Raw genomic sequence first — 144,179 nt, 5'->3', positions numbered from 1 at the left:
GCTCTTCTTTGCGCAGGAGCTACAGTGATTATGTTTTCAAAACGTTAAATGGATCTGTCACATATACCCTCTGAACCCCCAGGGCTTAAATCAGGTCTGTGGATAAAGGTCACAATCCTGAGATGGCCTAGGGAGCCCTGCCACCTCTGCCCACTGCTCCTGCCCACCCCCACCTCACTCTCCGGGAATGGGCCACCCTACCTCCTTGCCATCTTGTCCAAAGTGCTGTGCCCACTCTGACCATAGGGCCTTTGCACATGCCGTTCCTTCTTTCACTAGCACACCCTTGTTTGTCCTTCACCTCTCAGCTCAAGCGTTGTTTCTACAGAGGAGCCTTTTGAACCCCACCTCTGGGATGAGCCAGGGTCCTTTGTCAAGCCTGTTGGAGAACCCGACAGTCTCCTTTTAGAGGATCTGGTGGCAGCATTTACCTAGCTGGGGGCAGGGGGACGGTAGCTGGAGGGGAAGTCTGGGAGAACAACTGACTTCTCGCTGCATAGCCTTTGGGACCTTTGGAAATTTATGCCCTGTTCTCATGTTACCAACTAAACTATTAGGTAATTAAACCTAAATCAGAGCAATAAGACAACTGCAAAAATCCTCATTAATTGGCCAACTGATCGTCCTGGTTACTGTGTCTGGACGGCTGCTGCTTCGGGACCCTGCCTGTCCCAGGGCCTCCTCTCCCCCTGAGCCCGCTCACTGCCAAGCTGCATCTGAATGCCGTGGGACATGTCTTATTCTCTTCCGGAGATGAGATGGGTCGGGAGAATGTATCTTCCTGGTTCCTTGAGTGTATGTTGTGCCCTTTATTCAAGATTTGTGCTCCCCCGACTTCCTGAAGGGCTTACGCTGGCTGAGAGCCTGGGATGCCGTGTGGGGAGAAATGTTTGAGCATCACACTTCCAGGACTCTCTCCGAGAAGCAGATGGAGATGTTTCAGTCACCTGATTGGAACAGATCACAAAACTTAGGCAATAAGTTTGACTTTTAAACTCTCTGGCAACCAAGGCCGAAAAAAGGGGAGCAAAGTTCTTGGCTTTGGAAAAATTTCATCCAGGAATGTGTCTGAGTTTCAGAGTTTCAGGAAGAGCTGCTAATTTTTGAACTTTCTCTCCAAAGCCTCAGACTGCCTTCCCTAAGCACAGGCCCTTCCTTCTTGTTTTTAACGGCTTGATTGAGGTTTAGTTGATACACAATAAACTGCATGTGTTAATGAATACAGTTTGATGAGTTTGGACACATGTGAACACCTGCGACGCCATCACCCTGTTTTCAGAGTAATCGACATAGCAGCACCTCCGCAGGTGTCCTTGTGTCCCTCTGTTTGATGGTTGTGTAATGTAGTGACAACACTTAACGTGAGACCTACTCTCTTAAGAAATTTTTTTTTTAATTAATTAATTTATTTATTTTTGGCTGTGTTGGGTTTTCGTTTCTGTGCAAGGGCTTTCTCTAGTTGCGGCAAGCGGGGGCCACTCTTCATCGCGGTGCGCGGGCCTCTCACTGTCGTGGCCTCTCTTGTTGCGGAGCACAGGCTCCAGACGCGCAGGCTCAGTGGCTGTGGCTCATGGGCCCAGTTGCTCCGCGGCATGTGGGATCTTCCCGGACCAGGGCTCGAACGCGTGTCCCCTGCATTGGCTGGCAGACTCTCAACCACTGCACCACCAGGGAAGCCCCAAGAAATTTTTAAGTGTACAACACAGTATTTTTGACTATAAGCCCTACACGGTACAGCAGATCTCCAGAACTAATTCATCTTGCGTAACTAAAACTTTATACCGGGCAGCCACTCCCCACTTCGCCCCTCCCCCCCGCCCAGTAACCACTGTTCTACCCTCTGCTTCTACGTCTATTTGAGATTCTCATATAAGGGGCATCATGCGGTATATGCCCTTCTGTGTTTGGCTTTTTTCACTGAGCACACTATCCTCTAGGTTCAACCATGTTGTCACAAATGGCACTCAATGTCCATCAACAGATGGGTGGGTAAAGAAAACATGAAATGTACATACAGGGGAATATTACTCAGCCTTTAAAAAGAAGGGAAGCAGTACTTCCCTGGTGGTCCAGTGGTTAAGACGCCACGCCTCCACTGCCGGGGGCACAGGTTCGATCCCTGGTTGGGGAACTAAGATCCCACGTGCCGCGTGGTGTGGCCAAAAAAGAAAAGAAAGAGAAAAGAAGAAGAAAGAAGGGAAGCAGTCCCTCTCTTCTTCATTCATCCTTTTTTAAAAATTTAATTTACTTTTTATTTTATATTGTAGTATAGTTGATCTTCATGAATCCATGTTTTTAAGCTCTCACCCCTCAAAACATGCCTCCTCTGACTCTCCTGTGCCTCGGTTCTCTCTCTCTCCCCCTTGTCCTCTCCCCCACTCTTGCTTCTCCCCCTCGTCTCCCCACCCCCTAACTCTGCCTCCCTGCCCTTTCACACACCCATCCATAAGCTTCCTGTTCCTTCAGTTTTCACCATCTGAAGTGCTTCCTGCAACATGTAAGACTTGAAAGGGAACAGACAGGACTCAGCTGTCACTGAACTTTCCTTCCCTTCCCAGCCCTTTCCCCAAGGGCTTCAGAATATTTCAGGCCCAGTGCAGCTCTCTCCTTCTGTAGATGCACCACTGCCATCCCTCATAATGTTACTGACCAGAGTTCTTGGCGTTCCCCAATCAATAGAAATTGATCAGAGGCCAGACAAGAAATTCAGGCCAGGCTTTATTGGGGCCCCTGCTGAAGCAGCGTGAAGCGAGAACAGACAACAGGTTCCCTTGCTTGCTCGCTCCCTGAGGGGGGAGGGGGGGCGGTTGGCGAGCTGGTTTCTTACATGGGGTGAGGGTAGGGGTGTGTCCAGGGCTCGGCTGGAGGGGTGGCTTGGGCGTTTTGCCCACCCCCTCTGGGGGTGGTGTGTGCAGAGGGCATGCGCAGTTCCCCACATTTGCTCCCAACACCCTGTTTTTGCTCCAGGCTCTTCAAAAGTGGCAGTTGGGTTTTTTGGTCTCTTTATATCTTTTAGGTCCAGAATTCGTCCCAACTGCACATGCACGCAGTTATTTTTAGTCCCATAGAGTTTCTGTGTATTTTGTTGCTCCAGGAGAGGTGTGTCCAGGTGCAAACCCTGCAGCAAAGGGTCCCAGGTCCCAGCCTGTCTCAATAAGAGCCAGAGAGCAACTTCCCCTTGGGCTTCTTGGGGAAGGGGAGGCATCCACCCCGTCTGCCTCCCTGCTCCCCGCTGTGCTGTCAGGCACCTCCCAGCCAGGTGCACCCGAGGCCCAAAGCCAACACCAAGTTCCCTGCTGGGCCGGGCGAGTGAAGTGTCGCCCCCGCTCTCCTGCACCCTGGCCTCAGACAGCTGCTCCCCACCAGGAACACGTGATTGATGGAACCTCTCCAGAGAAATCCGCCTCGGCCTGCGCTGTAGGCAGAGCTGCTAATGATCACAGTTTAAATGACTTTGCCAACAACAGAGCACAAAGGTCTTTAAAAGAGAGTCATCCCTTGTCTATCAGAAAAGCAGAGCCAGTTGTTAATACTTTATTACAGTTTATCTCCAGAGATGGGGGTGGAGAAGGGAGGCCTGGGGAGTTATTTCCATGTGTAGATAGACTCAGGCCTGATGTTTGTATGTCACCCGTGGCCAGAGTTCCTTTTTCTTTTTACTCCAGAGAGGAAAAATAAAACTGAATCTGCCCACTTAACAGCTCAAGGCATCTCATGCTGTTCAACAGCAGATGGCACTGGGATGCCTTGGAGCTGTCCTCGTTACCAGGGATCTCTGTGCAATGGGCACAGCCCCAGCAGCCTTTCTGCCCCACGTGGCCAGGCACATGAGCGCTTTTTTGGGATCCTTCCCAAATCAGTCTGGGACCAAAGGATATCAGCTGGTGCCCCCAAATCAAAACACTGTCTTCCACCATTTTTCTTCTTCTCATTTGGATGTCTTTGGAATTTGTGTCTGAGAGGAGCGTCCTGGGACGTTTATAGGTGAGGCTTGTGGTTTGTGAGCTGGGGGAGAGAAGGGGAGAGGAGGAGGAGGGGATGGGGAGAGGTCGAGTGGTGTGAGGAGGAGCTGGTGGTGGTCTAACAGGGTTATTAAGGGTGGAAGTTGTTGGGGGGGGTGGGTATCACTGTGGGCAGAATGCAGCCTTGGAGCCTGGGGACTGGATTAGACAGGCTCCGGGACTGGAGCAGGGGACTCAGGACATTTGAGGTAAAGGTTTTGAACCCATGAAGGCCTTTCTTTGTCTCTGCATCTCATCTCTGCTTGCTTCCTTCATTCCCTTCTGCATTCATGCATCAGAAAATACCAGCATTTTGTATAGCACAGGGAGATCAGCTCGGTGCTTTGTGACCACCTAGAGGGGTGGGATAGGGAGGGTGGGAGGGAGACACAAGAGGGAGGGGATATGGGGATATATGTATACATATAGCTGATTCACTTTGTTATACAGCAGAAACTAACACACCATTGTAAAGCAATTATACTCCAATAAAGATGTTTAAAAAAAAAAAAGTAGCCATGGTGAGGAAAGTTCTCATTTAGTCTTTGTAACCATCTTTAAAAAGAGTAGAGGATGTCCTATTCTATTATTCTATCACGGCTGCTTTATAGACATACATTAAATTTAACAATGTAAAACTTTTAAATTATCTGTTAAATCTTAGTTACAGAAAAAAAAAAAAAAAAAAGAAAATACCAGCATTTGCCAGGTGCCAGCTCCTGGCGACACAGCCGTGTAAAGACAAACGTATTTGTTCTCCTCACAGGGCTTCCATCCTCTTTGCCTCTCTGGGTAAGGCCCTCAGAGGTGAGTCATTCTACTGCGGGAAGCTAACTCCACCCCCGAGGTCTGATGGAGGGGCTCTTGTCCATAAACAGCTGCCATGGGGCACAGCAGGAGGTGGGCAGATGCTGCTGGAGAGGGCACAGCAGCGGCCCTGCCAAAAACAGCCCTTAAATGGAAAACATACAGGCAGCTCATGGCTTATTAAGCGAGGTTGTCTGACAAAACAGCGGATCTAGCCTGGAGAAGAGAAGGCAGGGTGGGCAGGGCACGCTACAGGATCTTCAAGATCTGAAGGATGTCACAGAAGGAAAAAGGTGGGGGCATTTGTAGCGACCCCAGAGAACACAGTTTACAATGCTGGCTGGAAGCTACAGGAAAATTAATGTTGGCTTAATGTAAGGAAAAATTATCTAAAACGTGGAGCTGTCTGGAAACACGTGTGCTGCTCCCTTGAGGGGAGGAGCCCGCCCCCGTGGAGAGGGCAGGCAGCCCCTGTGCCTCCTGCTGGTCCTGGCGCAGGAGAGACGCCGCACCGCGTGCACAGCCTGTCTGCGCGATGTCCAGCGTCCCAGCTGATTTTATGATTTTGAGATGCTGTGAAACATTGAGCAACTTTATCTTAAAAACCGCCACCACTTATTTCTAATTTGAGGGCTCCTTTCACATACAACTTTCTGTGGAGTGGGGAAAAAAGTTTCCAAGGCCTTGCCCGTCTTTGCTCCCTCTGGAAAACCATCGGAGGCACCTTCTCTCTTGAGTGTTTCATCTGGCAAACTCTGGGCAAACAGGGCCCGGTGCCTTATAAACACGGGGAGGTTACACACGCTTCTGCGACCCTGGAAAACACACACTGTCCTTGTCCTGGTTTATGGTTCATTTTCAGATGGTGCTCTGAGGTCTTAATTCATTCTTATTTCCTTTTCTCAGGTTGAAGAGGCGGGAGTTAAATGCCGGTGGGTGAGTTGCCACCAGGATCGTGAAAGCTGCCCTCTGAGAAAGGAGCGTCGCTCTGAAGGGAAGCTGAAATTCCTGGGGAATTTGGGGCCACGCCTGGGACGGCAGTGCCAGCAGAAGGGCACCTGCCGTGCACAGTGGGTGTGCTGTCTCCCTGGGGTTCGCCGTGGCCGTGCGTCTGACTCTCCCGGGTGGCTTGTCCCCAGGCCTGAGTGCTGGGCTGGATCCTCCACGTGGCTGCCACCACCTGGAACTTGCCTGAGCAGCCCCCCACGTTCTGGGCCTTTCCTTGTGAGGCAGGGGTGAGCACTGCAGGGAAGGGCAGGGAGTGGGGAGGAACCGTGTGAGCGATCTTGACTCTGGAGTCCGGCGCTGGAGGTCGTTTCAGCTTTGGGTGCCGGGGGTGGGGGGGTGTCATGCCAGGGCAGCGTTGCCTTGGTAAAGGCTGCCTTCCTGCCTGGAAGAGACTTGAACCCGCTTGGAGGTTTTCAAAACCAGCCGAGTTGCAGGAAAGGAAGAGGATGTCCTTCCTGTCACCTTGGATTTATCATGTTCTTCCTTCTCATGCACATCATGCCCACGTTGCTAAAACCACTGCATTTTTTCCAGGCAGCATCTCCTTGGTCGAGAGCCCAGGTGCTGTTACAAGCTTCACCCATGCCCTGGTATCCCCGTGACATGGCCTGCCCCATGGGAAAGGAGAGACACCGGCCCTTCGGAAAGACACTCAGTGACGCCAGAGCCAGAAGCAAACAGCAAGGCTGACAGAACCTCTCCCCACCCCCCTGTCTCCAAATGCAGCTGTTTTCTAATGGTCCCCCAGGAAGGAGATCCGGCTCTTGCTTCAGCATCCTGCATCAGCTTCTAACAGCCCCATGAGTGGGCGGAATGCTCCAGAAGGAATCCTGTGCCCCGTGGGCCCGCTTTGTGTATCTCCGTCACCGTGGCATCAGGCTCCTTCTGGCCCTGTTTGACTCAACGTTGATTGTAGCCTTAATACTCAAGTTCTTGATGAAATCCTCTCTTTGACTTCTGCTAACTTATAACACCCCTTCAAAGCCCCTGGCGTCCCAGAGGCACTGGGTTCTGGACCAAACACCAGGCGCCATCCCCCAGTCCCCCAGGTGAGTGTAGCCAGGGCGTCTCTAAAACGCCAAGTGGCCAATCTGCAAGTGGACAGCCGGCCGAGGGTGACCCTGCTGGTGGAGCGGGGCCCGGCAGGCTCGGCCGGTGCAGGGCGTCCCGTTACTCTGCGGCTTGACCTGGTTCGCCGTCGGCTGAGGCCGGAGCCCAGACGGCAGGCCCGACTCAGCTGTGTCCTCGGGTCCCACACAACATCTTTGTCACGAAGCTTGGCAAGGACTGCTGAGTTCTTCCGTTCTGTTACCCCAGAATCATGCTCTGGGAGGAAAGGTGCTCCGGCCGGCCTGTCTGGAAGACTAGGTTGAGGCTCCTAAGGCGGGATTTCAGCCCCTGTGGGGCTTTGATGTGCAGGGGAAGGAGAGGGGGCTGCTGACGGTCTCACTGAAGTGCAGAGACCCGAAGCCATACACGGAGCGTGAGGAATCCAGCCCGGGCAGCAGATTCATTAGGCCAGTCTGGGAAGGCTGCTTCAGCCTTGGCGACGGTCGAGCTCCCGGGGGCCGTGACTACACCGCATATTTATTTGAATTCCCTCACGTAACCCAGCACAGAGCTTTGCCCAAGTGGACAGACTAGCTCAGCGGAGCAGGGGGTGCAGCCTGGAGCCTGACTGTGTGGGTTCGGATCCCTGCTCTGTCCTTCAGCCCTGGGACGTGCGGCCGAGTCAACGGCCCTCTGTGGGCCTCGGTGTACTTGTCTGTTCAGTGGAGGCAGCGAGAGCCCCTGCTTCTGAGGCCGTTGCGTTCAGAACAGTGTTTGGCTGACTTGCTCCCACTGTGCAGCGCCCGGCAGGCACTGGGAGAGGAGAGCAGAATCCAGGGGCATCAGACTGGCGGCTGCCCCGGGGCGTAGACGTGGGCCCCTTGTCTCGGGCACTTATCTTTTACCCTGGTGTCTGTCAACTGTTTTACACGTTGGGGACTTTTGGAATTACTCGAATCACGTGACCAAGACAGCCCAGAAGAAACCAGCACGAGGACTGAGACTCCGCGGCGAGGCCGTGAGCAGGGACCAGCCGCGGCCTTTCTACGGCCCGCGCTCGGGCTCAAATGTACGGCTCAGCGGTGCCGGGCTCTGGGTTACGCCGCCCGGCTCCCCTTGTGTCCAGAGGTGTGTCAGGAGCGGGGCAGACCCTGGGGCCCCAGCCCAGGATGCCGCTCAGATAAGTCTCTGTGGGAGTTTGTACTTAGCCTCTGGCCTTGCAGGCCCCAGGCTCTGGCCACCTGAGAAAGTGGCCGGAGACGACAGAAAATCACAGGGTAAGTCACAGGCCAGGTGTCCACGGAAGGGCCTGCGAGGGACCGTCCCGGGAGTCCTGTGCGGGGGAGGACGCCGTAGCAGAGGAGCCCATGCTCAGCTCGGGCCCTCCCCGACCCCTCCTCCCGAAAGCCTCAACCGACAGAAATCGTCCCCACGGGTGGGCGCCCGGCCTCTCTCGCCCCTTCCCCTGCGCTGAGCTCGCTGTCGGGCAGGCGCTGCTTCTGCCAGGCCCCTGGGCTCCCCTGGGCCCCGAGCTGCCCAGAGAAGACGAGCAGGGTGATCACTGGCCCAGCTGTTCGGAACCATTGCGAGGGTGAAGGCAGTGAAGCTTGGCAAGAAGCCCACCACCAAATCCCCTCTCCTCTGTGGCACCCCCAGCCCCTGTTCTCTCTTCCTCTCCTCCTCACCTTTCTATCCATCCATAGGCGGCTGAGAGCATCGGCCAGCAGCGCTCCAGTTCCAGAGGCACCGGCTCAGTCCTGTGGATTCGGAGAGTCTGGGTACTGGGGGAAGGGCTAAATGGATTCTGGAAGCCTCTCTCCCCGGGGAGGCGGGGCCAGATTCAGCCAAGGCCCCACCATCTGTGCGAGGAGATGGCGTGCCTTCCCCGAGCTGCCCCCCTGCTCTGTGCAGCAGACGCTTGGCTCTGGCGGCGGATGTGGAAACTGAGGCAGGGCTGAGGGAGGCTGTGGGCAACCCGGCATCCACCCCAGGACCCCCTCAGGCCCTGCGCTCTGGCGAGCTCAGCACTGCGTCTGAAGAAAGTCCTCTGACAAAGAGGACACAAAGGTCCGCAAAGGCAGGACCAGCTGAAGAAGGGTCTGGAACTGGAGGGGCCCTGGGACAGCCAGGGAGGAGGTGACTGGGACAGCTGTGGTCGCTTTTAGTTCCCAGGCTCCACACCACTCCTGAATTCCTCTGGGAAGTGTCAGGGTCCCCGCAGCCACGGTTTTCCCACTGCTGCACCCCAGGGTCTAGAGCTGTGCCTGGCACATGGTGGCCTCTTGGCAAATCCGCCTCGGCTGGGGACGGGCATCATGGAGAGGGGCAGCAGGGGCTCTCAGGGCTCCAGGGCCCTTTCTGTTTCAGTCTTAGAATGGCCTGGGGGTTGGGGCGGGGGACCAGGGAAGCGAGTGCGGTGTGTCTCCAAGGTTCTCAGCCAGCACCCGCCCCCCGCCATCCCTGCCTGCCTTTACCCCACTGCCACCCCACCGCCCTGCCACCCCATTCCCACAGCTTCCCTCCCCTCCTCCATCCTCTGACGTTAAGATGTTCACATTCGGTCTCACCTCGTTTGTCTTAAGTGTCAAGGTCTTAAGCTAAAGAAATAAATCTCTAAGATGACTGATCTCAGGCATCAACAGGAGAGAGGAAGGCCTGTCTTGGGGAGGGGGTGACAATGGGGACTTCAGGGGCACAGAAAATCCCCATGAGACCCAGCTCCCCGGCTCCCAGCCCAGGGGTGCCTTTCTTCTCAACACAGCCCCTCACTGCAGCGAGTCCAGGGGTCAGCGGTCTGCGAGGGCGGCTCCCCGGCTCACCTTTCCAGCTACCTGGGTGCGGCCTGGGGACAGGGAGCCTGGGCTTCCAGAACAGACGATTTCAATTTAAGGCGGCATTTGGGGAGAATACTGTTCCATTTGCTCACTTTTCTTAGTCCTCCCCCCAAAACTTGATTCAGTCAACAGTGGATGAGAAAGGCCTGTTTCTAGCAATGCCACTGTGAGAAAGAGAAAAATCAGCAGCACAAAGCAGGCTGGGTTCTCATCGGGAAGAGGGCACTTGGGGGGGTAAAGAAACGGAGGCCGAGCAAACACGGGGCGACCCTGAGCTCACCACACTCCCTGGTGGTTGACCTTTCATCCCACGTGGGACCCCAGAAAAGGCACGAGAGCACGGGGAGCCCCAGTGATGATTACGCCCAGGGACACATACCTGCTCATTGCCTGGTTTCCATTAAACCGGCCTGATCTCTTTAGGCCTTTGTTTATTTTCATGGCTGATGCAACCCAACCAGACTGATGAGTCTGGATCTTTCTTTTTCTTATGTTGTTTCCTGTTTAGTTGAATGTGTTCAATATTTCTGTGCATATTCATTTCTCATCTGATGCTGCCAAAGAGAACCATGGCCCTTATTTCCTCTCCCAAGGCCATGGTCTGGACACGGTTCATCGTCAAAGGGAGAGAATCTTTGGGAAAGATGAAGGGTTTCGGTCCAGCCTCTACACCCTTTTGGAGTTGGACAAGCTGAGTTTCTAAAGTGAAACTGTTGGCTGGACTCGGAGTCCCAGCCCTGGGCCAGAATGAGATGTTCAGGAAAGGTGTTTCTAGGAGGCATGTTGCTTTGAAAATTTCCAAGTCTGGGCTTGAGGATTTGGGATAAAGTGACCCTCCTACCTTTCTGAGGTTCTCTTTCTGTTGGTTTCCTCGGAGATCCATCTACCAGCCTAGCTCTGGGCCTGGCCAGAACTAATGGCCCTGGGTTTGGAAATATCCCCAAATACAATCTTCTCCAAGGGTTTTACCCTTCACTTGGAACTCCACTGGGCCTTTTAAAGTAGATTGAATCCATATGTTTCTGATTCATTTACACTTAACTCATCAGAATGTTCCCTTTTTTATGAGTGATTTGTTGTCTTAAGATGCCTTTTGTAGTCTTGTTTATAAGCATTTCTTTTACCCTTAGAAACAAGATACCATGTCTTGTTAAAGCATGGGGGTAGGGGCAGTGGTGGTAAAAATATAACTTCAGGTCTGAGTTTTGGTTCGCAAGGGGAAATGCAGTGTTTCAGCAGAGCTCTTTGGTTGGTCGAAAGATTTCTCTATTTGCTCAGAGCGTGAGACTGGCAATGGCTGTCCGCACCCCTCCTCCTAGGCTGGAAACTCAGTGAGTGCTTCTCTGAGCAGCAGTGTAACACTAGGCAAATTGCTTCATGTCTTCTCTCCTCAAATCCTTCGTCTGTAAAATGGGGATGCTAACACTCCCTGCCTCACGGGGCTGTTGTGGTAATAATGTGCTGAGGCTGTTACAAAAGCATGAGTCATGCAGAATTAGCTAGAGTTCCTTTATGCAGTGCCAAGCCCATGCATTGCTCTATCCTTTCCTTCATATGCCACCCCTCTGGTCCACTTAGACTCCAATTAATCCTCCAGGACTGAGTGCAAACGTCTCCTGTTCTAAGACCTTCTCTGCTCACCAGCCTTGATCGTCAGTTTCTCCTCCGTGTCCCTGCACACGTCTTACACACTTCTCTGTTGTCAGTCTCCTTGCTTGTTGGCTTTTTTGTTTGTATAACCTGACTACCCCCATTTGGAAACTGGCATCTCCTTGAGGGCAGGAAAGTGATATTCATCTTGGTTTTCCAAAGCCCAGGACAGAGTCTGACCCATAGGAGGTGCTCAACAATAGTTTGAAATTAAGGAGATAAAAACAGAAAAGGGGACACAATGCTGCCCATTCTTTTTGTACTCAGGATGAATCTGGTTAACTGTACGTGGCTTTATAAGGAAGGAGACTGATGGAGTGTTACAGTGACCACAGGGTCTTCAGCATGATGTGGGCTGGGGGTGGCAAGGGAGAGAAAGGGACCAGAGGAGACTTGGGATCTGAACCACAGAGGCAGAGCAAGTTCCGTGGAGAAGGTGAAGAGTTCATTTTGGGATGTGTGGAACGCAACACTCAGGTGAAAATATCTTGCAAAATGTGGAAGTGTGGGCTGGGGAAAGTTTGGATCTATAGACGCTGAAACACTGAGGGGACTTCTGAAGTTAGGGTAGGTCATACCACAGGGGAAGCATGGTCTCTTTGAGGCCTTGGAACATAAACTATCAGCCACTAACATTTTTTATTTTTCTAGATATTTAGAGTATAAAGTTAGGTCGTTCATTAGAGGTCTTTCTATAGCATTTACAGCTATAAATTTCCCTCTTAGCACTTCTTTCACTGCATCCCATAAATTCTGACATGTTGTGTTTTCATTTTCACTTGTCTCAAGGTATTTTACAGTTTCCCTTGTGCTTTTTTCTTTGACTCATTGGTTGTTGAAGAGTGTGTTGTTTAATTTCCACATACTTGTGGATTTTCCAGTTTCCCTTCTGCTATTGATTTCTAGTTTCATTCCATTGTGGTTGGAAAAGATACTTTGTATGCTTTCAATTTTTAAAAATCTGTTAAGACTTGTTTTGTGGCCTAACATATGGTCTATCCTGGACAATGTTCCATATGCAGTTGAGAGAAATGTGTACTGTGCTGTTGCTGGGTGGAGTGTTCTGAATATGTCTGTTAGGTCCAGCTGGTTTCTAGGTTTGTTCAAGTCTTCCATTTCCTTATGGATCTTCTGTCTGGTTGTTTTGTCAGTTACTGAAAGGGGATACTGTAGTCTCCTACTATTATACGGTAGTGTTTCTATCAGTGTTTGCTTCATATATTTGGAGCTCTGATTCCTGTTGCATATATGCTTATACTTGTTATAGCTTCTTGGTGAATTGACCCTTTTATCAATATATAGTGTCCTTCTTTATCTCTCGTAATAGCTTTAGACTTAAAGTATATTTTGTCTGGTATTTGCATAGCCACCTCAGCTCTCCTTTTGTTACTATTTGCATGGAATGTCTTTTTCCATCTTTCACTTTCAATCTATATGTGTCCTTAGATCTAAAGTAAGTTTCTTATAGGCAGCATAAATGTAGATCATGCTTTTTTATCCATTCTGCCAGTGTTTGTCTTTTGCTTGCAAATTTTAAACTATTTGCATTTAAAGTAATTAGTAATAAGGAAAGACTTATGCCATTTTGTTAGTTTTCTGTATGTCTTATAGCCTTTTTTCCCTCATATCCTCTATTACTGCCTTCCTTTGTGTTTAGTTGTGGGTTTTTTTGTTTTTTGTTTTTGTTTGTTTGTTTTTTGTAGTGACATGTTTTGATTTCCTTCCTATTTCCTTTTGTGTATATTCTATGTGTGTTTTCTTGGTGGTTATCATGGGGATTATATATAACCATCCTAAAGTTATAACAATCTATTTTGAATTGATACCAACTTAACTTCAATTACATACAAAAACTCTACTCCTTTACAATTCCATTTGACCCCAACTTTATGTTATTGATGCCACAAATTACATCTTTATATCTTGTATACCAATGAACATAGATTTATAATTATTTTTATGCATTTCTCTTTTAAATTCTGTTGAAAATAAAAAGTGAAATTATAAAGCAAAATTAGAATAGTACTCACTTTTATATTTGTCCATGTATTTACCTTTACCAGAGGTCTGTATCTTCCTAGGGCTGTGAGTAGCATTATAGCATCCTTGCATTTCAACCTGAAGGAGTCCCTGCAGCGTTTCTTGTAGGGCACAACCAGTGGTAATGAATTCCCTGTTTTTGCTTATCTGGGAGTATCTTAACTTCTCCCTCATTTTTGAAGGACAGTGTTGCTGAATATAGAACTCTCACCTGACAATTTTTTCTTTCAGCACTTTAAATATATCATCCCATTGCCTTCTGTCCTCTGAGTTTTCCAATAAGAAATCTGGCTGATAATCTTACAGAGTATCCTTTGTACACAGTGAGTAACTTTCCTCTTGCTGCTTCAAGATTTTTCTCTTTGTCTTTCAACAGATTAATTATAATGTGTCTCAGTGTGGGTCTTTTTGGTTTTATCCTACTTGGAACTCATCGAGTTTTTTGAATTCATAGATTCATGTCTTTCCTTAAATTTGAGAAGTTTTCAGCCATTATTTCATCAAATAAGCTCTCTGATCCTTTTTCTTTTCTCCTTCTGGGACTTCCATAATGCATATATTGGTCTGCTTGATGAGGTTTTGTAAGTCTCGTAGGTTCTGTTCACTTTTGTTTATTCTTTTTTCTTTCTGCTCCTCAGACATAATAATTGCAAATGTCCTGTCTTTGGGTTCATTGATTTTTTCTTTTTCCTGTTCAAGTCTGTTGTTGAGCCCCTCTAGTTAATTTTTCAGTTTAGTTACAGATATCCCACACTTTTTGAAAGTTTGCTTCATGCCACTTTTACAAAAGACCTATATTAGTAACTGTTTTTACTAACCAAAATAGATCAGAAGAAAAAAGTGAAAATAGCATTAAGCATTTGTTTTGCAGTGAGCCATTTTAGAGACAGTACTTCCTCAGGAACTAGACTCAGTATCTCAGCATCAAGTCACCATAGTTTTGAACTCCGTCTGTGAGCATCTATGCTTTATCCTGATTTATTTTGTGCATCCATTAACTAGATGTATCCTAAGATAATTTCTTCTTTACTTTATGCTATTTTGGCTTACAAAAAGTTTCACAGAAATGCTATACTTTCAGAGAGTGGGAAAAACCTTATTGTACTTTTCAGTTTCAGAATTTCTGTTTGGTTCCTTTAGGTAATTTCTATCTCTATTCTCATTTTGTTCGTATACTGTTTCCTGATTCCTTTCAGTTCTTTGCCCATGCTTTCCTTTAGCTCTTTAAGAATATTTTAGATGACTGTTTTCTCACAGATACAAAGAACAGATTGATGGTTGCCAGGGGCAATGGAGAAATGGGTAAAGGTGGTCAAATGTACTTCTAGTTATAAAATAAGTCCTGATGATGTAATGTACAACATGGTGACTAGAGTTAATAATACTGTATAGTATATTTGAAAGTTAAGATCTTAAAAGTTCTCACAAGAAAAATAATATAACTCTGTCTCGTGATGGATGTTAACTAGAGTTACTGTGGTGGTGATTTTGCAGTATATACATATATCAAATCATTATGTTGTACACCTGAAACTAATATACTGTTATATGTCAATCATGTCTCAATATCAAATCAAATCAAATCTTTGGTACACACATTGAATTTCCTTACTAAAATCTGAGAAATTCTGAATTCCAAAACACAGTTGGTTCCAAGAATCAGATAAAAGATGTGGATATGTGTTAAAAGCAGTTGTCTCTGAGTACTGGGACATATACTTTGTTTATTTATACTTTTTTGCACTTTCAATACTTTCTGTACAGTACATATATTATTTTTAAAATTATAAAAATATCTTAACAAAGTACATATTCATTGCAGATATCACAGGACATCTGCTACCCATATTCTTTTAACAATTAATCCAGTTAGTTTCTTTAATCTTGAAAGAAATAAAATACAGTTCTCCAAAAATTATAGAATAATCAGGCTTTTCACCAGCAGGAATTTTCTTCCACTTTAATTATTCCAGATAAGGATGGGGTATTGCCTCTGAATTTTTCTCCCACAGCCATTTATTTCCTTTAAGGAATAACTGGAAGCCAGCAGGCTTGTTTTAGAAGGAATTCACATGTCAGGTGACAGTGCTTTTCAAACTTTTCTGCCAAACGGAATAGAATGAACAGGTATTCCCAGGGGCTTAAGAGCACAAACCCTGTCTGCTCCGTTCTCTTCTGTAACCTAGTTGTTACAGAACCTGGCAGGAGTGAGCAAATGGGTGAAAAAATGAATAAGCCAATAACTAATTTTCTCTATAGAGCATTGTGTAAAAATAATTCTACTTGCCGTACTTTAAGGATCAAAGAAACTCCTCATAGAAACACATAGCTTATTTACATGTCTCTTTGGAAGTTAATCAGTAACTCCTAGAACCAGTAATTTTCTCAGTGGTCAACCTAGTTAAAAAAACAAAAAAAAGACAATTGTTTGAAGTCTTTGTCTTGTATCCAATGTTTGTATTTCTTCAGGGATGGTTTCTGCCATTTAATTTTTTTCCTTTGAATGGGCCATGTTTTACCGTTTCTTACATGTTTTATTGTATGCTTGTGATTTTCTTTTGTTGAAAACTGAGCATTTGAAAAAACAACTACCCCTCCCAGTGCAGACTGGCTCTGGGCTGGGGAAATCCTTAAGTAATTAGACAGGCATGTCCTGAGCCTCTGGATCAGCTCACAGAGAAAGCTTAGGGCCTTCTCAGGGCTTTTCTGAGCATGTGTCTTGCATGGGCCTGTGTGTGGCTTTTCAATTACCCCATATACACAGTTGCTTATAAATGTCTTAACTGCACAGAGTCTCACCTCAGTTTCTCCTTGGGGCCTTAGATGGTTTACTGTGTGTCTCCACCCATAATCCTTTGTCCCAGACACCTGCAGGTCTGTAGTTTCCCTGCAGCTTTCCTGAGCAGTGCCAGGTGCTTCACTCTGCCTCAGATCTGAATCAGGTGAAACAGAGACCAGTCCTTCAAGCAGCCCCCAGATAGGTTATAACATTGCAAATCTGCTCTGCTCCCTCCTGTTCAAGGGAGGGGACTGGGAACAGCTGTGTCCTCCAAACCAAGAGCACGCTACACCAGGGAGAGGGTGGGGAAAGGGCAAGCAAAAATACCACGGAATTTCCTACTGTTTTGGGTGTGGCAATTTCTTTGAGTGTGGCACTTTTTTTTTTTTAAACATCTTTATTGGAGTATTATTGCTTTACAATGGTGTGTTAGTTTCTGCTTTATAACAAAGTGAATCAGCTATACATATACATATATCCCCATATCTCCTCCCTCTTGCGTCTCCCTCCCTCCCACCCTCCCTATCCCACCCCTCCAGGTGGTCACAAAACACCGAGCTTATCTCCCTGTGCTATGCGGCTGCTTCCCACTAGCTATTTTATATTTGGTAGTGTATATATGTCCATGCCACTCTCTCACTTCGTCCCAGTTTACCCTTCCCCCTCCCGATGTCCTCAAGTCCATTCTCTACGTCTGCGTCTTTATTCCTGTCATCCTGCCCCTAGGTTCTTCAGAACGATTTTTGTTTTTTGTTTTTTTTTTTAGATTCCATATATATGTGTTAGCATACGGTATTTGTTTTTCTCTTGGTTACTGTAGACCTTGGATTGTTTTTCCATAACTCATATAAGGTTATTTTATCCAATTTTTGGTGGGTTTTTTTGATGTCTCCATGAGGAAATAAGGGCGTTTCCTAGTCTGCCATTTATTTTGCTGGTGTTTCTCTCCATTATCATTTTTATGACTCCTTTTCACCCCCTGGCTGACGCATATCCCTGACAGACCAAAAGGAAGGCAGATGAGGGTCACGTGTGATACCAGATGAGTTTCTCCCATGGGTAGTATCTCTGCTACTTAGGAGCAACAAGCTATGAGAAACAGAGGCCTTGGGAAGGCTAGCTCTTCCCATCCCAACCACTATTCCCAAATATCAAACAACTCTATCCTGGTATAACTGGACCAGGTGGTGATTTTTCCATGGTTGATTCAATGTGTGTCTCATTTTAGACAAGCAGCTCTGAAAAGACTCAGTTTCCCTGAAAGCAAAGCTGGACACAGGTGCATCCACATAAATAGTTTATTTGGGAGGTGATTCCAAGTTGCAGAAATGAGGATGGGAGAGGGTGATAAACAGAAGAAGAAAAAGCCAATATGAGAAAGTTCTGTGGCCACTGGGGGCTCAATTTTGTTGGACTTCCCAAGAAGTAGACAGAGCCATTCATCCCCAGGAATTGCCCACAGGAAGGCTGGGGAGCCAGAGTACTTATTAATTGTAAAAAGTTGTTCTTGGGGACACTAAATCTTTCCTCTGAGCTACGTATCCTGAATTACCTGGGCTCCCGTCTATTTCTGAGGTATTACCCAGCACGTAAGGCAGCAGCGGACTCTGCCATTGGTCAAGGGTGTGTGTGAGTTGGCTCAAGTGGTACTCTGTGAAAACTGAGGATGCTGATGGGGGTTGGGCAGGGTCAAAGGTGTCTGCAACATGGCAGTCACGCTACAGCCTCATAAGTATGTATGTTTGTTGTTCTGTCAAACAGAACTCAGCAGTGTAAATGCAGCATCTCATTTCTCCTCTTGCTCCTTGCTCTTTCCCTTCTCTCCTTCATCCTTGTCAAATTTCACCCGTTAAAAAAGGTGTCAGTACCATAATATAGAGAAGTGAATCCTATGCTTTTCCAAGCCACTGGTGATATACAAGTTTTCCCTTTGTTTTCATAGTTTCCTAGTGGCTGGTAATCAGAGATATACATCTCAATCCCAGAGGAAAGTCCTTAGCGTATTCTTGGACTTTCCAAGGTGACTTTCTGGGTGTTGAGGAAACAGGGGATCAGGGGTTCCCCAACAGCTATGGGTCTGACTAGTGACCCTGCACTGGTCTGTACTGGCTTCTATATGGCAAATGCAGCACAAAGGAGGTGCCCGACAACCCTGCGTGTGATCTGCAGCCATTCATTCTCTTCTCCCTTAGGATTTCTTTTGGTTGAACAGCAGGCTCTCTGGCCTCTGCAACTAGAGAACATCACTAACATAAACGCTGGGCAGCTGCTGGGAGCTGGAGATGGTTCATGAGGAAGAGCTGCGTGAGGCTTGACCCTCAGGGAGAAGCAACACCAAATCCCACCACCACAGGCTGCTTTCCATTTGGATTTAGTGCAAATGAGGCATAATAACAATTAGGTGTATTTGGAGGGGAAGGAAATTAAACAGGCATTTCATTTGGAGTAAGGAGAGTGGGTAAAGAGAGAAGAAATTCTATGAATGACAGCAGAGAGAACCTTTTCTAGACCTGCCAGAGGTATAAACCATTAGGAACCATTAGCTTTTTGAGAGTAGGGACTTTCACTCTTACTTATGTGATTCTGTACTAAGTAATCCACGACTAGAACCCAAAACACCCTGTGGTTGCACAAGTGTGGCTGTGTGAAAGGAGAGGGTTAGGAGGAGAGGCTCTGTTCTTGAGACAACTGGGGACACTGGGTCAGAGAGTCTGGGATGGTTGCTGGAGTTGGATATTTAGTGGTAAATATCTAGGCTAAGATGTTCTGGGAAAGGTTGTCAAGACGTGGGGCTTTAAATCTTGAGGGAAGATTTTTTTTGTAAGTTCATTTGAAATTCCCTAGAAACTGCTTATTTCACGATAATAAAAGGAACAAAAATAATCTACGTGAAAACATTAATCATAGGAGGTTGAAAAGGCAAACACACTGTGTCTGTAGACAACTGCAAATAAATTTTGGTTGCCTTCCTTAAGCAATGCCAGCTGTGGGTTTGCTTTCGCAAACCAAGATGGACTCTGAGGAGAAAGGAGAGGTAAGGGTTTCTCCACCAAAGACCCTACGTGTGTTTGGGGTAAGACAACTATATTCTATTACTTTCCTCCTCGAATCACTATTGTAATTTGAGGCTTACAGTAGTGGTGTAATGAATGTTTGTTCAACTAAATATCTCAATAGCCCAAAGTCTACTTGGATTAAGCAAGTTAAAATGACTGAAGTTGAATTCTGTGACTTTACTAAGCTTTCCCACCCATTGTGTTCAGAGATAGTTTTTAAGAGAAGTTGATCAAAAAAGCTTCAAACGGTGAATGTGTATGTTTTACGGCACAGCGTAGTGATAGAAAGCATGAGCTTTGGTGTCAGATCTGAGTTTCTGGTTCTGATCTCGGAGAGGCAGCCATGAGTGGTGGCGTGAAGTGAGATCTTAGTTCCCTGCCCAGGAATTCAACCTGGGTAGCCGGGATGAAAACCAGGAATCCTAGCCACCAGATCCCGTGGCTCTTGCCCCCAGTGAAAAATGCATTTCTCACGGAGACGGAAACTATAAAAACAGGTACAAAGTTTATTATTAGAGACATAGCACAACAAGTGGGAGAGCACACAGAGAAACAGTTTGTTTAGTTAAGACAGAAGCAAGGCAGAGACGCACACCCGGAGAGAAAGGGTGTGGGCGTCCTCCCTAGTGAGGAGGAGCGCGGTAAAGAGACTGTTAAGTCATTTCTATAGGGCAGTTCTTCCGGGTCTTTGTTTACCTTTGGTCAATTACCTTTGGTTTCTTTTTCCACACCTGACCTGTCTTTCTGCGCATGGGCAGTGTCTCCCTTACTCCAAGGGTGGGAAATATATGACCTCTTGATCCTTTACTCAAAAAGGGTTTAGCCCCTCTCTGTCCCTGCCATGACTGTTATCTTAAGGCATCTACAGGAGACAAATCCTGGCTGTTTACCCTGTCTCTGTCATTGCTCCCATCTCGGAGAGCAAACAGGAGGCTGGTCGTAAATGCCTAACCTGGAGCCCACCTATCTCCTGTCTCAGGAAATGCAAACAGGAGGCTAATTGTTAAGTGTCCGGTCTGAAGCCCACTTTTTTCCTGCCTCGGTTCCATCATTTGTTAGTTTCTTGACTGTGAGAAAATTGTTCAGCCTCTTTAAAGCTTAGTTTCATCAATTATAAAATGGATACAATAACTGTATGTACCCTATGGAATTATGGAGATTAAATGAGATAATTTCTTGTAGAATACTTAGCACAGTATTTTGCACAGAGAGCACACTCAGTGTTCCTTGTAGTTGGTCATCAATATCCTCCTCTTTTCTTCCTCCTCACCTAGAACAAGGATGGGTAAGCTATGGCCTATGGCCAGTTTTTGTAAATAAAGTTTTATTGGAACCCAGCCATGTCCATTTGTTTACCTATTTCCTAGGGTAGCTTTCACCCTACAGGGCAGAGTTGAGTAATTGTGACAGAGACTGTATGGCTGGGAAAGTCTAAAATATTTACTATCTGACTCTTTGCAGAAAAAATTTGCTGACCCCTGCTCTAGAAGCATGAAAATCTGGGGAAGTGTTCATGCTGTTCTTGATCTTAATTTACCAGGATAACTTTGATTGGAAGAAACTAGATGAATAAGCCCATAAAGCAACAGAATATTATGTTTACTTCATAGGTTTCCAAAACATACTAAGGGGCAGAGATGAAGAAATGCTAAGAGGAAAAACAGAGATAGAATCTTTTGGCTTAAAAGAAAAGGCACAGAAGCAAGCAGAGAAATCCTACTGACTTAGAGGATAATTGTTTCCATGGGCATTGAGCGTGTCTTAAGTTATTTTATTAAGATAGAGATTCCTGTTTCTGAGTCCCTAGATGTAATATGGAGAAAGCCATAGGGCATGTATAGCATGGAAGTATTTGCACATAATAATAGATATGGTATTTGTTCCCAGTAATTTTTTTTTTCTTTAAATCTGACAGTCAAATAAATACAGAATATGGTGGAATTCCTGGTCTTCTAAAATTCTCTTTTTAGACTCATAGATGAGAAAATCATCTTAAAACTCACTTGGAAGGAAGGAGTGACTAAAGTTGGAAACTTAGTAACATATTGGAAAGAGACTTAACAAGGACCAAAAACAATACCTGAAAGATTAGATAAAAACTGCTCTAGGAAGATCAGCTGAAAGAGGGGGGAGAAACAGAAGGGGCTTTCCCAGGGAGCAGGGTGTCTCTAAAGAAGAGACCCAGGCCAGGGGAGACCACAGGGCAGGGTTAGGGTTAAGATCAAGAAACTGGCCAGCCTCAGCCTGGGAGCCAGGATCCCTTTTGATGCAAACGCCCATCTTCCGGCCCAAGGTGCTGTGTTAGATGACCTTCTTGTTTCCCGTTGATCATCCAGAAGGAATGATGGACGACCATCGGTGCCCTGAAGTTTTGCTCAACGCTTTTCAAACTACCCTACATAATCCTAGGACTGCACTGGGACACACTCTGTGGGCACATGGTGATTGTTGGGAAGTCGTTAAGAAACTGGTGTCCAGAAGTTCCCGAGTATTTCTCTTTGTCTCTTAGATTGTTCTAAAATGTGTAATTGTGATCATGTAAAGCACTGAGAACAGTGCCTGCAGAGCAGGGGCTTAATTCATGATAGCTATTTTTATTTTCATTGTTGAAACCCAACTAGAAACTTTGGTTTTTGCTGTTTCATAAAGAAATTCTGTTTGTTTCTTTACAATGAACAAGCAAAAAGCACTCTGTCTGAAAAGTCAGTGTAGCTTTCAGATTCTCACCCTTAGAAAGTCCTAATCTTAAACACCCCCTTTCCCTCAATCTGCGATAAACTCCTCATCTGGCAATTTGCAGAAGGAGCCACTGCCCAGGACCATTCACGAGCTACACATATACAACCCCAATCTGCTTTTTGTTTCTAATTCTTGAATGAATGTCCTAAAATTCCCCATATGATAAAATCCCTCTACCAGCTCTTTCTTTCCCAGGAACACTATGATTGCTCTTTTGTAGATTTGCAGGATAAGAGAAATTTGAACATTTAAATAATAATATATTTTAAAAGGCATAATGGGGTTAGTTTAGGGAAAACAACCCATCTCACAACATGTGCAGAAGAAATCAATATGTTTTGGAGTTCATTGGGGAACCAGAGAATATTTGATTTTATGAGAGTATTAAGTTTTCATTGAATTATGTCTTTGTTCAAAGCAATTGGGTTCATCTACGGAAATGGGAAGTTTAACTCAGTGATCTTTGGACTAGTAAATTTAAACCATGATGAGAATCTTTTGATGAATCCGTTCTTTTAACAAAGACTCTGTTGGGCCAGATTTTGGATGTTCCCTGGAGATGAGTTGGTGGTGGCTATTGACTGCCTCTACAAGTAGCCAAGGCAAGCATGCCCAGTGCCCTTAAGTGGCCCAAGCACGTTGGAATAACTAGTGGAAGAGGATGCAGGAACACCAGGTCTTACTTATTAGGGTTTTGCCCCTAATAGTTGAAGCTCCCAAACATCTCTGGACTTTAATTTTGTCATCTGTTAAAATAAGTATATAAAACTACTGGTGATCCCAAAATGCTGCTCTGATGTTAAGCTAGTTACTTAAAACTCTCCAGGGGAGATTATTTAAAAAAAGACACCTCTTAGCATAAATCTGGAAACAACTTAACTGTCCATCAGTAGGGGGCTGGTTAAGTAAGCTGTGGTAGATCCAACCATAAGTGCCTTTTAAGAAGCATGAAGCAGACCTTCATGGTTGGTGTAGAAATATCCCTCAGTAATGTTATCAAGTGAAAAAAGCAAAGTGCAGAGCAACATGTGTGGCGAATTTCTCTTGTGTAGATGAAAATGCAGAGATGGGGCATAGACTTGTTTTCTGTTTTTGTTTATTGAAGGATGTACAAGAAACTGTAAATAGTGTTTATCTTTGTAAACTAACTGCTCTGCACATTTCAGGGATTATTAGTAATAACGATAATGTTATCAGTTAAGGATGTGTTCTGATGCTTTGTTTCCTTTGTGCCCTTCAACTTGTATCTATTACTATGTGATTACAAGCAGCTAACTTGGAGTTGTGGGAAGAACACTGCATGAACCGCGTCAACCTGCGTTTAAATCATCTACTAGTGAGTGATCTTGTGCAAGTAACTTCCCTTCTCTGGAGCTCAGTGTTCTCATCTTTTACATGGGGTGGCAGGACGAGCAATCAAATGCGGGGCTTCTATTTTAACTTGCACATGGCGTTTATCACCTATCTTGGAGACACAGACGCACAGAAACACACTCTAACAGAAAAACGAGAAACGATCACAAACTGAGTCTCAGCAAATACTTGTGAGCACTTTCTTTGCTAGCACTTTTCTGTGGGGAATAGAGAGGAAATAACTGTCCTGGAGAAACTCTATGATCTCGTGTGAGAGAAAAAACATACTTGCATGAAATAAACAGCAAATAACGTGGAGCCGCATAGGAACAACCCTGGAGTTGTTTCTCTCATTGTATGGCGCTCACTTTAAAATATTACTCACCTGAAACTCAAGAAGACCAGGCTTAGCAATGAAAGTCAAACCCGAGTCCCTTGGCCACACCTGCACTGATCTGTAAAATAAACGATGAGATGGATGGTTCCTTGGCAGTGATGATATCTATGACTGTGCCATCTCTGAGAGCAGGTCCAAACTGAGGAATTGCTTTTCCCTGACACCAGATTCAGTAGAGTCTCCATTTCCAATTCAGGGCTCTGACAACCCCGTATAACTCCTGTGTGCAAAATTCCCCAAAGATAAAGTCTAAGAGCAGGCCCTCACTGAGTCAGTCCCGTTGTTTCTCTTGGCTCCACCCTGTCTGCAGTGCATCGGAGGGGACTGAGCTGGGGCACCCAGGTGGCTGTCCAGAGGCCCAGTCACAAAGGCCCCAGTGAGCACGGGAACCAGCACAGGACAGGGGCTCCGGGCGGGTCAGACTTGACGCCTGTCTTGACCCCATTGGTAGCCAGAGTCTGATAAAGACGTGATTGAGCTGAGGATTTCTTCCTGACAGCTTAACGGATGGCTGTAATTAGGGGGCCTGCACGGAGGGTGTGGAGACACAGACTCCATTGTTGGGAGGCTAAACGCTAGAAAGGTCAAGGCCAAAATATGGTATGAAAGAAGCTCAAGGTTTTCCAATATGGGTTGACTGGGCACGACCAAGTACACTGTTTCCTGTTGGTTCCTGGCCCCAGGATTGTCCTCAATGGTGGGTCTCTGCACTGGAGCTTCAATCCTTCAAGTTGTGACCCCAGAGACCAGCACCATGAAGGTGGAGTCTGAGAGGTTATCCGTGGAAGATCTCAGAAAGCACTGGACTTTCTCTCCTTCTCTGAGAACCATTTCCCCAAGAATAATAATCATGAGGTTGACAATAATAACCAAAACACATGCATAGATTTCTAATGTTACATTTAATCAATATTTGTTAGGTCTGTTTATGCCTTGTTGTCAAAATGATGATTAATGAAAGTGGCTTTAAGCCCAAGACAGTTCCTGAGACTTCTTAGGCCTTTTTCTTAGAAGCTAGAAGTCACAGTGTGCCAGCCATAACAAGATCCAACTTACGACGATAAAAAATACAGTGAGTAATGGCAATAATGTCCTCATAGAGGAAAACAACAGCTCATGATTTGGACAGAAACCCAGGGAGTCAGTGAAACTCCCAACCTTGGAGGGGTTATAGGCTGGACTTGGAAATATCCTTACCTGTTTCAGCACTAGTGAGTTCATTTCCTGGTGAAGCTGGTAAAGTAGACATCTCGAAGGAGTTTCAATAATCAAAGAATTAGATAATCCCAGGGTTGGAAGGGATTTGGGAGGCCACAGCGTCCAAAGCTTGAATTGTGTTTCTAATAGTCCTGCCAAGTAGCTGACCCTCCTCTGCTGTAAGAATTCTGGTGTTCGGAAGTTCTACCTATTTACATAGCCAATTCCAATTTGGGCAGCCATGAGTTTTGAAAACTTTTCCTAATATTGGGCTAAAAGCTGTTTCTTTCTACCTTCCACCGATCAGACCTGCTGTACCCCTTGGAGTTACGTAGAACACGGTTAAGTCCCTCCTGTATATATAACCAAGACTGCCTATATGATTTGCAGGGCTCAATGCAAAATGAAGAGTCGGGCCCCCCTGTTAAAAATTGTTAAGAATTTCAAGGTGGTGCCCACAGAGCATTGAGCCCCACATGGCTGGACAGGTGAGCACACCTGTACGTAACTGTCTTGTTTTGATTCTGAATGACTGGACGTGGCAGAGTGAAAACAGAAGGGGACGTTTTTCCTCCACTTTGTGTTAAATTCTTTCTCAATTCCTTCTTCCTTCCTGCAGATTCCGTAGAATATTCAGGTCATTTTTAGGTATTAAAAAGTCCAGTGACGTCTTTTATCAAACTCCAAACTCTCCTCTGATCGCTGCCTTTGCCTCTCCTGCCAGGCCTGGGGGCTGGGAAGCCTGCAGAGACCCGTCCCCCTCACTGGTCTTCCTGTCCTTCCCACGATTCTTGTTGCATTGGCTTTTCTGGGGCACAAGGTGGTGGCAGAAGGGCCTTCCCTACGTGACGGGTACAGGTGTGATGGGGCAGAAGCTGAGGACCCAAGGCTGCCTCTTCCTCTCATGGGGCTTTTCTAGGTTCTTTGAGCCCCTCCCACTTCGCATGTTCAACTGCTGTTTTCTGGCGTGGGTGTCGCCTGCCTTTGCTGGCTGCTCACGACATCCTCCTAGCCTGTGGCTGGTGGCCCACCTCAGTCCTCTTCTGCTGAGGTCACCCACCCTGCACCCCAACTTCGGTGGCCCCCTTGGATAGAGAGGTTTTCAAGCTGCTTCATGGCTGGTCTCTCCCCTGGGGTTCGTATTTGGACCTTGGGTAACAGGTCTTTTTGTCCCGCCTCTGGTATCGCTGCTCAGGTCAATGCAGCTTTCTCTTTGTTCTGCCAACATGGCCCTCAAACCCCCAGGCCAGAGATGACCTTTTTCCTTCAGACTTTCTTCCACACTCTCCCCTAATCCAAGGGACGTGTGTCAAAGCCACTGGGAGCTTCTTTAAAGCTCATCTCAGTTGGCCTGAGCAGCAGAGAGTTAGGGCACGTGGGCACAAAGCTTTTTTTTTTGGAGAAACGTCACCTTTATTGCTCCCTCCTAATGGATTCTTAATCTTTCCCATCATCTGGAGGTGGGTGACAGGCTAACGCAAGCAGGAAAAAATCTTGGCCTCACACCTTGCTTTAAATTTGGGGTGTGGACACCCATTGGACAAAGTGTGGGGCTTCAACAGAAACTGAGACCATAAGAGACGTCCCACTTTGACATCCTGTTGCACAAGTAATGCCCTGGGAAGCCCTGGGCTGCTATGGACTGAGGGTGTCCCCCAAATTCACAAGTTGAAGCCCCAAGCCCCAATGTGCCTCATGGAGGTAGGTTTTTTATAGAAGTAATTAGGGTCAAATGAGGTCATAAAGGTGGGGACCTGATCCAACAGGATTAGTGTCCTTATAAGAAGAGACCAGAGAGATTTCTCTATCTCTGCCATGTGAGGACACAGCTAGAAGGTGACCATCTGCAGACTAGGAAGAGAGCTCTCACCAGGAACCAAGTCAGCCACCTCAATCTTGGACATCCAGCCTCTAGAAGTGTGAGAAATCAATGTCTATCGTTGAGGCTGCCCAGCCTGTGGTGTTCTGCTAAGGCAGCTGATGAGGACAGGACTCTGTGCTTCCTTGAGTGTAGCCTTTTTTATCTTCTATGCTGCGTTTTCTGAATAATGCAGGTGCAGAACTTACATTTACAAATCTTTTAATTGTTTTTCCTTCAGATTCAGCCCTTTGTTCCAAATTCATCAATTTATTCAAAACTTCTTCCTGATCTTAAAGTACCTCCTCACACAATATGTACTAATGAAAAGGGGAAAACAGTACCTTAACAGTGGAGAAACCGGCAGACACCCCTGTCAAGTGGTCACAGTTCACATCACCGTGATAAGTCATGTGAACATCACGCAGGCCTGAGAGGATGCACCGAGAAGGACACAGCCTCACTGTTGTGTTCTTGCTCAAAATGCACAACCTCCATCTTACCTGGAGAAAACACCGGGCAGGGCAGACCCAGACTGAGGAACATTCTATAAAATAACTAACCTGAACTCTTCAAAGTTGTCAAAGACAGACTGAGGAGCCATCTCACAGGTTCTTGGAGACTAAGGAGGCGTTACAGCTAAATGTGACGTGGGACGCTGGATGGGGTGCTGGGCCAGAAAAAGGACATTACTGGGTCTGATTCTGACACCGAATCCGATGTGTATGTTTTTTTCACACCACCAAGCAATTAATTCAGTTCTGACCCTGTCTGCCTGGAGACAGCACCAGATCCCACAGGGTAAGGGCTCAGCCCTATAAGGCCCCAACCCCCAATCACAAGCCGGATGGAACCCTCCTCCGGTTCCATTAATTTGCCTAAGTGGCTCATAGAACTCAGAGAAACATTTACTTCTGTTTACTAGGTTATCATAGAAGGACATAACTCAGGAGCAGCCAGACGGAAGAGATGAGTCGGGCAAGATGCGGGGAGAGAGCGAGCAGCCCTCTGAGTGTCCCCTCTCCCCAAATCTCTCCTAACCCTGTCCTTTTGGGCTTTTATGGGGGCTTCAGTACAGAGGCGTGGTGGATTAGACCACTGGCCATTGGTGATAAAATTCAATCTCCAGCCATCTCCCCTTCCCTGGAGTTAGGAGTGGGGGTGGTCTGAAAGTGACAAACATCTAATCACCAAGGTTGGTCCCCCTGGCAACAAGCCCCGACCTGAGGTGACCTGGGGCTTTCCAAAGTCACCTCATTAACATAACAAAAGACACCTTGATTGCTTTCATAACAGAAAATTCCAAGGGCTTTAGGAGCCCTGAGCTAGGAATGGGGACCAAGACCAAGTATATATTTCATATTTTAAATCATATTATTATAGTGGAAAAATGGGTGAAGTTCAAATAAGGTCTGTACATTAGTTAAGAGTATTGGATCAATGATAATATCTTCCTTTCAATCATTTTACTATTATTTTATAAGATTTTAACGTAAGGGGAGGCTGTGTGAAAGATGTATAGGAACTTTGCGTTATTTTTGCAACTTTTCTAAGTCTATCATTATTTCAAACAAGAAGCTTATAAAACAGATTCACTGAGCACCTGTTCTGGGCTGTTCTCTAGGCCGGGGAGATCTTGGTGAACAAGACAGATGCAGCTCTGAGGCTCGGAGCTCAGTCTGCAGAAGGACAAGTAAGCAGGTATTTTTGGTAGAGACAGTAAGTTAGGACAGGTGTATGGACACCATACAATGGAGAGAATATAAGAGGGTGAGAGCAAGCTGGAAGTGACATCTAAGCTGAACCCTGAAGACTGGGGAGGAGTTTTCCAAATAAAGTAGGGGCTCGTGGGAGTCAGATCTGGGGAGCCGTCCAGGCAGAAGGGACAAACTGTGCACAGGCGTGTCCTTTGGGGCAAGTATGTCCTGCATGTGCTGGAGGGCAGGAAGGGTGGGTATGTGTGGTCTGGGGACAGGAGGTGAATGAAGGCAGCACCTTTATGAGAGAGAACGTCGAGGGGAGTGGGACCAGTTCGTGAAAGGTTCATCCATCCTGAGGAGGATGTAGGCCTGGGAAGCCGTTGAAGGGTTCCCAGCAGGGCTTTGAAACGAGGTTTGCGATCTGGTAAAAGCTCTGGGGCTGCCGAGGGGCTGGCTGATGAGCGGGGGTGAGGGCAGAGTCAGAGGAGCCCGGAGAGGCCGAGAGGTCACGTAGGTGAGAGGCCGCGGCCTGAGGGGGCCCAGAAGTCAGCAGGTGGCCAGTGTCTCTGAGTCCACTGCTGTCCCTGTAGGATGGGAAGGGATGGATGTAGTGCCTCCCGTGAGTCGCGTTCCCTGCTGGACACCTGAGTCCCATCCTTCACTCTGCGCCTGCAGGAAGCGTGTGTGAGCCGCAGGTCACCCCCCTGTCACTTGCAGGTGACTCTGGTTCTGGGAGGTTCCACGGTTGACCCCCAGTCCCAGGGGAGTAAACATGCCCAGGTCTGTGTGACCCCGGAGCTCATCCTTTCTTTATGGAAAAACATCACACACAACCCGACATCCCTTCAGGCGCTGGGTGTGGACCAGCCTCACTGATAACACCCAAAGAGCGGGTGGGGGGGGGGTGTCGTGCTTCCCGCGGAGCCTTCGTTTACCTGGCGCCGAGCGGGGCCCACGGGGCACAAAGTCTGTTCTGCCCTTTCACATGCTGTTCCGGTTAGGGGTTTATGCAATGATTTAAAATGATTTCTCTTTCAGATTTGTGTACAGTTCTTCTTTTCCACACTCAGCTGTGTTTCATGTTCAACTTAAATCCAGGTTCAGAGTTTTTCACAAGATGTTCTTGGATTGTAAACTAAAGAGACCCAAAAGGCAGAGCTTTCAAAACGAATTAGGTCTCAAATTATGCAATTTCATGTCAGGGTTAAGTCTATAAATACATTCTTGTGTTGCTCTGGATCACCCTAACACGTCCTTGGTTTTTTAAGTGAGCTTCTGGATATTTATTCTCAAGGTCTCTCTCTTTGAACTCTGATGCCTTCCCTCCCCACCTACAAAGGAACCCATCTTTCCCTCTGGCCATTTAAACCTCCCCTCTGAGGCTACATCGTTTTCCAGAACTTTCCATTACTTATCTTTCTGCAGGCCCTTAGCTGTCTCTCTCTGTAAAGGTGCCCACTGTGGCTCTCAGCTCTCTACTCCACTGAGCCTCAGAAGGGAACACACTTCCCGCAGAATCACATACATCCAAGCTTAGGGGATCCATTGATCTCCCAGAGCCCGTGATAGACACCGTTGCTGGTAATTTGCATTCTGCCCAGGACAGCAACAATTCTTAGGGCTTAGTCTTCGTGAGAAGATGGGACCCTGGCCTTCCGCAACCCCAAACACAAACAATAACAATCAACCCTCTACTCGAGTTCCTTTGGGACCAATCCACTTAAGAAGAGAATGTCTTGGAGAACATTTTAATTCTTATAACTGAGATATTTATCATCGAGAAGCATAGCCATGCCTGTGTCGCCAGGCTCTCTGGGTTATTTCAGCCGGACCTCAGTGCTGGGGTGAGGCTAGGAGTTCTCAGGCTAGTCATTTGGAAGCAGGACAAAATAAGACTTTACATGATAGTCTGGGCAGGTCCCAGGCAGTAGGAGAATGCCGTCTTAATCCAAGGGAATAGATTTTTAATGGTGAAAACTTCAGGTACCTTGTTAGCAGAGAGTGAAAAACTGTGCAGGAGGCTCCTGTTTTGTCCTTTTGTGATGCAGACCTTCAGAATTTTCTATCACTTCCATGTAGTTTGGTACAAGTGAGGATATTTCAAGGAATTTTTGATGTTTAAATGGTGAATAAAATACAGTTTTCTCAAGGCAAACATTTGTTTACTTGGATACCAGGTATTCAAATGTAAGTAAGATAAGAGTCCTGCACCAAGGGGGAAAGTGGGGGGCGGCGGTGGTGATGGGATGAATTGGGAGATTGGGATTGACATGTATACACAAATATGTATAAAATAGATAACTAATAAGAACCTGCTGTATAAAAAAATAAATAAATAAAATAAAAATTTTTTTAAAGGTAAATTAATTAAAAAAAAAAAAAGAGTCCTGCCTTTGTACTCAAAGGTACTTTGACTCTTTGTACTTTAAACTCTATCAGAGAGAAACAGATTTTAGCAGTAAACAAAGGATCACCATACAGCTCATTAACCAAGGTTGCCGCGTCATGTAGACTCGCCATGATGACACAGAGGAAAGAGCATGTCTGCTCCAGGGTCATAGGCAGCTTCCTGGAGATTTTTAGAAAGTAGTTTGACACTGTTGCCAAAGGTAAGGTGACAGGTGAGGCATGGGAGAGGCATTTCACACAGGGGCGGGTGACCAGCCGTCCTGGGAGAGGGGGCTGAGCGGTCCTACCATGCAGGACCTTCTGCAGCCAGAACAGTCCCAGGTCCCAAGCAGGCCTGGTGCTCACCCCCTGGGGAGGGATGCAAGCAGGGGATGCCATGGCCCCTCCCTTTTTTTTTTTTTAACATCTTTATTGGAGTATAATTGCTTCACAATGGTGTGTTAGTTTCTGCTTTATAACAAAGGGAATCAGCTTTACATATACATATATCCCCATATCTCTTCCCTCTTGCATCTCCCTCCCACCCTCTCTATCCCACCCCTCTAGGTGGTCATGAAGCACCAACCTGATCTCCCTGTGCTATGCGGCTGCTTCCCACTAGCTATCTATTTTACATTTGGTAGTGTGTATATGTCCATGCCACTCTCTCGCTTCGTCCTAACTTACCCTTCCCCCTCCCTGTGTCCTCAAGTCCATTCCCTACGTCTGCATCTTTATTCCTGTCCTGCCTCTAGGTTCATCAGAACCTTTTTTTCCCCCCTTAGATTCCATATATATGTGTTAGCATAAGGTATTTGTTTTTCTCTTTCTGACTTCACTCTGTATGCTCTGTATGACAGACTCTAGTCCATCCACCTCACTACAAATAACTCAATTTCGTTTCTTTTTATGGCTGAGTAATATTCCATTGTATATATGTGCCACATCTTCTTTATCCAGTCATCTGTCGACGGACACTTAGGTTGCTTCCATGTCCTGGTTATTGTAAATAGAGCTGCAATGAACATTGTGGTACATGACTCTTTTTGAATTATGGTTTTCTCAGGGTATGTGCCCAGTAGTGGGATTGCTGGGTCATATGGGAGTTCTATTTTTAGTTTCTTAAGGAACCTCCATACTGTTCTCCATAGTGGCTGTATCAATTTACATTCCCACCAACAGTGAAAGAGGGTTCCCTTTTCTCCACACCCTCTCCAGCATTTATTGTTTATAGATTTTTTTGATGATGGCCATTCTGACCAGTGTGAGGTGATACCTCATTGTAGTTTTGATTTACATTTCTCTCATGATTAGTGATGTTGAGCATTCTTTCTTGTGTTTGTTGGCAATCTGTATATCTTCTTTGGAGAAATGTCTATTTAGGTCTTCTGCCCATTTTTGGATTGGGTTGTTTGTTTTTTTGATATTGAGCTGCATGAGCTGCTTGTAAATTTTGGAGATTAATCCTTTGTCAGTTGCTTCATTTGCAAATATTTTCTCCCATTCTGAGGGTTGTCTTTTCATCTTGTTTATGGTTTCCTTTGCTGTGCAAAAGCTTTGAAGTTTCATTAGGTCCCATTTGTTTATTTTTATTTTTATTTCCATTTCTCTAGGAGGTGGGTCAAAAAGGATCTTGCTATGACTTACGTCATAGAGTGCTCTGCCTATGTTTTCCTCTAAGAGTTTGATAGTGTCTGGCCTTACATTTAGGTCTTTAATCCATTTTGAGTTTATTTTTGTGCATGGTGTTAGGGAGTGTTCTAATTTCATTCTTTTACATGTAGCTGTCCAGTTTCCCAGCACCACTTATTGAAGAGGCTGTCTTTTCTCCATTGTATAGTCTTGCCTCCTTTATCAAAAATAAGGTGACCATATGTGTGTGGGCTTATCTCTGGGCTTTCTATCCTGTTCCATTGATCTATATTTCTGTTTTTGTGCCAGTACCATACTGTCTTGATGACTGTAGTTTTGTAGTATAGTCTGAAGTCCAGGAGCCTGATTCCTCCAGCTCTGTTTTTCTTTCTCAAGATTGTTTTGGTTATTCGGGGCCTTTTGTGTTTCCATACAAATTGTGAAATTTTTTGTTCTACTTCTGTGAAAAATGCCATTGGTAGTTTGATAGGGATTGCACTCAATCTGTAGATTGCTTTGGGTAGTATAGTCATTTTCACAGTGTTTATTCTTCCAATCCAAGGACATCATATATCTTTCCACCTGTTTGTATCATCTTTAATTTCTTTCATCAGTGTCTTATAGTTTTCTGCATACAGGTCTTTTGTCTGCCTACGTAGGTTTATTTGCAGGTATTTTGTTCTTTTGTTGCAATGGTAAATGGGAGTGTTTCCTTAATTTCTCTTTCAGGTTTTTCATCATTAGTGTATAGGAATGCAAGAGATTTTTGTGCATTAATTTTTTTTTTTTAAAGAAATTCACATTCTTTTATTTATTTATTTATGACTGTGTTGAGTCTTCGTTTCTGTGCGAGGGCTTTCTCTAGTTGTGGCAAGTGGGGACCACTCTTCACCGCGGTGTGCGGGCCTCTCACCATCGCGGCCTCTCTTGTTGCGGAGCACAGGCTCCAGATGCGCAGGCTCAGTAATTGTGGCTCACGGGCCCAGTTGCTCCGTGGCATGTGGGATCTTCCCAGACCAGGGCTCGAACCCGTGTCCCCTGCATTGGCAGGCAGATTCTCAACCACTGCGCCACCAGGGAAGCCCTGTGCATTAATTTTGTATCCTGCTACTTTACCAAATTCATTGATTAGCTCTAGACTTTTTCTGGGAGCATCTTTAGGATTCTCTCTATATAGTATCATGTCATCTGCAAACAGTGACAGCTTTACATCTTCTTTTCCTATTTGGATTCCTTTTGTTTCTTTTTCTTCTCTAATTGCTGTAGCTAAAACTTCCAAAGCTATGTTGAATAATAGTGGTGAGAGTGGGCAACCTTGTCATGTTCCTGATCTTAGTGGAAATGGTTTCAGTTTTTCACCACTGAGAATGATGTTGGCTGTGGGTTTGTCATATATGGCCTTTATTATGTTGAGGTAAGTTACCTCTATGCCTACTTACTGGAGGGTTTTTATCATAAATGGTGTTGAATTTTGTCAAAAGCTTTTTCTGCATCTATTGAGATGATCATATGGTTTTTATCCTTCAGTTTGTTAATATAGTGTACCACATTGATTGATTTGCGTACATTGAAGAATCCTTGCATTCCTGGGATAAACCCCACTTGATCATGGTGTATGATCCTTTTAATGTGCTGTTGGATTCTGTTTGCTAGTATTTTGTTGAGGATTTTTGCATCTATGTTCATCAGTGATATTGGCCTGTAGTTTTCTGTCTTTGTGACATCTTTGTGTGGTTTTGGTATCAGGGTGATGGTGGCCTCATAGAATGAGTTTGGGAGTGTTCCTCCCTCTGCTATATTGTGGAAGAGTTTGAGAAGGATAAGTGTTAACTCTTCTCTAAATGTTTGATAGAATTTGCCTGTGAAGACATCTGGTCCTGGGCTTTTGTTTGTTGGAAGATTTTTAATCACAGTCTCAATTTCAGTGCTTGTGATTGGTCTGTTTATATTTTCTATTTCTTCCTGGTTCAGTCTCAGAAGGTTGTGCTTTTCTAAGAATTTGTCCATTTCTTCTAGGTTGTCCATTTTATTGGCATATAGTTGCTTGTAGTAATCTCTCATGATCATTTGTAACTGCAGTGTCAGTTGTTACTTCTCCTTTTTTATTTCTAATTCTATTGATTTGAGTCTTCTCCCTTTTTTTCTTGATGAGTCTGGCTAATGGTTTATCAATTTTGTTTATCTTCTCAAAGAACCAGCTTTTAGTTTTATTGATCTTTGCTATTGTTTCCTTCATTTCTTTTTCATTTATTTCTGATCTGATCTTTATGATTTCCTTCCTTCTGCTAACTTTGGGGGTTTTTTGTTCTTCTTTCTCTAATTGCTTTAGGTTGTAAGGTTAGGTTGTTTATTTCAGATGTTTCTTGTTTCTTGAGATAGGATGGTATTGCTATAAACTTCCCAGTGAGAACTGCTTTTGCTGCATCCCATAGGTTTTGGGTCATCGTGTTTTCATTGTCATTTGTTTCTAGGTATTTTTTGATTTCCTCTTTGATTTCTTCAGTGATGTCTTGGTTATTAAGTAGTGTATTGTTTAGCCTCCACGTGTTCTTTTTTTTACAGATTTTTTCTTGTAATTAATATCTAGTCTCATAGCATTGTGGTTGGAAAAGATACTTGATATGATTTCAATTTTCTTAAATTTACCAAGGCTTGATTTGTGACCCAAGATATGATCTATCCTGGAGAATATTCCATGAGGACTTGAGAAGAAAGTGTATTCTGTTGCTTTTGGATGGAATGTCCTATAAATATCAATTAAGTCCATCTTGTTTAATATATCATTTAAAGCTTCTGTTTCCTTATTTATTTTCATTTTGGATGATCTGTCCATTGGTGAAAGTGGGGTGTTAAAGTCCCCTACTATGATTGTGTTACTGTCAATTTCCCCTTTTATGGCTGTTAGCATTTGCCTTATGTATTGAGGTGATCCTCTGTTGGATGTAGAAATATTTACAGTTGTTGTATCTTCTTCTTGGATTGATCCCTTGATCATTATGTAGTGTCCTTCTTTGTCTCTTGTAACAGTCTTTATTTTAGAGTCTATTTTGTCTGATATGAGAATTGCTACTCCAGCTTTCTTTTGATTTCCATTTGCATGGATTATCTTTTTCCATCCCCTCACTTTCAGTCTGTATGTGTCCCGAGGTCTGAAGTGGGTCTCTTGTAGACAGCATATATACGGGTCTTGTTTTTGTATCCATTCAGCCAGTCTATGTCTTTTGGTTGGAGCATTTAATACATTTACATTTAAGGTAATTATCGATATGTATGTTCCTATTACCATTTTCTTAACTGTTTTGGGTTTGTTTTTGTAGGTCTTTTCTTTCTCTTGTGTTTCCTGCCTAGAGAAGTTCCTTTAGCATTTGTTGTAAAGCTGGTTTGGTGGTGCTGAATTCTCTTATTTTTGCTTGTCTGTAAAGGTTTTAATTTCTCCATCGAATCTGAATGAGATCCTTGCTGGGTAGAGTAATCCTGGTTGTAGGTTTTTCCCTTTCATCACGTTAAATATGTCCTGCCACTCCCTTCTGCCTTGCAGAGTTTCTGCTGAAAGATCAGCTGTTACCCTTATGGGGATTCCCTTGTAGGTTATTCGTTGTGTTTCCCTTGCTGCTTTTAATATTTTTTCTTTGTATTTAATTTTTGATAGTTTGATTAATATGTGTCTTGGTGTGTTTCTCCTTGGATTTATCCTGTATGGGACTCTCTGTGCTTCCTGGACTTGACTATTTCCTTTCCCATATTAGGGAAGTTTTCAACTATAATCTCTTCAAATATATTCTCTGTCCCTTTCTTTTTCTCTTCCTTTTCTGGGACCCCTATAATTCAAATGTTAGTGCATTTAATGTTGTCCCAGAGGTCTTTGAGGCTGTCTTCAATTCTTTTCATTCTTTTTTCTTTATTCTGCTCTGCAGTAGTTATTTCCACTACTTTATCTTCCAGGTCACTTATCCATTATTCTGCCTCAGTTATTCTGCTGTTGATTCCTTCTAGAGAATTTTTAATTTCATTTATTGTGTTATTCCTCATTGTTTGTTTGCTCTTTAGTTCTTCTAGGTCCTTGTTAAACGTTTCTTTTATTTTCTCCAATCTATTTCCAAGATTTTGGACCATCTTTACTATCATTACTCTGAATTCTTTTTCAGGTAGACTGCCTATTTCCTCTTCATTTGTTTGGTCTGGTGGGTTTTTACCTTGCTCCTTCATCTGCTGTGTGTTTCTCTGTCTTCTCATTTTGCTTAACTTACTGTGTTTGGGGTCTCCATTGAAGACTGGAGGCTTTGTAGTTTCAGGCTGCAGGTTCATAGTTTCCATTGTTTTTGGTGTATGCCCCCAGTGGCTAAGGTTGGTTCAGTGGCTTGTGTAGGCGTCCTGGTGGAGGGGACTGGTGCCTGTGTTCTGGTGGATGAGGCTGGATCTTGTCTTTCTGGTGGGCAGGACTGCATCCGGTGGTGTGTTTTGGGGTGTCTGTGACCTTATTATGATTTTAGGCAGCCTCTCTGCTAATGGGTGGGGTTGTGTTCCTGTCTTGCTAGTTGTTTGGCATAGGGTGTCCAGCACTGTAGCTTGCTGGTCGTTGAGTGGAGCTGGGTCTTAGTGTTAAGATGGAGATCTCTGGGAGAGCTTTCGCCATTTGATATTATGTGGAGCCAGGAGGTCTCTGGTGGACCAGTGTCCTGAAGTTGGCTGTCCCACCTCAGAGGCACAGGCCTGACACCCGGCTGGAGCACCAAGACCCTGTCAGCCACATGGCTCAGAAGAAAAGGGAGAAAGAAAGAAAGAAAGGAAGGAAGGAAGGAAGGAAGGAAGGAAGGAAGGAAGGAAGGAAGGAAGGAAGGAAGAAAGAAAGAAAGAAAGAAAGGGAAAGAAAGAAAGAGAAGGAAAGAAAAGAAAAGAAAAATAATAATTATTAAAAATTAAAAAGTAATAAAAAAAGAAAAAAAAACAAAAATGGACGGACAGAACGCTAGGACAAATGGTGAAAGCGAAGCTATACAGACAAAATCTCACACAGAAGCATACACATACACACTCACAGAAAGAGAAAAAAGGGGAAAAAACATATATATATCGTTGCTCCCAAAGTCCACCTCCTCAATTTGGGATGATTCGTTGCCTATTCAGGTATTCCACAGATGCAGGTACATCAAGTTGATTGTGGAGATTTAATCCGCTGCTCCTGAGGCTGCTGGGAGAGATTTCCCTTTCTCTTCTTTGTTTGCACAGCTCCTGGGGTTCAGCTTTGGATTTGGAGCCGCCTCTGCGTGTAGGTCGCCTGAGGGCGTCTGTTCTTCGCTCAGACAGGACGGGGTTAAAGGAGCAGCTGCTTCGGGGGCTCTGGCTCACTCAGGCCGGGGGGAGGGAGCGGTACGGAGGAGGCGGGGTGAGCCTGCGGCGTCAGAGGCGTCGTGACGTTGCAGCAGCCCGAGGCGCGCCGTGCGTTCTCCCTGGGAAGTTGTCCCCGGATCACGGGAGCCTGGCCGTGGCGGGCTGCACCGGCTCCCCGGAGGGGCGGTGTGGAGAGTGACCTGTGCTTGCACACAGGCTTTTTGGTGGCGGCAGCAGCAGCCTTAGCGTCTCCTGCCCGTCTCTGGGGTCCGCGCTGATAGCCGCGGCTTGCGCCCGTCTCTGGAGCTCGTTTAGGCAGCGCTCTGAATCCCCTCTCCTCGCGCACCAGGAAACAAAGAGGTAAGAAAAAGTCTCTTGCCTCTTCGGCAGCTGCAGACCTTTTTCCCGGACTCCCTCCCGGCTAGCTGTGGTGCACTAACCCCTTCAGGCTGTGTTCACGCCGCCAACACCAGTCCTCTCCCTGCGATCCGACCGAAGCCCGAGCCTCAGCGCCCAGCCCCGCCCGCCCCGGCGGGGGAGCCGACAAGCCTCTCGGGCTGGTGAGTGCTGCTCGGCGCCGAGCCTCCGTGTGGGAATCTCTCCGTTTTCCCCTCTGCGCCCCTGTTGCTGTGGGATCCGCGCTAATAGCCGTGGCTCGCGCCCGTCTCTGGAGCTCGTTTAGGCGGCGCTCTGAATCCCCTCTCCTTGCGCGCTGTGAAACAAAGAGGCAAGAAAAAGTCTCTTGCCTCTTCGGCAGCTGCAGACTTTTTCACGGACTCCCTCCCGGCTAGCACCGAAGCCCGAGCCTCAGCTCCCAGCCCCGCCTGCCCCGGCGGCTGAGCAGACAAGCCTCTCGGGCTGGTGAGTGCTGCTCGGCACCGATCCTCCGTGCGGGAATCTCTCCGCTTTGCGCTCTGCACCCCTGTGGCTGCGCTCTCCTCCGTGGCTCCGAAGCTCCCCCCCTCCGCCACCCGCAGTCTCCGCCCGCGAAGGGGCTCCTAGTGCGTGGAAACCTTTCCTCCTTCACGGCTCCCTCCCACTGGTGCAGGTCCCGTCCCTATTCTTTTGTCTCTGTTATTTCTTTTTTCTTCTGCCCTACCCAAGTACGTGGGGATTTTCTTGCCTTTTGGGAGGTCTGAGGTCTTCTGCCAGCGTTCAGTGGGTGTTCTATAGGAGCAGTTCCATGTATAGATGTATTGCTACTGTATCTGTGGGGAGGAAGGTGATCTCCGCGTCTTACTCTTCCTCCATTTTGAAGGTCTCTTCCCCTCCCATTTTTATAATAACTGTCTGTTCTGTGCATCAGTGTTCTTTTTCTTTTTAGGGTCCCTTTTTTTGTCTGAGGTAGCAAGGATTTTGCTTATTATATGCTATTTATAGTGAGAGCTTCAAGCTCCGCTTTCAGTAACAAGTTACACCTCATTTGCTCTTTAAACAAATGCGATGCTTCGGCAAAGGCCTGAATCGGAAGAAGAGAGAACTGAGATGCTGTCGCTGTGCTTTCTTTTCTCTTTCTCCCCGTTTATTGACTCCTCCTCCTCCTGGTCTCTGCCTGCTCCTGGGGCCCCAGGACCTTCACTTTAACACGTCTTCCAAAGAAGTAGCAGGGAAGCCCATCTGATCCGGAGAAACTTGTTCCTGGTTCTGGAAGCAGCGATGCAAGAAGCAGCCAAACGGGCACAGAGCAAATCTGTTGAGAATCTCAAGAGGGAGGTATCTAACAGAATCATACTAACAATGACAGTATTTTGCTTCCTTCAAAAGCACTCCAAGTGCTTCACCCATATTAGCTAATCTCGAGTGGTGAGGAGGTGCGATTACAGCTAGCCAGGGGTTTATTGTCAAAGCCATCAGGCCACAGGAATTCCGTTGGTCACAGTATTTATAGTGGCTCCTTTTCCGTGTCTGATTCCCCATGCCTTCCTCTTAAAGAGCCTCAGTATTGGTGAGAATGCATTTGTATCCTCACTCTTTAAAAACTAAACACAAGGGCTTCCCTGGTGGCGCAGTCGTTGAGAATCGTCCTGCCGATGCAGGGGACACAGGTTCGAGCCCTGGTCCAGGAAGATCCCACATGCTGCGGAGCAACTAAGTCCGTGTGCCACAACTACTTAGCCTGCGTGCCACAACTACCGAAGCCTGCACGCCTAGACCCCGTGTTCCACAAGAGAAGCCACCGCAATGAGAAGCCCACGCACCGCAATGAAGAGTAGCCCCCGCTCGCCGCAACTAGAGGAAGCCCGCACGCAGCACCGAAGACCCAATGCAGCCAAAAGTAAATAAAATAAATAAATTTATTTTAAAAATAAAATAAAATAAAAACTAACCATGAGGGTTGAAGTAGAGGGTCTCTTTCGTCCCAATATACAATTTCGCATTTACAAAAACATCTCTACTGTATTTTCAGAGGTTGCCCCATCTCTTCGCCAATCACACAAGAGCGAGTGGAGCTTCGGGCAGACGAGGCACATGGAACCGCACAGAAGTTTCAAAAGTTGTGCTGAGATTTGACCCCCGAGAACTCTCAGAGCAAACGGCTGACCACTTATCCTCTGCAGTGGTGACCGCTTCTGTCTGAAAAATGGAAGCAGTGGGATCCACTGGACGGCCTGTAGGTCCTTGAAAGTAGGGGCTGCAGAGCTGACCCATCAGGGCACCTTCAGCACAGTGCCTGGCACACCGTGAGGCCTCCCTGCATATTCGTTTACCTTCTCATTAATGAGTCTGCAAAGGGAAAGAATCAGACTAAAGACGAAGGATTCTAACTCTTCAACACGCGAAAATATGAACAGGGACAAAGTGGGCAGCAGACGTCCCCTTTACATCCCTTCTACATCACGGGATTCCCGGGCCCCCAGTGCCCTCCTGACTCCCCAGAGCCGTGGTGCCCTGACAAAGCTTCTGTTTTCCAGGGAATAGCTGGTATTCCCATTGTCCCATTCCTTGCTTATTTAATAAAGATTTGGAAGAGAGAGTAAAAGTAGGTGAAAGTTACGTGTTTGAGCATCAGACACACCTGAGTTCCATTCTCGGCTCTGTCACTTATTAGATGTGTCATCTCAGGAAAATCGTTTAATAACTCAGAGCCTGTTCTTTATCTGCAAAACGATGACAGCACAGACCACCTCCAAAGAGTGCTGTGCAGAGACTGGGGACATGGGGGTCCCCTGCTCATCATGGTCACTCAGGGACTCAGGCTGAGGTTGTCGGGTGGCTGAACCAAAAGGGAAAGAGAGCTCCCAAGGGTCTCTCGTTAGCATTTTAAATGGGTAACAGGCCCACTTACATCGGATGGGCAAGGACCAGTCACACGGTGCCACCCACCCACCCACAAAGGGTCTGGGAAGTACAATCCCCACAGGTGCCAGGAAAGCTGAGAGCCAGAAACATTTGGCAACTAGTGCAACGTGTAAAGTAGCTGGCACTATGATGGGTGTGCTCTAAGGGCTGCATCCAGGCTAGCTATATTTTAGTTTCGATCTGTTTTATATAAAATGTTGTTTATGTACTATTTTAGTATATTCAGGAGTGTCCATGGCCGATAATTCATTGACGTATTATGTTCTCCCTTTCAGAAATACCCACAGTTGAAGAGAAGATTCGTGGAGATGTGATACTAAACCTCGAGGAATGAATCTCACCAGTAGCTCAGATGGTGGAAGGCTTCAGGTTTCCAGAGGAGGCAGCATCTGGCCTGGTTTGGGCGTGTGGGTAGCATCTCAGACACAAGGAGCCAAGGGCGACCTCAGCATGGGGCACAGAGCACCTGAGTTCTCCGCTACGGGCCTGGGAATTTATCTACCACTTGCTCATTTGTTTATTCATCGACTGTTTACTGAATGCTCATATGTGCCGGGGCCGTGGCTCTGAGGACAACAGACACTGCCTTCAGACGATGCGTTTTAGGGGAGAAGACACATGAAGCACAAGTAGGTGGTGGTAACTGCAGAGCCAAGGGTGTCGGACGTGCCAGGGTGCACGGGGTGGGAGGGGGTAGCTGCTTTATCTGGGGTGGTCAGAGAAGGAATTGAGGGAGCAGGCCTTGGGGATCTGGGTGAAGAGCATCCCTGACAGAGGGGCTGCAGGACCAGGGAAGAGTGCCACAGTGGAAAGAACAGGATCTAGGAGTGGAGTATCGGGGCTTCATTGGTTCTGCTACTGATTTGCGCTGGTTCTTGGACCCAATGACAAAGTACCGTGATTGTGAGGATGGCCTAGGAGCTGGGCCACGTGGATGTGAATCCCAGCTCTGCCACTTACGACTAGATGAGCTGGCAAGTTACTTGTCCTTCCCAAGCTTCCATTTTGCCATCTGAAAATATGGGGGAAACCCTCGTCCTCCATGCCCTCTTTGGGAGGATTAAATGAGTTAATTCATATAGAGCACCGAAACCAGGGCCGGACCTGCTGTGAGCCCAAGCTGACGGCAGCTATTTCTATGAGAGCAAGTTGTTTCCCCTCTATGGGGTGCAGTACTGTCATCCCAGATTGTGAGCTTCGGAGAGGTGGTCTCTTTAAGTGCTCAACTCACAGATTCTTGGAAATCTGATGCTAATTTACCTGTTATTTTATGGACCATTTCATGTCATTTGTTAACTGCTTTTTCTTTTTGTTTTTACGGTCTGCCCCCACCACTGTCCTCTTGCAGGAGTTAGCTTCTTTCCAGTGATGCCAAGTGTGGGGTCCTTCACTTGTCTTTGCTAGAATTCCACTTCTCTCTGCCTCACTGGTGGGCTTTATTCCTTCCGGGATCTTTACACAGCACTCAGTACACCTAGTTGATTAAAAACATTCTCTCTATTAATTTCAATACACTGGCAAGGGATCTCTGCAGCAGAGACTTTAAAAAATGAAATTTCAGGCTGTTTTCTGTTTGGAGACCAAGTGTCTGGGTCCACAAAATCACAGACACTCATGGATGGCCCTCCCTGCAACATTGTCCCGGATGCCAACGAAGCTTTGCACGGCCCACCTGACTACTGCCCTGGCCACGGTGCCCCAGACAGGGGGACACGTGAAAATCCCTCCAGGCTCTCCAGAACCCACGGTGCACTGCGATCCTCGACGCTGGGACCAGCTGGTGCTCATACTGGACGGACAGGGGTTTTAGAATGAAACCTGAAACCAGGGATCTGATATCTCTGGGTACAAGCGACGCCAGACTTCACTTCCCCAGCTGATGGTCAGTTCCATAAGGACCCTGGTGAGGAGGGATCGGAAAGCCCGGACGGGAGTGCCAGTGCCACCATTTATGAACTCTGTGACCTGTGTCTCATGTTTCTTATCTGTAAAATGTGGGTCTGCACCTTTGTCTTGATGAATAAATGACAATATGTGGCTTTATAAATTCTTTACTTATTCTGCATAAATAATGAATGTGCATATTTATCTTGCTAAATAAATATACAGCGGCTCTTCAGTTTTAGATCCTGACAAGTCCACAACCTACTGAGTCTATTGTATTTCTTGGTCAGGTTGGAAGCAGAGAGAACAGTGCCTGGAGAGGGCTCTGGGTCCAGGTAAACCCAGCAGAGGGTGGACCTTGTAAGGGTGTCTCCCCCTTCTCCCTCACCCTGGGGATTACTTGTTTATCAACTAGTGAGTGCAGATTCATGCACCTGTAAATAAATCGTGCTCTTAGCGATGCTCCCTTGCCCAGAGCATGTGGACCCTGACACCCGGGGAGGGACATCTGGACCCAGCCTGAAGCCCCCGTCTGGTCCCACGTCCTCACCCGGCTCCTTTCCTGCCACCTGTCACTCACACGCGCCCGCTCAGCCTGCAGGCTGCCTTGGCCGCCTCTGCTCTGGCTGCCCCTCTGCCCACATCAGCTTGCAGACCGTCTAGAATCTCCCCACGCCCCTCCCCATCCTGCCCACCAAGACGCTGTCCAGCACAGGGCTTGTCCTTTTCATTCCTAAGTCCTGAGCCCGCTTGGTCCTACAGTATGGCTTTAATTTATGTTGGGCGAACACATGGAAGGTCGAAGAAGCTGCGGGGAAAGAGAATGAATGACTTCCTTCCAGGCCTCCCGGCAAAGCAGCTGCGCAGCCAGAACCCCAAACCGAGAATCCGGTTCCTACCTGGAGCTTTCCATCGAGTCAGGCTAGCTAGGGCCTGGTTGTGCTTCTGGGGCGGGGAAGCCGCGTTTGGTGGGGCCGCGGCGACATCTCCTTTGGGATCGCCCTCCGCCCGCAGGGGCGCCACCTGCCCGCCACGGGGACGCTGCCCTCGCGCCCAGCGGGGACCGCTCCCTGCTTGTGGCTGAGGCAACAGCGCCACCTGCTGGCCTTGAGGCTCCGGTCGCGGCCTGACTCCGGAGGTCTCGGGCGCCCTCTGGTGGGCATTCGGAAGATGCAGCTCAAAAGTGGCCTGGTTACTCCCAGGGCGCCGAGAACCATGATGTCCCTGGGGCCTTCTCCACCTTTGATGTTTGAGCCATGCTGTGGGCCCGCACTGGAACCAAGCCTAGAAAGCAAGGCTTTATAGCAACTTAGGATGCAGACGATCAGAGTCGTATGATGGAACAAGTTTCCAGGCACAGATGACATGGCATGCTCCCTGGTGACAGAAGGTCCACACAGCTCCCCCAAGTGGCACATACAGCTGTGGGAAAGGCGGTGGTGGTGAGAAAGAATTGTGGAGGAATTGAGAAGTAAAAAGAAGTGGAGGGAAAGGAAGGGGTGCTATTCTGACCTCCACACCCCTCCTCCAGGACTGAAGTCACCGACGAGGCCATTTGAGAAGAGCAGGCTGCAGTGTAGACAGCCTCTCCCCAGGACGAGGTCTGCGGCGTTTCCAGTTACCCTTGTCTGAGCCCTTCAGGAACACACCCGGCCCTGAGTGTCCCCTCGTCGCCGACCTGTTACTGCCGATCATTGTTGGCTCTGCTGGAGCTCAGCTGCCCTCGGCTCCTGTGTCAGCCATGTAAGAATCTCAGAGGCTTGGGAACGTGAGCCCAGCTTGAAATATACTTCCCTGAAGGGCTTATTTTGTTTTGGGACAAGTCTCATGCCAATCTGTCCTGCCAAGAAATGATCGGCGTTGAACCGTTGGTTTCCACTGCTGTCGAACACAATCTTACACAGAGAGTAAGGGGGCAGTCACCCTGGAGGGCCAGCTGGGAAAGAAGGCTTCTGACTGGCTGGGACTTTCTTAGAAGCCCCTGGAGAAATTTTTTTTTAAAGGAATGTCTAGAATGGCTGATGTCCTATGGGCAGCACTGAGTGGGTCCCGTCCATCTAAAGTGGCTGCAGTCAGATTCCACAGGTGTCCAGGGAGAAGGGCGAACAGAGGCCCAGAGCCCCTGCTTAGCTTTGGGCACAGGCTTGGATTTCCTCTATTCCAAATGCAGACCGTCCTGCAGGGTCCCGCCTAGCACACAAAGGTCGGGAAGAATGCACAGGCGATGTCCCAGTGTTTGTGCAGGTCTTAGGCTACTGAAGGGAGTCTGGACAACATTGGTAGAGAAGCTTGCTTTCCAGTCATGCCTCTTAAGACACCTGAAGGTGTGAGGAGGTGAAATTTGACGCTGCTGGCCTTGTTCTCGTGTTTGTTTTGTTTTTCATCCTCATAAAACTCATTTGAATGCAAAACCAGTAGAAAATTGATAGCTCAGAACATGTTCGGATGAATCGTCCCGTCAGACCCTGTTTTAGGAAGAGCTGACGGCTGGTTAGAAGTCAGAGACACTGACTTTGCGAGTGTTCACTGCATTCGTTCTCCCTCCCTGGGCCTCAGGTTCCTACTCTGTGCAGTTGGGGGTTGACTGACTTTCAAGGACGTTTACAGCTCTGGTGCTCTTTGGTTCTTTAAAATGAAGCCTCATATCATCCCGCGGTTGACTACCCATCCCATTGTCACGCGTAATGGTCCTGACTTTACCAAGGAATGTTCATCTGCTCATGCATTTCCCCAACCATTCATTCAGCAAACGGTGAGTGCCTGCAACGTTCCGGCACTGCTGTGGGCACCAAGGACAAGCTGGGAATAAAGCGAGGTCCTGGCTCGCCTGGAGCTTGCAGTCTTGTGGGGGTCAGTCACGCACGATAAAAAAAATCTAAAAATGTGTAGCGTCGTGTCCTACAGTGTGAGATAACGTAATGACAGTCAGCTGGTAATAAGTGCTAGGAAGACAAATAAAGCGGACAGGGGTTGTGGCATGAGGAAAGCTGTTTTCTAGACAGCGTGATCAGGAAAGTCCTCTCTGAGAAGAGAAGGTGGCATTTGGCGAGAGACGGATGGATGGAGATGGAGAGATGGATGAGGGCGTGAGCACTGGACGTCCGGGCAGACGCGCGGGCGGGAGAGCCGCGCAGAGGCCCGATGCGAGCGTGCTGGGCCTGGCGGAGGGAGGTGAGGAGGCTGCGCGTGGGAAAGGAGGCTGCATCCCTGGATCCCATCTTGGGTTTTGATGCCAAGTGTGCTGGATGCCATCGGAGCTGGTGTGTTCTTGAGTCAGTGTTGTGAGCATGCCTCCTGGCACTGGGGGCTCCGAGAGGTAAACTACAGTCTCCGCGTGCAAGGGCCTCGAAGGCGCCCGGGTGCCCGCATGTGGCGGTAACGGGCGGTGGCAGGAGGAGCTGTGTGCGGGATGGAAGCAGCGGTGCAGGCTCCCGCCCTGGAGGAGCTCCGCCTGGGGCCTGGAGGCTGGGCGCTCTGTGCTGTGCCCAGCAGGAGGCATGCCCCGGACCACCGAGAAGAGGCTTGAGCAGCCGTCTGGAAGGAGTCGGTGGGGCAGAGGCAGGAGTGGGAGGGACCCACCTGGGCAATGGCTGGGCTGCCACAGCAGTTCTCACGGCAGAGGAGGCGGAGTGAGAGAGTGAGCAGGCTGGCTAAGGAGGCCAGGGCCCGCCCGCACTCCTCCTCCCCGAGCTGCACGGGAAGGGGCAGATCCTCACCCAGAAGGTCATCACGACCGAGTGGCCAGGCCCTGCTGCCCTCTCTTGCGCACAAGAGGTGCATGGTCCCCCCTGAGGCCTCGGCCCCTCCAAGTGCTGAAAGGGATGGCTCCTCATAGGCCACCAGGCCCCACCTGCCCTGCGGGAGAAGCCATCGCCCGCAGGGGCCCAGCTAAGGAAGGGTGGCAGCTCAGCGTGGCCGTGAGCCTACGTCTTTCGTCGCGTGACCAGCTGCTGTCTGCATTCTGACTGAGCCCTCCAGGTGCTCAAGGGCCTCCCGACCAGGGACCGCCTTTCTGCAGACCAACGTGATTGTCCAAAAGTGAGCCTGTCTGCACCTCGGCCTGTGTTTCCCGTGGCTGCTTCTGGGCGGGAAGAGTTGCAGGACCCCAACTTACTGGGCACAGATTGGAGCCGAGGGCCTCCGGCCGTCTGTCCACTGAGAGCTGGGATGTGCAGCGCTCCCGGGACCAGCCGCCTTGAGCCGGGGCTGCCAGCAGCACGCCGGTGCCCGCCCGCTGCCACCGGCCATGAGATGATGTCTCTCCATTTTGGGACTGTGACATAGTTACATCAGACCTCAATGGCCAGTGTGCACATTCCAGGCCGGAGACCAGGGTGGCAGCAGAGAAACCTGAGCTGTGAGGAGACATTCTTAGGCTCAAAAATCACAAACCCGAGAGGGAAAGGCACTTGATCAGAAAACAACACCATTCAGGTTATTTTAATGCCCTGGATTTGCGCTGCCCTTTAAGTGGAGCCCCTTCTGTTGCGGGACTTTGGTGCCAAGTGACCCTGGGGCAGATGACTTTCACTTGTTGTTAACTGAAGAACAAGGTCACGTCTGGCTTGGTGCGCTCCCCAAGCTGTGGTTCCGCCTGCGTTTTCTGTGCACACGCCTTGCTCTCAGACGGCGGCACAGACCAGGTTCTGAGGCTCAGTGGCAGCCGGCCTGGTGTGAGCATACAGAGAACTCTCTTCCCTCCCCCAAGACAACTCCTGAAACGTCTCCCCTTTTCAAGCACTGTGGTGTTGAACGCCATCTGGGCAAGTTCTCTGACCACCTGAACTTGCAACCAAGGGGTAGGGATGATTGTCACCTACTCGGAGAGCCCACCACCAATCCCTCAGACAGTCAGTCCATTCATGAATTAAGCACTGTTTATGTCCCTGCTGAGTCCTGAGCATTTGCTACGTGCAACGGAGTGTACAAAGCCACAAACAACATAGTCCGTACTCGCAAGAAGTACATAATAAAAGTGCAAAAGACAAGACTTGTACTCAGAGAGTCAGAAACCAATGGTCCAGAATCAAGTAGTCTGGCACCGATGAAAATGGCAAGAGGAAGGAAGAGAAGAGAGACTTTTCCAGTGGACACTTGGCCTGAGCGAATGCTGGGAGGTAGGAAGGAGAATCACCATAGCAACAAGTCACCCTGAGCCTTGTCTCTTAAGACTGAAGGAAGAAGGCCTTTCCCCAGGACAGCGGGAATGTCTGCCTTCAGGCTGTCAGTAATACTGGATGAGAGAGCTTGGTTTATAAACTTTTGAAACTTTAGAGGGTTGACACCCTGCCCAGAGCAACGGGAAGCAGCTTTGTTTAATGGAGTTCCAGAAGATGTTAGCTCTGGACCCAATAAACGGAGACTTGGATGAGCTTTTCACTGAAACGTGGATGGCCTTAGGTTCTGGTCTGCACGCTGAGGATGACACCAGTGGGGGCAGTGGAAATATCCCTGAGCTGGAAGTTGGGGGACTCGGGTTTTAGTCTCGGCTTCGGCAATGAAAACGACAAACATTTATTATGCACTGTGTGCTAGAGCTTGTTCTAAGGATCTTAAATATAACCCCTTCTCCCGCCTGTTCTCTGTGACGAAAGTGCCATGTTATTCCCATTTAATGAATGAAAAAACTAAGGCACGGAGATTTTAAACCACCTACTGAAGGACACAGAGCTAATCAGTGGCAGAACTGGGATTCACACCTGGTTGTCTGTCGGCAGAACTATTTCTTAACCCCTGTGCTGCTGCCTCTTGAAAAAGTGGGTGACTGATCTTGGGCAAAAGTTTCTTTTTCAGTAAAATGAAGACACTAATAACTCCCCCAAATTACCATAAAAAGTGATTGTCAAGATCTAAATAAAATATTGGATATGAAATACTTCCTAATTTAGAAAGTCCTATACATGTGTAAAGTATTACATTCCTCAGAGGAATGATGAAAAGATAAAATGGAAGGAAGCTGATGGAAAAGACTCTAGAAAAATGAAAACCAAAAGCGTGTACTTTGATTATCAACCCGAGACAGGCTAATCGGGGGTGAAGAGGTCCTTGGACTCTGTGGAAGTCTGGGGGTGTGGCTTATTCCTCAAAGCTGTATGGTAGCCTTAATCCATGTGATTTTGGCAGGCTTAAAGAGGGAAAATGGAGGCTAGGGACTTTTCTTCTAGGAGCCCAGAGAAAGTCAAGACAGTCCTCTCAGAGTCAAAGCTACATTCTTTCCTCCCTCACTTTCATCATGCTTCGTTCCTTCCTTCCTTCTTTCCTCAAGCTGAGACCCAAATGAAGTGGAAGAAAATCTCTACGGAGATAAGAGTCAAGATGAAATATAATCAATCATTCATTCGTTTTGATGACAAACATTCAGAGAGCATCATTTCTGTTCCAGAAACCGGCCAGGAACTGGACGTCACCGTCTTTGCTCTCTAACTGGTGTGACAGAGCTGGACAGGGTTTCATCCAATATCCAGCCCATCCTCTGTACGGAAAGAAAGAAAGAAAAGTCCAGGGATGTGAAGAGGTTTGTTCAAGGTCACCGTGCCCAGGCAAATGTGTGTTCCTCCCCATTTCAGCCATTCCCTTCTGGGTGGATTTGGGGTGAGGGGGAATTTGTTCACAATCCATAGACTGCCCTGTAACAACAATTCCAAAGAATGTCAGGTGACTTTTTTAAAGCTCATCTTTGAAATGGTTCTTTCTCTGCCTGTATACACTTGAAGAGTTAAATAGGAACAATCTATATAGGGGTCTCATGGGCTATTGATCACCTGCTTTCCCGTGTCAAGGAGTGCTTCCCTGTAAGACTGAGATCCGCACCCATGTATGGAGTTGTGTGTTCCTGTGAGATGAAACAGTCAGTTACGGCCACTGAACACCTAACCAGTCCCCGGGGAGCTGACTCTCTGCTCCTCTCCCGTCTTACCTTCCCTTGTCATGTGCTGGTGGCCGAATCTCCCCCACTGACTGCAAGATAATTCACATCCTCGGGTGTTACTGCTCCCTCCCACTTCAGCTCAGCATTATAAACAAGACAAAATGTAATAAAAAGGTAAAAAAGACAAACAAAAACACCTTTCACCAGGGGCTGGGTTGGGGACTAGAGAGTACGTCTGTCATTGGGGGAAAACAACACCCCTTTTTAGTCCAGACTTCATCAGATTCCTCCTGTGGTGATAGAGAGGTCCTTTCACCCCAGCAACCAGGAGGCTCCAGCTGGGCGTGTGCTTCTGAGATGGGTCCTGGCTAAGGGCCGCCAGTCTGGGGCCTGCTTCTGGGGACGTCGGCACCTCCGATGAGATGGTCAGCCTGAGAGGCGTGGGAGGCGGGGCCCGGTGTTCCTGCTGCAGCTATGAAACCCACTCAGACAGCCTCCTCCCATACTGATCTGAGAAGCTGGCAGATCTTTACAGCGGGGGTGCTGACAGACGTCTGAGGCTTCACCTCTGCTCAGTGGAAGGTTCCTGCTGTCATCTGGCTTTTAAGGGGGGTTTGAGGGGTGTGGCTCCATCGTGGGTAGGAAGATGGAGAGAAAATTGCCAGATGGCGTTGAGGATTCCAAGTCTACCAGAAGTGAAAGAAAGACATTACTCACTGACAAAAGAAGGCTGCCAACTCCACTTACAGATCAAGCTTTTGTGTGCAGGCAAAGTCTGTCCTGAGCCCGTGTGAGAGGATGAAGGAACCAGCCATGGCCTCTGAGAATTTGTGAGAGGACAGAATATTTAAGGGGAAACTAGGGAGATGCCACGGTGTAGTAGTTGGAGAAATCACAGTACACAAGACAATCTGCCCCCAAGGGCTCTACAGCCGCTGGAAAGGACAGACGGGCACATCCTCAGGGGCAGGTCAGGACAGACCTGCTCCAGGTGCAGCTCCATGAGCACAGCTGGATACAGTCCAAGCAAGGTGTGCTGAGCCCAGCCAATTCAAGGGAAACTTCTGTTTCATTGCGTTTCATTTCTTAAAAAGGAACTTCTTCATTACACATTGCTTCTCAGGGCAGCAGGTAAAAGGCACACAGAACTATGAACAGATACAATCAGCAACCACTTCTGCTTTTACATGGCATCTTTCCCACTTGAGCATTAATTATTTGGCATTTTCTCCCTGGTTTTCAGAAAGTTTCTCTAGGAGGTTGAACTTACAGAGATGATTTAAGGGAGAGGGAAGCTTCAGCAGTATCTCCAGAGGCTGTTTTGCATTTTCTAATGTCTGAAATTTTTACAACAGGTTTTCCATGGAAAATTCAACAAGTCACTAAACTCTCCGAGTCTCAGAACCCAGACTTAAAGTCAGGGGAAGAGATTCCCATGGCTAACCTTTCTAGTCGTGTGTCCTGTCAGCTTGGACTGCCATAACAAAATCCCACAGGCTGGGTGGCTTCAACAGAAACTTATTTCTCATGGTTCTGGAGGCCGAGAAGTCCAAGATCAAGATGCTGGCAAGGTAGGTTTCATCCTGAGGCCATTTCTCTTGGTTTGTAGGTGGCCACCTTCTCACTGGGGGCCCACGTGACCTCTTCATGTGAGTGAGGAGAGGAAGCTCTGGTGTCTCTTCCTCTTCATGCAAGGGCACTAATTTCATCATGGGGGCTTCCACCCTCATGACCTCGTCTAAACCTAACTACCTCCCCCTGGCTCACTTCCTGATACCATCACACTGGGGGCTAGGGCTTCAACATAAAAATTCTGCAGTGGGAGGGACACAAGCATGTTGTCTACAACATTGTGTGAATAGTTTGGAACATGTAAAGCATTTATGAAAATGTTCAATCTTAGGGTTGATGGTTATTCTGATTTCACAGAAGGGAATACTAGGGCAATCTTCCTCATAGAATATCAAATATGGAGTCAAGTATAAGAAATATCATACATTTAAGGTTTACCTGTAATCTTAAGTTGATGTCCATATTAATATATCATAGAGACAATTAGACTAGTGGGACAGCCAAATCAACCCACAAAGACTGGTAAGCTGATACAGGAGAAAAATTTAAGGAATAAAGAGAGAGCAATTTTTGAGTTGCATAAGAAAGGAAAAATGACAGAGCTATGAAGTCTTTATAAAATTTTTTTTTCCTGTTATTATTTACTTAGTTTGGTTTTTAAGAAAAGGGTTTCAGAAATAAACACAGGAAAGGATTGGGTGAAGCAAACTATTGGTCCAAGGCTGCCTGCTGTGAACAAGACTAGATGAGGAAAATTTCTATCACTTGGGAAACATCTACAGAAACCCTAATCTTATATAGATCTCAGGTCACTCCACTCCAGCAGTGGGCATTCTTCCACATCCCAAACCTCAGTACGCGGAGCCTGCTGAAACACAAGCTCTCACTCACCTCAATCCTCTCCAGACTGCTAGAAGGAGGTGCACAGCCCTGCTCTTCAAGCATTGCGGCCATGAGTATTACTGCCGTCTCCACACATGCATAATTATCTCCCCTCTTATCTGTCCAGACAAGCTCTCGCCTTGTAAGCAAATGCCGTATGCCACTCACAAGCCCATATCTGTGCAAGGCACACACCTGTATATGGGGGCAAATTCTGTTTCAAACATTAAAACAACAGCTTCTATCTCATCCAAACAGATCGTTGAAAAGGAAACTTTCTGGGTCCTCACCCATATGCAGGATATACAAAGCTGTCTGGAACAGATCTGGTATTAATTACCTTGTGCTCTACAGTGGAATAAGTGCTTGCTTAATCCCAAGGAGGTTTACACTGGAGACTGACCAACCTGCCCCGGGGTGGATACACAACCAATCTTGGCTCCAGAGACTATTTCACATCATGTGTTGTGCAAATGTGCACTGGCACAGGAATGGACTTCGTTCCACAGCAGATGGGATCCTTCTTCCGTGGGCCGACTCTAAGATAATATATGACCCAAGCACTACATTGTCTAGAGCTTCTTACTTTTCACGAAATGCATCACTGTCTTAATTCTCAGACTGAACTTCTTCCTCCTTTACCTGAGCTTGCCCTCTTTCAAGTCATGGCCTGGAGGCTCCTTCTGGGGCCCAGAAACAGCAGGTGACTTTCATGTTGACCTGCAGCTAATTTGGATGTCTTAGATTCCTAAGTTTTCATTCTGATGGCAGCTGCCCGGTTTTGATCTGTGTTTGGGCAAATAGTTGCAGCAGCAAACTTGGTGGGGAAGATAGCAAACACCTGTGAGAGTGAAGAGGCATTTATGCTAGGCTTCCTTTTCTTCATGGTTATTAAGACATGGTGTCTTTGAAGAGTTTTCCTTGCCGTATCTTAGACATGACTTAAACTATTAGAGAAGGTGTGAAATAGAGAATTTTAGATCTGGGACCAAAGGATTTCCAGAAAGCAAGTGGGAGAGAAAGCTGTTTTTCTCCTCATGGAAACTGCATTCCTTACAAATTTGTGTCTGGGGCAGGAAGAAGTTGAGAATATTTCTTGCAGGCAGATTTTTGTTTTGTCTTCTGATCCCAGTGAGGTAAAGAGTAGGTGAAGGTGGGGGACTTGGAAAGTAAACAGGGTATGCTGGGTGTTTTTGTGGCTGGATCATTTTAGAAACCATTTTCAAATCAGGACCAGTTTTCTTTAAAAAGCGTATAGTTTTAGAACCTTACGGCCTACATACTTAGACGGCAAACAGCACTCTTATAAAACTGTGTGGGTTTTGGCAATAGAAAAATGAACTTCTTTCATTTGATATTTGCTTTAGAATAAAGATATAAGGTCCTAAAAAGGAAAACTTGGCTCTGCCTCATCCCTTTCTCCAGCTTTTGTCCCCAGCAAATTCTTCTTTCATTCAACTTATTCACATACTTTACCTCCTAAGAGTTGATAAGCATAATAGTCTTTAATTAAATGAGCTTCAGTATTTATTTTGCACTAGGTAGATAAAAGGGTTGAGAAGGCAGCGGGATATAACGGGAGTAGGACAGATACAACGTTCGTTGCCCTTGAAGAATTATAACCTCTTGCTGAAGACCCCACATGTATGCACAAGGACCTGAGAGGCAGCATGTTGATAGATAACTCTGAGTGGCACAATCAGATAAAGCTTTAAGGAGAAGGTTGAACTTGAATGGCTCTGACAGATAGAGGGTGCCCACCCACGCGCAGCTGGAGGAAGGAAGGGAATCTACCTGGAGAAAGAGCATGGGCCAAAGGACAGAAGCAGGAGAGAGCAGAACACAAGCCCCTAGACTTCTGTGAAACTATCTCGTCCAACTTCCTGGCTAAACCAACTCCATAATACATTCTGTCCCCAAGTAAAACTCCTACTGCCAACCAAGCCCACATGATTCTCCTAGAGACACATGAAGCCTTAATGAACGTTGCCCTCACTGTTCTTGAAAGAATCTGGTTTGCCATCACTTTGTTGAATTTGGACTCCATGTATCTGTAAAGGATATAAACTCTGAAGAAAGGGCTGGTTTTTTCCTCAATAAGGTCTGTCCTCCCTAATGGCAAGATATGAAATGAAATGCAGACATTTTGCTAAATCATGGTAAATCTTTCTGACAGCTACAGGGGCAGAATGATTCTTTAATCAAGGGGCACAGGCAAAAGGGCTGATGCCCCGAGCTTATAGATCACCACACAATGCTATACCCAGCACAGAGAAGTCACAGCTTCTGTGGTCACGATAGTGCCTTTATCTGCAATCTCAGACTTTTGTGTTTATCTGTCTTGGTCTTTATCCCCCATTGATTAATCCAAGTGTCTGGAACTAAGTATGACCCACTCTCCATTGGTCATAATAATATAGAGCAACGGTAACAGGGAACATATGGGGAAGAAAAAAAAGTCGAAGTGTGCACGTGACCACATGTAAAATAAACAAGGGTTTCCTGTATAGCACAGGGAACTATGTTAAATATCTTGTAATAAACTATAATGAAAATAATCGAAACATAAAAAATGGATATACACATATATACGTATAACCAAATCACTTTGCTGTACACCTGAAACTAACACAACATTGTAAATCAACTACACTTCAATTGAGAAAAAGTCAAAGTGTGGATTATTTACATATAAGCCGCAGATTTACCTCCTTAACCTTTATGACACTTTAATACTAAAATTAGCTTGCACTTCCTAAACGAACATTGGTGAGAAAGAGGCCTATCTGGGATTAAAATGAGTAGATAACGTCACTTAGGAAATGTTTTCTAAGTTTGGATCTTGATTCTATTACTTTTCTTTCATTCCCCTCCAGCCCTCCACACACAGAAACAGTGTGCCAGCGGCCCCTAGAGAAGCGCCTTTGGGTGAGGTCTGCAGCATCAAGATGTGTGGGGAAACCAGACTCTGCCCTGCTGGTGAAGACATCAAAGCCAGGAGTAGTTCTCTGTATCCTATCACTTGCTTGTGTGCACTTCCAGAAAAGCCGAGTTCACAGGTACTTTCAGACCAGAGACAGGTGGGAGGGCGCGGGACGCGGCGGGAGGGCGCAGCGAACCTGAGAAGAGCGCCGCGCACGTGCCCCGGGGGCCGCCGGCGCCCGAACTTCCTCCACCGCTTCGTGCTGCCTCTGCTTCAACCCCGCTGCTGCCGGCTCACAGCAGGGAAACGTTAGGATGATTTGCACTTGTTTCTGGCTTGGCACATTCTTCCGGGTTCGTGTTTCCCTGCCGTGTCTGTGCACTAAGAAGGGGGTGCGGGAGTACCGCGTGGGCTGGCCGCCCCTCACCGGCTCCCCGAGCCCCAGCGTGTTGTGCGTGGCAGCCTGCCCACCCTGTACACCGCAGAGGAGCGACGCAGTCGGCTGGCTGGAAACCCTTCCGCCTTCAGCGCTTTGTTCTCTCTGATTTCTGGCTCTCCCGGTGGAAAGCAGACAGAGGAGCCAAGCTGTGGCGCAGCTCGCCCAGCGGGGCTTCAGTGAGCAGAGCCTCATGGTTTCCCTTCCTCCCGTTACGGCTCCTTCCCGGTTCCCGCTCCCACCTGTAGCCCGCAGGGCTGGCTAACCTTCCCCTCCTCCCCCTCCTCCCCCTCCGAAACGCCCCTCCCTCCAGCACGCTGGACGGCGAGGAGCGACGGCAGGTTCCTGGGCGGCGGCGGCGGCGGCGGCGGCGGCGGCGGCGGCGGCGGAGGCCGGCCAGAGCGCGGCCGGCGGGGGCTCCGGAAGCCAGGCTGCCCCACGGCTCCCCCAGGAGCTGAGGAGGGGCCGGTAACGGCACCGATGCGTCCCCGCGGGGCACCGGCGCTTTGCAAGCCTGCTCTTACACGTGATCTCAATCGACTCCCAAGAGGGTTGTGACGTTTTTGCCCCTTTTTCTACGAGACCTGAGTCTCGGGGCAGGTGAGTTACCCCACCACATGGCAGCCTCACAGCCGACCAGGTGGCAGGGCGAGGACCCCACCACCTCATACGCAGGCAGCAGCGGCAACAGGCTGGCAGGGAGGAAGGGGTCAGAAGGGGCTGAGGCAGGAGCCGAGTCCCAGCGGCAGGACCAGGCCGGGCCGCTCGCGCGCCTGTGGTCGAGCCCCCCGTTCCCCCCGTTGCCGTTAGCAGGCCTGCAGATGAGAGGCGCTCTCAGGGGGACTCTTCCTTGACCCCACCGTGCAGAGGGAACCCACCGAGGTCCCTCACCCGCCGGGCCCTCGTGCCCACAGGCCGCCTCCGCCTGACTCCCCGGCGCTCCCCCCTCCCTCCCCACACCGGGCTGCCCTGTGCTGGGCCGCACGCAGCTCTGTCTTTAAAACCGCTTTTTAAAATTTCTGGATTGCTGTAAAACACACGCAACCTTTACCGTGTCAACCACTTCTAAGCGTGCGGCTCAGCAGGGTTACCAGTACTCACACTGCTGCAGACCGGTCTCCAGGACGGCTTCCCCTCGTGAAGCGGAACCTCCGCACCCGCTACACGGCCACCCCGGGCCCCTGGACCGCCATTCAATCTGTCCTGTGGGGCTGGCCGCTCGGGGCACCTCAGATGAGCGAGGCCGGGCAGGATGCGTATTCCGGGGACTACTCTCCGTATCTCTACCCACCTGGTGCACTGTTCCCTCCACCTGGACGCCGCCCCATTCCTGCGCCGGCTAATTCCCGTTATTCCTCTAGGAGTCAATTCAGATGTTATCACCTCAGGCTCTCCCTGGCTCCCCAGTCTCAATTAAGTGCCCTTCCTGTATATTTAGTGGTGCGTTAACTGCACCCAGCTGGAGGCGGCGTCCCCGTTCTAAGCCCCGACACTTGAGGTGCGGTTGAAGGCCTGCACGCTCCCTGGCTACGTCGGGGAGCTCGTGCGAATGCGCTTCGCTAGGCCTTCACCAGGGCGCCAGGTGACTCACGCACACGCTCAAGTTCAGCACGCACTGTTCTCGCTAGACGAGGGGGCTGCGAACGGCTAAACCCAGCCGGCTGCCCTCTGCGCGGGGAACACAGCCTGTCACCCGAACACGCCCTGCCTGTGGCTGCTTTCACACCACAGTGGGAGGGCTGCGCAGCCGCAACGGAGACCACCATGGAGCCACACGGCCTGAAATACGTATTCCCTGGGCCTTTACCGCAGACGTCTACTGGACCACAGGCTCCTTCCAAGGGAGAACCGGTATTATTTTGCTTTGTAAGAAGAAAGGCAGATTAGCACAATGGTTGTGTGTGCGGGCTTGAGGGCAGACTGACAAGATTTGTATCTCAGCTCTGCCATTTCCCTCAAGTGACTGGCAGGTCACCGTCTCGCTGTGCCTCATGTTCCCTTATAAAATGGGGACAGAGTCGAACTACGTTACAGGGCTGATGTGTGGGTTACGTAAGGTAACACACATGAAGTGCTTCACATGGCACCTTCCGCAAACGTTACCCTCAGCTGGTTCGTTATTTTTAGAGCACCGGGGACTTTGGTGATGTTGGCAGGATGGACCCTGCACCTGACACTGTTTATCAACACCCATTCTCTGCCTCTTCCTTGCTAACATCTAATTGTTTTTTCAGGTATCTAACCTTCCTGGAAAGTGACCTCCTCCCTGGGCGACAAACACCGCTATGAGCCAGTCGTGGTCACGCATGCTCAATGTCAGTGGGCTGGCTTAGGGGCGGGCAGTTCTGGCCAACGAGTCACGAGCTGAGGGATCTTGGAGGGCTTCTGGAAAACGGTTTCCTCATTCTTTAGAAGAAAACATGGGAGAGATGCCCCCGTTCTCTCATGGATATTGTTATATGTGAATGTGATGCCCTGAACTGCACCAACCATGAGAGTTGGCAGTCTGAGGGCGAGCTAACATGTTTACAAGGGCAAAGCAAAAAGATGGGAAGAATCTGGGCCCTCTGTGAGGTCAGAGTTGCTGAATCCATCAAGCCCTGGGCCTCACCCACTCAGGTACTGATCTGAGGGAAGACAATAAATGTTTCTAGTAATTTAATTTCAGTCTAAAGCAACCTAACTCATATAGCCAGGGACCATGCTGACACATATTTTTACTCCGCCCAGGACCTCACAACTGTTCTTGGCTGCCATGAGCAAAGGACGAGTGGAGGTTGGAAATGAATGGGCTGGGTAGGAGAATCACGAATGTTCCAGGTTAGTGTAGGTCCAATTCTTCATTCATCACTCACTCTCTCAGCTGGAGTATCTTTTCCTGAGACCTGTGGCTCTCTCCCAAATGCTTATCTCTCTTGTCTGAACCTACTACCTAAACATGGGAGGTCGTTTCAGAGCCAGATGGGGTTTGATTATTTCCTTGACGATATCCATTATTTCCCTTCTGGGTAGAAGGAGGGTCTGCAGACAGCTGATCTTTTTGGGGCAGAGAGTATGGAGGTGGGGTCTCTTATAGAACACGAAATACAAGGAAGTGTTCTTTGGGCTGAAAGTATCAAAAGATTGCTTAGAATTTACAGTTATAGGGGTTTAACGGTGTGTCAGCCTGTATACTGGTTTTGTGTCATATCTGAGCCAGAACTAGTAGCAGAGATTCAAAGCAATATAGGTGGCAAGTACACCTGAGAGCGAAGCACGGGGAGAGAAGGGTAGCAGAGCGCGGGGCTGCCCCCCACCTCTCCGGGAGAGCAGCCTGGCCCTGGTGGTGGGAGGTGGCGGAGCAGCGCAGTGTCAGGTGGGACCCCCTGCAATCCCCCACCCCGCAGACACTTACCACAGGGAGAGATGCTGAGCGGCTTCTCCTGTGAGTGCCCAGGGTGGGAGAGGCTCTGAGAACTCTGGAGCCATAAAGTGACTGTAGCAATCAACTTTTAAGGCAGAAGGAACCAAGTGACATGACCTTGTTCATCCCCTTGCCTTTAGGCACCAACAGTACCGCTAAAGCCCCGTTACCTCAGAACATGTTTGATGGTTAAAAGCCTTCCGGGGTGGGGTGCGGGGAAGCAGAAAGATTTCACAGCTTTCTCCCATGAGCCGTTTTAATCTAAGAGAACCTTGACGCTTGTCCTAGACCCACCCTGTTCTCGCCAGTCCAACCCCGAGACCCTCCTCCAAGTCGGAGGGTCCCAGTTCAGTGGCAGCAGGCGCTCCCCAGCAAGTGCAAGCTAAAGGGACGAGGGTGAGTGACCCCCGCCCCCGCCCCGCGCGAGACCTACGTGCAGCGCCTGCCTCCTGGCTGTCTGTCCCTCCTTTCCTTCCACCAATTTCTACGAATTGTCCGTCTTTCTAATGGACGCCATGCCTTTGCTTTCACCACTGGTGCTCTTCAAGACTAATTAGATCCTGAAGGAACAGGAAGTAAAAAGCTGTTTCTGGGTAAGTTGCTAATGTTCTTGGTTTAGAGTTAAAGTTCCCTGCCAGAGACTTGCGGAGAGAGAACCCTCACTCCTCTGGGCATTCTCAGACAAGGAGGAAGTGCTTCCCTTCCCTTGGGCAGCTCTGGGCTGAATATGCAACTTGCCATGCAACTGGGTTGAAGAAAGACAGAGAAGGCCACAAAGGTCAAAACTCACTTGCTCTTGGGGAGGGGGTTAGAAAGCTAGTAAAGAAAACCTGTGGTGCAGCTGTCTTTCAGGAGAGGGTATGGAGGGTGGGACGGATCTACCAGAAGTGTTGTCGGTCTGCGCTGAGGTCTTTGGGACAGGAAGAGTGCAGCCACCCAGGGAGAAAGCCTGCAGTGACACCCTCTGCGGGGCCGGTGTGCTGGAAGGAGTGCCTTGAGAAAGGTTTCCCTCCCTCTTGCGGGGCTGTTGGGAAGCTAGGTAGGACCAGGGGTCTGGCTTTCAAGAGTGGCGCCGAATGAATTTTTAGTTTCCTGGTGGGAACAGGGAACTCAGAAGATTGTCTTCTCCTCTAGGAAAATCTGGCCGTGGTTTTTCTCCTGGTCTCCCGAGAGCGTGCGCTGGTGGGTGAGGCACACGTGTGCACAGGGCCAGGCTGTCGGCAAACCACCTTAGCGAGGAGGGCAAAGGAGAGGCAAAAGGGGCTCATTCCTCTATCTCACAGCTTCCTTTTCCAAAGGAAGCAGGATCCACCCACCAGCAACAGTCCAAACACCACCAAAGAGGCATGGAAACGGGTATGCATGCAATTGGTACATATACCCCCTCATCGCCTGCTACAAATGGAGTATAAGCTGGGGGAGAACTGAGCCACTGAGACCCCAGGCCTTCTGAGCCACAACCCAGTTCCAGAGGCACAGCCCTAGTGCCTGGTCTCCGGGTGGCAGAGTAATGCTCCCTTCCTAACCTTCGAAGAAATGGGTGAATAACCTCTGGCTAAGGGGAGATGCCCATCTTCTTGGGGCTGCCTGGGGTGTCTGCGGCAGAGCTGGTCACGGCGGACTCCTCAGCAGAGGCACTGAGATCCAAGAATTCCAGGATGATGTCCCAAAGGCAGTAAATCAAGTGCCTGAAACAAATGAACAAAACAACTTAAGAGGAGGGTCTGGCTCGGTCTAGAGACACCAGATCCTGTTTATGACATTTCTTTTCCCTCCCCCTTTCCCCTCGACCGATAGCCTTAGTGGACTCCAAACACCAACAGCTGGACAAAGCCTCTGCCATGAAATAAAAGTCTGCTGAGCTCACAAAGGCTGTGGCCCCAGTGAAGGTGGAGATGGTACTTGAGACTAGATGTGAGGAAATTCCGCATTGCTTTATAGCTAGCTACATGAGCACATTGGCACCGCTCTGAAGAACTCTACGGGAGGGAAAAATCCCTGTGATAACAACTTACTAAGAATTTTCAGGTTACCTGTGATGAGGTAAAGCCAGGAGCCTTGAGGTGCGAGAGTTAATAGACACGGGGTGCTGCAGGGCGGGGGGTGAGGGGGAGTGGACGAGCACTCAACACGTGCAGAAGATTCCATCCCAAGGCACCAGCCAGGGGAACACTGACCTCTCTGTGCTATTCGAGGAGGGAGCACCAGCATTTCTGGTCCCCTTATCAGAGGCCGACTCATCATCTTGTCTACCTCGCATCAGGCAAAGACCCATGCTGAAAGTACTGCCCAGGCCAAGGGCTGTTCTCGAGATGCTCACAGGGGCAGGCAGGTGTCAGGAAGAACAGGCCTGGGGGCTGACAGGGCCTTTTCAGTAGCTCACGTCGGGGCCTGCATCGAGTTCTTCCAAATGCAAACGGTGGCTGGTCCCACCAGCTTCCGGCCACCTGACACCTGCTCAGAAGCCAGCAGAGTGGGTTTTACCCAGCGTGCGTGGACCTGGTCATCACACTCTGGGGCCAGGGCCCAGGGCAAGGAGAGACTGCGGCACCGTTCCTCTCAGTGAGGCTGTTCACCCAGAAACCCGAGATGCCTCAGACCAGAGGCGGCTTCAGCTGTGCCCACCTGTTGATGAGGGGCTGCTGCAGTGACTCCAAGACAAGACTCCAGCTCAGCCGGCATTTGTTCACCCCAAGGATTCCTACCACGATATCTGAAGAGGAGAAACAGATGTGGTTTCAGTGTCACCGCTGAAGCTTTAGCTTCTAAGGGGTTTGTCTCCTCAAGATATCTGCTGTCTTTAATCATACTGGGTACTTCTGGCACACCTCTGAACCACACAGCCGAACTAAAATCGTCAGAAAACAGGGAAAAGCCAAGAAAAATGTTTCTTAACTTTAGGTATCTAAATGAGAATGGGCCTCAAGAAACAATCCGGTAACCCGTCACTAAAGTGCAGGTACTTCTGATACAACAGTTTAGGCTGGAGAACAGAGGTTAATAAGAGTGAATAACACTGTCCAAGGGTAAGAGTTCACTACTGCACCCTGCTTCCCCCAGCACAGCCACAGGCAACAAACTGCCTTCCTCGCCCTCCAAAAAAAACACATAAAGCAAAGGGAAAAAACCTTTTTCAGAATTTGTTTTTATCTACTGCTAAGGACCATGCACTTCACTCACTGGCCCCAAGTTAGCAAGCTCAGCTTCTGCAGGCCCTGTATCATTTTCTTCCCTGGTCCAAAATGCCATGAGTCGGCAGAGAGCCAGAAGTCTTCACCTGGCGGGAAAATGAAGAGACCCGCCCTGAAGTGAGCCTCCCCGTTTCCCCAGCATTGCTGCAAGTCCTGACCATCGTCCTGTCAGCCTCAGAAACGGTGGGTCAACAAACTTTTTGAGTTTAGCCACAGTCCAGGCCCTTTTAAAAAACGGGGAAGGGGGTGGGCCACGGTGGTGAAGCCGGATGGGAAGGAAGAGTTACTGGTACAATCAGTCTCCGCGTCCAGTCACCTGGCAGGACTCCCATCAGGCTCTGCAAAGCCTGCTTCTCAGCAGCCGCCTTCTGCGCCTGGGTCCTTGCGGGCCGAGGACACTCAGGCAAAAGCCCGCCAGGCCAGATGGATTCCTGGAGAAGCCGGAGGTACTGCACCCAGCGCTGAGGACACGTCAGAGTAGCTACCTGCACCTCTAGCCACCTGTGGTTGAAGACAGAAGGGTCAGGTAAACCTGCAGGAAAGGATGCAGCGAGGCGTGAGTCACGTGAGCAATCAGAACAGAGCAAAGCCAAGTGAGCACCGACTCTCACAGGTGAAACCAAGCCAATCAACAACTTGGGATCACAGAATTTGAAGATGAGTAACAATACTACCATAATTATTCACTGAGTGTCTGCTATGAGGCACGTGTAGTATTAGGGGCTTTAGAACAGAACATTAAAGGGGCCTCTGGCTCTGGGGAAGGCTGCACCTTTCCAACTGTCCTCCAGTGGAAAGCACCGCAACTTCTCAGTAACGTGTGCACACAGCCTTCAGAGTGCAGGGTTTGGTGATTTTATACACATCCCTCTCCCCGGCCACCCTGTACATATACAGTTGCTCTTCAAGCCCCCAGGACCTGTCCTGAGGACTCCCTTCGCCTGCCCTTTGCTCCTTACGGACCAGGCCTTCTCCGTTCCAGTAACAGAAATCTGTCCCTCTGGCAAAACCTGTTCAAACTCCACCTCCTCCACGAAATCCTTCCTGAGCATTCCAGCCAGAAATGCTCTCTCTCCTCAGGCCTCCTTTGGCACTCAGTTCTAGAACACAGATTTAGCACCAGAATTTCACTCTGGAACATAAATTATTTTCTCATGTTACCTACAGCTTGACTTTTCCAACTAAATTGTAAGCACCACAAGAGTTCCCCATAACAAAAATTTCCCAAGGTGAAATATTTGTTGATTGACTGGCAATTGTTCTTATTACAATGAAAATTTACCCCTTTGTCTTGCTTTCAAAAACGAGTCAGTAACGCTGAGGGGGCAGGTATGCCAAACCTGCAGTTCCTGCAAGGCGTTTCAACGTTAATTCTTTGTCTCTGCATTTTTTCAGGGTGATACGGTCACTAGCTGAGGTTTAAGACTGCAGAGGCCTCCTTAGGAGGTCCCATTTTGAGACTGGCACGGCTGTGGCTGTGATGAATGAACCATCAGCCACGTTACTCACGCACAGGAGACTCTATTTGGTACCGCACCACATGCAGCTCATGCCATCACTCTCAACCCGAGCTACTTGTCGCCCATCCAAGAGCAGAGGGGGCTGCCAACGCAAACTTTATTTAACCTCCACTCTGCCAGACAGTCTGCATTCCACTCAAGCTAGGCATTCCAGCTTTGGGGGCTGCAATCTCCCAAGCCCAGGGCTCACAAATGATTCTAAGAATAGGAAGTCTGAAAGGTAATGGCAGGGCAAGAATGGCAGACGTCGATGGAGATCAAGAGCGGCACAAAGCTGCCCTTGCCCAAAATAGCCATCACAATCGTATTGTTATTATAAGGGCTGCATCTCCTTCTTATAGGGCTTTTCATTCAGCGAGTCTAAGACGCCTGATGAAAGGGATCCAGTAGCAAGAATTCCTGTTCCTGTTTATAGAAGAGGGTCACCAAAGGGAGGTGGATGCAATGACCTGATCAGGTTCTCTGCAGGGAATCAAGTGACCCAACTCGTCTTCACCTCAAGCCACATACACTTGTGTGACTTTAGCTAAGGTGAAGGACGTGCACCAGCGTCTCACCTAAGTGATTTGAGGGAGAGGGGCAAGGACCTGAGAGTCAAAATATTTAAGTCCTCCAAAGGAGCCAGGAGAATCCTAAACAAGAAGGCTTCAAGCCAGCATTAGTTCTAGCTCAGCTTCTCATTCACAGACGCATACAATAGGCTGGCTTGCCCTTCTGTTTGCCCTTCTCTTTGTCCTCAGGAGCCAGTAGTACCTGTGACTCAACTCTTCAGAGAGATCTTAACATCCACTCAACCCTTCCTCGGCTAAGCATAACATACGACAGCAAACCTGGGCACCTCGGTCACCTTCAGGGCACGTTTTACAACGTATGAGTCTCACGGTTTTGAGTCAATGGTCACTCACTCGATGGGAACAGGACCTCGAGCTGCATTTGGGCAAGGAGGTCCTCTTTGTTCTCTTCCACAGTGACTGAGTGTCTCATGCACACATGCTTGATGCAAAACAAATGTGTGCACGTGGCAAAATATAAACTTATACAAATACACTAGACTGTACCTCATCAAACTCTAAATGGGGGTGTTGGGAAGAAGAATCAAAGTGTGAAAAAGTAAGAGTAAGCTGTTCTTAACCTAGGAGTGGGAAGGTTAAAAAGAAATCTGTGCCTTGAAGCAAAAGGAATGGAACTTATGTGTCTGCAATCCAGTGTGTCATAACAGCTTTTCCAGCATCAGTTTCTGGAATCTGCTGCTATCACTATTAAGCTAACAGACAGCTCAAGTTTCAAGGGGGATATACACACACATATCCCTTGGACTATTTACTATTTACAAATTATTTACAAGAAATCATCTACTAAATACAAATGTTATTGTTTATGTAATACAAGATGCATGAGGTAAATACGCTAAAATAAATACGGTAGAGAATAGCCTCAAATGGCACTGGTTTTATTTTCTACTACTATTCTAGTTCTGATATTTGATTTAGATATCTTCTTCTGCCATCCTACCTTTTTCCCAAAGAAAAGAAGAAGAAAAAAAGCACATCTGTTCTGTCTGGCCATCTCTGAATGATTCAGAGCACAAAGAAGCCTTACTAGGGGGCCCAGAATAGGCAATAAAATGAGAAAAAAACAACAACAGATGTACACTGAGACATGCAAGAGCCGCTATGATGCCAGACGTGGGATGCAGAGATCAGGGCATCCCTTCCCCTGGGCGCACATGTCCAGTCCACGCTCAAAGGAACCTGGTCTGAAACAGCTACACGTAGAGGGACGAAGCTGTGGCTAAAAAGGAGACAGTTTGACACTAGGGCTTAAGATGGCACTTCAAGGTTAGCAGAAGGTCATTTTCCATCAAAACAGCAGAATCAAATCTCAAGAGTAAGGGGAGAAAGCTTTAAGGGACCACATCTAATTAGCCAAATTCCCCTCACTTCTTTTCTAAGATTGCTGCTATGGCTGAGTAGGAAGGCCCTGAATAAGTATGGCTTAATGGGGAGGGAGGGGGAGAAGGACAGTGAAATAATAACAGAAAATATTCCTAAGAGCAATAACAATATTCTAACAAAAATGCCTGGTGCAGTCTAAAATGAGAGGCAGTAACGGGCTCCTCCCTGAATCCTCTTCACCCGCTGGGCTGCACCTCTGTATCCAACACAAGGGCGATGGCGCCTCAGCCACTTACAACCCACCGGAAGTACCAAATACAGGTCAAAGAGAAAGAGAGAGAAAAAGAAGATGACATTAAAGCTTCTGTCACTTTAAACAGATCTACAGACTGCAAGTGTCCACTCATCCCGTCACCTTTAGAGGAGGGTTAACAGTCATTTAAATGGGTTGTTGGGCACAGGATATTTCTCAAACTGTGGCTGAACAGCATTAGAGGTCATGGCGTCTGCGCTGTGGTTTGTGACAACGTTTAAAAGAACACCTAAATGTAAATAGGTAAGAACAGAAAACATAAAAGCGCACCTCAAGTTTTGGGTCCCTTTTACTTATGCATGTATATATGGATATAGCAGATCTGTATTTGTGTGTGTGTGTGTGTGTGTGTGCGTGTGTGTGTTCATAGTGGGTCATGATGTAAAACGTATTTTTTACTGTGAGATGAAGTTTAAAACAAGTTTGAAAAACATCGATATGGTATAAGGAATTAAGAGTTCCAAGAGAAGGAGGAAAAAGCTCAAGCCACCTTTTTAGCCTCCTGGAGACAGTCCCCACCTCCCCCCCGCCCCCAAGCACCCTGTGAAATGTTTACAGTGGCATAAACCCGAAGACTGTGTTCTGTACCCACAGTCCTAGCACACTGCTCTGAGCATTTGCTCATGAAATCAGTAGGCCCAATCGATTGGGTGGAGAGAAAGGAGATCTTGAGGATGATGGTGTGGGTCCAAGGTATTTCCCATTACACAAGTTGTTTTTGCCAACTTCACACCTGATAAAATTAACAGTTCCCTTCCCTCTGATTCCTTTCCCAGGCCTCTGCCTTCCTGCTATGGCCCCTTCGTGTTTACAGACAGTTCCTCCCTGTCTGTGCTCAGCTCTAGGCTTCCCAGTCCTACAGCAGCCAGACCCAGGTTGCTCGGCTGTGCCTGAGAGAGTTCAGGCCCTCTGACTGTGTATCTAGGTCACCATCCTTTCCTGCCCTGTGTGGGGAGAAGAATGAGGAGGAAATGAACTTCAAGGGCAAGAAACTCCTGTTTCTTCCTCCCAGTGACTATTGTGAAATCTAAAGTGGCTTGTAGAGTCTCACACAATTTCTTCTTTGATTTTTGCTTTCATGTTTTAAATCATGGATCCACGTCTTTAAAACATGTGCTTCAAAGGAAGACTACTGACTGAACAGCATGATTTAAGAATCTGAGTTCTATAGTTTTATATCTAGCCACAAACAGTTTTTGTTTTTGATTAGTAACATATAAGTTGCAGATACAAAATTAATATGCTTTAAGAACTGAAGTATTTTTAACCAAGGAGGTTAAAGAAACCCTCTGTTGAACCTTAGAGGTTATCTTTTCCAATCTCACCAATTCACAAATGAAAACACTGAGAAAAAAACAAGCATTTCACAGCAAGAGGCTTATAGAAACATACAACTTTAGAGCTGGAAGGAAAGAGGTTACCCTATCTAACCTCCTCCCAAAGTAGAAATCCCCTGTGTGATATCATGGCAGAGCCAAGGGTTCTGGCCTCTGACTCCAGAAAGTTGGGCTTTTATCTTAGCTCTGCCACCAATGAGGAATGTGACTTTGGGGAAGTTGCGTAATTCCTGAAAAGGGTAATTTCAATTCATTTGGGATGCTTCTTAAATACTGGCACCAAAATCTGCCTCCTTGTAACTTCCAGTCATTGCTCCTATTTATATCCTCAGAAGTTTAACAGGAGGTATTAAAGTTACTTGGTCAAATCTCTTTCAAAAGACAACACTATGCATTTTTAAATTCAGCTATTATGCTAAGTCTCCTCCACAAGGTATACATCTTTGATTCTGCCAACGTCAAGGTTGAGCACACAGAAGACACTCAACATCAGAGGAATGAAGGAGAGAAATGAACCATTCCTCATCCTGGTTCCCTCCTCTGGGTGTGGGCTGCTTTGTTATTCTCTCTTAAAATGGAGTGCCCAGAACCAAACACAACTTCCAGATGTGCTCTGACCAGCAAAAAATGCAGATTAGTGCCTTGCTTGATCCAGACACCATACTTCTATTAATATAGTCGAAGACTGTGTTGGCTTTTTGGGCACACACATCAAAGCACTGACTCATACCGAGTTTGCAGTCAATTAGAACCCTAAGTCCACGTACGTACTTTAACAAAAAATCACATGCGCCTGTTAAGCCTAGACTTGTCCTTTTGTACTTGTGTAATTTTTAAAAAAATCTAAATTGATTTATAATATTTATTTCTATTAAATTCTGTCTTGTTTGCTTTAGACTATCATTCTAACTCTTTTAATTCTTTTGAATCTTAACTTCTGTCACCCAGAGTATTAATTATACCTCTAAGATTAGAGTTACTTGCAAATTTCTGATGAACAGGGTAAGTTCAATGCTCTTTCACTAGAAAATGCCCTCCAGGCTATCAATCTATTAGCTACTTGGGCTAAAGACACTCAGTTAGCCATGGACCACTTAAAAGTACCACAGTCCAGACCATGTATGTCCATATGGATATTAGGAAAATATGGCATAAGCTTGTTGAAATTCACAGACAATATAACAACCAATGCATTCCTTTCATTTAATGGTCTGATAGTCCTGCTAAGCAAGAAAGAAACCTTGCTAATCAGGCAGGGTGCATTCCCACTGAATGCACACTGGGTTCCAAGGCTTGCTGTTTCTCTTCCTGAGTGTTCACAAAACATCTACTTCATAATCTACTTCAGAAATTTCCAGAGATAAATGTCAGGGTCAGGCGCCTGTATCCATTTTTTAAAAGGCCAGATATTTGTCCATCTCCAACCCAACACATCTCTATACGGAAATTTTCTTAATGATCTTAGGTCTTCAATGATAAATACAAATTCTTTCAGTTCCATGGAACAGAATTCATCTGGGTCAGGTACATGAGTTTTAAAGCAGACTGAATGCTCTCTTATTATTTTCATTCCTATTTTAGTCTTCAATACTAGTTTAATCACATTTGCTCAATTCTTCTTGTTAGACCCTTTTCCTTTACAGAAAAAAACAGAAATTAAATACCCTAGGCAAAAAGTATACCAATTCGTTGTTGAATAAATGATTTCTCAATGTAGCCAGTTAATACTACAGCATCTGTTCCAAACAATTTACCTGTATTTTCTTTGTTCTTCTTGTTTTTAACATGTGCATTTTTTTTTGTTTTTTTTAAAAATCTTTTCCACTAACATTTATCCACAATGTCAGCTCCTTCTGAGTCAAGCTTTTTGGACACCATTCTTATCAGTTCTAGTTTCTGTTGTCTGCATTACTCAGTATGTGTCCCCTTTCTCTGTTTTTTATATATGTTCATCTATAGTCTGATCTCAGTTAACTACTCTGGTTTCATTTGATGCTGATTCTTTTCCTTTCTTACTGGAGTCATGTGTTTGTTTATTCCATTTACTCAGTACATACTGGTTGAGCTTCTTAAAAGTACCAAAAGAATAAGATTGTAAAATTTTGAGGGGAGGGATCTCAATTCATTTTGGTATATTCCTCAGCATTTACTGTAAGAGTGCCCTTCACATAATAAGGCATCAAATATAGACTGAATGAATCAACCTTATTCCAAAACTCTCAGCGATAACTTCCAGTGTTAAAACTTTAAGTTCACTTGTTATTATGGCATATAAGACAGGATTCTCTGTTATGTTCTTCTGTGAACTCTAGTACCTCTCACCTACCTCTACTTTCCTCTCTCTGTCAGCTGTTTTCCATTACATCCACTTCTAGCTGTATCTGCGTTTTTCTTGCAGCTTCCTCCTCTTTGCTGAGTTGACGGGTCTCCCGTCAAGTATACTCTTCCTACCACCCTTGAGTCATGTTCTAACTGCAGTCAGGAGTCCACCAGGTGAGCATCGTTTGCCAGAGGAAGAAAATTTAAAAACCTTTCCTTGGTACCAGCTACACAATTCACTATTCATTCCACATTTTCCTTTTTCTTCCAAAGACAGAGCTTACAGATAAAAGAAAGGATGAAAATCTAGGCCTCCAAGTCCTGAAGTTTTCTACTAAAAATCTCAAAATTGTTAGAGATATAGTCCATGCTTCCTCATGTGTCATTATTTCTTTTTACACAAAGGTAGGTAATAATCTATTGATTTATTGATTTAATAAGCAACAAGAAACTTCCAGCATCACAAGTCAGACATCCTGTTGAGAAGGATACTATGCCGTTCTGTTAGTTATGCTTCTCAATCCACAAGGTAGGAGACAGAGTCACCCTGGACTTCTCCTCTCCTCCACCCCTAATCCATGTGCCCCACGCAACACCACATAATTATTGAAACAATTACTGAACCTAGTTGAGCGACCTCCTCAGTGCTCAGTTTCTCATGAATTCATCACCCCTTTACTATCGCTGTAGCAATCACCTTAGTTTCGGTCCCCATCACCTTTCATTTCTGTCAGTGTAACTCTTTCCTAATTTGTCTCCCCGGCTCTAACGTTTCTTCCTTCCATTAATCCTCGACAGCACTACTGAAGTGCTTTTTCTAAGTTACAAAGTTGATCATGTCATCATCTATTTAAATTCTGTACATGGTTTCCTAATAAATGGGGGTCGAATCCTACGTTCTTTGAATAGCGCACAGGGCTCTGTATGGGTCGGTGCCTACTGAACTCTTCGGTGTAATCTCTGGCCACTCTGGCTGCACGTCGTATATTCCCAATCGTACCTGACTTCTTCGAGAAGAAGTGCACACAAATATGCCACACTGCTTCACAACTCTGCCTTCAATGCTCTATTCTACAATGTCAGCTCTCGATTTCCCTTCATCCTTTAAATTCTATCTCAGATGTCATCTCCTCCATAAGCCTTCCCTGGGCTTCTCATAATTTACTTAGTCCCTTCTCTTAATCATGTATAGAGTTCTTTTTAAAGTCCTAACTTCATACTATAACTCCTTATTTGTAAGATTGCAGGGTAGGAATTTGGGGTCTTTTTTTGTATTTTAATCACTTAACAGTGTCTGGCACATCGTAGGTAATCAATAAATATTAGTTACTAAGTGAATTAACGATGTAAATGGGACAAACACTGGTCTTAAACATGGCGCACAGCTCAAACTAAGCTGTGCAGACGGCAAACCTCCCAATACTTAAAGCAGTGAAAGAACAGTGAGCTCTTAATTATTTGTGCTTACGGAGGAGGACAATAATTTTAAAAAAAAGTAGACAATCTAGAAATCCTTTGTATTTGGCATTTGAGATGTATTTATATAAGCATTTGGCAGATTTATTTTCCTGAGAACTTTTGTTTAGGTTAATATAAAAATTGAACTGTGTGCCAATACACCAGCTGTAGGGTGGATGTTATAAGAAGTATCCTGGGTAATAAGTCAGCTGAGCTACAATTATGAATTCGTCATGAATAATCCATGCAATTCACACCTGGTTATGTACTCCCCCGGAAGGGAAGAGAGGTGGAAGGCAAGGGAGTGGGTCAGCTGGGCTTCGCGTCTGGCACACTCCATAAATCCTAGAGAGGAGAGACAGCTGCCAGCAGTCTATGTTTTTGTCAGTTTTCCTGGCAAATAGGCCCAGAGGACAGAAGAGACTGAAAGTCAAACAAAAGCAAAGGGGTTATGCGGACCGTGAGTCACACTTGTATTCCGGGAAGTGCTCCTGACGGATGCAGCAGTATCGAGCCGGTTCCAACCCATTACTTGAAGCTCTAGTAAGAAGAATACAAGGTAGCAGAATGTCTTGGTACCAACGGCCAAAAGCAAAGGTCTGGCTACCTTCCTAACAAATGCAGAATGAGAGGGAGCCGGTTGGGGGTTCTGTGTTCATGGGATAAATGAGATTGATGGCAAGTGGAAATGTTTAGAAATCTGTTCTAGACTTGAGCAGTGTGACACTTGTAGGATTCCAATTTTAAAGATGAGTACACAAATCTATGCCCCTCTGAAGGCCTTCAGGACAACTTTTCTCAGCCCCACACTATGTGGCCATAAATGTACCATAAACCAGCTCTGAAAAATCGGGACCGATAGACCTCAAAGCTGGGCAAAATCAGTCACACGTTTTGGATATCTGCCCGTTTTTCATCTGACCCAAGTAAAAGCAGCAGCAGGACATCTTTCTCACAATCAGTAACTCCCTCCGAGTCTCTGGAACCACCATGTCTCTCCTCCAAGTCTGAGAGGTTCCTGTCCAGAAGAGGCCATCACAGTTTTCACCCCAACACTGCACATAAAACTGGTCCATACCCTTCAGGGGAAAAAAAGCTCGGTAGCCAGAAGAGCCACAAAGGCTTCACATAGCGTGTTGTAATGAGTGAAAACAGCACTGAAAAGCCACACACAGGATTAAGCCTGGTTTGGCCACTTAGAAGTTGAAACAACTCTCTGAGTTCTGGATTCCTTCTTAAGACTGATTCTTGCCTTGCTTCCTTCACAAAGTTAACGAGATGAAAGGAAAAAAATGAAAGCATTTTTGAAAGTGCTTGTGTGTTTGTGTACGTGTCAGAGAAAGACTCCTTTGGATCCTCTTGAAAAATTCTACCAGATCCAAGGGACTAAATGATGGCAGGATGCTGAGGGAACTTTGCATTTCATGCTTTAGTTTTCCTTTTGTAAGACTTATTCTTCTCCTGGCAGGTTCAGGGATGTAAATATTAGAAGGGCGAACCACCTTGGTACTGTTTACAAAGGTTGAGGAGGGGCTCCCTGGGGTGATGGGTAACTTGAGGACACTATTTCAGAATCCTTCCTAAAACGAGACCTATCTACACTAAACTATGAAACAATCACCACAGGGACTGCAGGGTCCAAAATGACTCCCTTTCCTTCTTTCCTTGGTCCCGTGTGAACAGCAAGCCTGGCTCGTTCTCAGTCACCAGGTAGTTATCCTGACCCTTTCCTTTCTCAGCACCTACAGTAGGGAGGTGGGTGGGGAAAGGAAAGGCTGATTAAAATGGCCACGCATTCAGAAGAATACTGTGTCTGGTGGAGGGTAAAGGTCAGGGAGAGGGAGAGAAGCAGAGCTGGAGCACTAGGAAGAAGGGCAAGACACAAAGGAGGGCAGCAGCGGGAATTTAGTGGTTGTCTTGACAACCAGACCCCTGTGGTTCCCAGTGACTCTACCTCACAGGGAGATCTCCAGGCTCTGCTCTGGGCAAAGACGGTCACTACAGGAGGGGAGAAAGGAGGGGGACTTCTGGAGGAGGGAGAGGTGATAAGGAAGTACGTGCTCCACTTGATGCGCCGGCTCCCAACGTCCACAAATATTAGAGATCACAGACTTAGAGTGTGCTCAGCCACGATGTGGAAGAGAAGAATTAGGGATGTATGTAAACAAGCAGACATGGCAGAGTTTCAAATTATGCTGTGAAAACGGCGAGAGTAAGCTGGAAAAGACCAGCCTTGAAGAGAACAAAGGATGAACGTGAGAAGCAGATGTTGAAGTTAAGAAAGCAGGACAAACATTGGCAGAAGACGGGGAAGAAGGAAAGTGAGTATGATGAATAGAATCACCTTGGGGGAGAAGAACTGCCCGAAGGTATCTGTTCTAAGTTAACTGTCTACAGGCAGAATTTAAAAACCTTTCCAAACAGAAGGCTATCCATCCCGACACTAAGAATACAGGACACAGCAGTGACAACTCCAGAATCTCCACACAGCAGAGATTTTGGGGGCCCGACTTGTGGTTGGAAAACAAGAGGGAGAGAGGAGGAGGTGGCAGAGGGAGTACCTTGAAGCTGCATTTACACAGCAAGCACACTGTGTTTACATAGATTCTATATTTATGGGGGTTAAATCACCCCAAGAAAACCTTTGGTCCTATAATTATATCAGTGTTAGATAAAAGTATGTTTCCCACCAGTTCACCTCGACTCCCTCCCTGCTCCAGTACCAGATAGGCTGCAGGGCACTTGGTGAAGTCTCTGTCTCAAGACAGAGGTAAAGGCATTAACATTGGCTCAGTCTCCAAACCAAAGTTGATAGGAAAAAGCCAGACGATCTCCACCCATGGCTGAAAGCAACAGGCTGATAAGGTTCCCAGTATCAGTGCAATCTGACAATCTCTACCTCAGTGACATGTGTATCTAGGACTCGGGTATCCTAGAAAGGCCTTCTTGAGCATAGGACCAAGTAGCTTACAGAGAGTACTGACAAAATTTTTCAACCTCAAGATGTCCAGCTGATTTTATCAGCTATAAAAACCCTGGTTCACTCTGGGTTCCTGAGTCAAAACTGTTCTCAACAAATCAGCTCTAGCACTGAACCCCCAAGGGGCTGCTCCAAGGGGCACCTTCCGGCAGCACACACTGCTCAGAGAAGTGCGTGCTGAAGGACAATCAAAACAGGAGGAGGGGGAAGGATAAAAGAAACTGGGCTGGTCTCAAAGTCAAGGGCATGAAGGAGAGGGCAGATAAGCTGCCTCTGAATCGTGGAGCAGGACAACGAACGGTTTCATTACGATCAACACCAGGGCAAGGACCTAAAATTGCAGAATAAACACAGCTCCCTCAAAGAAGGTAAATAGGTATCGTTTAACCTGCAGCGCCACCTGGTGCCCAGGGAGAAATCTCATCCTAACTCCCCCAAGCAGCAATGGCCCGGCGGGCTTTCCATAATGTATTTAACAGAACAAAAGGATCCCTCTCTCTGCACACGGACACTCAGAACGGGGCTGGCTGAAAATATTCAAAATATGTTTAAAGGTTACTTTTAATTGTAAGGGTAAAAATAATGTCCCTTTCCCTCTAAAAATGTTTCAGTGCCTGGAACATTCTTTACCCTAAACTGGTCTAAATGATTCCTCTAATGCAAGGTCTAGCTTTAAACACTTTCCTCTCTAAAGCCTACCTAACATTTACCCTCAAGAATCCTTATGATTATTTTTTTTTACTGTGTTTATGGTCTATACTGTGTCATTTGACCTCACACTGTTCAGTATTTCTGATTCTTATGGATTATCTCTTCTCTTAGGCTGAAAGGACCTTAACACAGAAATGCTGCCATAGTAGGTCTGAAGAGCTAGTTCCCAACAAGTACTTAAGTAGACACAGGCATCAAATCTTTTTTTTTTTTTTTAAAATATTAATTAATTAATTTATTTATTTTGGCTCTGTTGGGTCTTCATTTCTGTGCGAGGGCTTTCTCTAGTTGTGGCAAGCGGGGGCCACTCTTCATCGCGGTGCACGGGCCTCTCACTATCGCGGCCTCTCTTGTTGTGGAGCACAGGCTCCAGACGCGCAGGCTCAGTAATTGTGGCTCACGGGCCCAGCCGCTCCGCGGCATGTGGGATCTTCCCAGACCAGGGCTCGAACCCGTGTCCCCTGCATTGGCAGGCAGACTCTCAACCACTGCGCCACCAGGGAAGCCAGGCATCAAATCTTACACAGACTTTTCAAAAATTATCTGTAAAGAGATCACCATACAAGAACCAAATAAAGTGAGTTTCCTAGAAAGTAAAGGAAGAGGGCTGGGAGTACCTGGGTTAAGGGGCAGTTCCCTGGTTCTGAAGCTCTGAGTTTCTGCTCCGGGTGTGACCTGGGGAGACGTTAGGTTAAGTATGTGAGGAGGACACGATGGAGTTCAGAGACAGCTAACATGAAGGAAGAGACCCTGATCTGAAGGATGCAGAAAAGGCCATCTGTCTCACGGGGTCTTTGCTACCAACAGATCACAAAGCAGGCTCACTATAAAGACCTCGCCAAAAAACCACTGCAATGTAAACACATTATCTGCCCTACATCAGACGTGTGACTGCCCTAGCAAATGAGAGTCCCAAGGAAAAGGAAGGTGGAGCTTGTAAAGATGGACGAGGACTCCCATTTATTGAGTGCCACATGGCAGGCATGCATCAACAGGCTTCAGTCACTTCATGAGCGAGGCACTGTTACTCCCACTTGGAGAGTAACTGAGGCAAAGGGAAGTTGAGTGACTTGTTCTAAGTCACATAGAGAGCAAGCCTCAAAGCATGATTTGAATTCAGACTTCAAAGCCCACATCCTTACTTCCCCATGTGGAAGCAAAGAGGCTGAGAAGGCAAAGCAGCAACAGATGCTTCCAGAGGGGGCAAGCTTAGATGGGACCTCACAGTGGGAGGCCCACGATGGCAGAGGGCACTGCGTTCTTCTGGAAAGGAGAATGCCCCCGGAATGGAGATGGCCCGAGGTCCAACCACAGCTCTGGGAATGGGAGCTGCCCAACTAAAGACCTGTGGGGCAGGCAAGGAAGGGGGTTTCCGTTTACATTTGTGTTTCTCATCCCCAGCAGTGCTGAGGAACCCCTGAGACTCTCACCAGTGACGAGGAGAGGGACCGATTCAACTGGAAGGGCATGTGATGTTCATTCATCTGACAAATACTAAGTACCTTCCATATGCGCGGCTAAGTGCCTACAACAGAATGGTGAGTAAGACAGAGTCCCTGCCCACAAGATGCTTACAGTCTGAAACTGTCCTCAAAAAGTGTCTTAGGTTCCTCTCTGTAGTTAGACAGGCAAGAGATACCAATAACCTGACTTGGAAAAAAGGTTTTAAAGCTTAAATACATCGATGATATTCTGTTTTTTTCTTAACTGCTACCACTTCTGTACCTTTGAGACTATGAGAATGTAAGAGCATGCACCACACACAGAAGTGCAAATGCACACCTACCTGTTACAACTTTAAAGATGTATTCAAGTAGAAACTACCAGTACACGATAAGAAAGGCATGATGCCTTTATCCTAAGATGGGAGTAGAATAAGAGACCCCTAAGAAATATGACAGTGAGGTCACTCATACAATTGGAGACTGTTGGGGCCCATCCTGACCCAGTCTACGGAAGTCAAGAGCTTCCCTTTTTCAAGGTCTAGTGGAAGAGGCACGGGACAAGTAGTGTTCCTCTTCCCCAGGAAGCACAATACAACCTGAACAAAGGCACTGCTGCAGAACATAGATTTCAGCCCCTTAAAACCAGCCCAGGGCTAGAACTAGAGGGCCAGGAGATAATCGGACAGGAAAACTGGAAGACTTAGTTTGCGATAATTTTGTATCTGGGACTCTTGCAAAAGTATGCATTTTTCTACAAAAGCTATGCATAGAAAGAGATCAGGTGTAAGACACCACAAGGCACCAGAGCTGAACTGAAAGAGAAATTTATGGAGCAAAGGAAGAAACCATAATCCATGTTTCCTGAGAAACTCTGAATCGTAACTCTGAGAATCTTTTTCTGATTGGGAATAGGATGTAGAATAGAGATACCAAAGGGAGACTATATAATTTCTGATCCGGAAGTGCTTTAAGAATACAGATGGAAATGAATTTATATGCTACCATCAAATACATGTGTCTCTGAGGCCAGTTAGATGGAAAGTAAGAGAGATTAGATGGAAGTAGTGCACAGGGACTTTCAGGTGAGGCCAATTCTAGTGGCCACTGCTTCGTGAGAAAGCTTGCTCAGTGGGGAGGCCCGTATGCAGTGGTAGGAAGGGCATAGGCTTGCAGGCCAGGATGACTTAAGTGGAATCTTAGATGTGGCCCTTACTAGCTCTGTGATTCTGGGAAGCTTATTTAATCTGAATATCATCTTCCTCACTTATAAAATACATGTGTACCTCACAGAATTGAACTGCACCTTAGTACATAAAGTACACAGCTGCTTACCTGATCTAGTTAGTATTTAATAAATGTCAATTCCTTTTCTGGTGTAATTGCTCATGACCTTTTAGTGGTGGGCCCGGAGCTTCCCGTAAGATATAACCATCGTCAGAAAGACCATTTATCTATCTGCTACTTAGACATGCCCACCGAGAAAGAGGCCCTTGAACGGACTCCACTTAGAGAACACCTCAGATTCTGGAGTGACCGAAGAGAATGGCAGAGGCAGAAGAGCTCACGGTCATCCATTCATAATTGCCCTTAAGGAAAATGAATGTTCCCACCTGCGAACACAGCGCTCTCCGATGGTCCCATACACTGTCCATAAACCTTCTCCTGACCTTTCCTGGGAGACGGTTTGTAGAGACCTCCTTTCTAAGACAGCGATTCCACGGCCTGGCACAAGGTCCAGAGCTTGCCATTTAATTTTCTCCTGGACCCACTGCTGGCTGAACAACTTAACCTGACATATTCTTTTTTTCCTTCTTCCTCTCTATCTGCTTCCTGACTTCATGTACTTTTTCTACTCTCCTATGCCCATAGATCACAGAACTTTCTCTTTTTTCCCAACTCTTCTGCCATGCTACTCCAATCCCACGTGCCCTCAACACACACACATGCTCACTCACCCACACTCACTCTTTAAGAAATCCTGACACAGATGCCAGGAATGTGTCTGCTGTCCTTTTGACACAGAGCCTGATGCCATCTTTGGGGCCATGGGGAGGGCAGAGCCACAGGACGTGGCATTCGTGTACTCTGCTGCTAGCCTGGCTCGTATTTTTATCGTGGCTTTGCTCTGGGCATCCAGGCAGGGAACCGGGCCAGCTTCTTCTCATTCCTTCACTCTACATCAGGACTCCATAATAATCTCACCCCTCACCTTGGCTGGGTCTTCCTGCCCCAAACCTTCTACCATCAATGGAGCACAGTACATCTCTCCTCTTTCCCTCCAACCCAGTCAATGTCTGAGTCCGTGTCTGGTTCCCTAAACCTGATTCTCATGCCTGCAGGGATACTGTCAGTTTCTGCTGTTTTCGGACATGAGCAGTCTACACAAGCTGGACTCACTCCTTGGCTTAGACTGCTACCCCCACTCCTCTCCCCTCCCTTAGACTCTAACTCCAAATAAGGAGTGCTCCTTCTTACATAATTGGATGTTCCCAGCACAGAAGCTGACACACGAGGTCAGGCGCGCATGTGTGCAAGACTTCCCTTTGACTTAACGATGCCTTTTTTGGGCATCTAACTTCTCTTCAGCTCCCTGCCCCCTCTCTCTCCACACCACCAACAATCAAGGGAGATTTATGGAGCCTGGCTCAAATCAGAACTCTTCCAACCTTGGCGTGGAACGAGGGGTCAGAAGGTTGAATTTACTCTCTCTCTTTTTTTTCCCTTGCAGGCCAGAGATAGAGAAGGAGGGGGGAGGAGGGGAGGGGAGAGAGGGAGAGAGAGAGAGAGATTGAGCCTGTGCAGGAGAGGGAAAAAGTGAGAGAGTGCATGCTTCTGATCTGGCAGCAGTCCCTGGCGTCCCAGGCAGTTAGTTATGCATATAGGTCTTTTAAGGGAGCAAGGAGAATAAGGAAAGCTGGAAGCAGAAGAAATTAACTTATCTTCTTGGAGATGATAATGCTGGAGGTTGGAAAATGATGACATTTTTAAAAGGAGATGCGTCTAAGTCTAGATGCCATCAGGGATGGCAGTGTGTTCAGGATAACCAGGGAAGTGGTGGTAGCTACCTGTGGCATCAACACCAACTCTCCTTCTCTTTAGAACTTAAAGAAAGAGAATCCGAGTATTCTGCAAAAGGATATGGCTCAGACACAAGTGGCTTCAGGGAGAACAGACATGCTGCCTCCTGAGCAGCAGTCACAGGGACAGTCTTGGAGAGGTCAGCACTGACCTGGCTGGGACCAGCCACACCTCTCTGGGGTAGTAAGGACAGGCGGAGCAGGAGGTGCCCGCGGCTGTGGGGAGGTATCACATTCCAGCGTATTTGCTTACCAAAGCAAATAAAGCCCAAGAATGTAGCACTGCATGAACCTCTTTTTAAAAATAAAAATGCGAGCTGTCCAGGGGACAAGTAACATGGGCCGACTTCAGGCTGCTGCAGAGTACTGTGTTGTATGTGAGTGCGCGTACGTGGAAATGCAGTTTTTGTTTTACAAACTGACTGGCAGTCTCCTCTTGGGGAATGTATACTGCTTTGAATCAAAGACTTTTGGGCTGGCTTTTACCCTTTCAAATCATAGGGCAAACATCTGATCCTGAGAGACAGTCACCGTAGCTGAACATCAGACAAACCTGGGTTCAGATTGTGCCTGTAGTATACTTATTAGCTCTGTGATCTTGAATGAATAACCACAATTCTTTATAAGCCTTTGCATCTTTGAGATGGGGATCATAATAGGTCTTTCACACGGCTTTTAAGGGCATTCAATGATATGCTCGTAGTGTTCAGCACAGTGTCTGCACAAAGTAAACTCTCAACAAAAGTTTGCTGGATGGTAAATCCTGAAGCTGGTAAGACTATTAATGTCTACACTCTGAACCCTGAACTAAGCCCTGTCTTTTCCATGTGTACCATGCACATGGAACTTGCTGGTATAGACCATGGGCCACAGGCATCAGATCCTCTGAGCCTCTGCGGGGTGGGCACTGGGATTCCTTCTCCGATGTCCATGACTTCTTGACTGCTATCTTAAGGAAGCTTCAAGAACAATGTGAACCCAACACAAGATAGTTGAGAAGATGGCCAAGTATATCATTAAAAAAGCTGGGAGTGATGATTTATAGAGAAAGGTGAAAGGCCTTTAACAGGGAAGAGTGAGACTTCATTTAATGCTAGTTTGTAGAGGCTCAGGGCAAGGAGGGTGTCAACAGCCGTGTTCCTATTTCTGTTGCAGCTCATACAAAACAAAATGGGCTTAAGAATAAAGTTTTATTAGATATAAGAACTTTCTGACAGGAAGAAATATGGGGCAACTCAACAAGTACAAAATGTCATCACTTGGAAGTACCTAGGATGAACAGAGGTTAACAGACCACAGTTACAGAGAGTTTTCCAAAAGTAACTAGCCACAAAATTTTTTTCTTGCACAGTATTCATTTTGGCTTCATTCAAGTTCACTATAAACATTCAGAATTTTCTCCCTTTAACAACAAAAAAAGATGCCACCCAATTAAAAAAAAAGTGAAAAGAGAAGAAAGTCAAGGGAAATTCAGCCACAAGCCCTCTCCCTTATTTTGTTTATGGCAGGAGCTACATTCACCAGACAGCCATCTACCCAGCTAACCAGGTGTGGTTCCAGTGGAACTGTCAGGGTATGGGGACGGAAAGGGGAGGAACTTAGCCTGACTCCAAGTTCTTCTCGTGAGGAAAGGTGCGACTTGATTCCAGCAGCACCAGTAAACCTGGAGAACAGTGCCGCACCCTGTACAGAACCTGTGCTTGTCTGTGCTGCAGGGAGACCAGGTGGCCTGCCGCCTGCTGTCAGAAGCGGGGAGGTTCTGGTTGTCGCCTTCGCAAATGAGCCCACTGGCATAAAGTCACCTCGAAAGGCCTCACACGCAGCCCTGTGTAGAAGAACAGGGGTTGTGTGCAGTCGCAGAGACAGGCACAGTAGGAGCAGCGCATGCATGCTGCAGCAGGAGACTGATCCGGGTGGGGCCTCCTGAACAGGGGGGAGAATCTGGGGCCACTAGCTGGAGGAATCAGAAACAGAATGCACTTTTTACCCTTCTTTCCTTTTCCTAAAGCGCAAACATGAAGACCTAACATTTACTGGACATGTTCTATGCACCTAGATACCTACTCATAGACATCATTACTATTCCGAAGCTCAGAGAGATTAAAGACAGCAGAGTCGCAGTACACTGAAGTGGATAAGAACTTGGGCTTTGGAAGACCTGGGTTTGATTTCTACCCTCACCAAGCATTCACTTTGTGATCATGGATAAGGCCCTCAGTTCTCACCCCCGCTAAACCGTAAAATATGTAAAAGTAGGCACCATGTCTTATACTGACCAGCTCTTAATATTTTTTCAGTGAATAAAGGAATAAGACCAAAACAATCACCCAGCTGGAGAGAGAGAGGAGTATTTTAAGGTAAAGTGGGATGTTTGCCACAATGCAGGCTTACACATGTCTACAGTCAGGTCAAGAAACAGCTTACACTAGAGAGAACCATCTATTTACTTCACAACCCACCCTCCACCTTACTGTCTCCTCCCTATCACGAGACAATTTATGATCATCGCCCACTGAGGTAATGCAACCCGGCTTGGAATTCTCACAGCCTGCAATTCCCCTGGATTTAATTCCTGTATTAAAGCTCCCTAGCTACAAAAAATACCATCTCTTCAATGACCTTCCTGTTATTCCCCAAATACACTTCTCTCTTCTTTCTGGCCCAAGCTCTTTAATATTCTGAGTTATTCAAACTTCAGGTAAACTTCCTACCTTTTTTATATATGAATCTCACTCCTTTTTGAATTTCTCCAGATTCATCTGTACTTTTCTGTTACTACTGAATAATTTCTTGTGTTCTGAAACCAATTTATCATGTAAATGACTTCAGGAGGTGGGGAGTCAACGACGACACACTAGCTCGTTTAGGATGTTCCCATTTTGGGGGAAGGTGAGCAAAGGTAAGCCTAACAAAGGAAGAGAAATGAAGCCTCAATCAGCAACATTCACACGTGACTGAACAAAACATACGAAGACTCTACTTTCCAGTATAAAGGTATTGAGAAGGGAAATGTTTATTCTTTTGTCCAATCTTTAATGAGCATCTTCTATGTCCCAGGCCCTGTGGAAGCTGCTGGGGACATAAGCCAGTTCTGGCCCTTAAAGAACCACTGGTCTAGGGCAGGGTTTCTCAGCCTCTGCACTACTGAGGGCGTAGATGCAGCCTATTCGGGGCAGGATAACTCGTTGCTGTTTGGGGCGGAGAGGGCGCTCTGTGTGCAGGGCGTTCAGCAGCATCCGTGGCCTCTAGCCACAGCCTGCCTCCCTCCCCAGTTGTGACAACCAAAAGTACTTCCAGATGTCACCAAATACCCTGGGGGAAAACTGATACGCTGGGTGAATCACTGGTTTTGGGAAAGTAGACCATTTCTCTAATACACTGTGTTAAGTATTATTATCAAAACTTTGAGATTAGAGAAGACGACTCCTTAGATCCAGGAAAAAATGGGAGAGGATGCCATAAAAAGTTTCACAGAATAAATGACGTTGAATGTTGGTTTTTGAAAAATATTTAGCAGTAGGCCAAGCAGACAAGAAGAGGGGAAGTTTAGGACACAGGGAGAGAGCAGGAAAAGAACGAGTGAAGAAGACAATGAGGCAGAGACAAGAGGACGAAGAGAGGCCTGAAGGAAAAGCACCCACAGAGTGCTGAGGCCACGGTGGATGGCGTGCACGGGGAGAGCTGGAGAGAAGGCTGGGACCAGATCACCTAAGAAAGGAGGTGGAATTTTACCATAATAAATGAATATATATTTTAAACACAGTGGAGCCCTTTTTCAAACAAAACCTTACCTAGACCCCCAGTCTATTAAACTGATCAAAATGGTCCACTCGGTTTTCCCCCTGGCTTCCAAGTTGGCTTCTGAAGTGCCTCTGTGGAACCCTAAAACTCTGGAAAGCATGTTGGGAAAATCACTCTTGTAGGCAACAGAGCATCCTGATGGATATTAAGTGCAGGATATATGTTCATATTTGCTTTTCAGAAAAAGCAGCCTTGAGGCAGAGCTGAGTATGGAGGAGGGACAAGGGTGAAGGCGAGGCACAGAGACCAGTCAGCATTTTATACGTGGGCTTCACACGGAGACTGGTCTTCAGGCTGCGATACGTAGGAAGAAGCACATTGGCTTTGAAGTTGTGCACATCCAGTTTCAAATTCCACTATGTCATTAACTATGGCCTTGGGTATGTTGGCCGACCTTGCCAAGCTCTACTTTCTTATTCTGTGAAATGGGCTACCTACCTCACTTGGTTGCTGTAAGAAAATATACGTCAACAGAGGTCAGGTGCTGGAATTGATAAACACTCAGCAAATATAAACGTGCATCCTTTTCTTTCACTTAGTTTCCTAACGATGAAACCTTACTAAGACTCCCTGATCCTATGTAACTTTAAGTGTGGAAGGGGCAATTTAATTGCTTGTTGTTAATGGATTTCCTACTTGTTGCAGAATAGATACATAATTCTTTAAGTTTTTATTTTTATTTTTGGAGTGGCCTATTAGCATGAGCCGCATGCTAACAGAAGAGTTCAGGATTTGGCTTCTTCTTACTCTGGGATCTGCCAGGATGTCTCATGCAAGAGTGGCCAAAGCTCAAGCACTACTGTGTCTGTCTGGTTCAGAGACAGTGTCTCTGGCCTTCTTCAGTTCAGCAAAGCTTGCATCAGTTTCATGGTTAGGAAGTCAGGAGCTAAAAACTCCATCTATGTACAAATCTTTCAGGAGATTCAAGTGGTGTTGGGATCACAAAGCCTGAATTATAAAATTCAAGTTTTAAATCTAAGTATCCTTTTATTCCTTACCATCCTGTGTCAGTAAGTGCTTCTTCAGTAGTGAATATGTACACCCCTCCTGGAGAAAATAATCTTTATTTTGAGCACTGACCAGTTTTCTCCTTGTCTTTCTCGTTGCTTATCGTCACAGTGACTATACACTGTTAGTTAAGAGACACATCCACTGTAACAAGGTGAAAGGTATAGGGCCTGGGGGTAAAACTGGGTGGAGAATTGATCCTAGAGGAGGAAGAGTTCAGCTGAAGTATCTGAGATCACAGGTGGTGCCTGTCATTCAGTGGATGATGCCAGAAGTCTTACAGAAGCAGACCCAGTCACGCTTTAGACGACAAGGTGATACTCTCCAGGCACTCTTCATCCCTGTACCCCTAGAACAGAGATTTTATCTTCTCTTATGGCCACAGGTTTCCTGGACTCTATACTTTCCCTTTCTAGTGGAGAATTAGGCATCACATCCAACCCCTGTCCAACCTGAGACTCTAATGTGAAGCAGTCCTACCTCTGAATCAGGGTCCCAAAGATGAGATGAATAACTTTCTGCACGTTCTCCGTACACAGCCAGCTCCACTGTTCCATCAGCAGCAAGAGAAGCAGATCCAGGGCTGTGTCAGCCAACTCTGTCTCTGTTCCTGGGGAATGAAATGGCATCAAGAGTAACTCAGAAGAGACCCATACTTGAGGAACACATTTCAGTGCACTGGGTCTTCTCCATCTTTGTATCAATCATCTTAAATTTTTGTAATCTATCTGTATTCAAGTCAAGAGATGTTTACTTCATTTCTACAAAGTTCAGCAATAGGCTCTGTATTTCTTTACAATTCTTTTATGTTCCTTAGTCACTTAGTAAGTATTGCTTATCTTTAAAAAGATTTTGCATATAATTATTTTGCCTCCCTAGCTTCTGTTTCTTTTGTACTTCCCCCAGGAAGCTGAATACATTTTGTTCCAAGGAAGTGCTCACAACTGGTGACTAACGGGAACTGGCAAGGTCCACTCCCTTCCATCCTTGTATTCCACTAGCCTCCACAAAGCAGCAAGGAAATGTTGTGAGCAGCAGACCTGAGATTCACTTTTCCATAAAAAAGTTGCTTTGAAAGCATCTCCATTACACAGAGCTGATGGGTTAGGATCCAGGAGACTTCAGTTTGATTTTGAGATAATATGTGGCTGTAGGAAAAACAGTACACCTTTGGTAAAATGCTATGACAATTACTCATTTCTTTCCTGTTCCAAAGACTGGAAGGACCACAAATACGCTCATACCCAGGCTGAGCTGAACTCTCTTAAATAGATGTATTTTATGGATGCAAGCACTGTTCTCTAACCCTGTTCATGGGGTCCCATGTCACTTCTGATTTGCTTCCCAGGAAACTGCCCCAGAAATACATACTGTTCCTGAATAAATCTCAGCTGTAACCGCAGCTACAGCTGTGATTAATGTTATAATTAATCACCAACAATCATTTTATTAGCCTAGGACCAATGGGTATTCTCTGCACCAGCTGGCCCCTGCACTTCTTGCTTAAGGGTTCTTTAGAACATAAATGATTTCAAATTTGGATAAATCTGCTAGAACTGAACCTTACTTTCTTCTCAATCCCATTCAGTATATATTTTCTTTTTTCTGCACTGTATTTCAAGGGGGCATGGGAGCTGATGTGTCTACTTTCTAGTCATTTGCTCAAAATGGGATGTTCAGTTCCTTGGAAAATAGCATTCCTTATTCACCCTCTTCAATTCTATCATTTTCTCAGGTTTAGCATTTACCCAGAGCTGCCATCATGTGGTGACAATTAGTCATAGCAGTAAAAAATAAGCGAACACAAACAAGGCACCAGGTCCTCTTGATAAAAGTGGTAAATTATCTACCACGTGAACATGTTGAATCTCTCAGGGCTGGTAGAAGGGCTCAGGCATAAATTATCCCTTTAGAGATATAATGTTCAAAATTTAAAGACTTGAATTTGGCTAGAATTATTTTACCCATCCCATTTTATTTATAATTTCTTAGAGTTCTCTGATGATTTTGCTGTCGTAACACTTCATTTACTTAACCAGTGAGATGTAAGCTCTGTGAACAGAGATTTTTCATAGAGTTAAGCTGAGGTCCGTAGAGCAGAGGTCAGGTGACTGTGGGCACCTGAGAAAGAGTGGTGAAATCAGCCCTTTTTCCTTTTCTGAACCCAAGATTTTTTGACCTTTTATTTTCAGGGGGAGCCTTTGTTTTGGGGGATTTGAAAAACTTTCTTCTTAGAAAAAGTTTTGGCTCAGCAAACCTACTAATATCCAGGGCTCCCAATTTTTCCTCTGCAGAAAACATGTGCACTGCTGGGAAGTAAACCTGCCCTGCCTCAAATGCTTACGAGGCGAGAGTGGTGTCCTCACCTCTTCCTCTCTGCTCTACCTTGGGTAACTTGGTGGTGTCATTTGCCACGGCAGTAAGTAAACCAGAAGGAACAGATCCAGGGGAAAAGATGAATTCCATTCTGTGAATGCTGTATTTCAGCTGCCCTATAGTACATCTAAGTGTAGATTTCCAGTAGGCAGTTGGAAATACACCTCTAGTATTGAGGCGTCACCAGCGTATGTGTTAGGGTTGAAACCAACCAACAGATGAGATCACCCAGGAATGCGCAGAGTAAGAACAGAGAGCCAAAAATAAAGCTCTGGAAGGCTGAGGAGCCAACAAAGGGGACTGAGGCGGGGCCACAAGAGAGGCAGAAAGAGAACCAGGGAAGTGGCACCACAGACATCAACAGAAGAAAATTTCTAAATAAAGGGAGTCGTCCGAAGATATGCCAAAGCATGCCAAAAATAAATAACGATGGTATTACAACCGTGGATCTTATCTTGCTGGAACTCCCTGTTTACGTGCCACGCTCCTCTGCTCGACTCAGCTCTGGGACTGTGTCGTATTCCTCTCTGAATCCCAGCAGAGTACCTCAAACGTAAGTGTTTAACACCTGGCTTGCTCAGCTGAACAGACGAGAAACTGCAGCGACGAATCCCAACAGTCCCAGGTCCCAGGTGGACTGCGCCCTGGCTCCCTTCTGTCACTCACCGGGATCACTGTTGCTGAGGTCTCGGGCCGGCACGGCTGCATCTGACACGCAGTCATCCACACATCCCTTGGAGATGTGTTCAGAATCTTTTCCTGGGGCCTCTGCTGGCTGCGTTTCTAGTAACTTTGTCTGCTTTTCAATAAAGGATTCCATCCCAGACATGGAGAGGATCTCTGACTCCTGAAGAAAGAGCAAGTGGCACGTCACATGAAGTACGTAGAAAGCATCAGGGCAACGGCAGCACTAGTGGTTCCGCTGTTCCTTCCCTGTAAGTGTCATGAGTAGAGGACCCACTGACTCTGTGACCACCTAAGTTTTTTTTTTTTTAACCTAAATTGCAAGGAAAACAATGCCTCTGTAGTCTCACTTGCCACAAAAACTTGGGTTTTCTTCCAGGAACTGGCTTTCTCATTCTCTCATCCATTATTCCAAGCCCACAGCTCTTGAGAAGCCAACCTGCCAACCCAGAACTAGTAGGAATTCCAAACCACTCTGAGAAAATACTCCTAGAATAAAAATCAGAGATCCAGATGGTTAAGTCCTTTAGGAAGGCACCTAAGTCCTTCCTGATTTTGGAGACTGTCTCAGCTGCCTATAACTGCAGGTTCAACATCCCAGCATTAAGTCCAAGAATTCTCCAGGGGCTTCTTACCACACTGCCTTCCCGGAGACAATAGAGAATCTTCTCGTGTGCCTCAGTTATATTCAGTGCTGGAGCAATTTTACTGGATGAGAACCTCAGTCTGGACCTGGTACAGAAACGAAGAGCAGAAACAGTATGTAATTCATGGTCTTGATCCCCATACAAAAGGGCTGACAGGTATTAATACCACAAAACAAGAACACCCATACTTATTCTTAGGAGCTTACTATGGTTCAGGGTCAGAGAGACCTAGCCCTGAAAACCCCCAAACAATACATATTCTTGCAATTCTTAATATACAGTGCAACACTTGCACTAAGCTATGCCTACCCTGCATTTGCAAAAGGACTTTTGCTAATGTAAAATAAGGACCAGTCTGTCACGGTTGTATTCCCATAGGCTAGAAGAGTGGCTAGCACATACTATGCACTCGTTAAAAATTTGTTGAAGATTAAACAGACAAGTGGCACAGACCAAGATTGTCCTTGTTGTTCACACCTTTTTGCACATCCACTATTCCCCTTGTGTTCCAAATAAAACCAGGGAAAGAACCACAAGTGCTAACCTCAATGTTTCAAGGAACAGGGTTCTTATAAGCACAGGCACCATGGTTACCCTTCAAATATGGGCCCAGTAAAAAAAAAAGGCTAAGAATTGTGAGTTATTGCTGGCCCATGAAACATGAACACAAAGGCAGACAGACAGACACACGCACATTCTACAACCCCCCATCCCCCATTCTCTCTCTCCATTCGTAATGGCCCAGATACAGATACAAAGTGTCCAGGAAGGGAAGTGTGGTGCCCTCCCTCTCCACATGCTGGCTCTGAGTGCTGCCAGAGAGCACCTGGGACCCTAGTGCAGGAGAGAGTAGCAGCAATAGCCAGTGACTAAAATCGGCCCTGTAGGTGTCCATTCTAGCCCATTTCTGTTTACTGCTAGTACACTAAACTTCTGAGCCAAGATTTCCAGAAACGATGACAAACAGAGATCAGTCATAAGCCTTAATTCTTAAAGGGAAAGAAACATCTCAATTTTCCAGGGGAATAAAAAAGGAGAATATCCACATTCCAGAATTTTCCTTCTAATCAAAATTCCCTGGTCAGTTTGGGCCCTGGGTTCTCATGGCAAGACAAACATTCAGCAAGTGTGCCTGTGCAGGATCTCAGGCTCAGTCTGTGGTCTGGCTTTGTATAAAAACTGGTAGGTATGACCCATCTCCTCTCTTCTAGGGCCTAAGAGTGGGAATGGGCTTTGGTTGAAAACTGGGGATCAACCTGAGAACTGGGAATGGTTTCTCACTTGGTAGCCTTCTTGCCTTCTGGCTGGGGCTTGCTTTCTGTCTCGGCCTCACTCAGCTCCTCTGTGGGGCTCTGGGGCTCAGAGCGAGGAAATGCTGTCTTCAAGGTGTCCACGATAGCGCTCACCACCACCTGCAGAGGTCAGAGATGCAGGGTCAGACAGAAACCACCAAGGTGCTTTCTGCACCCAGGACAAGTAGACGGCTGGCCTATCTAGCAGAGCCTTATCTATCCACACAGACACTAGCTAATGACTTAGTGGAAACTCTCTCCCCTTTTCTCTCTGGCCATAAAAATCTTTTTCCTCACAGAGTTAAGACAAACAATGTCATGGTAAAGAAGCCAAAACAATGGGATAAATAATAATCTGGGAGTTCTACAGGCTGGTGAAATACTTTTCATTTTCAGTATTTTTCTTTTCATACAGAAGAATGATTTTTTTTTTTTTTTTTTTTTTTTGGCCGCGTTGGGTCTTTGTTGCTGCGTGTGGGCTTTCTCTAGTTGCGGTGAGCAGGGGCTACTCTTTGTTGCCGTGCACGGGCTTCTCATTGTGGTGGCTTCTCTTGTCGCACAGCACGGGCTCTAGGCGTGCAGGCTTCAGCAGTTGCAGCACGAGGGTTCGGTAGTTGTGGCTTGTGGGCTCTAGAGCGCAGGCTCAGTAGTTGTGGCACACGGGATTAGTTGCTCCGCGGCATGTGGGATCTTCCCGGACCCAGGCTCGAACCCGTGTCCCCTGCATTGGCAGGTGGATTCTTAACCACTGACCCACCAGGGAAGTACTCATACAGAAGAATGATTTTTCGTTTCCAAACTGATAATACTTTCACCAAGATGTGACTAAGTGGAAGGAATATAGATAGGAATATATGGAGAAAAGAAAGAGTGAAAAAGATTATCAAAATAAGAAATACACTCTAGAAACATATGTGATATAAAAATGCTCAGAGCAATTCACACAGAGTAAAAAATCTGGTTTTCCAGTTAATTCGAACAATTTCTCTTCTTTAACTAAAGAAAGAATAACAAAAATCACTCAGGTTAAAGTTAAGGAATCTGGAATTGATATAAACTTCTCTACTCATAAGGACGAAATGAAACAATCCTCACTGAAGAGTAAGAATTATTTCTATTTCTCAGAATGGGAAAATGACATACAGACATTTGCTAAAAAGAAAAAAGAACAAACAAATGAAACCCTAAAATATCAAAACAGAAGGAGACATTTACTTTTCTTTTGGTGCCTCTGGCTCATTAATTAACACTGCTGGCTCAGAGCAGCGCGGCACTTGCTTGACCTTATTCTGTGTTAGTCCTCCACGAGCACAGCCAGCACAGCCGAGGCAAGGCTGAAATGGTCAAGCAGGACCACAGTAAAGACTGGGGGACAGTAACCCAGGGAAAGAACACAGAGAACCGCGTGAATGCGGATAACGTAGCTGAGAAAATACAACTCGCTCTTCTCGGCTCACAGGATGGTAGTCTGTGGCGGGGGTCCCTATCTGTCTTGTTCACTCTGTATCATCAGCAACGCGTACAGTACGTGCGTGGCTTTAAGTAGGCGTGCAGGGGGTGGATGTTGAAAAAATCAATGAAGGAACACATCAGCATGGATGAACACACCTGCAGGGAACTCTGGGGATTTTACCTCGTTTATCCTTTTCTGATTTGCAGTTTTTCCCTCACAGCACTGAATGTCTCCTAACTACCACCACATGAAGTTCCACTGTATCACTTTATCCCCTGAAGTCTAGATGAGAAGAGGGAGAGGCCTCTTCTGCCACAAAAGTCAGTGTTTTCTAACCTCTTAAAACATATGCATTTTTTGATAAGCAGAAACCTCAGCCTTCTGCCCTGGAGGCATTAAAATCAGTTGGCAACCTCTGCTCACAGGCTCCAGTGTGGTGCTCAAATGTCCTTCTCCTACCGTCTCCAAAGGTTCTGAGTTACCATCTTGAAGAAGGTACAGTTCTCTCACACTCTGTTCTCCAGCAGAGAATCACGACACAAACCTAAGTCCAGCTCGGTGTCCTGTCTTTGGGCTCCTTCCTGAGTGACCGACCCTGGGAATGACCTTCGTCTCTGGGAGAGACCTTCCTGCCCCACCTATCTGTGGAGATGCAGAAGCACCCTTACGTCCGTCCCCTGGAATCAAAACGCCATGACATCCCTGGGAGACGTGTGTACACCGACTGCGGGGGTATCGTATCCTCATTAGCTGCTTGTCACTGTCGTTCGGCAAGCAGACGACTTAACCAATACTGGCAACAGGTCTTGAAAATCCCAGTGCGTGTTCCACTTACTGCTGGGTGTGCGTTTCCCACCCCCGCCTCCACACTGATGAGAAACTAAGGCTGAGCACGGCGGCCCCGCTCGTACCTTGTCTATTCTGGAGACCATGAACGGTTTCTTGACAAAGGCAATACGAGCATCTGTGTTCAGAGCAAGGAACTCCTGCATCTCCTCACTGTTAGCGATCTCAGGAATGGCACAGAGTTGCTGCAAGAGACACAAGAAGGACTTCAAAGGGAAATTCTGGTCCCCAGCTCTCTCCACCTTGGCTTGGGTGTCTGTCCGTTGGCTAGAACGAGAGCAGAGGGTGCTGACCTTCAGGAATGATTCCAAGAGGCTCTTGCGGGCTTCCACTCTGTCACTATCCATGTTTCCAAATGGAAGATCTGGGAAGAGCTTCTTAGGACCCTTCACATCTTAAAAAAAAAAGTTAATTCATTAACATTCACTAAGAGCCATTCCATATAAAAAGCATCCTGTATGTAAAGGAAATAGAACTGCTGAACGCATTTCCCGGGGATCTGTGCTCCCTCACCTGCGGGCTGGAGCTGAGAGGCGGCCCGAGGCTGGCGAGGGAGCTGGGTCCCAAGGCCTGGGGCTCATCCCTTCAGAGTCCCTCCCCTGGGTCCTCCCTTCCTTGGGACTTTTTTTACTTCAAGAGTTCCAAATATACCCCAGGAATATAATACAGACAACCTACTTTCATTATTAATGATAATATTAAGGTATAAGAGGCCAAACACTATAGTGGCTATGAATAAGGGCCCGGAAGTTTAAATTTTGGCTCCAAGCCCTACTACAATAATGACCTTAGGCAACTTGCTTAATCTTTCTTTGTTTCTTTTCTGTAAAATGGGGATAATGATAGTATCTATCTTATAGACTGTTATGAGAACTAAATGAGTTAATAAGTATAAAGTGCTTAGTAGAGAACTGGGCATATATTTTCAGTATCAATTATCGTTATTAAGAAAGAAAATGTGCAACTGAAATCCACAATTTATGCCAAAACTTATTAAAATGTTTGAGTGATCGCTGGCGTTTTTTTAAAAAACAAAGCAGCTGCTTACTAGCTTATTTTTCGAGTAAAATTTTATGTTTTCTTATTGTTCCTGTGCCTCACGAGTACCAAACAGCACACCAAAAAGCCTGTTGTTCAAGGAAAGCTGGCAAGGATTCCTAGATAATATTTTAATATCTAAGAGCAATCCATCTATGAATTTGGAAAAGTTAATTTAACACCTCACACCACCTCACAGGCACAGGTGGACTGTGCAAGTTTCCTTCCTAAGCTTAAACTAGATGGGGCCCCAGAACAAAGCATTCGGTGGCAAAGAAGCACCTCGCAAAGGATGTCATTAGCACTGTCCAGCACTAAAACCCAAAACACCCAAAAGCAAACTGGGGGAGCACAGGATCCCTGAGGCTGCACGCTCCCCCTCCACCCTCCCCGCAAACCAACAGGCCTCCAGCCTCTCAGATCAGGGTGGCTCGATGTGAACAGCAAGCAGGCATTCTGGGGCTGGGGTAACTCCTGACTTTTGATGAACTTTCGTAGATCAGATTTCTCCTCCAGACGGGTCTGCAGATTCAGGAACTCACGGTAACGGCGGTTCACGGTGTGGTAGGCCAGCTGCTGCAGGCCACTGCTGTTCTCGCTGTCAAGGGCAGTCTCATACTGTCGGGTGAACAAATTTGTTTACTGCATCAGCTTACTGGTCACACAGTAAGAGCAGAGTAGGGGTAAAGGGAGCAAGATGTTCCTATGCTGTTCCTGAACCTATTCGATCTGACTGTTGCTCTAAGTTGTAACGAATAACTCAAACTGAGTGAATTACGGAACGAGATGCATTTCCCAACAGACGTGGCCTAGGAAGTGAAAAATGAGTTTTACTGCCCTCCACTCCTTCTTCCATCTCAAAGCTCTCCCTGCAAACACTCTCTTTACTTACAACTATTTTCAAATCCCAAAGACACAGTATAAAAAAGAAGGTACAACACTGATAAAAATGACACTGCCTCTTTCATCCCTAATTATGGGGTTGGATGTTATAAGGGGATAACCACCTTGTCATTATACGCAAGCAGTGATTATCTGTATTAGTTGGGGAAGAACAAATAATCCAAAACAGCCGATGAACAAAAATCATTTGTTTGCCTGGAATGCATTAAAGGAACATGTGTTTTTGTTTTGCTTTGGGCAAATTAATTATCATTCTTGGGAGTGACGCTGAATTTTTCTTCTCGAGCACAGATCATCTGTATGATGAGAAGTCATGTGGAGACTGGAGATGTTTTAAGGGGTCAGAGTCTGCCGTCTTCATAGGCTTGGAGAGCTGGCATGTGGGAAAAGACGACAGTGCTGAAAGTTCCCCCAAAGCAAACACCCTGAACAGCATGAAAGCTACAACTTCATACCTACAGGGGGAGACTTTTTGACAGAGTAGTTAAGATATAGTAAATTCTGTGGAAGAACAATATATGTGCTTGTTCTCATTAAGAGTAGGTTACTGTTATTGTTTGGTTAAGGTATTATACTGTGGGCAAGTGATGGAAGAAACGATCTCCTTGTTGGTGGGACTTGAGGCTGGTGTTTACAATTTTTCTAGAGGCAGAGAGAGGTATTCCTTATGAGCTGAAATGAGCAAAGTAGTCCCTGAGACCAGTACTGAGAAGGAAGGGTCTAGATAAGACATGCATGTGGAATTCAGGTTAGAACTCTCAGACTTGGAGCATCTGGGAGTTATGATGCTCTCTGTGGAACAGTCTGCTCCTGGAGGGACACTATTTGATACTGATACGGTCCCAAGCTTGGCTGCACCTCAAAATCACTTGGGCTGGGCTTCCCTGGTGGCGCAGTGGTTGAGAATCTGCCTGCCAATGCAGGGGACACGGGTTCGAGCCCTGGTCTGGGAAGATCCCACATGCCACGGAGCAACTGGGCCCGTGAGCCACAATTACTGAGCCTGCGCGTCTGGAGCCTGTGCTCCACAACAAGAGAGGCCACGATAGTAAGAGGCCCGCGCACCGCGATGAAGAGTGGCCCCCACTTGCCGCAACAAGAGAAAGCCCTCGCACAGAAACGAAGACCCAATGCAGCCATAAATAAATAAATAAATAAAATTTTAACAACAACAACAAAAAAATCACTTGGGCTGCAGACTCTGCTGTCAGAACACAGATTCTGACAGGCGCTGACGGATTCTGAATGCGAATTTCCCAAGAATGGGCCCCAAGATTTGTATTTTTTAAAAATACAACTCTCCAGTTGACCTGGAGGCAGCCTATCCCAAAACCAGCTTTAGGGAGCTGCTGCTCTAATGGAACCAGACACCTGATCCTTGAACCCCCTTCACATAGTTTCTGCCAAGCAGTTCCTACTACTGCTCTTAAACATCTCTAGGAATGAAAAACTTGCTACCTTTTGAGGTATATATAGGTAAATAACCTTCCTTCCTAAAACAAAAAGTATTAAAGATACTAGTACTTAAAAAAAGAAAGAAATTAGCAGGGAAGAAGTTTGGAAAGAATCTCTGGACAAGACTGTATCCATTGGGAACCACTGAAAAATACGACTCTCAGTATAGCAAGATTCTAGGATTGTTTGTGAGGGTATCAGAGAGAGGCCTACTCTGCTTCACAAATGAGCTTCAGACCATTCACATATACACGCTGGCTGAATTAATCATAGCAAACTAAGTAAGAGTAGCCTCTCCCCCTCAAAACACTAGCTTCACTGACTCTGCTTTCCGACTCATTCCCAGACCAGAGTGGACGACCACAGTTCTAACCCCGTTACCTTCACCGTGTAGAGCGTGTATGGGTGGAATCCGGTGCCGCTGTGCTCTCGAGCAGTAATGGTGCCGGTAATACGAAGGTTCTGGATGACAACGGGGCCATCTGGACTGCTCAGGGGCTCAAAGCTGAAGGTGGCTGAGCTGAGGGGACCAGGTGGAGAGGAGGAGAGCAGTACCTGTGGGAGACCAGGATCTAGGGAGCTCACACCGTTGGTGAGATCTTTCTCTAAGCACGAGGGTCGTGGGGGACACATCCTTTCCGGACTGGCCAGCAAAGTTGTAAGAGAGGTGACATCTCCCTGCTCTACTTCCTTGTCTGCTGTGTCAATGTGGATCTCTGGGCAGGAATTCAGCATGGAGACAAGCAGGCCAGTCTCTGTTTCTGTTCCTGGACCCTCCTCAGCCTCTGCTCCTTCAATTCCTTCGGATCCCTCATCATCCTTAGACTCCAGAGACTGGGAACCCCCTAGGGCACACAGGGAGTCCTGAATCCTGGCAGAGAGGAAGTTGCCTGGGTTCATGAGCATGATGGCTTCTTTGCCCAGTTCAGACAACGGAGACTCCAGCTCTGCGTCTTCGGACAAGAACAGAGGCTGCAGGAAGTGAGAAGAGTTGTTTCCTACTTCTCTCTCTTCTAGCACTCCCCCCAAATCTCCCTCCAGGGCTTCGTGGCCTTCTTCAACTTCTGGGGAGGGGTGTGAAGGCTCACTACAGTCTAGGAGCACTGGGGCTGGAGAAGGGGCTCTCACATCTGCTAGACTCTGGACCTCCACAATCAGTGGCAGAGATGTGGGCACTGAGGGCTGTTCCAGGGCGCTGGCTGGGCAGAGTGGTTTACCCACTGCTGCTGGGCCAGTTCTGGCCTTGGAAAAGATGCCCACTAGCACAAGGTGGATCCAGTCCGGGTCTGAGAGCTTGCCGATCAGCGGTAAGATGACATTGCAAGTAATGAGTTCCACCACTACATGGCGGCCAGTCCGGGTCTCCAAGTGAGGCTTTGGCACTAGGCCTCGAAGCAACACGTTCACGATGCCACGTGTGTAGGCGACCTCAGCCCTGGGACTCTGTACTGCGGGATGTGGGGCGGTGGCCTGGCAGTAAGCTTCCCAGAGCTGGGAGGGCTCACCTGTGCCACTCTGCTTCCCTGCCGTGGCCTCCTTTGCCTGAAGATAGCTCTGCAGGTGACAACCACAGAGAGTCAGAACCCTCTGGGCAAGAGCATGGCTGTCCACCCTGGCCATCCTCCTCCGGAGCTCCTGGACCAACCCTCGCATGGCTGCCTCCATTTCCTCCTCGAAGGCGGGCTCCTGGCTCACCGTGCGATACCAGGACGACACGAAGTCCCGCATGACCATCCGGATGGTGCGGTCGATCTCCTGCTCCAGCTGCCTCTCGGCCTCGGGGTTTGGGGGGCAGACGGCCATGGGGATGAAGCGCTCCAGGTGCAGCCGACCCGAAGGCCCCACGATGGCGTCGGAGCCCAGCCATCCTCCCAGCACCAGCAGCAGCGCAGACAGAAGGCACAGGAGCCACACGTTGACCAGGAGATGGATGACCAGGAGCCAGCCGAGCACGGCCCCCAGGGCCACCAGCTTCCGGCTACTCAGCAGGTGACTAAGGCTGGGCCCGGCCGGGGGCTCCTGCGCCGCGGTCGCGGTCTCTGCCTTCATGGCGGGCGGGAGGGGGCTTCCCAGACCAGCTCCCCCCTCCTCCATGTCAGAGCCGGCGATGGGGCGCCGACTGCGGCGCGGACACGAGAGCCGGGCGGCGGGCCCCGACGTCCTACAGGCAGGGCCCGGCGACAGGGGCGGCTCGGCGGCTCGGCCTCGCCGCAGCCCCCTCCGGCCGGGGCGCGGCCCTCGAGGAAAACCCTGCGGCCTTCATGGTGCCCGGGCGGCGGCCCGCGGCCTCAGAGGGTGGGCAGGGCCGTGGGCCCACCGAACACTCACGGACGCCGAGGACCGGGGCGCCCGGGAACGGCTCGCGCTGCGCCCCGCCCCGCTGAGTCCCACCTGCAGTGAACGCAGCGGCGCCTCCTCCGCAGCCTCAGAGGGGCCCTCGCCGGGCTGGAGCCGCCGGGCGCCTACGCTCCGCAACCCGGCTCGTGTCTAAGCGGCCGGCCGGCCGGGCACCGGCGACCACTTCCGGGTCGGCGGGCGCGAGGCATATTGGGAGAGCGCAGCGCGCCCCGCGTCCCGGCGCGTCCCGGCGCCGCCTGGTGGTGAGGAGCCGCCGTGAGCGCACAGCGCAAGCCTGCCAAGCGTGCGCCCACTTCCCGGAGGTGCGGACCTGCGAGCAGGCTTGCAGGTAAGGACCCTCCGAGACTCACTTCCCGCTCCAGGGATTAAATGAAGTTTGCAGACACCGGGTACCGTTTAGGCAAACTCAGTAGTTCAGTTACTTTAATCTCATGTGGGCATATTTTAGTTGGCCTGGTGATACATTTTAACGTTCACCCCCCACTCCCCAGCGCCCCTCTCCCAACACCCATGCTCAGCTCACAGAACTTGTGCTCAGGAATTGCTGAATACAAGGCATAAAACATTAACGCAGAGATAGATTTATTCCTAAAATTTCATAATACCGTTTAATAAAATCTTCTTTTGTGATTTGGGGTTATTTGCTGGTGGCATTGCCCGAGCAATCAAATCTTTTGAGCGTCTGCTAGGTTCAATCCCTGTGATAGGTAGTGTGGAGGAGTAGAAGCGGTCCTTGTCCTCAAGAACCTTGCAGGTAATTGCGGAGACGAGTTCTTGGGTCATGAGTGAATATTTAATAATGCACGTCAGTATGGGATATGGTCAAATGCAAATTATTATACGTATGAGGGGGAGGAAAGGTCACCGTGGGTTGTAGTGGTTAAGGGAGACCTCAAAGAGAAGGGAGCCTTTCTGCTGCCTTTCTATTCCCCTCCATCTCTTCTTCCCTTTTCCTCCCCAATTATATAGGAAAAGAAAGCAGAGGTAGAGATGTATGTTCAGACAGTCTTCTGATAGATTTGCTTGGGAATGTGCTCTGTTTGATTGGTTTTGGGTTTTTTGCCTTCAGTTGTCCACACAGACGGAATTACCTGTAGGAAAATTAAGTATCCGACAGTAGCACTGACCAGGTGTAAGAGTGTTGGTGCCAGTTTCATGTGAAGCCGGCTTCCTTCAGCATTTTGGTCCCCGGGAGCTCTGTGTGCATGTGGCTTTCCTTTTTATTTTGGCACGGGACGTGTATCATTTGTACAGGGCTGTTCATGGTTGTCTTCAGCACTCTCCGTGCTGTTAGCAGCCTTTCATCATGATGGCCTTAGTCCCCACATATTTAGAGGAATCTTCAGGCAAACTCCAACCCAAAATTGTGCCAACAGGAAGCATATCGTGGCTTCTCCTCTCATCTCTTTTTCTGCTTTTGGGGTAAAGATCTCTTTTGAATGCAAAGGGAACCATCGTTTAGATGTGGGGCATAGTTCATGACTATCACTTCTAAAGCAAAAGTTGGATTTAGCATCAAAGTGCCCACAAAGCAAACTGGACACATTCCTGAGCTCCCAGAACGCTGGCCACTTTGCTGGTGCTCTGCTTCTCACAGAAAAGGAGCCTCAGAAGTGAGTGCTGCTGTCTCTGTCCTCCCAGACCATTCCATTGTCCTCAGGGGCAGTTAGAAGATCACAGAGAAATGTCCATGCCACCGAGCCAAGAACTAAAATAAGAAGTGGATGACGGGGACTCCCCTGGTGGCGCAGTGGTTAAGAATCCGCCTGCCAGTGCAGGGGACACGGGTTCGAGCCCTGCGCTGGGAAGATCCCACATGCCATGGAGCAACTAAGCCCATGCGCCACAACTGCTGAGCCTGTGCTCTAGAGTCCGTGAGCCACAACTGCTGAGCCTGTGTGCCACAACAACTGAAGCCCGTGTGCCTAGAGCTCATGCTCCACAACAAGAGAAGCCACCGCAATGAGAAGCCTGCATACCGCAACGAGTAGACCTCGCCCGCCGCAACTAGAGAAAGCCCGCGTGCAGCAACAAAGACCCAATGCAGCCAAAAATAAATAAATAAATAAATAAACTTATTAAAAAAAAAGAAAAAGAAAAGAAGTGGATGATGGAGGGACTGAGGATGAGTCTGAAGACTTCCCCAAGATGGTTCAGAGAGGAAGTTTACTCTGCAGCAGAATCTGGAATGCTCAGGGCAGGAAGAAACTGACCTTGTAAGTGGGCACTGTGCCACCTGACCAGATGGTCTGGAGCACTGAGGTAGCCGAGAGTGCCGTCCTGATCCTGAAGTGGATGTGATGAAGCAGGACCCGCAGATGAACATGCCAGCGCACATGTCATTTTGACTGGTGTGAGCTGCTGCCTGGGGGTCTGGGGCGAAGGACCTCAGTCTCCAAACAGATTAATCACTGGGAGGAGGTGGGAGCAGGACTGGTGTCTGGTGGTGGTGACGGTGTGTGTACATGGCGGGGAGGCTGGCTGTTTGGCCACATCATTCACTATCTCAGAGATCCTTCTTTCTTTCCTTCTTATCATTTCTCAAAATATTCTAGGCGTCTTGCCAGAGTGCTGGGGATAACAGGACACATAAGACACTGTAATTCACCTAAGGGAACTCTGTCTAGTTACAGGACAGAGACACTGTTGTTGTGGGTTTTTTTTTTTTTTCTTTTTTTTTTTTTTTTACATTTTGGCCATGTGGCATGTGGGATCTTAGTTCCCTGACCAGGGATCGAACCATACCCCCTATGGTGGAAGCACAGAGTCCTAACCACTGGACCGCCAGGGAAGTCCCTGTTGTGTATTGTTTTTTTGTTTTTTTTACACCTTTATTGGAGTATAATTGCTTTACAATGTTGTGTTAGTTTCTGCTGTACAACAAAGCGAATCAGCTATACGTATACATATATCCCCATATCCCCTCCCTCTTGAGCCTCCCTCCCACCCACCCTATCCCACCCCTCCAAGTTGTCACAAAGCACCAAGCTGATCTCCCTGTGCTATGCAGCTGCTTCCCACTAGCTGTTTTACATTTGGTAGTGTATATATGTCAATGCCATTCTCTCACTTTGTCCCAGCCTCCCCTTCCCCACCACCCTGGTGTCCTTAAGTCCATTCTCTACGTCTGCGTCTTTATTCCTGCCCTGCCACTAGGTTCATCAGTACTGTTTTTCTAGATTCCATATATATGCATTAGCATACGATATTTGTTTTTCTCTTTCTGATTTACTTTACTCTGTATGACAAACTCTAGGTCCATCCACCTCACTACAAATAACTCAATTTCGTTCCTTCTTATGGCTGAGTAATATTCCATTGTATATATGTGCCACATCTTCTTTATCCATTCCTCTGTCGATGGACATTTAGATTGCTTCCATGTCCATGTAAATAGTGCTGCAGTGAACATTGTGGTACATGTCTCTTTTTGAATTATGGTTTTCTCAGGGTGTATGCCCAGTAGTGGGATTGCTGGGTCATATGGGAGTTCTATTTTTAGTTTTTTAAGGAACCTCCATAATGTTCTCCCTAGTGGCTGTATCAATTTACATTCCCACCAACAGTGCAGGAGGGTTCCCTTTTCTCCACACCCTCTCCAGCATTTATTGTTTGTAGATTTTTTGATGATGGCCATTCTGACCGGTGTGAGGTGATACCTCATTGTGGTTTTGATTTGATCTAATGATTAGAGATGTTGAGCATCTTTTCATGTGTTTGTTGGCAATCTGTATGTCTTCTTTGGAGAAATGTCTATTTAGGTCTTTTTGGATTGGGTTGTTTGTTTTTTTGATATTGAGCTGCATGAACTGCTTGTATATTTTGGAGATTAATTTGGAGATTTATCCTTTGTCAGTTGCTTCATTTGCAAATATTTTCTCCCATTCTGAGGGTTGTCTTTTGGTCTTGTTTATGGTTTCCTTTGCTGTGCAAAAGCTTTTAAGTTTCATTAGGTCCCACTTGTTTATTTTCGTTTTTATTTCCATTACTTTAGGAGGTGGGTCAAAAAGGATCTTGCTGTGATTTATGTCATAGAGTGTTCTGCCTATGTTTTCCTCTAAGAGTTTGATAGTGTCTGGCCTTACATTTAGGTCTTTAATCCATTTTGAGTTTATTTTTGTGTATGGTGTTAGGGAGTGTTCTAATTTCATTCTTTTCCATGTACCTGTCCAGTTTTCCCAGCACCACTTATTGAAGAGGCTGACTTTTCTCCATTGTATATTCTTGCCTCCTTTGTCAAAGGTAAGGTGACCATATGTGCGTGGGTTTATCTCTGGGCTTTCTATCCTGTTCCATTGATCTATATTTCTGTTTTTGTGCCAGTACCATACCGTCTTGATTACTGTAGTTTTGTAGTATAGTCTGAAGTCAGGGAGCCTGATTCCTCCAGCTCCATTTTTCTTTCTCAAATTGCTTTGGCTATTCAGGGTCTTCTGTGTTTCCATACAAATTGTAAAGTTTTTTGTTCTAGTTCTGTGAAAAATGCCATTGGTAATTTGATAGGGATTGCATTGAATCTGTAGATTGCTTTGGGTAGTATAGTCATTTTCATGTGTATTGTTTTGATATGGTTTCAAATCCACTTGTTTGTGACTTAAGTTGACTTAATCCACTTCTTTATGACAAAAGACCCAAAAAAGTTGTTTCTAGAAGTAAAGTTGTTTTGATATAAGAGTAAAGTATGTTGTGACATCATCTCATCAGTTGACCTTGATGAGCACTTAGCAGCTCGGCTGCTGAGGGACCCCTGGGGGCTTATCAATAAGAACGTGTGGGGAAGCAACCCCGGGGAGGGGACACTGAGACTCTAAATACCGAGAGTTTGTGAGGAATATCTGAGAGTTTCTGCATGGGCAAAAGCCACCGTTTGCTGATTTAGGTCTCTGAAGATCCTGAGACACCTGCTCCTGCCATGGCCAGGCTGCTCTGGGCCGGCAGTGGTGGGAAACTGTGCAGCGGTCTCAGGCAGAGAGGGGACAGCGTTCCTGCCAGAGGGGTGCTCCTCTGGGCAGTGGCACCAGCACTGAGAAGGTCCCTGGAGTGATAACCCTTAGAGCAGCCTCGCTTGCCCCCAGCACCGACACCTCGTTCCCTAGCAATGTACACTAGCGACGACGGACTCTAGTTGTGAGCTGGCAGCTGGAAGTCAGCTCTCGGTGGCTTTCCCAGGTACCAGCTCGTATAAAGGTACAGCTTGAACTACATTTGGTCTTTATTTCTTTCATCTCCCCTCGCCTGGAACAAGAGTGTAATTTATCATTTGTTTGGTGTCTGTTATTTCTTTATGGGCTTATTAAGAGACATTACCCTGTATGCTCTTTGCTTGTGCAATTCCCACAGTGAACCTGTGTTCAATAAACTATTGGCAAAGACAAGCTCAGTCTCTGAGCTTAATTTTGCCCCCAAAACAAAACAGACATGTAAGTAGATAAATATAACTAAACGTTATCCCGTGGGGTATGCTAGTTGCAGTAGAAGTACAATAACCTGGGAACTCAGAGGAGGGTGGTCAACTGGGGAATTGGGTGGTGCCGTTAAAGTCTTCATAGAAAGTTTACTCTTCAGTTGGAAAAAGAAAAAGAAGTAAGTTATTTTAGGTGAATGGAGGGTACAGAGAGCAAGGGGAATGGGGGGCTGTCTTTTAGGCAGAGGCAGCCATGAGAAACAAGCAGGGACAAGGCAGGGGTGCTGTAGCAAGAGGACAGGACGGAGGCAGCTCATGTCCCACCTCGATTTTCTCTCAAAAAGAGGAGTCACGGTAATGCAGGGAAAAGAGGGGTAGTGACGGGACAGGTGACTTGGGAAGAGTTGATGGTGTGGAATTATTGCTACAAGAAGTAGAAGGAAGTAATGAAGGTCATGGAGAAAAAGGAAGGGGGGACCAAGGACCAAGCTGAGGTTAAATATCACGACTTTGTAGTGGTGCCAGTATGTGTTATTGAGCTATTTTCTCCCGAGGTGTTTAGCACTCTCAGTACAGGAGAGAAGAAGGAAGGGGGCTGGTTTGCTGTGATATCTGAGGTGTCTGGGTAGAGGAAGTGAAGGGATGAGTTGCTCGGACCTTGGCATCCTGAGGAGAGAGCTGCTCAGGTTTAAATTCACGGTGTCTGGGTGTCCAGGGAAGGAAATGCAACAGGAGAGGGAAATGAGTTGTGAGAACAGGGTTAGGGGTCCTGGGAGAGAGGGAGCGGGCCAGAAGAACAGGAATCTGTGGTTATAGATTTGCCTCTTGGAGCCTAGGTTTGTGTGCTGGTGATGCCCTACCAAATTACTACAAACTCAGTACATTTATTCTCCTACAGTGCGAGAGGTCAGAAGTCTAGGATGAGTTGGCAGGGCGGCATTCCTTTTGGAGGCTCTAAGAGAGGATCTGCTTTCTTGCCCTTTCCAGCTGCCTGCATCCCCTCGCTCACGGCCTCATGTTACATCATCCTCTGCGTCTGTTGTCACGTCTCTTTCACTCTGACCTTCCTGACTTCCTCTTACAAAGACCACTGTGATTGCATTGAGCCCTCCCAGACAACCCAGGAGAGTCTTCCCATGTCAAGATTCTTACCTTAATCACACCTGCAAAATCCCTTTTGCCATGTACGGTAACATAGTCACAGGTTCTGGGGATTAAGGTGAGGACATCTTTGGGGGTCCATTATTTGACTTTCTACAGAACCTTCGTATCTAGAGATGAAAACGTTTTTGTGATGGTGAAGTCTGGGTGTGGCAAAGTAATGAGTTCCTGAAGTAGGGTATGGATAATGTATTAGGGCTGAGGAAGAAACTCTGAATCTGTTTTTGAGAGGCTGGTCCACACAGGATTGGCAGTCACTAATGCTAAGCTAGGGAGAGGGACCATGGTCTTGGTACACACGTTCTCAATAAATGAGAAGGATGGCCAGGAGGTTGATGGATGATATAATGAGAAGAGTAAAGTATGGAAATACCAACAAAGGAGGAGGAAATTTTGCACAAATTAGAAATTGAGTCATCTGAAAGAAGCTATGCAGGGCTGGGACATTGCTGTGACATCTCACACCCTGCCTTAGACGCAGTGTTGAAAAATAAATAGCCACCAGAAGGCAGCAGGGAAAAATTGCATCTTATCTATTCATTCACTCTCTATTCATAAATCCATCCATCCATTCATCCAACAGACATTAACCAGATATTGAGAATTCAAAGATGGATTTTATATGGTTGCTTTTCTTAAAGGATTCACAATCTAGTGATAGGCACTGATACAATGTGTAAAGTTCTATAAAAAAATGTGTCAGAACATGGGAATGCAGAGAATTAGGGGATGTTTCATGGAAGAGGTGACATTTGAGTTGGCCTTGGAGGATGGCTAAATTTCCCATGAAGATGAGAGGAACTGGTCATTTCAGGAATAAGGAATACTGAGTAAGCTCCCGAACTAGTTTGCTGGGACTGTTATAACAATATACCACAGACCTTCAGCAACAGAAATTTATTGTCTCACAGTTCTGGAGGATGGAAGTCCAAGGTTAAGGTGCTGACTGGCCTCTATGGAGGCCTCTCTCCTTGGCTTGCAGATGGCAGTCTTGCTGTGTCTTCACATGTGCCTTTCCTTTGTGGTGCCTCCCTGGTGTCTCCCTCTCTTTTAAGGACACCAGTCATGTAGGATTAGGGTCCACCCATGTAACCTCATTTAACCTTAGTCACCCTTTAAAGGCCTGTATTAGTCAGGGTTCTCCAGGGAAACAGAACATATACACATATACGTATATGTAGACGTAGCTGCACATTTATTATGGGGAGTTGCCAGTGAGGCTGAGAAGTCCCAGGATGTGCCATCGGTGAGCTGGATGCCCAGGAGAGCTGGTGGTGTGGTTTAATCTGAGCCTGAAAACCTGAGAACCAGGGAGCTGTGGTATAAATCCCAGTCCAGGAGCCAGAGAAGGTGAGATGAGATGTCCCAGTTTGGTCCATGAGGCAGGAGAAAAGGGGTAAATTCTTCCTGCTTCCTCTGCCTCTTGTTCTGTTCAGACCCTCGATGGATTGGATGAGGCCCACCCACGTTTGCGAGGATGCTTTACTTTACTGAGTCCACTGATTCAAATGTTCATCTCTTCCAGCAACACCTCACAGACACACCCAGAAATCATGTTTACTTTGAGCACCCTGTAGCCAGTCAAGTTAACATAAAATTAACTGTCACCAGGCCCTGTTTCTAAATACAGTCACTTCTGAGGTGTACCGGGGGGTTAGGACTTCAACATATGAATTTTAGGGGGACACAATTCAGTCCATAACAGTTCCTTTCTATCTGTGGGTTCTCTGAATGGTCACATTTTGATGATCAAGATACCGAAAAAGACAATGATAATTTTAGTAGTTTTCAAGGCACATAAAAATGGAAATAACAATGACCTGCAAGTTAAAGAGACCTAGGCTTAAATTCTACGTCTGGCTGTACAAAATACTAAGTGTTCTAATAGTCTCTTCCATGGCAGAACAACTAGGTCCTGAATAGAAAATACTTTTTGATGAATTGGGCTCATAAGAGGATGAGAAGTAGGTGATGAGTTCAAGGTACACTGTCTTGGCCCACTCCATTAAGTTCCATAGTCATTAGCTACTACATTAACAGTTAAAAGGGAAAATTCATATTATCTCAGCAGATGCAGAAAAAGCATGTAATAATATTCAATATTCATTCATGACTTTAAACTAAAAGCAAAACAAAGAAACCTCATAACAAACCATGATAGGAAGGTATTTCCTTGACTTAAAATATCATTCTGAGTGGGAAACATAAAAGCATTTTTTCCATGCAATTATTTTATTATATTTAAATATGTTAATAGGTCTATTGAGGTCTAATTGACATAAAATAAATTGCACATACTAAAAGCACACAAGTTGATAAGCTCTGACATATGTATACACCCATGAAACCACCACCGCAGTCATAATAACGTATCCATCATCTTCACAAGTTCCCTCCTGCCCTGTCAGCATTGCCCTGCCCCCTCCCCCAGGCTTTCTCTCACTTTAGAATAGTTTGAATTTTGCAGAAATCATACACAATGGATTTCTGTGTGTCTGGCTTCTCTTACCCAGCATAGTTATTTTGAGGTGGATCAATTGTTTATTCCTTTTTATACCTGAGAAGTGTGTCCCACTGTATGGATATATGATAACGTGTTTATTCATTCACCTATTGGTGGACGTTGGATTGTTTGAAGTTTATGACTATTACAGATGAAGCTGGTGTGAACTTTTGTGTGCAGGTCTTTGTATGGAGATATCCTTTCATTTCTCTTAGAAAAACGCCTATGGGGGCTGCCGAAGGCTCCAAACAGCATCCCTATTGATCACTGACATTCAAGCACCATTGATCTGCTGGGTCACGTGGCCCAAGTGGCAGAGCAGCATGCATTTCAGCCTGGACCCGTTGCAGAACCTTCTCTTGTTCTGGGCCTTAGTCAAAACTAGCAGCTTTTCATGTCACTTGGAAGTGGGCCAGAGTAACGACCCGAATGAGGAATAGGTTGCCTCTAAAATCCAAAGTGGGCCGCTAGGCATTGTTCCTGGGATATACAGGAATATCTCAACATGCACCACAGCACTGGATTTCTAGAAATTTCACAGAGGTGGAAGGCATCTGAATTTTTCTTGTATTTATTTCCCACCCTCTGATGTGCAAATGTCTTACCAATAAGTCTAGAATAGTTGCCAGTTCTAGCCTGCTAGCTCATCAGTGTCAATAATATTATCAGTGGAATGAAACAGTGTGATGTTCTGTGGAAGGTAAAGGCAGCCAAGTCTCTGTGGACGAACTTAACGACCTAAGGCTGGAGCATGGATGTACCCCTATCAGGGCAGCGAAGGCATGTTGCCAGCTTAAGTGCTTCTGGTGGTCTTTACTAATAGCCATCAAGAAAAAAGCCTTTCCCAGATGAACAGCTGCATAACAGGTAGGAGGGATGTGCTAATGTGTTCAAGCAGTGAAATCACATCTGGAACAGCAGATGTAATTGGAGTCCCCACCTGATGAAGTTTATGATAATCCACTGCCAGTCTCCAAGATCCAGCTGTTTTCTGCACTGACCAAATAGGGGAGTTGAATGCGGATGTGGTGGGAATCACCGGCCCTGCATCCTTCAAGTCCTTTGATGGTGACACCGATCTCTGATCCATCCAGGAACATGGCGTTGCTTTTGGTTTACTCTTTTCCTAGGAAGAGGCAGTTTTAGTGGCTTCCACTTGGCCTTTTCTATGATAACAGCTCTCACTCTACAGGCTAGGGAGGCAGTGTGGGGATCCTGCCAATTGCTCGGTATGTCTGCTCCAATTTCGCATTCTGGAACTGTGGAAATAACCACAGGATGGGTTCATGGGCCCACCGGCCCCACTGTGAGATGGACCTGAACTAAAACCCCATTGATCATCTCACCTCCACAAGCCCGTACTCTGACTGATGGGCCACAGTGACATTTTGGGTCTCCTGGAATTAATGACAGTTCAGAACCTGTGTTCAGTAATCCCCCAAAGTCTGATTATTTTCCTTTTCCCTAATGAACAGTCACCCTGGTAAAACACGTTCAAGTCTGAGAATTGATTGGAGGGGCATCACTTTCTGTTTTGTTGATTCAAGTTAGACTTCTATACACTTGACCTAGAGCTCTTCCACTTAATTTAGCAGATGGCCCATCTATTTCTCCTCTAGGGATGATGATCAACTAGCCAATGCCATAGGTCCCTGTGAGTCAGATTATTCTGATTACTGCTTTGACCCGGCTGTCCTATGGTAATCGCACCCACCTTGTCTTTGACGGTTAAGTGCCCCCACTTGACCCGTGCTACCAAGGGATCCAATTATCTCTATTGCATTTAAGTATCTTATTCAGAGGCAGTAGATCCTGCTGTCATTTCTGGGCTACAGAGAAGAGTGACCACAGTTAAGGATGCCAGGGCTCCCCTCACCATTTATTTCCCCTGGTTGTGGCGAAAGGCATGTCACTTGCACCCTCTCACACAGAGCGAGCAGGTCTTATGTGATAAATTCATTGTAACATTCTAATCTCCCTAATAAGCCTTTGGATACTTTCCTCTACAGTACACCAAGGCAGTTCTGGCATTTCATTTTCACGTGGTGTTGGCCAACTTTTTGTCCGTGTTTCAGCTAATTAACCAAACAAACAGGGAACTTTCTAACCCCTGAAGCTATAACATTGAATCCTGAATCTCTGCTTAGTGGGCCCATATCAATAAATTTGACCTGATCCAATTCTACCATTTTTCCCACACCCTTAATGTCTCTTACTACACATATTCTCCAGATTTCTGTCTGTATAAATTGGAAAAATCATGCAGTGCTTTTCGAGTGTAGTACACCTGCTAACAGGTCACACTTTGTGTCTCACCAGTGGGGGCCTGCTGGGATTTGAATCCTGCTACAGGTCTAGAAACAAAGATGGGTCATCCTGGGGGGGTGGGCCCCGAGGAGAACCAGCAGCATCTCGCAAGGCAGCTACTCAGGACGGGTCGTTACAGTTTCCTCAGGCAAAGCTGCGCTAACCTCTTCAGACGGGGAGAGAAGGGCTACTTCTACTGGCAAAGAAGACTCAGCAGGATTTAAGGGTTTAGCATCCCCAGCTGCATCAGGATCTGCCCGTATGTCCCCATTCCAATCTTCAGGATCCTGTTCCTTCCCAGACAGTGCTCTCTGTTTAACAGAGTATATACCCTGTGAAGTTGAGAACTCAGTTTGCTCTGTAATTCAGCTACTTGTAGGGTGAGACTCGGAGTTAGGCTTTCAGAAATCTCAGTTCTGCAGCTGTAGGAGATGCAGTTTTCTTTCACGGATGGCATAGACACTTTCAGTTAATTGATGCTGTGTTTGAGCTGGGAACTTGAGGCCTTGAACTCTTCCTTTTCTTTTCCTACTTTCTCCAGTGCACTTAGGAGCAACCAGCCAAGCTCATTATCCTTGTTATTTTAACTAAACTAGGTATCAAATACATGGTCACCCAGCACCTTGCTTTTTATAAGCATTTGATTAGAGTATCCAGTGATGATATTTTGTATATTTTTTGCCACATCACACCACAGACTATCAGTGCTTTTTACCACTGGAAGTGATGTCATTAATGCCTTTAAATATAGTCTGATTAGAGAACCAATTCCAGAGATCCCAAACCAATTCAGAAAACTTATACTTAAGATTCTGTTTCTCTCTCTCTTTATATATGTCCTGCATATATAGAGAATTTAAATAACAAATATACGTTTATTATAGTATTATAAATAATATATGTTTATGAATATATTAACTAAATAATAAATGTATACATGTATAAATTATCTGTCTGTCTAGAGATTTGTTTCAAGGAATTGCCTCATGCAGTCGTAGGGGCTTGCATATCCAAAATCTGTAGGGCAAATCACAGGCAGAAATTGATGCTGCAGTGTTGGGGGAGAATTTCTCATTTGGAAAATCTCACATTTTGGTCTGAAGGACTTTCAGCTGTTGCGATGAGGCCCACCCACATTATCCAGGACAGTCTCCTTTACTTAAAGTCGATTGATTGTAGATGTTAACCACACCTACAAAATACTTTCACAGCTGCTAGATTAGTGTAGATTAAATAACTGGGTGCTATGCCTAGCTAAGTCGAGGCATCAAAACTAACACTCACATCATCTAATAATTTTTCTATATCCATTGAAATAATCATATGGTTTGTTAATATATAAGTTTCTCTGACGAATGTTCTAATGCTAACCCAACCTTGGATTCCTGGGACAAGCCCCTTTTGGTCACAATATATTATTCTTTTTAAAAATATTATTAGGTTTGATTGGCTAAAATTTTGTTAAGACTTTTTGCATCTATATTTATGAGGGATATGTATAGCTGTACTTCTCTTGTAATGTCTTAGGTTTGGGTGTCAGAGGAATAGTGGCCTTAAAGAATGAATTGGGAAGAAGTTCTTTATTTTCCATTTCTCTGCCATTATTCTTTTTTATGCTCTGCTAAAAATTTGGCTAACAAGATCCCTTTCAAGCTGTGTTCTAGCTTTATTGGTGTTGGAATTATTATGTGGTTTTTGTGCATTTATTTCTAACCCATTTGTGTTATGTTTAAAGTGGGTTTCTTGTAGGCATAGACTCCTTGCTTTTTTATCTATGTGGATGTTTAGACCATCTGTATTTAATGTGCCAATTTATATGGTTGAGTTTCAATCTACCATCTTGCTATTTGTTTTTCATTTGTCCCATCTATTCTTTGTTTCTTTTCTTCGGTTTTTCTTCCCTCTTTTGGATTAAATGAACATTTTAACGATTCTATATTTTCTTCTTTATTGCCTCATTTGCTATAATTTTTTAAGTGTTTCATTTAAGGTTTATATGACACATTGTTAATTTAATACAGCCTACTTTCAGGTAATAGTATACCATTTTACATATAATTTAAGAATATTACAACAGTCTACTTCCATTTTTCGGTTTCTGACCATGGTGGTATTGCTGTCATACATTTAATTAACTTCAGCATATTTTGTAAGTCCCAAAATACATTTTATTATTTTTGCTTTAAAGAGTGAACTGCCTTTTAAAGGAACTTAAGTAATAAAAATATATTTTATATTTACCAACGTAGTTACCATCTCTGGTGCTCTTCATTTCTTTGGTAGAGAAGATATTTCCTTCTGGAATCATTTTCTTTCTGCCTGAAGGATTCCTTAACATTTTTTGTGGTGCCATTCTGCTGGCAATAAAAATTTCCACATTTCTTAATGCCTGAAAATGTCTTTATTTCACCTCTTAAAGGTGTATTCTCTGTGAATGGAATTCAAGGTTGTTGACAGTTTCTTTTTTTCCCTCAGTTCTTTAAGGATATTGCTTCCCTTTCTTCTGGCTTCCACTGTTTCTGAGGAGAAATCTGTTACCGTTCTTATCTTTGTTCCTCTGATGAAACATACCTTTTATCTCTGGCTGCTTTGAATTTTTCTCTTAAGCTCTGGTTTTTAGTAATTTGATTATGATGTTCTTTCTTGTATATTTCTTCATGTTTCTTGTACTTGAGGTTTATTGAGGTTCTTGGGTCTATGGTTGTATAGTTTTCATCAGTTTTGGGAATATTTTGGCTATTATTTTCACCTGTATTTCTGCCCCTTATCCTCTTTTTTTTCAGACTCCAAAAATACATATATTCGGTCTTTTGAATTTGCCAAACAGCTCACTGAGCCTCTGCTCATTTTCTTTTTTTTTGGTCTTTTTCCTTTCCATGTTTTTTTAAAAAATAAATTCATTTATTTATTTTTGGCTGCACTGGGTCTTCATTGCTGCGCACGGGCTTTCTCTAGTTGCGGCAAGCGGGAGCTACTCTTTGTTGCGGTGCGCGGGCTTCTCATTGCGGTGGCTTCTCTTGTTGCGGAGCACAGGCTCTAGGTGCACGGGCTTCAATAGTTGTGGCACGCGGGCTCAGTAGTTGTGGTGCACGGGCTCTAGAACGCAGGCTCAGTAGTTGTGGTGCACGGGCTTAGTTCCTCCACGGCATGTGGGATCTTCCCGGACCAGGGCTCGAACCCGTGTCTCCTGCATTGGCAGGCGGATTCTTAACCACTGCGCCACCAGGGAAGTCCCCCTCTCCATGTTTTGTGTTGGATAGTTTCTATTGCTATGTCTTCAAATTCACTAATATTTTCTTTTGCAATATCTAATATACTGTTAATCTATTCACTGTATTTTCTATCTCAGAAATTGTAGTTATCATCTCTTGAAGTCCAATTTGGGAATTAAAAAAAATTTTCCCCATCTCTAACATGTTAAATATTTCCTCTAGTTTCTGGAACTTATAGAATACAGTTGTGTCTTTGTCTGCTAATCCTGTCACCTGTATCATTTCTGGATGGTTCTTACTGAGATTCATTTTTTTCTTTATTATGTTTAGCATATTTCTCTTCTTCTTTGCATGGCTGGTCATTTTATACTGGATGTCATAGATTGTAAATTTTATCTTGTTGTATGCCAGATATTTTCTATTCCTATAAATATTCTTGAGCTTTGTTCTAAGACACAGTTAAGGTACTTAGAAACAATTGATCCTTTGGGTCTTAATGTTTCAGTGTTGTTGGGTGGAACCAGAGCAACGTTTGGTTTGGGGCTAATTTTGCCCTACTTAGGCTAAATCCTGCTGGGTACCATACCTGATGTTTTTTGAATTTTTGGATTTTCTAGTCTGGCTGGTAGCAAACAGTACCGTTCTCATCCCGTGTCAGTGCTGGATACCATTTCTTCTTTTCCTTTTGAATGTGTTTCCCCCACTGGTTTTGGGGAGTGTCCTCCCTTGCATGTGCTGATCAGTACTAAGTTGAAGATTATAGAGGGATCCTCTGCAGATATTCAGTGTTCTCTGTCCAGATTTCTCCTCTCCAGTACTCTGTCCTGCAAGCTCTAGCCATCTTGGCCTTAAGACTTCCAGTTATAACCTCTCAACTCAGACCACCTGTTCTTGTCTGCAGTGTGGCCTGGAAACCCTCTTCAGGCCATTCATTGGTAGAGCGAGTGTAGATGTCACCTTGTTTGTTCTTGTTTCTCAGGGATCGCTTTGTTTTGTTGACTAATGTCCAGTGTCTTGGAAGACATTGTTTCATACATTTTTTCTGGTTTTATTATTTCAGGAGGGAGGGTAGATATGACCCGTCTTACTCCATCTTTTTCAGTTGTGGAAGTACCACTTGCTTCCCACTCCTCTTTCACACGTCACTCTTTTTTCTTTTCAGACCTCAGATGCAGAGGGTGGTTCATCATTCTTTGCAATTCATGGCAGGTAACATTGGTATACATAAGGATCTTCTATTTTAATTTTCCACGTTTTTCTTTTGACTCCTACTCTCATTATTTCCCCTACCATGAATAATTATTTTAACGAGTTAATTTGTATATTTTTGTTGGAGTTCATGCAAATATGTATGTTGGATATTTTGTGTATTTTACATTTATACAAATGGTATTAAGGCATAAATCACTTTTTTTTTTTAACTTAGCACTATGTCTTTAAGGTTCATTTATATTACCATGCATATATCTAATCTATTAGTGCTTTCTGCTATGTAGTAAACCATTGTATGCATCTAACATATGCATGTATTTACTCTCCTAGAGATAAAGAGAGATTTCCTTCCACATCCTATCACCAAATAATGCAATGACAAATATCCTTGTACATTTTCCTTCCTAGACTTAAGTGAGAAAACTGCCACAGTCCCCCCACACATAGAGCAAAACTCTTCTCTAATAACCCAAAGTCCCATTCAGGTAGTGCACCTGGTTCAAAATCCAGGTATCTGGATGATGCTTATTCCTCTCCATCAGGTCTTATTTTAGTTTCTTGTGGTTTACTGATGAGAAAATAAAAGGCAAAGTACCTTCATGCCAGTACTTCACATTCAATATAAAATAATGGGTATGTGATTGCTAATTGTCTCCAGGAATTTGTTCTCCCTTTCCTCCTTTCAGTAGTACAGTTTTAGTTTGGCACATGGCTGCTTGGCTACAGACCACATTTTCTAAACTCCCCTGCAGGGAGGTGTGGACTTATGACAAACATGGAGTCAATGCAATATACGTAAAAGTGATGTGTGTACCTTATGTGTTACCTCCTTAAAGACAGGATACTCACTCTGGACTTCTAACTAGCAAGGAATTGACAAATTCCTTGTAGAATCAGAAAAAGAGGCCACAATCATGTATTAAGGATGACAGCTCTACTCTGCCAGCCTAAGACCTTGGGTTGCCTCTTAGAGTCCACTTTCTTTAGAGTATTAGCTCAGAAAAAAATAAACTTCTATTTTGGTGTCTTTTTTCTATAACAACTTAGACTTTATCTTTACTAATACAAATAAGAAAAGATAATTAGAATGAAACTCCTATTTGGAAAGCAAAGAATGAGGAACACCAAAGGTCATCAGATCTTGCTGGGCATGAATTGTGACAGCTCCCACCCTGGCAGTAGGGCTGGGGCTTGCCTAGCCCAGCTGGCTGCCCTTGGTTCTGCTCTCTGGAAGTAAGTCCAGTTTCCATTGTTCCTTGTCTTTGTCCTCTGTTTTTATTTTTGCTTTTGTTTTTTCCTTTCCCACTGCTCTCCATAGATGTATCTAGAAAAGGTATTGGAAAATGTGCCTTTTTGGAACTGCATTATCTACACAGCCCAGTTCCTGCTAGTACAGTTTTGGGGCCCAACTGTAGCTTTAAGGATTGAACATTCTTACACTTCTAAAGGCAAGGGTTTGGTTTTTGCATTAATATAATGCCTCACAAACTAAATAGCTTTCAATCTTTGCGTTTCTGATCAGCTCCACGTAAAAGTAAACACATCCAGTGATCGCTTCAGATTGTAGTTTTTACATCCTTCAAATCTCTTTTAGTTACTAGCTTTTGTGCTCAGCTCATGACTCTCTCAGTCAGTTTAATGGTAGCTATATTAAAGCCATTTGCAAAGATGGTCTGGTGTGGAAAGGCATCATCCTCAGTCTGAGTGTTGCCACTAGATTATCTCCCGTTCTCCAGTTGGTGAGAACAGTTAATGGGAGATTCTTGAGAAAGGCTCTGAGTAGCAATCTCATTGCCTGTTGTTTGGGGATACAGAGTCAGTTGATTTTTCTAAGACAGCCAAACCCCAAATCCTAGTTTCAGTCAACCAGATTGCAGCCTGTCTTTAAGGTTATGATGTGGAAGTTTCACATATTATTTCTCCCCATAGCCCATTGCCCTGAAGTTGGTCATTTGGTCACACCTAGCTGCAAGTAGCAATGATCCCAGATAAAACTCATAGTGTTCTATTACTAAAAAGAGAATATACATATATATATATATATATATATATATATATATATATATATATATATATATATGGTATAGTTAGCTGTCTCGGCCACACATGTAGATTGGAAATAAGAAACAAAACTCTTATCTTTTCAGATGTAATGACTTGTCAGTATAGAAACCTCAAATAATTTATTGACAAATTATTAGAAGTAATGAGAGGGTTTATCTAAGTGTCTAAAGAACAGTATCTAGAAATTATTTACATTTCTACATATAGTCAATAAAACGTTAGAAAATAATATTAAAAAATAAAATTTACAATAACAAAAATTTTTTTAAAAGACGCTTAGGTATAAATCTAACCAAATGTGTAAGAACTTTGTGGGGAAGATTATAAAATTTGATTGAAAGACATTAATGGTCAGTGTCCATGGAAAGAAATTCTCAATACTATAAAGATATTAATTCTCTTCCAATTAATTTATAATTCAATCCCAATAAAAATCCCAACAATGTTTTGAGTGAAACATGACAGATTGATTCTATAATTTATATGGAAATTAAAAGGGTCAAGAATTGTCAGAATACTAAAGGAGAGGAATAAGGTAGAAGAACTTGCCCTACCAGATATCAAGTTTATTATAAAACTATGGTGATTAAGATTCTGTGCTATTGGTGTGAGGATTGACACATTTTCCAATGAAACAAGAAAGAGTCCTGAAACAGATTGATAAATATATATGATCCAAGGAGCTTCTAGATTAACTGGAGGAAAAAGGAAAGAAGGGACTATTCAATAATCGTTCTGGGACAATTGATTTTTCCACACCAAAAGAATGGTATAAGATCTCGACTGTAAAAAAGAGCACAAAAATCAATTCCAGATGCATTAAGGACTTAATACGAAAGCAAAACTTTAAAACTGTTAGAAGAAAATGTGGGAAGATATATTTCAGATCTCAGGGTAGAGGAATATCTTTTAAAAAGACAAAAATCACTAACCAAGATAGAAGGATTGATGACTTTTATTACAGTAGAACTTAGAATTTCTGTTCATCAAAGTCATGATGAAGAAAGTGGAAAGACAAGCAATATACTAGCAGAAGTTATTTGCAACACATTCTTGAAAATGCATTTGTATCTATAGACATAAAAAACTATAAACCACCAAGAAGAAAACCCAAATAACCCAATAAACAACCTAGCAAAGTAAATGAATAGGCATTCCATAGAGGAGAAAATATGGTGAGAAAGCACTTAAAATTATTTTAAAACTTATTAGTATATCAGAAAAACATAAATTAAGACTACAATAAATGCATCCATTAGATAGGCAAAAATCAAAGCATTTAACAATATTCAGTATTAGAGAAGATGTTAATTAATAGGAGCTCTTATACACTCTGGTGGGTATGTGAATCTTAAAGAACGTTGGAAAACAATTTGGCCCAGTGAAATGGAACATTTATGTAGTTTATTTCCTATCAATCCCCCTCCGAGGTGTATATCCTATAAAAACTCTTCACACGTACACTGAGAGATAAGATTGTTCATAGCAGTAGTTTTTATAATATAAAAAAAATTGGACACATCTTAAGTACTCATTCTCAGAACTACACCTACATGTAACAGCTTGGATAAATCTCAGTGACAAAACAAGTCTTTAGAACAGTGCTTCTCAAACTTTGTTATGCAGGCATACTGTCAAAATGAAGATTCTCATTTAGTGGATCTGGGCTAGTGCCCCAGATTCTGCATTTCTAACAAGCTTTTGGGTGATGCTGTTGCTGCTGGTCTGCAGATCACATTGTTGATTAGCAAGGGCCTAAGACTACATATAGTAAATACCTTCATTATGGAGCACAAAACCAAGATATACCAAGCAGTGTGTTACTTAGGTAAATTGTGCATATGTGTGGGATAAACTAACAAAAAAGGCAATTATAAAATTCAGCCTGGTGGTTACTATTTGGGGGACCAGGACCAGGAGGAGTGAATTAGGTAGATGTTATAGTTCTTAAGTTGTATAGTGGGTCATGGATTTGTTGTATTGACTAGCTCTGTAATCTTGACCTCAACCTTTGGACATGGATTCATAATCAGTAGAAAGGCAGGATTAAGTTAGTAGGCATTTTCAATCCTAACTATGCACCAGAATCACTTAGGGAGATTTTTAAAAACACCAATACCTACTCCCAGTTGCCTGATGTTCTGATTTAATTGGTCTGGGTTGAAACTTGGGTGTGGTGTTTACTAAAAGATTGCCCTGCAGTGCTCATGTGTGACTAGGTCTGAGAACCATGGTAACAGACCACCTCTGATATTCCTCTTAATCGTCTGTGATTTGAACATAGAGGATTTTTTCCTTATTAGATCGACTTCTTGGAAAGGCTTTCCTGGTTCAGCTTAAATATCATATTCTTCAGTAATTAAAATAGGACCTTTTAAACTGTAATCTCCCTGACCAGCAGGGGCTGTGTCGTCTCGCTCACCTATTGTTCCCCTGTTCCCCTGTATGATACCCAGCAGAGTTGTCACCAAATGCACCTATGAAGGTACTGGTGAATGATGGGGCACTGAATGTTAACCAGAGGTTTCCTCCAGGTCAATTTTTATCTTTCCTCTGGGTTCCCACAGCAATTTACATTGACTGCATTAAGGCAGTACTACTTCTCAGTACAACTGTTGGCAGGTCTGTCTTTCCCACTTTACTGTGAGCTCCTCAAGGCCAGGCTCAGGGTTGTATTATTTTTAGACCCTCAGAGCTTAGTCCAGTGCCTCAATAACTGGTTGGCGAAGTAGCAGATAAATGACTTTTGAAAGATTTTCTACAACGTGCTATGACACTTTGCTGCTTCAGTCGGTCATAATTTAATCATCCAGGAATCAAGGCTTCAGAAGCATCAGTCTGCAGAGAGGGTCTCGCTATTCACTCTGCAGAAAATAAATTTAACATTTTAGAGCAGTTTGAGGCTCACAGAAAAATTGAGCAGAGAGTACAGAGTGTACCCATATGCTCTCTGCCCCCCCCCCCCACGCACAGCCCTCCGCACTGTCGACATCCTGACCTCCCGCACCTCAGAGGTACATTTGTTATAGTCGATGAACCTACACTGACATTATTATCACCCAAAGGCCATAGTTTCCATTAGGGTTCACTCTTTGTGTTGTACTTTCTATGAGTTTTGACAAATGTGACAAGTATCCACGATTATAGTATCATCTAGAATAGTCACTGCCCTAAAAATCCTCTGTACTGCACCCATTCAGCCCCACTGGCAACCACTGATCTTTTTATTGTCTTCATAGTTTTGCCTTTTCCAGAACGTCACATAGTTGGAATCATATAATATGTAGACTTTTCAGATTGGCTTCTTTCACTTGGTAATACACAGTTAAGTTTCCTCTATGTCTGTTCATGACTTGACTGCTTGTTTCTCTGTAATGTTGAATAATATTCTATTTTCTGGATGCACTATAGTTTATTTATCTATTCACCTATTGAAGGACATCTTGGTTGCTTCCAAGTTTGGCCAATTATGAGTAAAGCTGCAATAAACTTCTGTGTTCAGGTTTTTGTGTGAACATAAGTTTTCAGCTCCTTCGGGTAAATACCAAGGAGTTCGGATTGCTGGATCGTATGGTAAGAGTATGTTTATTTTTGTAAGAAAGTGCCAAACTGTCTTCCAGAGTGTCTGTACCATTTTGCATTCTTATCAGTAATGAATGAGAGTTCCCGTTGCTTCATATCCTTGTCAGCATTTGGTGTTGTCAGTGTTCCGGAGTTTGGCCATTCTAATAGGCACGTAGTAGTATCTCATTGTTATTGTAATTTGCAATTCCCTAATGACATATGATGTTAAGCATCCTTTCATTTGCTTATTTTTCATCTGTATATCTTCTTTGGTGAGGTGTCTGTTCAGGTCTTTTACTCATTTTTAAATTGGGCTGTTCATTTTCTTTTTGTCGAATTTTAGGAGTTCTTTGTATATTTTGAATGACAGTCCTTTGTCAGATATATCTTTTGAAAAATTTTCTGTCAGTTTGTGGCTTATCTTCTCAATCTCATGACATGGACTTGTTTTCATATCTTTGATATAAAACTGAAATCTGATTATTTGCATTTTTATGCCAGAAGTGGAGTATAGAAAAAAAATCTAGTTAATTGAGGATGTAGGCTAATGTCCAGGTTGATTGAGGCTTTATTATCTCTGGCTTTGGCAGGCAATGACATACTCATCATTTCCCCATCCCTTAAGTTGGGTGAGACAAAAAGACTGTCATGCCCTCACACTCATTCCATCTTTGTGCCTGGTCCCACTCTATCTCCCCTTACCTGGCCAAACTATTGATGGCCAGAAACCTGGGTGAATAAGAGTGACAATGAGTCCCCTTTCTTCTCTCTCCCACATACTCTAGACTTTTATGGCAGCTGATCACCAATGAGAAGGGATTAAATGTACAGAAGTAGGAGGTAGACCAGTTGCAGAAGTTGTATGTTCCTCACTAGCTGTCTGTGAGCTAATCATTCAGTGGATAAAAGACTTCTTTGGAGCCGAAAGTTAGAGAGAGAGAGAGAGACTTGGGAATGTGCTCAGCATTTACTCTTGGAGCTCCTTGGGAGATGAGAATGGACCCGCAGAAGTCAATTCCTCGTGAAGGACTGGCGTCTTTGATGACAGACAAGCAAGAGGCTGCAGCCCTTAGCTCTGCTTGAGTCTGTTTGCCGGCACTGGCTGAGCCCAGGCAAATGGCTGTGGGAAATTTCCTTCATAAGCAGCCTGGGCTTGCAAGTGGGGGCCTTGCACGTCTTCTGGGCTTCACTGGGAAGCAGAAGCAATTTCGAGGTCCCTGAGAGCACAGTGAAAGGGCCTTGGGAGAACAGTTTCAGAGTGTCGGGAGCTCGGGTGTAGTCCCTGCCTGTTCCTCCTGCCCGCGCCGCTGGCCTCGCAGACAGACCTTGCCTAAGTCTTTCGTCTCGTCATGTTCAAGGCCCTGTGTGTCTTGTTCCAGTTCATCTCTCCACCTAGCTGCACCTCCTTATACTCCCCTTCGTGAATCCTGCCCTGCAGAGGCCTCCTCCTCAGTGTTTTCCTGACGCGCACAATGCCTCCCTTTCGGGCTCCTTTCTTTTCTCTTAACCTTTAACCCTCTCCCCTGGTGCTCTCATCCCTCCCCTAATCTTACCCAAAGGGAATTAAAGAACTCACGCGTACTAGAAAGAGACGAACTGGTCTTTTGTTCTTTGGTAGTACACTTGACTCTTGAACAACACGGGTTTGAACTTTGCAGTCCACTTATACACACATTTTAAAAAAAAATTTTTGTATGTCTTTATTTCTTTTAAAAAAATTTTTATTTTATATTGGAGTAGAGTTGATTAACAATGTTGTGTTAGTTTCAGGTGTACAGCAAATTGATTCAGTTATACATATACACGTGTCTATTCTTCTTCAAATTACTTACCCATTTAGGTTATTACAGAGTATTGAGCAGAGTTCCCCATGCTATACAGTAGGTCCTTGTTGGTTATCTATTTTATTTTTATTTTTTATTAAATTTTATTGGAGTATAGTTGCTTTACAATGTTATAATGTTTCTTGCTGTATAGCAAAGTGAATCAGTCATTCGTATACACATATCCACTCTTTTTTAGATTTCCTTCCCATTTAGGTCAGTACAGAGCATCGAGTAGAGTTCCCTGTGCTATACAGTAGGTTCTCATTAGCTATCTATTGTATGCATAGTAGTGTATATATGTCAGTCCCGATCTCCCAATTCATCCCGCCCCACTACACACATTTTTTTCAAGAGTAAATAGTACGGTACTATACCATCTGAGGTTGGTCAAATCCGCGGATGCGGAGGAACTGTGGACATGGAGCTGGCTATGTACAGAGGGCTGACTTTAAGTGATACACAGATTTTCCACTGTGCGCAGGGTTGGCGCCCCTAACCCCTGCATTGTTCAAGGGTTAACTGTATTTGGAAAACAGCTTTAAACATGTGTAGGTGACTGGGAATTACTCTTCTACCTTTAGGAGAACCTCACTGAAACGACTGCCAGGAACACCCAATTCTCAGAAAATGTCCTCCGGGAACTTCAGTAATATGCAGTTTTGAGAGAAGGCACTTACTGTGCTGGTTAAGAGCACAGGCTCTGGGACAGGTACCCGAGATCCAATTTCAGTGCCATAATTTGAAAACTCTGGGCCTTTGGCCAGGTCACCAAACCTCAGTTTTCTCATATGGGAATATTGATAACATTTACCTCCTAGGATTGTAAGGAGGGCTAAGCAATTTATATGTGTAAAAGGCTTTAGAATCTGGTACATAGTATGTGCAATAGAGTACATGAATGTTTGCTATTAGTTTTAATGAGAAGTGAAAAATTTGGTTTTTCAGTAGACAACATTTTTCAGGCTCTTGGCACTCCTCATTTTCAAATGCTTCCTGTTAAGGTAGTGAGTGGGAAGTGGAGAGGAGGCTTCCTGAACGCTGGAAGATCGTTCCAAACATCTAGGTGTGGTGCTTGTACTTTCTATCAACAGGTTTCCCAGGAGCCTCCTCCTCACCCCGCCAGCCACACAAAGCCATTCTCCTGCTGCCACTCAGGTTTGTCTTCTGTAGCCATCTGCAATAGGGACTTGTCAAGGGTGAAATGAAAAATTTTTATCATTATTTCTAATACTTCTTGATGTCTCAGTCATTGAAGTTTTCACATTCAGGGCCATTTGGGTGTCATCAACGCATCAGGTTTAAAGAGGAAAGATGATGAATCGTGAATGTTTATGAGGAAATGGCAGCAATGATCATGATGGTAATGAAGAGGGAAGTGAAGAGACTGGCCCACTGGGATGTTTCTCCCAGCCCGGGATGGTGGTGGAGTGGCTCCAGTGGTCTTGGGCATTACCATTGCACCAAGATGGATGGAGTGTCTTACCCAGCAGCCCTTGCAGATTCATTGTTTTTTTTTTAGAAATATGCCTTGTGGAACCAGGTTTGCAAGTTTTACATTGAGTGAACAGCTATTTCTTATGTTAAGTTATTTCAGCTGTAGAGTAGAGAATTGTTGAAATAAATGGCTGGAGAATTTGAATTGCATTCATTCTTGACATTGGAACTGACAAATAGCTTTATTCCCCCACTGAAATGGAAAGTTCATTACTTTGAGATGCAGGCATGTTCTGGGGAGATGGGGTGTCCACATTTTATTTTAGTGTAACTCTTCTAAGATACTGTGATAGCGTGAAATAAAATGCTTTTCTGAAATCCTGTTGGGATCCATCCCTTGCCCCATTCTCCACATTTGACTGGAAATAAAACCAATTAAAACATTAATTTATAACTAGTATAAAACACGATCTGACAGCTGGTTATTACTGTCTGAGCACGGAGTTCTCAGGGGGAATAGAACTGGTAGGTGGTGGAGGCAGCATGAGAACTCAGCATCCAGCTGGATTGAGTTGGATCACCTGCTAGTCGGAACCTGCCCACCAGGTGCTGGGCATCTCCAAAGAGAAACCATCAAAGCTGGAGATCTGGAGATCTGGAGGACAGACTTGCCAGAGTCCTGGAAATGCAATAATTGCAGATTTCTCCTTGACATTTTCTAGCATTGGAGGCTTCTCACCACCCTGCCAGCAGGAATCACTGCAAGGAGAGAGGCAATGAGTGTGGCACTCAACGAAGCCATGAATACGGTGGAGTTGAGGGGTGGCAGGGATGCAGGCTTGCTGGAGCTGCTGGGATACTCACCTGGGCCCTCCTGCTGCAGCTCAGCCCATCCTTCTGATGGTGTCATCAGAGGAAGTGGGACACAGCTGCTCATCCTCTCCACACTACCCTTTCCCATCTTAAAGTCCTTGATCACTGCATCTCCTCACCTTTTCCTCTCAAACTTGTCAGAGGCCTGCACATCTAACAGACTTCATGAATCGTAGCTTACCCGGTTCCACACTGGAGAACAGCCACCCCACTCACTCTGTTGACTTAATGCCGATCATTAATTTATAAAGGCCTGATGAAGGGGCCTCATCCATATGGAAAGCACTGATTTCTTCTTCTTGTCTCCTTAGCATCCGGTGCCCATGGAATGATTCCTGCTCCCTGGTAGGAATCTCCAGCGCAGAGTGTGGTCATCAGTGCAGCCTATGTGAGACCCTTGTGGGTATTTCTGGCAACTTTCAAGCCAAAATCTGTACTGGAGCTGGAATTTGACCCTGACCGTTCAAGCACAACACAGTCCGGGACTTCTGGGACCCCCTCTTCCACAGGGCTTGAGAGAAGTCTTCTGCAGTCTTAGGGATCCAAAAAGCACTGTATCAGAGGAGCATGGGTGTGTCCAGTTCACTAAAGGAAAGCTCTTTTGTAGACGAGCTCACCTCAGTCCCTCAATAGAACCAGTGCTCGTTTCTCTGGAAGCTCTAGAATTTTAACTGTAGCGTGTGATCTCTGGTAGCTTTGCAGATACAGTTAAAGCAGCAGCAGCTGTGCCTGTACCCAAGCGGAATCCTCTCCTGCCACACTCATCCTGACGCTCCTCAGTGTAATTGCTTCATACACATCTGCTTGACTTGAAAGCTCCCGCTTTCTTCTCTACTCTCCCTTATTAGAAGAAAATCGGGAATTGAATCCTGTGATTAAAGAAAGAAGCTTCCAAGCCTGGGACCAAATAGGTTTTTTGCAGCCATTCATCTGTGCTAGGTAGTCCTGAGGTATGAAGCAGAGCACCAAAGCGTAACTTGAGGGGTCACAGAACCTGCTGTCCTGGGTACCATCCTAGGCATGCACATCGGAAAGGATCTTGAAGGATGGGAATTGAGTGTCCAAGGTAGAAGCAATTATGCCTTCTTCCAAGAGTGGTCTGAATGTTATTTTTCTATAAGAACTTCAGTATTCTGTGGGCTGGATAATAAAATGCTGATAGTATGGTGATGATTTCATGAGTTGAGTTTCCCAAGTTATCTAGCTGCTGTTGCTAATGATAGCAGTTATCATTTTTGAGCCCTTACTATGGGCCAGTCATTATACCAAGCACTTTAGTATTTCATTTTATTCAATCTTCATCTGGTTTAATTCTTCTATACCCTTGTATTCAGTGAGTGAACCAGATCACTCTCTTATAACTTGGTTATACTTACTCTAGGCCCAGTGATGACATGACAGCCAGAGGTGTTGGCTGTCATTTCCAGGCTAAAAGTCAGTAAAGATCTAGGCTCCAGGACATTCAGAAGAGAGAATAGAGATTTAAGCTCTATCAGTTTGCCAATAATATGGGAGACGTAATCCAGCTTTTCTACTAAAGCAGAAGGAGAGAGTTGTGCGTTAGTATCTGTTCTTTGTTGGATTCTGCTGGTCTTGACTTACAGGGCAGTGTTTATCAATAATTTGCATTCTTCTATTTCCCAGTGAACTGTGAACATGGTTGCGTAGCTTCCATGGGAAATTAGGTGTGTACGTTTCTGGGGCATGGTGGAGGGATGAGAGAGGACAAGGTAAGATGGAGCACCAATTCTTCAGCCTGATCCAAATGGTCAAAATTCATTTCGAGTGAGTGTATCACTGATGTGGTAGTTCTGTTTCTGGGACATGTCTTATCTATTCTCATCTCTGTGTCTCTGCACATTGTTCCTTTATTCCTGGGTGGTCTTGGTCCCTCATATCTGATTTCCGATTTCTACTCCTCACCTTACAGATTCTTTCTAATCCTTGAAGGCTTTCAACTCCTACTTAGACTTCTTTCTTTCCTCTATCCTTTCTTTCCTTTCCTTCCTTTTCTCTTTGATTCTTGTCTGTACCAGTAAAAATTTGGTCATCATATTGTTCAGTATAGAGGTTAAATGTGAAAGCATGTGGGCTTTGAAGCAAGATGGTTTGGGTTTCAATCCCAGCTCTTACACTTCCTATCTATATGACCATGGGAAATCTCTTTAACTTCTCTGTGCCTCAGTTTCCTCATCTGTAAATAGGATTGGCCTTTTTTTGATGGTTTCCTTTTCTATGCAAAAGCTTTTAAGTTTAATTAGGTCCCATTTGTTTATTTTTGCTTTTGTTTCCTTTGCTTTAGGAGACAGATCCAAAAAAATATTGCCATGATTTACGTAAAAGAGTGTTCTGCCTATGTTTTCTTCTATTAGTTTTATGGTTTCCAGTCTTACATTTAGGTCTTTAAACCATTTTGAGTTTATTTTTGTATATGTGAGAAAATGTTCTAATTTAATCCTTTTACATGTGGCTGTCCAGCTTTCCCAGCACCACTTAAAGAACAGACTGTCTTTTCTCCACTTTATGTTCTTGCTTCCTTTGTCATAGATTAATTGACCATAAGTGTGTAAGTTTATTTCTGGGCTTTCTATTCTGTTCCATTGATCTACATTTCTGCTTTTGTGCCAGTACCATATTGTTTTGATTACTGTAACTTTGTAGTATACTCTGAAGTCAGAGAATGTGATTCTTCCTGCTCTGTTCTTCTTTCTCAAGATTATTTTGGCTCTTCGGGGTCTTTTGTGTTTCCATACAAGTTTTAAAATTGTTTGTTCTAGTTCTGTGAAAAACACCATTGGCATTTTGATAGGGATTGCATTGAATATGTAGATTGCCTTGGGTAGTATGGTCATCTTAACAATATTAGTTCTTCTAATCCATGAACATGGCATATCTGTCCATCTGTTTGTGTTGTCTTCAGTTTCTTTCATCAGTGTCTTAAAGTTTTACGAGTACTGGTCTTTTACCTCCTTAATTAGATTTATTCCTAAGTATTTTATTCTTTTTGATGCAATTGTAAATGGGATTGTTTCCTTAATTTCTCTTTCTCTTAGTTCATCATTAGTGTATAGAAATGCAATGGATTCTAACAGGAAAATTCTATTAGATTTTCAATATTCATATTGTCAAGGAATTTTCTTGAATGCCAAGATTCTAAGGCCAGAATCTTGGGACCAGAGTCCTTATGGTACTAGAAAGAGTTGAGGCTGCTCAGTCCACAGTGCCAGACACCCAGGCATGGTCAGCTTGCAGTTTCATGTTCTGATTAACCATTACCAGTGGGTTAATTTTGAGGTTACATATATAAAGATTCTGAGGTTCTTTCACTTCCTGAGGTTCGTGTTTGTCTCAAAGTATATTCATGTTCAGCTTAAATCTGTTTTAAAATTCATATAACCTTGAATTTATAACAGAACAAGGACATAACTTTTCAAAAGAAGCTGGACCATAAACATTACCAGGGAGCTGCACTTTTAATGTTTAAAAGGTAAACTTAAGCAATGTATTGAAATTTCCCATATCTGATGGGGACTGTGGGGCATAGAGGGTGGACTATTGGGCAGAACAAGAGGCTGGCTTTCCCTCCGCCCAAAGAAACATGCGTAAGAAGGGATTGTTGTGGTGTTATATTATGATATGTTTGTCTTTTATCCATTTGCAGTGTTGGTTGTGATGGTAAACTGAAGGTGATTCATTGCTGGTAGATTGGTCTGGCTGCTGGAAGTGTTATGAGGGTGAAGGGGAGAAGAAAAGAGGAATTAGGGTAGGGTGGTGAGTCTGTGTGTTTGCCCAGGGAAGACAGAGACACCCAAGGAAAGCAGGGAAATCAAATTGCTGGGGATGTTAGGATTAACTGAGGGAGTATTTTTTACACATCAGACCATTACATGGGACAGAAAATTTATATTACAGATTAAAGCCCAAGAGATCTCTGGGTAAAAGAAAATTATGAAAAAGAATGAAACATGGAGACAGATTAAAACAGAATTTTTCAGTGGATTTCAGATGTTTTCTGTAATGAGTAGCACATTCAATTGTATATGAGGTTAAGGTTATTTGTTGGCATGTGATTGATACTATCAGTATCTGAAGGTAATCAGAATTTTGTAATAAACAGACTAATGGCAGACTTTGAGGTTATAAGAAAGGATTATAGCGCATGGTTAAGAGTCTGTGTTCTCTTCCCAGTTGGAAATGGAGACTTAGCAAGTGGTTAACTAGAGTAATGGCTCCCTGCTGTCTACTTGCTACTCGTATATCTTGGAATTCTTGAGGCAAGATGAGATTTCCCATGAGAGTGAATATGGCCTGTCCTCCTGCCTTCTCCCCTTCACACCTGAAGAGCTATCCTCATTGTCTATCAGGATTCCATCCCAGCCTTCCACAACCTGGGTCTCAGAACTCTTAGGAAAGGATGCATAACAAAAGCCAAAATTATATACTCTTATCAGGAGAATTAAAGGCTCTAAAGAGGAAAGACTGCAGAGAGAAAACTGATGAAAATGCTAAAAAATCAGAATTGTGCATCTATGCACAGAGGGCCTTTTAATCAAGGTCTACAGATTTAGCTGAAGTGAAGAAATCATTCAACGCAAGCCTGCAGGGAAAACCAGGGATAGATTAAGCAATGATTGATAAATTTAGCAGGTAATTATTTCTATTTTTTAAAAGTTTTTCTTTAATTGCATTTCCCTTTAAATGTGGAAGGTAGATTCCATATTTATGTGTTAGCATATGGTATTTGTTTTTCTCTTTCTGACTTACTTCACTCCGTATGACAGACTCTAGGTCTATCCACCTCACTACAAATAACTCAATTTCATTTCTTTTTATGGCTGAGAAATATTCCATTGTATATATGTGCCACCACGGGGAGGGGGAAGGGTAAGCTGGGACGAAGTGAGAGAGTGGCATGGACATATATACACTACCAAATGTAAAATAAATAGCTAGTGGGAAGCAGCCACATAGCACAGGGAGATCAGCTTTGTGACCACCTAGAGGGGTGGGATAGGGAGGGTGGGAGGGAGACGCAACAGGGAGGAGATATGGGGATATGTGTATATGTATAGCTGATTCACTTTGTTATAAAGCAGAAACTAACACACCATTGTAAAGCAATTATATTTCAACAGAGATGCTGAAAAAAAAAATGTGTAAGGTAGGAGTCTTACGCAGAGTTCAGATAAGTCATTCAGTGTTTGGCAACCTAGTAAAGAAACTATGAGATGTGGCTTGGAGTGTGAAATGTTAGGGATTCCCAGAAGGGTGCTCATCCCTAGGGAAAGGGAACCTGGCCTACAAGCTTGACCTGAATTAGAAAGAGAGCCTCAGGGTCTGAAAGGAGAGTGATTCTGAGTACAGTGTACTGTCTGCTGCATGGATTTGTAGGAGCACAGATCAAACGCTTTGAGCCCCAGGTTCCTTAAGGTGGAAGCTGAAGTCATTGATTTGAGACTTTTTTTCTTTTCTGAGATGGATAGTTAGTGCTATAGATTTCCCTCTTACTACTGTGTTAGCTGTATCTCACAAATTTTGACATAATATGATATATGTATATGTATTATATATGTGATACATTATATATAATACTTTCAGTTCCAAATACTTTCTAGTTTCACTATTGATTCCTTCCCTGATCAGTGTACCTCTTAGCAGTGTGTTACCAGCTTCCAAATATTTGGGGAATTTTCCATATATCTTTCTGCAATTCATTTCTAATTTACTTTCATTGTGGTCAGAGAACTTGTTTTGTATGCTGTGAATACTTTAAAATCTATCATATTATGGCCCAGAATATGATCTGCCTTGGTATGTTCTGTATGCACTTGGAAAGAATATGTATTCTGCTGTTGTTAGGTGAGGTGTTCTATAAATGTCAATTAGATCAAATTGATTGCTATATCCTTACTATATCCTTACTTATTTTTGGTCTAGTTGTTCTGTCAGTTATTGAGAGAGCAGCATTGATGCCTCCAAGTATAATTGTGGATTTGTCTCTACATCCTTTTGTTCTCTCTGCTTTTTTCTTTATATTCTTTGAAAATTTTTTAGGTGCATAAAATTTTTTTAGGATTTTTATATCCTCTTGATAAATTAATCCATTTAATATTATTAAATGAGCTCTTTATTTCTGATAATATTGTTTCCTCTGAAATCTACTTTGTCTTATGTTAATATTGCCACTCCAACTTTCTTTTGATTAGTGTTATATCTTTTCCTATTCTTTTGATTTTCATCTACTTTTGTTTTATATTTAAGGTTTTTTGATAACTGAATAATATGTTGTTTCTTGTTTTATTCATTTTTATTCAATCTGAGGATCCCTATCTTTTAATTCATGTGTTTAGACCACTTACACTTAATTTAATTATTGATGGCTGGATTTAAATCTACTGTCTTACTATATGTTTTCTATTTGTTCTATCAATTATTTGTTCCCCCTTTTCATATTTTTCTGCCTTCTTTTGAATTGAGTATTTATTATAATTCCATTTAATATCTTTGTAATGTATTAGCTAAATATCTTTGTTATTTTAGCTGCATTATAATATGAACCTTTAACTTGTCACAGTCTACCTTCCAGTGATAACCTATTATATGTAGAGTATAAGAGTTTTACCACAGTATATTTCCATTTCTCTCTTCTCAGCCTTTGTGTTATTATTTTTTAAAATTTTATTGGACTATAGTTGATTTACAGTGTTACGTTAGTTTCAGGTGTACAGCATAGGGATTCAGTTATACATATACATGTATTCATTCTTTTTCAGATTCTTTTCCCATAAAGATCATTACAGAGTATTGAGCAGAGTTCCCTGTGCTCTACAGTAGGTCCTTGTTGGTTATCTGTTTCATATATAGTAGTGTATGTATGTTAATCCCAAGCTCCTAATTTATCCCTCCCTCCACCCACGTTTCTCCTTTGGTAACCATAAGTTTGTTTTCGAAATCTGTGAGTCTGCTTGTTTTGTTAAATAAGTTAACATATATCATTAAAAAAAAATTAGATGCCACGTATGAGTGATATCATATTTGTCTTTCTCTGTCTGACTTAACTTCACTTAGTATGATAATCTCTAGGTCCATCCATGTTGCTGCAAATGGCATTATTTCCTCCTTTTTTATGTCTGGATAATATTCCATTGTATATATCTACCACATCTTCTTTATCCATTCTTCTGTCGATGGACACTTAGGTTGCTTCCATGTCCTGGCTATTGTAAATAGAGCTGCAATGAACATTGTGGTACATGACTCTTTTTGAATTATGGTTTTCTCAGGGTATATGCCCAGGAGTGAAATTGCTGGATCACATGGTAGCTCTATTTTTAGTTTTTTAAGGAACCTCCATACTGTTCTTCATAGTGGCTGTATCAATTTACAGTCCCACCAACAGTGTAAGAGGGTTCTCTTTTCTCCACACCCTCTCCAGCATTTACTGTTTGTAGACTTTTTGATGATGGCCATTCTGACCAGTGTGAGGTGATACCTCATTGTAGTTTTGATTTGCATTTCTCTGGTAATTTGTGATGTTGAGCATCCTTTCATGTGCTTTTTGTCAGCCTTTGTGTTATTTTTAACAAACTTTTTACTTCTATATATGTTATAAAACCCATAGTATATCGTTATTATTTTTGCTTTAAACAGTATCATATTTCTTAAAAGTATTTAAATAATAAGATAATTATCTTAACATATACCTATATGGTTTCCATTTCTGGTGCTTTTTATATGGATCGGGACTATTATCTGGATTTTTTTTTTTTTTTTTTTTTTTACTGTTTTGCTTGAAACAATTTCTTTAACTTTTCTTGTAGAGCAGGTCTTCTAGTAATGAATTCTTTCAGATTTTTAATGTCTGAAATAGTTTTTATTTCATACTCTTTTTTTTTTAAAGTTTACTTTTTATTTATTTATTTATTTATTTATTTATTTATTTTATGGCTGTGTTGGGTCTTCGTTTCTGTGCGAGGGCTTTCTCTAGTTGCGGCAAGTGGGGGCCACTCTTCATCGCGGTGCGCGGGCCTCTCATTATCGCGGCCTCTCTTGTTGCGGAGCACAGGCTCCAGATGCGCAGGCTCAGCAATTGTGGCTCACGGGCCCAGCTGTTCCGCAGCATGTGGGATCTTCCCAGACCAGGGCTCGAACCCGTGTCCCCTGCATTGGCAGGCAGATTCTCAACCACTGCGCCACCAGGGAAGTCCCCTCATACTCATTTTTTTCTTTTTGTAGTAATCATTTATTTCTTGCATCTTTGTAAAAATAGATGAATCTTATCTTCTTTGACTATTTGCTCAACATACATATTAAATACCCTCATACTCATTTTTGAAAGATATTTTCACTGGGTAAAGAAATGTAGGATCAAAGTTTTTTTCTTTCAGTACTTTGAAGTACTTCTGGCTTGTATTGTTATTAATGAATAATCTGTTGTCATCCTTATGACATATGTTCTTTTGTATATAACTGCTAGATTTTCTACTTATCGGTTTTAAGCAATTTGTCATGGTGTAGTTTTCTTCACATTTCTTGAGCTTAAGATTTGTTGAGATTCCTTAGAGCAGTGGAATTGTAGTTTTCATAAAATTTGGAAAATGTATAGTCCTTATTTCTTCCAGTATTTTTGCTGTCCCTCCCATCTCTTATTTAACTCTATTTCCTTAATTCAAGGCGGGTGCTGGGCTCTGCTGGGGTTCCTTCCCCGAGCTCTCTCCAGGAAGTAGACTGGGCAATAACAGGGCTAAGCTTGTTTACTTCTCATCACTCAGCATTGTCCCTTGATGCCTAATGTCTAATGTCTTTAGGACCATTATTTCATTATCTGTCTTGATCTTTAGCTGTTTTAGGTGGGAGGTTATATCCAGTTGCTGTTAACTTCTTCTTGGCTCATTGTTCATGTCTGGAGTGTTCTGGGACATGAACAAAAGTGCTGGGCAGGAGACGACTCTGCCTGGAATGAGTCGTGTCTCAGAATTGCATGTGTGCTGTTCCCTCTGCAGAGAACACTCTTGCACATACTGCTCACCTAGTTAACTCTTATTAGTCTTCTAAGTCTCAATCTACACGTGACTTTGTTTAGAAGCCTGCTCTATGAGCCTCTGTCCTTTTGTAACTTCCCCTTTTAGATGATTCCATGGTATTCTGTACTTTTAGCTGCACTCACTCATAGTATATTTCTTTTCCTTGTCTTTCTTCACCACAAGGTTATAAGCTCTATGAGGACAGAAACATAGCTGTCTTATTTCCTGCAACAGTGTAAGAGGGTTCCTTTTCTGCTACTGGATCAAAGTAGGTGTTTAGTAAATGTTTTTTTGGCCAGTAAATAGGAGAAGATGAAAGCAGTTGTGTGTGGTAGGGGCAATGGTACCTGGTGGGTGATGGGTACTCAGCATAAACATTAACTGTGGCTTGTGTAAACCACGTGGCAGCTGACTGACATTACTGACCAGACTATGAGCAAGCATATTTGAGATATGTACTAAAAAATTCCAGAAAAACTTCAGGGTTGGGGACAAGGGGAATTCTATAGGGTAATAAGATCTTTCATGGATAGATTTGTGGGGCAGGGAGAGTCAGTAAAATCTAGGTTATCATTATTGTGATTTTATCTGTCTTTATAGGCTGGTGTGCATGGGGATATACTATGTGTATCATCATTATATCATAATATATCATTATATACTATGCTGTCGTGTATCATAATTTATAATGTTATATAGGAGAAATATGTATTTTTATTTGTTTGTGTGTTGTTTGTTTTACCCCCATGGCATAAACTCTGTGAAGTCAGGTACTTGGTTTTTTGTGTTGTCTGCCCCATCCCTGATTCTAGAGCCATCTTTTTCACATTGCAGTTACTCAATAAATATTGGTTAAATACATGAGTGAGATATTTTTATACTACTCTATTTTAATTCTGTTTAAGTAGTATGCTAAACTACCATTTTTTTCTTTTTTGTTTATTTTTTTTAAACACAATTAAGTGAAAATCAAACTACATTCTCTCTTCATTTTATTATGCCTATAGGGAGTCTGGCTACTGAGATTAAAACGGTTTAACTAAGGCTCCAGTGTCCACCTGGTGGCAGCTTAACTTAATCACAGTCAAATTACCTCAGAGGAAATTAACAGCTTTCCAAGAGCTGAGCTTGACAACTCAAACATGTAGAAGCCCCAGGGCGCCCACGTGTCCACGCTGTACCTGGCTCTGGAGACAAGGGCAGCCCCACATTAAGCAGTGGGGAGACATCATTAAGGTTGTGATTAAACTGCCTTGCAGGGCAAAAAAAATAGCCTGCTGAGAGAAGGCCAGAGTCCTGCCAAAAACATCACTGCTTTGTTATTTATTACAAATTTCTGGTGATTTCCCTTCCTAAATCAAAAGTAGTAATGGGAGTATTACTGCCTCAACATGCAGGTTGGCAGGATAAAGGCTAGGATGCACCGGGTTGGGTGTAATAGAAGCAGTGAATGAACAGGGATTTATAGGTGCCCAAGAGGTAGAGTTCTAGGGGACAGCCAGGGTCAAGTACAGGGTAGGGTGCTCAGCAGGGAGACTTGAGAGCTGACCCTGGGAGGATCAGAGATATGGCCAAGAAGGTGTTGACCTGAAGCAGATTGACTGCCAGATAGTTTTTCAACAAAGATGGGTTTATTCAAGATGAGTAGAGAATGGCAATTAGGGGGCTGCAACCATGGCGAGCCATGTGCATGTCCCCCCATTTCAAGGGAAGGAGAACCCTTTTATAGGGGGGAAAAGGAAGCTGGGAGGGCTGGAGTAAACAAAGAGTCCATGGCTTTTCATTGGTTGAGTCCTCACCAGGAAAGAAGTATCTTTCATCTTCCTGTTGGGCTCTGCTATGGTCACAGGGCATGAGAGCTCCCCCTTCTGGTCTCCCAGTTCTATTTAACTGAGATTTCTGTTTATTAATTTTTTTACAAAGGACACCTGAAGATCAGTAATTTGGGAAAGTGTGTGTGGCGCTGGTGTTGAGGGAGGAGCAAATAGTTTTCAGGGTGATCTGACTTAGATCAGCAGGATGGCATCTTTCCCTAGAACTACCTTTAATGGAAAGCTAAGAACATGTCAGCTCTTGGTGCCCAGATGTTGAGTACCACCTGCCCCTCCCTCCATAGCTATTTTGGCTTATGAGAACAGAGTGTGTTATTCTTTATCCATTGTTGCTGTCAGGGTTCAGTGCATGAAACAGAAACCACTCTGGGTCTCTTAGGCAGAAAGGGACTTAATATGGAAAATTAGGTGCTTCAAAATAATTGGAATTGCTGCAGAATGGAGTTGAGGGTTGAAATTGTTGAGCTCAAGGGCACAACACTAGAGCTGCAATCCAGGGATCAGAAAGCCACCGTCTTTGTCACAAATGCCCCTGACACTTGTGGAGCTGGGGACTAGGCACTGGGATGCCAAGTCTGGCTGCCGCCACTGCATCTTGATTCTCATATGTTCCGGACGTTACCTGCCAGCATAAACAGCAAAGGATAGCAGCCTCTGTTCACTTCCATCTTCCGAATATCACTCCAGTGGATCCAATGGCTAGAACCTAAGTTGGATGCAGAGTCTGAGAGACTGGGGAGTGTGGGATTTTGTTTTCATTTTAGTATTCATTTCTCTCTAGTGAGGCCAGGACCAGGGTGAAGCAGAGAGGCACCCGGGGCCATGAAATTTACAGAGGTGCTGGCTCTCAGGGTCAGGCAGGTGCAGGTGTTCACCTCATAGTAGTACTGTGATAATTAAATGAGATAAATCTTTTACAGAACTTAGTGTAATTTTAACACGTGATGAGTGCTCACTAATTGCTGGGTCAATACCTTTTAGCTCTAGGGAGAAAAGGAAAAATGATGTAACTTTCTCTTCTCCTATGAATGTTCTTCAAAGAATTTTTTCCTTCGATGAATCTCTAGCCTTATGTTATATAGGCTTTTGAGGGTGATGGTCATAAGGCCAGTTTGGCCACTTTTCAGTGAGTCGTGCTGTTTGTGTGTAGCGCCTCTCTAGAATGTATGGGTGTCTGTTACCTTTATCCTAAGCTTTGAGCATTCAGCCACAAGGAAAGATCTTTTTAACATCTTGTCACACCTCCCTAATTCTTCCACACGTAATGGCAGCCTCTGAAAATTATACCTTAGAATGTCATCATTTTTTACTAAATGATTGTTTGAAATATAGATACCCATAGAACAACTTAGGTGTTTCCATATTTTGGCTATTGTGAATAATGCTGTGATGAACATGGGGGTGCAGATAGCTCTTTGATATCATGATTTCATTTCTTTCAGGTACACACCCAGAAATGTAATTGCTGGATCATATAATAAAAATTATCATAATTTAATTATTTTGAGGAACCTCCATACTGTTTTCCACAGTGACCACACCAATTTACATTCCTGCCAACAGTGCTCAAGGGTTCCCTTTTCTCCACACCCTAAGCAGCATTTGTTGTCTCTTGTTTTTTGAGGACAGCCATTCTAACAGGTGTGAGGTGGTAGCTTATTGTGGTTTTGATTTGCATTTCTCTTATGATTAGTGATGTTGAGCATCTTTTCATGTACCTCTCGGCCATTTGTATGTCTTATTTGGAAAAATATCTACTCAGGTTTTCAGCCCATTTTAAAATCAGATCATTATTATTATTATTTTTGCTATTGAATTGTATGAGTTCTTTATATATTTTGGATATTAACCCTTTATCAGAGATATGGCTTGCAAATATTTCCTCCCATTCTGTAGGTTGCCTGTTACTTGTGTTGATTGTTTCTTTTGCTCTGTAGAAGCTTTGTAGCTTGATGTAGTCCACTTGTTTATTTTTGCTTTTGTTGTTTGTGCTTTTGGCATCATAGCCAAAAACATTGTTGTGAAGACCAATGTCTTATAGGAGTTTTATGGTTTCAGGTCTTACATTTAAGTCTTTAAACCTTTTTGGGTTAATTTTTGTGGTTGTTCTAAGATACAAGTCCAATTTTATCCTTTTGCATATGAATATCCAGGTTTCCCAGCACCATTTACTGAAGAACCTTTCCTTTCCCCATTGAGTATCCTTGGCTTCTTTGTCAAATATTAGTTGACTGTATATGTGTGGGTTTATTTCTGGGCTTTGATCCTGTTCCACTGGTTAATGTGTCTCTTTGCAAGTAACATCCTGTTTTTATTATTACAACTTTATAGTAAAGTTTGAAATAAGGAAGTATAATGCCTCCAACTTTGATCTTTTTTTAAAAAGATTACTTTGGCTATTCAGGGTCTTTTGTGGTTCCATGTGAATTTTAAGATCGTTTCTTCTATTTCTGTGAAAAATGCCATTGGAATTTTGTTAGGGATTGCATCAAATCTATAGATGGCTTTGAATAGTCATATAATCACTTTGAAAAATTATTTGTCATTATCTCTTCATGTTAAATATGTACATCTTATAACCACCAAGTTCTTGCCTAACAAAATATATGTAAAGAATAATCATAATTGCCCTTGTAACAATTAAAAGACAGAGAAAACCAAAGTTCCACTGAAAGTAAAATAGATAGATTTGGTATGTTCATATAATAAACTTTTACATGTCTATGAAAATGAATTACTATTGTACATAATAAAATATATAATTCTTATAAATACAATGTTATCAAAAGAATCCAATCCTGAAAGGACCCATTCTGTGTTATTTCATTTATATAATGTTTAAAAATAGGCTGTATAAAGTTATGGTGTCAGCATAGTACTTATCTTTGGGGAGGAGAAACAGACAGTGATTAAGAGCAGGCATGAGGGGGCTTTTGGGGTGCTGCTAATATTACATGAATGTGTTCTCTTTATGACATTTCATGAAGCTTAAGATTTGTGGTCTTTTCTGTATGTTTGTTACATTCCAGTAAAAATGTAAAAAAAAAAAAAAAAATGCTACCAAAAAAAAAAAAAAAGAAAAAAAAAGAAAATGTAAGGAAAGGACCTCAATAGAAAAGAAAAAAACGAAAATGGTATTTTGTTATTAGATATCATTTTTTATATTAAAATTAAACAATACTTACAAAGTTCAACTATAACGGTAAGGCTATTTTAATGACTAGAAATCAGCATTTATTTGCATATCAGCATGATATTTGCATTTTTGCCCCATTGACCTATTTTCTCCTCTATCAACAAGTCTCTGAAACATGAAGGTAAGCAGTTCAAATGATCTATATATATATATTTTTAACTTTTTTATTGGAATATAATTGCATTACAATGGTGTGTTAGTTTCTGCTGTATAACAAAGTGAATCAGCTCTACGTATACATATATCCCCATATCTCCTCCCTCTTGTGTCTCCCTCCCACCCTCCCTATCCCACCCCTCTAGGTGGTCACAAAGCACTGAGCTGATCTCCCTGTGCTATGCAGCTGCTTCCCACTAGCTAGCTATTTTACATTTGGTAGTGTGTATGTCCATGCCACTCTCTCACTTTGTCCCAGCTTACCTTCCCCCTTCTCTGTGTCCTCAGGTCCATTCTCTGTGTCTGCGTCTTTATTCTTGTCCTGCCCCTGAGTTCTTCAGAACCATTTTTTTTTTGTTTTAGATTCCCTATGTATATGTGTTAGCATACGGTATTTGTTTTTCTCTTTCTGACTTACTTCACTCTGTATGACAGACTCTAGGTCCATCCACCTCGCTACAAATAACTGAATTTTGTTTCTTTTTATGGCTGAGTAATATTCCATTGTATATATGTGCCACATCTTCTTTATCCATTCATCTGTCGATGGACACTTAGGTTGCTTCCATGTCCTGGCTATTGTAAATAGTGCTGCAGTGAACATTTTGGTACATGTCTCTTTTTGAATTATGGTTTTCTCAGGGTAGATGCCCAGTAGTGGGATCGCTGGGTCGTATGGTAGTTCTATTTTTAGTTTTTTAAGGAACCTCCATACTGTTCTCCATAGTGGCTGTATCAATTTACATTTCTACCAACAGTGCAAGACTATACTACAAAGCTACAGTATCAAGGCAGTATGGTACTGGCACAAAAACAGAAATACAGATCAATGGAACAGGATAGAAAGCCCAGAGATCAACCCATGCACATATGGTCACCTTATCTTTGACAAAGGAGGCAAGAATATACAATGGAGAAAAGACAGTCTTTTCAATAAGTGGTGCTGGGGAAACTGGACAGCTACATGTGAAAGAATGAAATTAGAATACTCCCTAACACCATACACAAAAATAAACTCAGAATGGATTAAACACCTAAATGTAAGGCCAGACACTATAAAACCCTTAGAGGAAAACATAGGCAGAACACTCTATGACATAAATCACAGCAAGATCCTTTTTGACCCACCTCCTAGAGAAAGGGAAATAAAAACAAAAATAAACAAATAGGACCTAATGAAACTTAAAAGCTTTTGCACAGCAAAGGAAACCATAAAAAAGACGAAAAGACAACCCTCAGAATGGGAGAAAATATTTGCAAACGAAGCAACTGACAAAGGATTAATCTCCAAAATATACAAGCAGCTCATGCAGCTTAATATCAAAAAAACAAACAACCCAATCCAAAAATGGGCAGAAGACCTAAATAGACACTTCTCCAAAGAAGATATACAGATTGCCAACAAACATATGAAAGGATGCTCAACATCACTAATCATTAGAGAAATGCAAATCAAAAATACAATGAGGTATCACCTCACAGTGGTTAGAATGGCCATCATCAAAAAATCTACAAACAATAAATGCTGGAGAGGGTGTGGATCTATATGTTTTTAAACTGCTCACCTTGCAGTTTCAAGATGGTGGGAATGCTCTCAACTGATGTCTGTGCAAAATCTAGTGACTTCCATCCCACAGGTTAATGCATCTGTTTGTGTGCAGGGCACTGAAAACTGACATAAAATATATTTGCGTGTACACAACATTTTCTTAAATATATGCAGCTACCTCTCTCTCTATCATCTATCTACCTATCTATCTATCTACCTATCATCTATCTATCATCTATCTATATCTATCTAATCTATCTATCATCTATCTATCTATATCTATCTATCATCTATCTATATATATCTATCATCTATCCATCTATCCATCCATCTACCATCTATCTATATATATCTGTCATCTATCTATCTATCTAGCTAGCTATCTACGTACCTACCTATCTATCTTTCTATCTATCATTTGGATCAAATATGTAGAGTACCCCCCTCCCCCCCAAAACCTGGAAGGACACAGTCTGGAACCCCCGGGACTGTTTGCTTCCTTCAGTTCTCACATTCTGCCTGCCTGATTGTAAGATGGTGGTTGGAAACCTAACTCATCTCCTGGGGGTAGGTTGTCTCCCTGCTTCTGAGGGTTAGCCTGCCAAGAAGGCAACCAAACCTTTACTAACCTCTGGGCAAAAGCTCCTATTTTCCTTTGTGTGTAGAAGACCATGGCAGCTGCTTGCTGCTTCTGTACACCCCGCGGGCCCTCCTGAGGTGGGGCGATGGAGGTGGCTGTGGACGTGGAGTTACTCTGCTGGGGAAGCGTGGAAAGCAGAGCCTTTCACTGTTTCACACCCACCTTCGTGCCTGCGACACAGAAAAACAGTAACAGGAATGTCTCCACAGACCTCATGGAAGCCAAAGTGTTGAGTGAAATTGTTGCTTTCTGTTTGCAAAGGCAGGCTTTTCACTTCTCACCTCACTTAAAACGGATCTGACAAGAATTTGGCACAAGCGCTCCCACCCTCCTCCCTGAAACACTCTTGACACCACAGCCTCCCTGTGCTCCTTTTACCCCTCAGGTTCTCAGGATTCTTTGCTGATTCCTCTGCTTTTCCCTAACCTTTATATATTAGCATTCCTTTAAGCTCTATCACAACCCTCTTGGCTCACTCTACATACTTTCTCCCTGGGTAATCTCATCCATTTCCATGGTTTTAAGTATCATATATATGTCAACAATGCCAAATTATATATCCAAGCTCACTGTCTCGTTCTGAGCAGCCAAAGAAACCGACACTGTCAAAGGAATAAGAGCTCACAAAAGTAAGCGATCATTTGAGTTACATAAGGATTAAAAAGAAAGATGCACCATATGGTACCTATTCTAGAGGAATAATTAATGGAGTGGAACAAACAATTTAAAATAGGAAGTATTTTCAAACAAATAAAGATATTGAACATAAGAAGCATAAGTAAGCAGTCGTTCAGAAAAGCCAGAGTGGCATTAGTGGTTATTTCTCTGGCAGAGTTGTGGACGAGGCTAAAGAATCTCCTCCAAGATGAAGGGGGACTTAGGTGAGGCCCCAAGAGAATGGTGTAACCTCATGCAATAAGATCGCCTTGACAACAAAAGACCACAGATTGTAGGAGAAGCAGCCCACGATTGGAGACACCCCTGCCCACTTCAAGTCAAAATCTCCTCTCTTCCCCCACTGCTGCTGCCTTCTTTCCTGAACAAGACAGGTAAGAGTAGGGCTTCCTGAAGTTTGCACCCAGATGGGCAGATGAGGACAGGAGAACCAGCAATAGGAGAAGGAAGGAGAGAGGAAGAAGGCAAGAGTGAGAGCCCTGCCTGGACACTGGAGAGAGAATATGCGTGCGACTATAAAAACAACATTTGAATTTGACAGAATATTTTCCTGAATGAGACTGAGATTTTAATAAATGGATGAGTGTGAGATAACAGAAAATACCTATATCAGTCTCTGCCCCTGGTTCCCAGCACTGAACTCCTGAAACCCTTATAATTTCCTAAGTAATAAAAGTATCAAAAGCATCTTTTGTTCTAATGAGGCGACTCTAGCTGGGTTCCTGGTTGGGGGCTGGTCACCAGAAAGACCAAACTGTGATTAGAACCTTGAAATTTTCAGCCCAAACCCCCATCCTCCAGAGAGGGGAGGGGCTGGAAATAGAGTGATGAAGTCTCCATGAAATCCCCAAAGTGTGGGGTCGAGGAGCTTCCCGGTGGGTGAACACATCCTCAGTGGGAGAGTGATGCACCCCAACTTCCCAGGGACAGACCTCCTGGGTCAGGACCCTCCTAGACCTCACCCTGTGTATCTCTTCGTCTGGCTGTTCATCTGTATCCTTTATCATATCCTTTAATAAACTGGTAAACGTGTCTCCATGAGTTCTGTGCACCACTCTAGCAAACTGATCACATCCAAGGGGGAGGTTGTTGGAACCTTCAGTCTATAGCAGGTTGGTCAGAAGCACAGGTGACCGCCTGGGCTTGTGACTGGCATCTGACGTGTGTGTGTGTGTGTGTGTGTGTGTGTGTGTGTGTGTGGTGGGGAGTCTTGTGGGACTGAGCCCTTAACCTGCGGAACCTAATGCCATCTCCAGGTAGAGAGTGTCAGAACTGAGTTAAATCATAGGACACCCAGCTAGTGTCACAGAGAATTGCTTGTGGTGGGGAAAAACCTCTATACATTCACTGACCAGAAGTGTCAGGAGTGAAGGGTTCTGGGGGAATAGCAAAGGAGACACACAGGAGGGAAACACAGTAGGGAAGAACTGGGTTTTTCCTTACAACAGGAGGGAAAGACTGAGTTTTTCCATTTTAATAAGATTATGGAAATAATTAGACTGGACTAAAATTTAAATAGAAATAGATCGGAAAGAAAACGAGATGAGTGCTCTAGGCAGACTGCCTGTTAAATGCCAAGAAAAGTGCAAGCAATTTTGAGAGTAAAACGTATTTCGTGCTGTACCTAACTGAACTGAGAACCAATTATTTACTGACCACCAGACATGTAAAAATGATTGTCTAGGTGTTAGAGATAGAGCAGTGCATAATTCTGACAAAAATCGCTCCCCTCAGGGAGCTTACTTTCTGGTGGAAATCAAAGCAGGTATATGTGTTACCTACTGAGGAATGTCCAAGCCTGTCCTGATCAGGCTCTAGAGCATCACTGTTCGGTGGAACTTTCTGGAAAAGTTCTATATCTGCGCAGTCCAGTAGCTACATGTGGCAGGCATGACTCAGGAACTCTAAAGTCTTATTTAATTTTAACTCATTTAAATTTAAATAGCCGCCTGTGTCTAGTGGCTACCATATTGGACAGAGCAGCTCTAAGTTTTAGTGAAATTGGACAATCAACTTTTATTGAAAGCCCCCTTACCAACCAGGACTCAGAAACCAATCCATATGACTGTTTCATGGACACTCCTTTAAGAATAAAGAGTTTAATAAATATCAATTAGAGATGCCCTGTTATTTGTGTTATTTAGGACGTTGATATCATTACTGATTATACTCCATCACTTGATGATTCATGGACTAAGGATGGGTGTGGACTAAGACTTCCCTCACTTTTGGGCTCTGGCCGTGTCTCCGCCTCCAGAGTTCATTACCTTGTTCTTAGCTGGACACTGCGCTTCCTATAATTGCTGCTTATTTGGAAATGAAGCTTTCAGGAAAATGTCTCAATTACCATTTTACACTTAATATGAGACATGTAAGGAAAGAGATAGTCCCTTTTGCCTCACCACAAATCACCATGAGGTTTTGGAACTTTGAGGGCTTTCTAGCTTTGCTGGAGCATGAGGTCACATATGCAGCAGTAGGTCCTTAAAGACAAAAATAGAGCAGCTATTTAGACTTCATGAACATGTTTGATTCTCTCAAGAATAAATGGGGGAGGGTCATGGAGAATTGGAAATAAATACATGATAGAGTTGTTCAGGAGCTTGGTGGCATCAGGCCAACATCTCTGTGAATCTCTTGACCTTTGCTTCATGTTTGTCATTTCATGGTTAGCAGATGGCTGCTGGGGATCCAGACATCATGTCCACATTCAAGGGAGGAAAGCATGGGAAAGGGGGAAAGACTTTGTCAGGTACATCCATTCCATTCCCCCCAAAAAACATAATCTCTCCCAGGAACGTCCTGCATGTGTGTCATTAGCCACCCAGACACTATGAGCTTTCAGGGAGGATGCAGAAGCAAGCATGTAGCCTGACACAGTGACACCCCAAATAAAATCAAAGTTCAATCAGCAAAGAAGAGGGAAGTGAGCATTGAACAAGCGACTAACAGTACCTAACACAGTAGGGATTCAACTTATTTTTCTTTATATAGTGAACCTGTTTCTCAGAAGAGAAAAAGCCATTACTGATTTTTCACAACAATCTTTAAATTACAGGTCTCTCAGTCCGTGGGATTGAAATGAAACAAATACTAGCAATAGGCTCATGCCAGTCTCAGAATCACTTTTTTATTTCAATGAATAGTGCTGATGGGTTGAGCTTATTTCAGTAGCTGGATGCTTCCTACCCTAATAGGAGCATTGTCCCAGGAGCCTCCTCAGCTATGTATGCAAATACATTCCTGTCAAATCCTAACATCAGTTTGACATACATGCTTCAACATGGTTGAATTCCTGTGGAAATTATTCAGGTGAAGAATAGGGCAGATGGAATGACACCACACAAATATGGGAAAGAGCTGAAACAGTAAAGAAATAACAAGTCAGCAAGCATAATAAGTCATGGAGAGATTGGCTGGAGAGAAGGAAGGGGCCATGTCATGCACAGTCTTGGAGGCCAGTGGTAAGGAGTGAAGATTTTATTCTAAGCGCAGTAAGAAGCTCTTGAGGTACTTAGTTCAAACAGAGTGCACGCCTGGTTTACGAACGTCACTAGTGTAGTCATCCATGGGAAAAACAATTTAAATGTGTTCAAATGTCTTTTGTTAAGTTGAATAAGCAATTTGTCAATTTCAGTGTATTCAATGAATTGCTTTGATAGGCATCTCCTGTATGTCACACATCCAAGGAGGAAACGCACCTGTGTGCATCAGAGGGGGCTCTCCGTAGACTTCTCTCTTCCCACTGCACAGAGCTGCAGAGTTCTCTGGCAAGTAAGTATCCCTTTCATGGGTTCTAGTTTCTCTTTTGTACTCTTATGCCATTATGTATGAGTTTCATTATGCGTGTGCTCCCCAAATAACTGGGCCTATCATGTCTATTAAAGAAACCAATGGACATTCTGACTCTTGGAAATGATTACTTTTGCTTAAGAAAATGTTTGGCTCCTGTAGGGGTAGGTAACATGATACAGGGTTAAGAGTGGATGGGAAGGTAAGTCAGGGATCAATTCAGTAGTCTGAGAGAGCACGGTGCTTGGGTTAGATTGGTGCTAATGGACACGAGGAACCATGGGTGACTTGAGATGTATTTTGGAGGAAAAAATTGAATTAACGATGGATTCAGTTAAGGAAGGCATACAGAGAGAATAATCAAGTATAACTTCCAGAGTGCTGGCAGAGTACTGGTTGCATACTAGTAAGGCTTATTGCATGAATGAGAAAAAGGGGGTATGATAGTCACGACATGTACAATGCTTTCCAGTTTTAAAATAATTTGAACCTACATCTTAAGATATGGTAGGACAGGGTTTATTATTTTACATTCTTTGCAGACGTGGAAACAGAGGCTCACTG

At 45.0% G+C, this 144,179-nt stretch overlaps 1 protein-coding gene across 7 annotated transcripts; it reads right to left on the bottom strand.

The window, feature by feature from the left end:
* Positions 1 to 58,815: 58,815 nt before the first annotated feature.
* SNX19 (sorting nexin 19) lies at positions 58,816 to 97,354 on the bottom strand. 7 transcript variants are annotated; one of them, XM_068554176.1, is made up of 12 exons: positions 95,216 to 97,354; positions 92,956 to 93,094; positions 91,732 to 91,832; positions 91,504 to 91,623; positions 89,129 to 89,259; positions 87,836 to 87,932; positions 87,183 to 87,363; positions 84,621 to 84,750; positions 62,593 to 62,777; positions 61,711 to 61,798; positions 60,612 to 60,773; positions 58,816 to 60,314 (listed from the first exon to the last, which is right to left on the bottom strand). In XM_068554176.1, the coding sequence occupies exons 1-11, from the start codon at positions 96,926 to 96,928 to the stop codon at positions 60,641 to 60,643; spliced, it is 3,018 nt and encodes a 1,005-aa protein (XP_068410277.1). In that variant the 5' UTR covers positions 96,929 to 97,354; the 3' UTR covers positions 58,816 to 60,314; positions 60,612 to 60,640. The 7 variants fall into 7 exon arrangements, with proteins under 7 accessions (XP_068410277.1, XP_068410278.1, XP_068410276.1 ...); XM_068554177.1 differs by having other exon boundaries at positions 60,635 to 60,773; XM_068554175.1 differs by having other exon boundaries at positions 58,816 to 60,773.
* Positions 97,355 to 144,179: the final 46,825 nt, after the last annotated feature.

The sequence above is a fragment of the Eschrichtius robustus genome, chromosome 11 (assembly GCF_028021215.1).
Source record: "Eschrichtius robustus isolate mEscRob2 chromosome 11, mEscRob2.pri, whole genome shotgun sequence".
In the NCBI taxonomy this organism is placed as follows: domain Eukaryota; kingdom Metazoa; phylum Chordata; class Mammalia; order Artiodactyla; family Eschrichtiidae; genus Eschrichtius; species Eschrichtius robustus.
The sequence above is the reverse complement of the archived record's forward strand: the minus strand, read 5'-3'. Positions and strand labels throughout refer to the sequence as shown.

Excerpts from the sequence above, each read along its gene's own strand:
- SNX19 (XM_068554175.1), bottom strand. The coding sequence starts at position 96,928 with ATGGAGGAGGGGGGAGCTGGTCTGGGAAGCCCCCTCCCGCCCGCCATG. Across the intron at positions 93,095-95,215 it reads ACACGCTCTACACGGTGAAG|TATGAGACTGCCCTTGACAG; the intron begins GTAACGGGGTTA and ends TTCACCCGACAG. Across the intron at positions 91,624-91,731 it reads TCTTGGAATCATTCCTGAAG|CAACTCTGTGCCATTCCTGA; the intron begins GTCAGCACCCTC and ends TGTCTCTTGCAG.